The 144,179-nt window shown below is 37.5% G+C and overlaps 1 long non-coding RNA gene and 1 pseudogene across 1 annotated transcript; both read left to right on the forward strand.

The window, feature by feature from the left end:
• Positions 1–13,177: 13,177 nt before the first annotated feature.
• Positions 13,178–92,182, forward strand: LOC109675042 (solute carrier family 5 member 4-like; annotated as a pseudogene).
• A 17,587-nt stretch (positions 92,183–109,769) lies between these two features.
• Positions 109,770–131,501, forward strand: LOC141418845 (uncharacterized). The gene is made up of 3 exons (XR_012443499.1): positions 109,770–109,899; positions 113,038–113,170; positions 129,246–131,501. It is a non-coding gene; the product is annotated as an uncharacterized lncRNA (long non-coding RNA).
• Positions 131,502–144,179: the final 12,678 nt, after the last annotated feature.

Raw genomic sequence — 144,179 nt, forward strand, 5'->3', positions numbered from 1 at the left:
TTGCTGGTCTGGTCTGTTTTGAGTCCTAAAAGCTCCTATATCTGGTTAACCATCTGTTTTGCAAGTTTTGGGGGGAAATTCTGCTAAATGTTACTGAATATATTTTCTATGACTTTATCTTGTATACCATCTTCTTCTATGCCCATCATTTGTAGGTTTGGTGGTGTCCCAGAGGTCTTGCATGATTTGCTCATACTTCTTTAGGGATATTATACATACATAGATGGAAATGTCATGATGAACTCATTGTATGGCTGTCTGAAACAAACAAAAATGTCTTTTTTTCAAAAACAAATGAAAAGAATGTACAACAGTTCCTGGTTTGTATCAGTGGAAGGGGGGAGGTATAAGGAAAAGGTGAAGTTGGGGAATAAGGTAGAAAATTATGTACTCACATATGAAAATGGAAAGATTAGACCTTTGGACACTATTCTGTAAGTCGGGGAGGGGAACAAAGGAGAATAATGGAGATATATTGTAAGATATATTGTAAGTACTTTTGTAAATGTCACAAAGTACACCCACTACAACAATAATATCATAATTAAAATGGTAAGTTTTATGTTGTGGGCATTTTATAATGTTTCTTGTAGAGTTGCTTCTCTTTCTGGATCAGCCTCCAGTGTCCTCAGGTGTCACTTGAAGTTCACTTAGACTACCTGTTCAAGAGAATTACAGGATTTTAGAGACCTTTAAGTGAATGAATGATTCACTTTATTTTCCTTTTTTTTCATTATTGCTGTGCTGTGTGGTGGTACACTGGAGCACTTACAAAAGTTTTTGCAATGTATCAAATATATCATACTTGAATTCATCCCCTCTGCTACTCTCTTTCATCCTCCCTCACCTGATTTCTGGAACAGTTTCAACAAGTATCATTTTTGCATTTACTTACGTGTGTACATTATGTGCACCATCTCCCACGGCACCAACACCACCTCCCCCAGGGTAGAACCTGTTCTACCCTCTAGTTCTCCGGTTTTGTAAAAGAGAAAACATAAAAGATAATGAGAAAAATGTGGGCTTTTGCTAGTTTGAGATAAAGATAACCATATAGGGAGATTTCTTGTGTTGTTTCCATGCATTAATGTATTACAGTCCAAATTGGTTTCTCTACCAGACCACTTCATTACTCTCTATTCCCCTTCCCACAGTGGCCTCTGCCAGTTTAAGATTACTATATTCATTTCTATGCTGTAAGCACATCAATCACATTTAAATTTTTGGTTTCCTTCTGTTGCCATGACCCTCCCTTGTTCAGTCTCTCCTCAGTGTTACTTTTGTCCAATGATATTTGTGTTTCTAAATGAGTTTTAGGGTAGACTTTTCATTGTCTGTGATGAATGTTATTGGGGTTCTTTTAGGAATTGCATTGAACATCTCGATTGATTTTGGTAGTATAACCATTTTTACTCTGTTGATTCTGTCAATCCATGAGCATGGAAGATCTTTCCATCTTCTGTATGCAGATCTTCAGTCTCTTTCTTCAATGGTGTGTAGTTCTCCTTCTAGAGGTCACTTATATCCTTCGTTAAGTTTATTCCTAGATATTTGATTTTTGAGGCTATTGTAAATGGAATTGTTTTACTATACTCTTTGTCAATCTGCTCATTGTCAGTGTATAGAAAGACTACTGATTTTTGTAAATTGATTTTGCATGCTGCTACATTGCTGAGGTCATTTATGCTTTCTAGGAATTTTGCAGTGGAGTTTTTGGGGGATGTTAAGGTATAAGATTGTGTCATTTGCGAATAGGGGTCATTTGACTACTTCTTTACCTATTTGTATTCCTTTTATTTCTTCTTGTTACTTTATTGCTCTGGCTAGGAATTCTAGCATTGTGTTGAATAGGAGTGGGGAGAGAGGGCACCCTTGTCTCATTCCTGACTTTAGGGGAAATAGTTTCAGTTTTCCCCATTAAGTATGATGTTAACTACAGGTTTGTTATATATACACTTTATAATGTTGAGGTACATTTCTTCTAGTCCTAGTTTCATCTGTGCTCTTATCATGAAATGGAATTGAATCTTATCTGTCTTTTTCTGCATCTAGTGAGACGAACAAGTGGTTTTTGTCATTGCTTTTGTTAATGTGCTGTGTTACATTTAATGATTTGTGTATGTTGAAATATCCCTGCATCCCTGGATAAAGATGACTTGGTCATGGTGTCTGACCTTTCAGTTTGCCATTATTTAATTGAAGAGTTTTGCATCAATGTTCATTAAGGAGATTGGCCTGTAGTTCTCCTTTATGGATGTGTCCTTGTCTGGTTATGGGATGAGTATAATACTGGGTTCAAAAAATATGTTAGACAGTGTTCCTTCCCTTTCTATTTCTTGGAAAAGTATAAGGAGAGTGTGTATTATTTCTAATTTAAACATCTGTTAGAATTCAGTGGAGAATATGTCAGGTCCTGGAATTTTCTTTTTTGGGAGATTCTTTATTGCTGCTTCAATTTCATTCCATGTTATAAGTCTGTTTATTTTTTAAATAAATTTTTTAATAAGAAAGACAAAGCATTTTAGCTAGTTGAGATAAGGATAGCTATACAGAGAGATTCCTAGCACTGCTTCCATGCACAAGTTTGTTACAACCCAAATTGATTCATCTTTACCTGACCTTTTCACTAGTTCCCAATCACCTTCCCATATTGACCTCTGTCACTTTAAGGTTTCTGTATTAGGTCCTCTGCAGTGGCAACATCAAACACTTACAAGTTTTGAATTTCCTGCCTATCCCCATACCTCCCTTATGTACTCTCCCCTTAGCATGTAACCCAAGTCCAACAACATTGCTGCATTTGCCCCAGATCTAAAGTTTGCATATGAGGGAGAACAATTTTTGGTCTTCTGAGCCTGGCTAACCTTGCTCAGAATGATGTTCTCCAATTCCATCCATTTAATTGAGAATGATAAGATTTAATTTTTCTTCATGCCTGAGTAAAACTCCATTGTGTATAAGTACCACATTTTCATAATCCATTCGTTGGTAGTGGGGCATCTTGGCTGTTTCCATAACTTGGCTATTGTGAATAGTGCTGCAATAAACATGGGTGTGCAGGTGCCTCTGGAGTAACCTAAGTTGTATTCTTTGGTTATATCCCCAGGAGTGGGATTGCTGGATCATATGGCAGATCTATGTTTAGATTTTTAAGAAGCCTCCATATCATTTTCCAGAGTGGTTACACTAGCTTGAGTTCCTACCAGAAGAGCATGAGGGTTCCTTTTTCCACACAGCCTTGCCAACACCTTTTGTTGGTGCTGCTTTTGATGACAGCTACTCTAACAAGGGTGAGGTGGAATCTTAGTGTGGTTTTGATTTGCATTTCCTTTATGGCCAGGGATGGTGAACATTTTTTCATGTGTTTTTTGGCCATTTGAATTTCTTCTTTTGAGAAAGTTCAGTTTAGTTCAGTTGCTCATTTCTTTATTGGTTCATTAATTTTGGGAGAGTTTAGTTTTTTGTTTTCCTTGTATGTTGTAGTTATCAGTCCTTTGTCTGATGTGTAGCTGGCAAGTATTTTCTTCCACTCTGTGGGTGGTTGCTTCAGTTTAGAGACCATTTCTTTTGTTGAGCAAATTTTAAATTTCATGTAGTCCCATTTGTCCATCATTTCTCCTAGTTGCTGAGCTACTGGGATTCTATTGAGGAAGTCCTTGCCTATACCTATTGTTTCCAGAGTATTCCCTGCTTTTTTTCCTGTAATAAATTCAGAGTTTTGGGTCTGATATTATGGTCCTTGATCCATTTTGAGTTGATACTAGTAGAGGGTGATAAACACGGATCTAGTTTCAGTTTTTTGCAGATGGATAACCACTTTTCCCAGCAAAATTTGTTCAAGAGATGATCTTTTCTCCATCTTATGTTTTTGGCACTTTCTTCAAAAATAAGGTGGGCAAAACTGTGAAGATTCATATCTGGATCCTCTATTCTGTTCCACTTGTCTTCATGTCTGTTTGTGTGCCAGTACCATGCTGTTTTTATTGCTATTGCTTTGTAATATAGTTTGAACTCTGGTAGTGTGATATCTCCAGCATTGCTGTTTTTGCTGAGTATTGCCTTGGCTATTTGCTGTCTCTTCTGTTTCCAAATGAACTTTATGGTAGATTTTCAATCTTTTTGATGAATGTCATTAGGATTTTGATGGGAATTGCATTAATCGTGTACATTGAGTTTGGTAGTATAGCCATTTTTACTATGTTGAGTCTACCAATCCATGAGCATGAGAGATATTTCCATCTTCTGTAGTCTTCCTCGATCTCTTTCTTCAGGGGATTGTAGTTCTCCTTGTAGAGGTCATTCACATCCTTTGTTCAGTTTACTCCTAGGTATTTGATTTTTTTTGAGGTTATTGTAAATGGAATTGTGTCCATATATTCTTTCTCAATTTGTTCATTGCTGGTGTATAGAAAAGCTAATGATTTTTGTAAGTTTATTTTGTATTCTGTCACCTTGCTGTAGCTGTTTATGGTGTCTAGGAGTTTTGGGGTAGGGTTTTTTGGGTCTTTAAGATATAGGATCATGTTGTCTTCAAATAGGGATATTTTGACAGTTTCTTTACCTGTTTGTATTCCTTTTATTTCTTCTTGTTGTCTAATTGCTCTGGCTAGGAATTCTAATACTATATCGAATAGGAGTGGGGATAGTGCACACCCTTGTCTCATTCTTGATTTTAGGGAAAATGATTTCAGTTTTCCTCCATTAAGTATGATGTTGGCTATAGGTTTGTCATATACAGCATGTACAATGTTGAGGTACATTACTTCTATTCCTAGCTATCTTAGAGATTTTATCATGAAGTGGTGTTGGATCTTGTCAAAGGCTTTTTCTGCATCTATTGAGATAATCAAGTGAATTTTGTTTTGCTTCTATTAATGTGCTGTATAACATTTATAGATTTGTGTATGTTGAACCACCCCTGCATTCCTGGGATGAAGCTGACTTGGTCGTGGTGAATGATCTTTTTGATGTGTTGTTGGATTCGGTTTGCTATCATTTAATTGAGGATTTTTGCATCAATACTCATTAAGGAGATTGACTTGTAGTTCTTCTTTTTGGAGGTGTCTTTATCTGGTTGTCGGATGAGTGTAATCTGGCTTCATAAAATGATTTAGGCAGTTCCTTCCCTTTTATTTCATGAAATATTTTACAGAGGGTTGATATTACTTCTTCTTTAAAGGTCTGATAGAATCCAGCAGCGAATCCATCAGGTCCTGTACTTTTCTTTTTTGGGGAGATTATTGATGCTTCAACTTCATTTTGTGTTGTAGACTTATTAAGGTGATTAATGATTAATGTCCTCTTGGTTCAATTTTGGATTGTTGTAAGTATCGAGAAATCTGTTCATTTCTTCAAGATTTTCAAATTTATTAAAATATAGGTTCTCAAAGTAGTCTCTGATGATTGCCTGGATTTCTGTGGTGTTTGTTGTTATCTCCCCTTTTGTATTTCTGATTTTATTGATTTGTGTTTTTTCTCTCCTCATTTTAGTCAGGTTTGCCAAGGGTCTGTCAATCTTGTTTATTTTTTCAAATAACCAGCTTTTTGTTTTATTGATTCTTTGTGTGGTTTTTTTGTTGTTGTTTCTTTTTTTAAATTTCTTTTTTTCATATGTTCATACAGTGTTTGGGTCATTTCTCCCTCCTCCTCCCTCTTCCCCTACCCCCTCCCTTCCAGGCAGAAACTGTTTTACCCTTATCTCTAATTTTGTTGAAGAGACAGTATAAACATTAATAAGGAGGACCAAGGGTTTTTGCTAGTTGAGATAAGGATAGCTATACAGGAAGATTCCTCACATTGCTTTCCTGTACATATGTGTTACATTCTAAGTTGATTCTTCTTGAACTAACATTTTGTCTTGTTCCTGGTCCCCTTCTCCTATTGGCCTCTCACTTTAAAGTTTCTGCATTAGTTCCTTTGCATTGAGGACATCAAATGCTATCTTGTTTTTTTTGGGTTTCTTACCTATCCTCACGCCTCCCCTGTGTGCTCTCACCTTATCCTGTGACCAAAGTCCAGTCCCCTTTCTGTGTTTGCCCTTGATCTAAAGTCCGCATATGAGGGAGAACATACAATTTTTGGTCTTCTGAGCCTGGCTAACCTCGCTCAGGATGACGTTCTCCAGTTCCATCCATTTACCAGCGAATGATAACATTTCGTTCTTCTTCATGGCTGAGTAAAATTCCATTGTGTATAAGTACCACATTTTCTTAATTGATTAGTCAGTAGTGGGGCACCTTGGCTGTTTCCATAACTTAGCTATTGTGAATAGTGCCACAATAAACATGGATGTGCAGGTGCCTCTGGAGTAACCCGTGTCACAGTCTTTTGGGTATATCCCTAGGAGTGGGATTGCTGGATCATATGGCAGGTCTATGTTTAGATTTTTAAGAAGCCTCCAGTTTTTTTTCAAGAGTGGTTGTACTAGCTTGCATTCCCACTAGGAGTGTATAAGGGTTCCTTTTTCCTCATATTCTCTCCAACACCTGTTGTTGTTGGTGTTTCTAATGATGGCTATTCTAACAGGGGTGAGGTGGAATCTTAGTGTGGTTTTGATTTGTATTTCTTTTATGGCTAGAGATGGTGAGCATTTTTTTCATGTGTTTTTTGGCCATTTGGACTTCTTTTGAGAATGTCTGTTTAGTTCACTTGCCCATTTCTTTATTGGTTCATTAATTTTGGGAGAGTTTATTTTTTTGAATTCCCTGTATATTCTGGTTATCAGTCCTTTGTCTGATGTATAGCTGGCAAATATTTCCTCTCACTCAGTGGGTGGTCTCTTCAGTTTAGAGAGCATTACTTTTGTTGAGCAGAAGCTTTTTTAGTTTTATGAAGTCCCATTTGTCTATACTTTCTTTTAGTTGCTGAGCTACTGGGGTTCTATTCAGGAAGTCCTTGTTATACCAATTCCTTCCAAAGTATTTCCTACTCTTTCTTGTACCAACTTTAGAGTTTGGGGTCTGATATTAAGGTCCTTGATCCATTTTGGTTGAATACTAGTACAGGGTGATAAACATGGATCTAGTTTCAGTTTTTTGCAGACTGCTAACCAGTTTTCCCAGCAGTTTTTGTTGAAGAGGCTGTCTTTTCTCCATCATATATTTTTAGGGCCTTTGTCAAAGACAAGTTGGTTATAGTTGTGTGGCTTCATATCTGGGTCTTCTATTCTGTTCCACTGGTCTTCATGTCTGTTTTTGTGCCAGTACCATGCTGTTTTTATTGTTATTGCTTTGTAATATAGTTTGAAGTCAGGTATCGTGATACCTCCAGCATTGTTCTTTTTGCTGAGTATTGCCTTGACTATTCGTGGTCTCTTGTGATTCCAAATGAATTTTAAAGTAGATTTTTCAATCTCTTTGATGAATGTCATTGGGATTTTGATGGAATTGCATTAAACATGTAAATTGCTTTTGGTAGTACTGACATTTTTACTATGTTCATTCTACCAATCCATGAGCATGGGAGATCTCTTGGCCTTCTATAGTCTTCCTCAATGTCTTTATTCAGAAATTTATAGTTTTCCTTGTAGAGGTCATTCGCATCCTTTGTTCACTTTGCTCCTAGGTATTTGATTTCTTGGGGGGGGGCTTTTGTAAATGGAATTGTCTCCATATATTCCTTCTCAATTTGTTCATTGTTGGTGTATAGAAAAGCTAATGATTTTTCTATGTTGATTTTATATCCTGCTACCTTGCTGTAGCTATTGATGATGTCTAGGAACTTCTGAGTTGAGTTTTTTGGGTCTTGAAGGTATAGGATCATGTCATCTACAAATAGGGATATTTTGACAGTATCTTTACCTATTTATATTCCTTTTATTCCTTCTTCTTGCCTAATTGCTCTGGTTAGGAATTCCAGTACTATGTTGAATAGGAGTGGAGATAGTGGGCATCCTTGTCTGGTTCCTGATTTTAGAGGGAATGGTTTCAGTTTTTCTCCATTAAGTATAATGCTGGCTGTAGGTTTGTCATATATAGCTTTTATAATGTTGAGGAACTTTCCTTCTATTCCTAGTTTTCTTAGAGCTTTTATCATGAAATGGTGTTGGATCTTATCAAAAGCTTTTTCTGCACCTATTGAGATGATCAAGTGGTTTTTGTCTTTGCTTCTGTTAATGTGCTGTATTACATTTATTGATTTGCATATGTTGAACCACCCCTGCACTCCTGGGATGAAGCTGAGTTGGTCGTGGTGAATGATCTTTTTGATGTGTTGTTGAATTCAGTTTGCCATTAGGTTTTGATTGTTTGTGTTTTCATTACCATCAAATTCTGGGAACTTTTTAATTTCCTCCCTTATTTCTTGTACAATCCACTGATCACTGAGCAATGTGTTATTCAACCTCTAATTGTTTGCTGCTGTCGTGTTTGTTGTTGAGTTCTAGTTTTATTGCATTGTCATTGGATATTATGCAGGAGGTTATTTCAATTTTGTTATATTTGTTTAGAATTGTTTTGTGCCCTAAGTTATTGTCTTTTTTGTGAAAATTCCAAGGGCTGCTAAGAAGAATGTATATTTTCCTTGTTGCTGGAGGAATTATTCTGTAGACATCCGTTAGGTCCATTTGTTCTGTGTTGTCACTTAGTTCTAGGATTTCTTTGTTGATATTTTGTCTGGATGTCCTGTCTATTTGTGATGGAGGGATATTAAAGTCTTCCACTACCACTGTGTTGGAGTCTATATGTGATTTTAAGTCCTTTAGAGTATGTTTAATGACGTTGGGTACACTGACATTGGGTGCACATAAGATGATAATTGTTATTTCCTCTTAATATATTGCTCCTTTCATTAGTATGAAGTGACCTTCTTTGACATTTGACTAATGTAAATTTGAAGTCTACATTGTCTGATATAAGTATTGCTTCTCCTGCCTGTTTTCTGGGGTCATTAGCTTAGTAAATCTTCTTCTAGCCTTTCACCATAATCATTTATTTCAGTCAATAAGGTGGGTCTCTTGCAAACAACAGATTGTCAGGTCTTCCTTTTAATTCCACTTTGGGAAATAGTATCTTAGGATGGGGAAGTTGAAACCATTAACATTCAGTGTTAATATTGATAGGTATGTGGTAAATCCCACCACAGTTGTTTTGTTGTGCCAAACCAATGCTAGTCTTGATTACTTGTCTTTTCTTCTCTTGTGGCTTGATACTTCCTGTCCTCTCATGGTTTTGTTTGCTTTCCTTTTCTGAGTGTAAAATTCCTTGCAGAATGTTCTCTACTTGTGGCTTGGTGGTCATATATTGTTTTAGTTTATGTTTGTTGTGGAAGACTTTTATTCTTCCATCAATTTTAAATAATAGTTTTGCTGGGTAGAGTATCCTTCTGCTGAAATTGTTTTATTTCAGTGCTCAAAATACCGCACTCCTTGCCTTTCTTGCTTTTAAGGTTTCTGTTGAGAAATATGCTGTTATTTTGATGGATTTTCCTTAATATGTTATTTTTTTCCTCTGTTACAGCCTTCAATATTCTTCCTCTGTTTTCTGTGCTTGCTGTTTTAATGATAATATGCTGCAGAAAGGTTCTATTTTGGTCCAGTCTAGTTTGTATCCTGGAGGCTTTCTGTACATGAATGAGGAACTCTTTCTCAAGATTTAGGAAATTTTCTGCTATTATTTTATTGGCTATATTATGTATCCCTTTGGCTTGCACCTCTTCTCCTCTTCAATGTGCATGTTTTTCAGGTTTGGTCTTTTGATAGAGTCACTTAATTCTTGCATATTGCTTTCAGCTCTTGAGTTGTTTGATTAAGAGTTCTTCTGTTTATTCTTTAATATCTATTTTATCTTTTAGCCCTGTCTTCCACTTGTTCTAGACTGCTGGAGTGTCCTTCCACTGTATTTTTTATTTGACTAAATCTACTTTTTATTTCATGATTTCTGTTTGTTTGATTCCTTTTTCTGAGGTTTTCCATATCATTGTTCAACTTCTCTTTCATATCTTGCGTTGTCTTCTTTTTTTAATTTCTCTTTTGCCCTCTCTTTGTTTCACTTTGGTGTTTGTTGAAGTCTCTCTGAGTTCATTTACTTGTTTCTTTGTCTTCTCAAGTTTTTTTATTACTGGTGTCTTGATATTTCTTGAGCTCATCTTGTACCTTCTCATTAACTGTGTCTTGTAGCTTCTCCATGATTTTCTCAATGATCTCGTCCATGATTTCCATTTTGAGAGATTTTTTGTGGGCATCACTGAGCTCTTCGGTAATACTTATCATTGTTCTGTTGAGGTCAGGAACTGGATATTCATTTTCTTCATTTCCCAGTAAATCCCCTATGAATTGGTCTTTTGAGGAGTGGAATTTTCTTGCCTTCTTCTTCCCTCATGCTTTTAACTGGTGCTGTGCAAGATGTTCTTGATTGGCTGTTTTTAATTGCCTGTTTTCTTTCCTTTCATTTAATTTTTCTGTCATGACTAGCTTAGTTGTTAGCTGGGTTGATGTACTATTTCTGTCCCTGGCCTGGAAGTATAAATTAGTCATAACAAATTCAGGTTCAATGCCAGGCCAGTTGTTTACATGCTATTTAAAAATCCCTTGGTGATAATATCTGTGAACAGTGGGATATGGGTGGTAATGGTTGTTTGTCTAGCGATAGAAACTTGGCTAATTATTAAAGGTGATGCTAAAATTGGGGGATGGAAAGGTGGGTGGGGTGAGTGGGGGAAGAGGTTTGGGAGCTGCTGAGTTTGGAGCCCTTGTGTGTGTTTGAGAGTAGTTCCGGTGTTGTAGTGGAGGGTGCTTGTGTCAGGAATTGCAGTGGGCTTTGGGTGTGTATGGTTGGTACAGTAGGGTAATCTGTGGTGGTGGTAGGAGGGAGGAGTAATGTGGTGACAGGTTGGGGAATGAAAAGAGGGAGAGGCAAAGTCAGGGAGAGAGGATGCATGTGAAGGGGCAGAAAGAATAGATTGAGGGGAGAACAATGGAGTGTAGTGCAAGAAAAGGAGAGAAAGTGAAGGGGGTAAGAATAGTGATAAGAAAATAGTAGTAGTAAAATTAATAATACTAAAAAACAAAAAGTGGGAAATACATAAAAAAGGAAAAAAGAAAAAACCCAGCTACAACAAAAAGTTCAATCAGTTTGGCTAAAGTTCTAGACTTATTCCTTTGGCATCCAACCCTGGCATTGGTACTTGTCATTTTGGGCTATGTGGTGAATGGTGTTCCAGCTTTTTGTCAGACAGGTTGAGGGGAGATGGATGAAGGTTTTTCCCCTTCACTGGTCTTATGGGCTTTTCTTGGCCTTATGGGCTGTCTGTTACAAGCAGTAGCTCAGAAGTTGTCTCACTAGATGACTGGATTGTGAGCAGTATTTGGTTCCTTCTGACCAAATGGTTAATAATGTAGCCAGAGGGGAGCCATTAATCAGGTGCAGAGGGAAGCTATTAATCAGGTGCCATTTTAGCTTTCAAGGTGAAGGAGGTTCAGGAGGGGGTCTGGTTCCCATAAAATTAAAAGAACAGAAGGAACCAAACTAGGATATGGTCAAATGATTGTGTGGATTGTGTTGTGTTCACTCATGCTCATAGATAGCAACCATTGTCTCACTTCTGTACCTTAGCTAGCAACAATTGTCTCACTCCTGTACCTTAGCTAACAACCATTGTCTCACTTCCGTACCTGGGCTAGCTTGCTTTGCAAAGATTGCCAGGAATTTTTGCCTTTATAAACCCTGCTAAAAATTGGAATGGGGCTGCTCTAAGTCCTGACGACATGGTGGTCAGAGCAGTCACCAGTTGGCTAATAAAGACTCTCCCTAAAAGTCTTTCTTGGGTTGTATCTCATTCTGACTCCTTACAACCAGAGGTCAAGTTTCAATTGGGACCTGTGGAAGGATGTCCAATCTGTTGTTGTTTTCACCAGGTGACAGCTGCATTGCCCTACAGCTGCAACTCTGGTTGGTCAGCTCCTTCCCAAGTAAGGTGGGTTAATTCAGTTTTGTGCACTGCCCTCAGTCCCATAAGACTAGTTCAGCAATTTGTCATGCCACTGCTTCAGAACATTGGCTTGTTGTACCACCCCTTCTCTCGTCATATGTTTCTCACCCCACCTCTGCTCAATGACAGTTTGGCTCCTTGCCCTACCTCTGTTCTCCAGGGTTGGTTCAGTGTTCCACCTCACTCCCACTGTCAAAGATTACAATTCACTGTTTATATTTCTCAGTTTTGTTCATGGGGTGGGCTCATTCTGCCTGTGATCTGGACTGGATTATGTTTCCAGGGGATTTTGGGGGAAGTCACATGTGGTGTGTTTTGCTCACCTATTGGGTCTACTGATTTATGCTGGCAGCTTTGAAACTGACAGGCAGGGAGAAATGGCATGCCACTTTTCTCAAGGCAGACACTTACTGGGTCTGGGGTCAGCAAAGTAGGGCATAGGTAGGCTTTCCATGGGTTAGAGGTCCAGGGTTCAGTTCTGTTTGATGTTCTATCTTCTGCTTTGTCAAAAGAAAAAGAGACAGAGAAAGAAAAGGGAGAAATGGCCAGGGGGCTTTTTCCCAGAGTAAGCACTCATTATTGGCTGTGCCAAGCAGGGATTTCTCCAGCTCTTAGGTGCAGTTAAAAGCTGTTTTATAGGTTAGTCCTTGAATTTTATGTGCACCTACTGTGTTGGCAAATATTAAGTTGGCTAGAAACAATTAGAATTACCCAAGTGTAGCTCACACATCTCCAAATGGCTTCTAAAATCATGGGGCTCAGGAATTCTGATTTCCTGTCATATCCACCATGTTGGCATCTTGGATCTCCTTAAATTTATTTTCAAGGGATGAATTATTTTTTATCAAGAATCTTCTCTGTTTTGTAAGAAACCATCAACTTTTATGCATCCTTCATTTGTTCTGACACCTTCACCTCTATAATTCTACCTTCCTTGTCTGCCTTCAGCTCTAGCTAATCCTCAATTGAACTGATCAAATCTCCTTGAATACACTGTATTTATACTCAATGAATCCTTCCAATTTTTCCCTATTTCTGTCCTTTATCCCTCATTCTTACATATTACCTAGTCCAACATTAACTGTTGGAAGACCAAGGTCCTGGATCCTGGATTCCCAGGACTGTTTTAAAAGTTCACATGCCTAGAACTAATTCTTGATATCTTGTCCCACCTGTCTGAGGTTGATCATTAACCTAGTGCTTATATAAAGAAGGAGGCAAACTTGGGATGGGTGCAGAACCACCTTCAGCCATGGCTAGCACATTAAGCCCCAACACTGCAACTGGGACTCCAGAGCCACCTGCACCGTCAGGGAGCATCCAAAATGCTGCGGATATCTCTGTCATTGTCATCTATTTCATAGGGGTGATGGCTGTCGGGCTGTGGGTATGTGGAAAACCAATACGTTTTGAGGGTGTTCATCAGGTGAAGGGGAAGTGTCTTATGGTGGGAGAGGTCTACCATGACAAACTGAGACAACATAGGAATTTTCATACATATCTTTGTTCACTTCTATGAATCATTTTCTTGTGTGTGGCATAAATAATGTTTGAACTGAGTGAAGTTTTCAGAAGGCAATCTCATCATTTGAACAGAGGCATAGAGAAAAACTACAGGCTTATTCTGTTTAACAGCTCCAGTACCTGGCAAAATGAACAAAACATTTTTATTATCTCATTTTCTTTATTTTTTGTTCATTTTCTGACATTGTGAGTTGGACACTTAAATCATTTGTATTCCCTTCATTCTCGTTAGCAATGAATTGAATGCTGTAAATTTCTATCAAAGCAGAGCATGAATGAAACTTCAGTGTTTGCATAAATGAAAATAAATAGCAGCTCAAGTTTGTATAAAACTCAGATTTTGAGGTTAATTGAAGTTTCTAGAAAAGATTTCTCTTTGTGGGAATGTTGAAAATTCACTACTTCAACATGCTGGTCAGAGCAAGTGGAGCATCATGGGTGTCTTTAATCCACCTGCTGTTGTTTGACCTTTACATGTCTCTCCTTCTGCTCAGGCGATGCTGAAGACCAACCAAGGCACAGTTGGAGGATTCTTCCTAGCTGGTCGAGAGGTGTCCTGGTTTCCAGTAAGCAGGCCAGATTTCCTGCAGAGAAATTTCTTCTCTCTCTCTCTCTCTCTCTCTCTCTCTCTCTCTCTCTCTCTCTCTGTGTGTGTGTGTGTTTGTGTTGTGTTTGGAAAAGTGAATAAAGAAAACATTTGGAATATTAATTATTTGATTCACAGCAGTTTTTCACTTGCTCCTTTCATAAAACTCTGACTGTATGGCTGTGACCTATGATTCAGAAAAATTTGAGTATCACCAATTGAGAAAAGCTTTAGGTTGGCATGTAAGTCCTCCAAGTTGAGTTGTACTCATATTCTTTTACTTAGATTGTCTTCAACAATCTTCTGCCATTGCTTGCTACTGGATCCACACATTCCTTATTTGTTCTTAATCCTGCTGAGCTAACACTGCTCCTTTTTCTGGATTACTCTCCACTGTGCTCTCCTCTTTCAGTGTCCATCTAAGACCACTCCAACTCTGCCCTGTATGTCTACTTAGTTATTATGTTCTAAGTATTTAATGATAGTGGATTATGTTCCCTATGATGGTGTTTATGGTACTATCTCTTAGACTTTTGATCAGCTGATGCTCTCCTTTCTAGGTTTTGATATGAGGATCCCTGGGCCAGATTTCCTTTGCATTACTAATGGAATGAAACTTTCTAAACATGGAGAGTTCCTGAATTAGGTTGTGTATGTTGTAAATTCTCAGTAAATTATTTCTTCACAGATTTGCTTACACTTCTAAAAACTGTGAAAGGTTAGAAACTGACCTGGACAGGGTAATTGAAGCAGACTAACTGCAAACTGAAAATAGATTTGTATTTGGGACATCCAATCTTTTGCATTTTGTGGTACTGTCTTATGGAATCATGTAAGTTAAAGACAATATGAAGATCACAAACTCAATCCTTCCCTAACAGCTGAATAGGCCCAATGATTTTTAGAGTACTAATAATATCAGAATATAAGAAGCACTATGGAGTCCCAGACCCAATTCTATTCTGTCAAGTCTTGTACTCATTCCTGACCACTTAAGAGATCTCTCTTGACCACTGAGTCTTAAGAACCACAGACAATATGATGGAAATATACATAAATTAGAAAATTGTCTTATGGCTGGGAGGTTGGGGATGAATTCATTCCTTCTGAAATATGAAGTTCTTGAGGCTTATTTGATTGGCAACATCTGATGGGGAGGCTCTGGCAATTCTTTACAAATAAGGGTCAAACTCAGAGCATATTGACAGATACTTTAATGTACCCTTAAGTAATGAATTAATAAGCATTATGCTGAAAGATGAGACCTTAAGCACTAACAGGTTATATAATCTTTTCAACCCACAATTTTTCCTTGTAATACAAAACCACCTATTACCAATACATAAAGCCAGTGAGCATGGCTTCATTCCAATACAACTACATATGGATGTGAAATTTACATTTCACATATTTCACATTTTTATATTTCACAATATTAAATCATCTGTTAGATTTTTAAAACCATTTTTGGCTATTCAAAAAAATTACAAACATTCTCCACTTACAGTCCACATAAAAAGTGGTGATGGACTGGATTTAGCCCAAGGGATGTAGTCTGCTGAGTCAGGCTCTAAGGAATAGAGATTGTGCCACCTCAACATGTATTGAATTTCAAGAAGTCTGATTTGGACCTTTTCACTCTAATCATAGTTGTTTCTCTTGCATTCCAGATGGGAGCCTCTCTCTTTGCCAGTAACATCGGAAGTAACCATTTCGTAGGCTCAGCTGGGACAGGTGCAGCTTTGGGAATTGCTGTTGGAGCAAATGAATGGAATGTAAGTGATATTAAAGTCTTTTTACTTCAAATAGGAGCAATATTAAGATATTTTAATCAAACCCATATCTCAGTTTTTTCTGGGACTCCATATAGAAAGCTGTCCTGTTTGGTTTGATTTTTATATTTCCTTTTCCTAGTCTACTTTTTCCTTGACCTTCAGCATCTTTGTAGCCACATTGTGCCTGGGCCATTCCAGTCTCATTATTACTGAATAATGAGACTTGAGCTTTTTCTCAAGTTGTTATTCCTAGCAGGAATATAATTTCTATATCATTTAATCCCCACTTTGCTATGGCCCCCTTGAAAATTTGAACTGTCAGTTTTTTCTCTCTTCTCTGGACACAATGTGGCCAGCCATGATCTAGATGACATGAATTTAAAAATGTAAATGCAATGATAGCTGCATAGGGAGAAATAAACAATCTCTCACTACGGAGTAGAGAAGATGAAGAGAGAATCAGGTAACTGTATTGGAAGAATCATAGCCTGACAGAACAGCATCAGGGACTGGGACCCTGTGGTGCAAGTTCTATCCCAAAATCCATCATAGACAATGAGTAAGGCTTGGCACAAGACAAGGTAGTGTGCTGCTGCTGATGCTAGATGCCTGAACAGAAACTGTCCATGTGGGGCCTGACCCAGGCAGTATCATTGGAGTTAGAGGTGAATGCTTTGAGAGATAATAGACCATGTCCTCTCTTGCATTCATATTATCCTACCACTTATCACATGGCTGGGACATGGGGAGAGTGTCATAAGTAGTTATTGAGTAGTCAGAGTTTTTCTACCATTATATGTGATCCTTTGTATAGTTTTCATGTACATGTGTTTGAATATCAGTGCAAAAACATTTCAGTGGAAAATCCATGAATGGGCTCAGGAAGTGACTTTAAGTCATCACAGGTTTATTTGCTCTTCCCCTTTTAAGACTTTGCCCCCAATTTTACTTTAGTAATATTAGGGGATCCAGTACATACCCAGATTTCAAATAGGCTTAATGGCCAAAGTTTCATTGTAATAGTCCCATGTACTCTGCCTCTAGAATTACGGTCAGAATGACTTTTGCCCCACATGGGTGTGATTATCAGGTTGAAGATAACTCAGCCATTCTTTTTTAGCTTATTAGCTTAATCTCTACAATGGCTAGTTTTCACTCTCTGTGAAATAATAAGACTGATAAGTGATAATGTTTTCCTCATTCGGTTGTTGTTTAGAGCACAATCAGTAATATGTGTGAAAAGACTGTAAATGCTCCATATAAATGATAGATTGTGTTGTTTTATGTTAAAGCTGTAATGAACATGGAGAACACTCTTCTGTTTTCAAGTTTATTTCTGATGGCTTTATCCATTCAAGAATAATACTTCCACTTCCTGCCATTCTAGGATAATTGTTTGTGGCAAGGATTTATGATCTTCGAGTGGCACATCTGAGCTCAGATCTATTATGTTCTGACCATCTTTCACCACACATCTCAGAAAGCCTCAGAAAATGGTGTTTTCTAGATGATACAAAGGAAAAAATGGATGCCACAGTTGTCTGAGGATCATAATCATTTCATTGGAATGGGACATAAAAAAGTTTTTATTCAGACTCAGAGCTCTGATACATCGCACAAGCCAAGCCCCTTTACCCTCACACAGTTTTATTGATTTCTTACAGGCCTTGGCACTGGTGCTTGTGCTATCATGGGTCTTTGTCCCTATCTACATCAAGGCAGGGGTGAGTATCCACAGGTACTTAAGGTGAAACTTCCTTCATTCTTTTATTTATTAACTTTTCTTTTAGTAGTGAAATGTAGGTATGCTTTCATGATTCTCTTTTCATCCTCTCTACAAGGAAGTGAGAGATTGTTTATATCTCCCTATGCATCTAAGATTGCATTTACATTTTAAAATTCCTTTTATGTAGGTCATAGCTGGACTCATAGGGTCCAGAGAAGATGAAAAAAACCCTGAGTGTTCTAATCATCAAGGGGGCCACAGCCTGGTCAATGGCTACAAATACAAAATTTGCAAAAAAAGTTCTTGCCTGTGAGGACAACCTGTGTAGACTGTGCCTGCAGTCAGGTGTGAAATCTTTGGTGACCCTGTATAACGACCATTGTGGTAATACAGGAACCCTGAATCTGGGAACATCTACATGCTTCAAGGAAAGCTTCATCTTTGAGGAACATGTGTCACCTCTTTAGGTAGAAAAGTCATATCTAAGAGAGTTAGAGAAAATGTACAAGAGATGACTCTCATGAAAGGACTTATAGTGTGTAGGATACATGGGAGAATGATGGTGAGGGATGGTGGTGAGTCTGTGGGTATAGGTGGGGTTCGGTAGTGAAAGTCTTATGTGTTCTGGATTTAGAAGGTGCATCCTGTACCTTCCTGGAAATGGGCAGCATAAGCTTTCAGGCAGTCAAGGTCAGATTCTTGTTTTAGGAAATTCCATTCAGACAGCTGAGGGGGAGAGAGGACATGAGCAGGTGGTCCATGGAAGGGAAGATAATGAAGACATTTACAAAATAATTCATGATTCTACAGAAAGACCAAAGAAAGGAAAGGGAGTACTTCTGAGAACAAGATAAAGGCTTGATGGCAAATTAGAGGTGAAAGAAGTGGACAGAGAAGCTGTGTGAGCAACTCTTAAGACTTGAAACTCAAGGGCCTTGCAGCATGAGGTCTCCATTAGAGAACAGGAAATTCTAGAAGACAGCCAAACCATGGATGAAAAGAAAACACTGAATTCACTTTGGAAATGGGTTAATGTTTTATGTCTTTTGGACTCTTTTAATTTATTTTTGCTACAGAAAATTCTTATAGAATGCTTTTTCTTTTCTTATTATAAAGAAAAGGGGTTTATTTAGCTCATAGTACTGGAGGTTAAACACCACATTACAACATGTACTTAACTCTGACTATTGCCACTGTGCATCACAATATGGTGAGGAAGCAGAAATAAAAATTATTGCAGGAAGAAGGAAACTAGCACGTGGAGTGGCCTTGTTTAAACACCCACTCGATCAAGAGCCCAGTCCTGTGAGAATGACATTAATTTATCAATGGGAGTGGATCCCCCATTACCGAAATGACTTCTACTAGACCACACTTCTTAATTCCATGCTGTGAATCAAAATTGAACTTCATGAACATTTTGGGTGATAAACCATATTCAAACCACAGCATTCTGTAAAATATTCATGTCTATTTCACAATATAAAATGTGTTCATTCAAGGGTAATAGTCTGCGACTCAATGGAAACTCCCTCTCATTGTGAACATGCAAAATCAAAAATAAGTTCTCTACTTCCAAGTTGCAATGGTAGGACAGGGATAAGAGAAACATTTCTGTTCCAAAAAGGAGAAATTACCCCATGACAAAAGAGATCACCGGCCCCTAACAATACCAGAACACAACAGAGAAGTTATTAAATCTGAAACCTTCATATCAGGCATTCTGTGCCTACTGGGGTTTAGTGTGACCTAAGGCCTTGGGAAGTCCCATCCCCAGGATTTTCTGTCCTCTGTCTGTAAGTCCTCATTGGACTCTCTGTCTGTAGAGTCCAAGGACTGCAGGTTTTCCAGGTTAATGTTGCATCTACCAGTTACTCTACTTTCTAGGAAATTGGTTGGTGTTCCACAAGGCATTTTCCCATTGCTCACTCTGGCAACTTCTCCCTAGCACTTCTATGTGTTCTCTAAAGCTGTCCTTTGAAATCCTAGTGGAAATCTCCACGACTCCATAACCCATTGGTCCTGTTTGATGCCTTTGCCATAAATATCATGTGGATGCTACTGAAGTGTACCATTTTCTCTCTTTGGAGTGGAGACATAAAATGTGATTGGTCCTACTTATGCCTCTGATGTGCTGCCAGAGCACTGCATTATTGTGCAGCTCTAATTGTGGTTCATTATTTGCAAGTAATATTAATTTTAATGGTTGCAATACTACTGTGAAAATAATGAAAATCATTTGTTGCTTGTCTATAAGACATTTGGTGATGTTGTAAGTACTTCAGCATTCACATTTAAGATCCACTTGACAAAAGTCAAAATATCTAGTAAAGGTTGGAACTAGATGAAATACCAACATAGTCTGCTTTTAGTACAAGGGTTAATTCCCCCTTGCTACTCTAACATGGGGCCATGCCTTTCTCACCTGTTTATTTCCAGTGTGTCTTGAATAGTGCTTAACTGGCCATGGGTGCTTAGAAAATACTAAATAATCTGAATTGCTGGGTTCTGAAAATAATTCCTGTTGATGTCTGTCTCTGCAGGTGATGACCATGCCAGAATATCTCAGGAAGAGGTTTGGTGGGAAGCGACTCCAAATCTACCTCTCAGTCCTCTCCCTCATCAAGCTCAAGATCATGCAAATCTCAGTGAGTTCAGTGCCTCCTGGCATGTTAGCTCCAGGAGGTAGATTGATCAGACCAAAGTGCTAAGATCAGGGAGGGGGTGTGTAAACTTTCAATGGCCTTTATGGTCTGGAGCCATATGGATGTCAACTCACTGGGCTATCTCTATAAAGCATTAAAGAGATCGTGGTGAGTTCAGAAAACCTATATTCATAGAATATCCACTATTTTACACCCTACTTACATGGAAACCAACAGTGTGTAAGAGTTCAACTTTTGCTTCTCCTTCATCAGTATTTGTGATTTTTTTTTGTCACTTAAATCCTAACCATTCTAACTTGGGTGAGGTAGCATCTTATTGTGGTTTGGAATTGCATTATTCCAAATAACTACTGATGTTGAAAATTTGCTTCATATAAAATATTTGGGAACTGCTTGTATGTCTTCTTTTGAGAAATGTCTATTCAGATTATTTGTCCATTTTTTAACCAGCTTATTCTACCTTTGGTGTTTAGTTGTTTGTGTGGCTTATATATTCTGGATATTAATTTTTTATTGGATAAGTAGTTTGAAAATTGTTTAAAAACATTTATTATTGCTGTACTGGGAGTGCATTGTGACATTTACAAAAGTTCTTACAATATATCATTTATTCTTCAGGTTGTCTCTTCCATTTCACTTCTTTATAAGAAGTGTTTGATTTTTATACAATCACATTTGCCCATTGTTGATTGGTTTCCTATGCTTCTCCTTTCTCCCCTGCATGTTCTTAGCATCTTTGTCAAAAATGAGGTGACTGTAGTTGCAATAGTTTATATCTAGATTCTCTGTTCTGTTGCACTGATCTATGTACATGTGCTTTCATCACTGCTTCGTGGTTTTGGCTACTGCATGTTTGCAGTGCATTTAATAGTAAGGAAATAAAATCTTTCTGCTCAAGATTGATGTGCCTAGTTTTGTGGTTCATACAAATTTTAAGGTTATTTTTCCTATTTTTCTTTCTTTCATAGTCCCTTTCTTATGGTGGTTTCAACCACTTTAAAAATACTACCTTCATTCTTCTTTTAAGAGTACATCAACCATATTCACCTTCTTAATTTCCTATTTTTACCCTCCCCTCTCATATGTTACCTCCCTTAGCATGACCTGTTTTCATACTACTGCTGTATTTGTGTTAGGTCTATATTACACATATGAGAGAAAACATGTGACTTTTGGTCTTCCAGACCTGGTTAACTTCACTTGAAGTGATGTTCTCCAGTTCCATTCATTTACCTGCAAATGACAAAATTTCATTCTTCTTTGTGGCTAAATAGAATACCATTGTATATAAATACCACATTTTCCTAATCCATTCATCAGTAATGGGCATCTTAGCTATTTCTGTAGCTTAGCTATTGTGAATAATGCTGGAATAAACATGGGAGTGCAGGTGCCTCTGGAGTAACCTGCCTTACATTCTTTTGAGTATATCCCTAGTAGTGGGATTGCTGTGTCCTATGGCAGTTCTATTTTTATTTTATTGTGGAGCCTCCATATTGCTTTTCACAATGGTTGTGCTAATTTAAATTCCCAGCAGCAGTATATGAGGGTTCCTTTTCCCTCATATCCTTGCCAACATTTGCTGTTGTTTGCGTTCTTGATTGCAGCCATTCTAACAGGAGAGAGGTAGAATATTAACATAGTTTTGACTTGCATTTCCTTTATGGCCAGGCATATTGAGCATTTCTTCACGTGTTTTTTAGTCATTTGGACTTCTTTCTTGAAAAAGCTTGGTTTAGTTCATTCACCCATTTCATCATTGGGTTTTTATTTTAGGGGGAGTTTAGTTTTTGAGCTCTCTATATATTCTGGTTATCAATCCCCTGTCATATGTATAGCTGGCAAAGATTTTCTTCAATTTAGAGACCATTTCCTTTGTTGTGCAGAAGCTTTTAATTGCATGTAGTCCCAGTAGTCAATCCTTTCTCTTAGTAGCAGAGCCATTTGAGTTCTGCTGAGGAAGTCATTGCCTATGCCTATTAATTCCAGTGTATTCCCTCCTTGCTCCTGCACAAGTCTCAAGGTTTTAGGTCTTATATTAAGGTCTTTGATCCACTTTGAGTTGATGTTTATATAGGGTGAGAGACATGGATCTAGTTTCAGTTTTCTGCATGCAGATATTCATTTTTCAAAGCAACATTTATTGAAGAGGCTGTCTTTTCTCCATCATATGCACCTTTATCAAAAAATCATGTGGGTGTAGCTGTGGGGATTCATATCTGGGTCTTCTGTTATGTTCTCTTGGAGTGTTTTGAGTTTTCTTTTTTTTTAAGGAACTAGTATTTATTATCAAAGTCATAGTTGATGTTAACAAGCTACCACATCTCCAAAATATTGAGCACATTGAAATATCAATGCAAACAGTGAAATGGAATGCCAGACCTTTTTAAAAGTAATTCAAGTTACCCTAAAAAGCAACTACATTTTTTTCAAAGATCTTTATACATTCTACCAACTCATTAAAATGCTTAACAAGAAAAGATACAAATTCAAAAGACTTGTGTTGAAAAGGCAATCACCTAACATTTCTATCAATTCAAACATCTATCAGCTTCATGTCATTCATCTTCTGCCTTGAGTTTTCTATATTTATGATCATGTTATCTGCAAACAGGGAACATTGGACTTTCTTTTTTCCCATTTTACATGCCCTCCATTTCCTTCTGCTTCCTGATTCTGCTCCTTAGAACTTTCAGTATTGTGCTGTATAAAAGTGGAAAAGGTGCATACTTGTCTTCTTCCCTATCTTAGAGAGAAAGCTTTCTGCTTTCCCTCTTCAATACCATGATAGTTGCGGGCTTCTTATGAATGTCCATCATTATGTTAAAGTGAATTCTTTCTGTAACTATTTTGTCATACTTTTTATTATGAAAGGGTGTTAAGTTTTATCAAATGCCTCTTCTGTATAAGTTGAGATGATCACATGGTTTTTGTTCTTCATCCTGTCTACATGGTGCATCACATTTGGAGTTCTCTGTGTTTAACTCTCCTTGCATGCCTGGGGTGACTCTCACTCGACCATATTGAAGAATCTTTTAAATGTGCTGTAGAATTTGGTTTGAAAGAGTTTTTCATCAATATCCATCATGGATATTGGCCTATAGCTTTCTTTTATGTTGTTCTTGTTTAGATTTCATATTGGTGTAATGCTGTAATTAGAATGAGTTGTAAGAAATCCCTCCTCTGCAATTGCCTGTAACAATTTAGGATGAGTTGGTACTAGTTCTTCTTAAAAGTTTGACAGAACTTAGCAGTGAAGCTATGTGGTGGGGAGATTTTCATTGATGAAAGACTTTGTATTATTGTTTCAACCTCATTACTTCCTATTGGTTTGCTCGGGTTGCAATTTCATCATGATTCATCTTCTTAAGGTATATGGGTCTAGAAATTGGTTTTTACTCCCTTAACATTTAGTTTTGAGTTATTCATGAGAACTCTGTGCTTTTTTCACACTTTTTCTAGTTTATGTGAAGGGGGGTTTCATTGTGCTATTTACATACATGCATACAATGAACTTTGATCAAATTCAACTCCTCTATACAGTTTTTTATACCCCATCCCCACTTTTTAAAACAATTTGGTAATTTCGTCATTTATTTTTGATGTGTACATGTAGAATACTTCAATCCTATTCAACCCCCTTTATCCTCACCTTTCATCCTCCACACTCCCATTGGTTGCCCCCCAAAGTCCCTCTTTATACTCATGTCATTCATTTTTTAGATACGAGTTTTTCAGATGAGTGAGAACTTGTGAAAGACTTGTGAGTCTTTGTGAGACTGACTTATTTTGCTTAGTGTGATGATCTCCAGTTCCATCCATTTTCCTGTATACAACATAATTTCATTGTTCATCTGGCTGAATAATACTCCATTGTGTATATATATCATATTTAAAAAATATTTTCATTGGTTCTTGGACACCTAGGCTGATTCCATAACTTAGCTATTGTAAATAGAGATGCAATAAGCATGGATGTTCAGGTATCACAGTTGCATGTTGACCTACATTCCTTCAGCTAGGAGCCCAATAGTGGTATAGGATGATCACATAGCAGTTCCATCATTAGTTTTTGGAGGAGCATTCATAATAGTTTCCATAGTTGTTGCACTAATTTACATCCCCACCAACAGTGTACCAGGGGTCCTTTTTCCCTTCATCTTTGTTAGCATTTACTGTTGTTTTCTTCACCATAGTCATTCTGACTGGGATGAGATATAATCTCAGTGTTATTTTAATTTGCATTTCCTATATGGGTAAGAGATGTTAAAGAATTCTTCATTTATTTGTTAGTAATTTGCACTCCTTCTTTTAAAAATGGTCTCTACAATCCAGTTGTCAGTTTATTAATTGAATTGTGTCTTTTGTTATCTAATTTTTGATCTCTTTATATATTCTGGATATTAATCCATTGTCCAATGAACAGTTTGCAAGATTGTCTCCCACTCTGTGTGTTGTCTCTTCATTCTGGCAATGGCTTCCTTTGAAAAAATTCTTTTTTATATGATTCGATTCCATTTGTCAATTCTTGCTTTTATTTCCTGAGCATTTGGAGTCCTATTAAGGAAGCCATGGACTATGCCGATATATTCAAGTGTTTTCCTGTAATAGACTTAAAGTTTCAAATACTACATCAAGCCTTAATTTATTTTGAATTATTTTTGTAAATAGTGAGAGATAGTTATAAAGTATCAGTCTTCTACTTGTACATATTCAATTTTCCCAGTACTATTTGTTGAAAAGTTTCTTTTTTTTCCCAATATATGATTTTTGGTTAAAAATCGGAGGGATGTAGCTGCATCGGTTTATTTCTGAATTTTCTCTTCTATTAGTTAGTCTCCATGTCTATTTTTTTTGCCAGAAACAAGCTGTTTTTGTTACTGTGTTTCTGTAGTATAATTTGAAATCAGGTGTTGTGATATCCCCAGCATTGCTCTTTTTGTTTAGAATTGCACTGGCTATTCAGGGTCTTTTGCAATTCAATATAAATTTTAGGACTGATTTTTCTACTTCTATGAATAATGGCAGTGACATTTTGTTGGTAACTGCATTGAACATGTAGATTGCCTTCAGTAGTGTAACCTTTTTCACAATATTAATCCTGCCAATCTATGAACATGGGAGGTCTTTCTATCTTCTTCATATTTCTTCAAGGTTTTGTAGTTTTCATCATAGAGGTCTGTCACCTCCTTAGTTAGCTTTATTCCTAGATATTTATTTTTCTAGTTTTTGTGATTTCTTTCTAAGGCTGTTCATATGTAGCATATGGTAAAGCTACTGAGTTTTGCATCTCAATTTTATATCCTATTTATCCAAAAGTGATTACCAGACCTAAGAGTTTTGTGGTAGAGCACTTAGACTATTTTAAAGTTAGGACCATATGATCTTCATAAAAGGAGAATTTTCTGTGCACGGTGGCTCAAGCTATAATCCTTATACATGGGGAGCATTGATCAGGGGGATCACAGTTCAAAGACAGCCTAGGCAAAATGTTCGTGAGACACCATCTCAACCAAATGGTTGGGTACAGTGGTATGCTCCTGTCATCCCCGCATTGTGGGGGAGCTCAGGATAATCACAGGCCAGGTCAGACTGGGCATAAAGTGAGATCTTATCTAAAAAATAACCAATGTAAAAAAGGGCCAATGGAGTACTTCAAGTGATACAATGGCTGCCCATTAAACATGAGGCTGTAGTTCAATCTTCAGCACTGCCAAAATAGGTAAGGGGGTAGACAGAATTTTACTTCTTCCTTTACTATTTGTATGCTTTTTCTTTCTTTCTCTGACCTCATTGACTTGGATAAGAATTCACACACTGTATTGAATAAGAGCAGAGAGAATAGACACCATTGTCTGATGTTTGACTTCAGAGGAAATGGTTTAGGTTTTCTCCATTTAGTATGATATTGACTATAGGTTTATCATGTATGCCATTTATTAGGTTAAGGTGTGTTCCTTCTAGTCCTGGTTTCTTCAGGGCCTTTAGCATGGAGGGATGTTGGATTTTGTCAAAGGCTTTTTGTGTATCTGTTGAGATGATCATGTGATTTTCAATTTTTACTCACTGTACACTTGATATTACAACTGCTAATCTGCACACATTGAACCATCCTTGCATCCCTGGAATGAAACCAGCTCCATCATGGTATATGATCTTTTTAATGTGTTCTTTAGTTTTGCTCGTGAGTATTTTTTTGAGATGTGCTGCAACTATGTTGCTTAAAGAAATTGAACTATAATTTTTTTGGCTGTGTCTTTGTCTTCTTTCCCCTTCTACCTCATGGAATCCTTTGAGGAGCATGGGTATTAATTCTTCTCTAATGTCTGGTGGAATTTGGCAGTGAATCCATTAGGTCTTAGGCTTTTCTTTGTTGGGAGAGTCTTTATTATTGCTTCATTTTCATTACTTGTTATAGATCTGTTCAGGTGGTTTGTCCTTTGGGTTCAAATTCAGTAGGTCATATACATCTCAAAATTTATCTGTTTCTTCCAGATTTTTTAGGTCATTAGAGTATAGATTTTTGAGGTATGAACAAATGATCCTCTGAATTTCACTGGTATTTGTTGTGACTGATGACTTTTCTCTGTTGTTTATTTTTTCAAAGAAACAACTTATTTTTCATTGTTTCTTTGTATTAGTTTTTTAGTCTTTATTTCATTGATTTCTACTTGGCCATTATTATTTATTTCTACCTATTGAGTCAGGGCTTGGCTTGGTCTTGTTTTTATAGTTTTTGAGGTATATCATTAGATAGTTTATATGTGATACCTTTGATTATAATATAATTGCTCATAGCTTACAGTTCCCTCTTAACACTACCTTTGCTGTATCCTCAAGATTCTGGGACATTGTGTTTTGATTTTCATTTGATTCTTGGATTTTTTATTTCCCCTTTTTTTTCTTTGATGAGCCATAGATCATTCAAAAGTGAACTGTTCAGTGCCCATATGCTGAATATTTTCTGTACTTTGTTGTTACTGATTTCTAGTTTTACTCTGTTGTGGCCTTATAAAATATAGGAAGTTATTTTAATTTTATTGTATTTGTTAAGACTAGCTCTGTGTCCTAAAACATGATCGACTTTGGAGAAAGTTCCTTAAGCTGATGAGAAGAATGTGTATTCTGTGGTTGCTGCATGGAATATTCTCTTGAGGGCTTTGAAGTCTACTTTATCTAGTCTCTTTAATTCTGAGTTTCTTTGTTGTTTTTTGTCTAGATGACCTATAAGGTGCTAAAACCACTCATTATTACTGTGCTGGTGTCTCTGTGTGCTTTCTATAACAAGTATTCCTTGTTATATGAAACTGGGTTGCTGGCATTCAATACATATATGTGTACAGCTGTTACACTCTCTTGGTAGATTTTTCCCTTTATCAATATGAAGAGAATTTCTTTGTCTCTTTTGAGTAACTTTAGTATAAAATTTGCTTTGTCAGGTGTGAGTATTACTTGTCCTGCTTGCTTTCATGTTTCAATGTCTTGCAATAGCTTTTTCCATATTTTCACTTTAAGCCCTTGTTTTTCTTTGCCATTGAGGTGCCTTTCTTGTAGGCAGTGCATGGTTGGGTCTTGTTTTTAATCCAGTCTACCAGTCTGCATCTTTTGATTGAAAAATTAAGATCATTAATATTCAGTTATTATTCAAAGGTGTCTAGTAATGTCAGCCATTTTGTTGCTTTTGTAGTGTTGGATTGTTTCTACCCCTTGTTTGCATATTTACTTGTCTAGTGAGATTTATTATTTCCTGAATTTTCATGGTTGCATTTATCTTTCACTTCTATGTGTGGGTTTACTTACAGTACAATCTGCAGTGCTGGTTTACTGGTTATGAATTCCTTTAGCATTTGTTTGTTGTGGAAGTTTTTTATATCTCCTTTGTTATGAAGAGTAGCTTTGATGAATACAGCAATCTAGGTTTGCAGTATTTTCTTTCAGAGATTGAAATCACCATTTCTTGACCTCATTGCTTTTAATGTTTCCACTGAGAAATCTGCTGTTATCCTAATGGATTTGTTGTTTATAGGTGATTTGACACATATTTTTCAGCTTTCAGGATTCTTTCTTGGAAAGGAGATCTATTAAAACTATTCCAGGAATTGGGAAGTAGGGAATAAAGGATAATGATGGAGGGGGTGAATTCAACTATGATATATTGTAGGAAGTTTTGTAAATGTCCCAATTTACCTTCAGCACAATAATAATAAAACAAACAAAAATTTTAGCCACAATTTAAAGGTTCTAATGAATATATTATCATTATAAACTGGATACTTATTATTTTAAATTTCATGATTTTCCAACTCAAAATTACAAAAGAACAAAAAAGATTCTTTCCCTTCTTTGTCCCATGTATTGAATCTTTTAAATATAATATGACTTGGAGAAACTATTTTTTTCTGGTCTTGACTGTTGAGTGTCCTAAAAGCCTCCTATACCTGTATGGCAGTCTCTTTTTCAAGGTTTGGGAAATTTCAGCTGTTATTTTATAGAATAGCTTGCACATCTTCTCCTTCTTCATGCCCTTAATTCATGGGTTTATCCCAGAGGTCTCCCATGTTCCCTTTGTACTTGTTACTTCTTCTTTATCTTTATATGAATTTTCAAATGTATCCATCCTATTTTCAAGCTCTGGTATTTTGTCTTCAATTTGATCCAGTCTTTTACAGAGGCTTTAAAAAAGACATTTTATTTGTATATTTTAGATGTATAGGGGGATTGCATTGTGACATTTCTATATATGCTTGTAATGTACCTTGCTAAGGTTCTCCTCCACCATAATTCTCCCTCATCCATCTCCCCCTACTTAAAATGATTTCAACAGGTTTCATTGTTTTATTTTCCTGCACACACACACACACACACACACACACACACACACACATTATCCATTTACCTACCTCCTAACAGGTCCTGTTTTACATTTCTATCCTTCATTTTTCAGTGTATACTCATTGTACAAAGGGATTATCCCATGGTATTTCACCCACAAATATATTGTACTTTAATCAGATTAACCCCCTTTGTTACTCTCTGCTACCTTCCCCCATCCCCTATTATTCAATAATTTTCAGTGCATTTCAACATGTCATCTTCCTACACAGATGCAATGTATTTCAATATTATTCACTTTCTGCCTTTCTCTTTTCTTCTCTCTCCTCCCCCTAGTCTCATCAAATAGTACCTCTATTGCAGATAAGGTGTATAAATTGCATATCTATCTATTTATTGGCTCTCTCAAAATATGAGAATAAAACTTACCTTTGTCTTTCTGAACCTGGATTACTTCAATTAATAGGATGATCTTCATTTCTATCCATTTACATACAAATGACAAAATTTTATTTGTCCTTATGGTTGAATAACTTTAACCTATGTTTTGAGCTCCTGTGATGAATATTAAATGACTATGGCTGCACACATTTGTCTATGGGACTTCTTTTCTGTTCCATTGGTCTTCACATCTGTTTTGTGACAGTACCATGCTGTTTTATTGCTACAGTGCTGTAGTATATTTTGAAGTCAGGTACTGCAAAATCCCCAGCATTGGTCTCTTTGTTCAGTATTGCTTTGCCTATTCAAGGTATTTTTGTATCTATATGAACTTTAGAATTGATTTTTCTCTCATCATGAACAATGAAATTGGAATTGAGATCCAAGATGGCAACAGAGACAGAGCCTCAGACTTCCTGAGCTCCTGACCCAGAGACTCTGCCAAGAAGCTGGAGACATGCCTGGCTGAGGTAAAGCACAAGGGAGAGCCAAAAACATGGCACTCTAAACACTTAGATAGTGGAAGGCTTCTCCACGCCACGCTCTAATAAAAGAACAGCTGGCCTGCCAAATTCCTGCCGGTAGGTCTGCAGAGCTGCTGCTCCATTCTGCCAGGCTCCCACCCCTCGCCAGGCCACAGCCCTGTGCCAGACCCACGCATGGCAGGATCCCCGCCTCTTGGGCTGCACAGGATCCACACACAACTGGGATACCCGCCCCTCAGCTGTGCTGGCCCCCAGGCCCCAGCCCAACACCATGCCACCAGATCCACAACCACCAGGATCCCGGCCTGGAGCCAGTCCCACAGCTCACCAGGATACCCTCCCCAAGCCCACCATCCTTCAGGCCCTGCTGAGCCTCAGCAATGTGTGGGATGGCCAGAGGCCCACCCCTTGGACTTCCCCTGCTCATCAGGCCCTGCCTGGCTCCAGCTCTGTGTGGAACAACTGGAGCCCCACCCCACTGGAAGCCAGCTATGCTCACCACTATACCACCAATGCTACCCACCCTGCTGGGACAGGCACCAGCTTAGTGCGAGACAACTGCATCCACCAGCCAGCCAGGACCCCCACCCCTTGGGCTGATCCAGCCCCAGCTTACAGGTTTCCACTTAGGCCACCACTAGAGGGCTCCAAGTGTGCCTAAGAGACACACACATACTGGACCGGACACTAAAGAAGTAAAAACAACTAAGCCTGCAATCCTACTGCTCCAGAACTGGTGGATTTTTTTTCTTCTAATATTTCTCCCTTCTTTAAGGGTTTGGCAGCCTGGTTCACTGTTTGATCACCCACCATCTATCCCATTTTCTTTGTTTCTTTTTTCCCCTCTTCTCTCTTCCTTTTATCATTCCTTCTCTTTACCTTTTTTATCTTTCTCTCATGATTTTGTTAGTATTAATATTGTAACCCAGCTAAAACCAAATTACACATAGCCCAGGAACAGAAACAGTACCTAGTGGAAATATGGGAAGAAGAAAAAGGGATCAAAAGCATTCTCCCCCCCCAAAATAAAGTAGTACAGGATTTAGAGCAAAATGAAGAAATGGATACCCAGATTCAGACTCCAACAAAACAAAGATAAATTATACCAAGGAACTCAATGAAGCACACAAGAAAACCCTGAAAGAAAAAATTCTACAAGTAATTAATGAGAATTTCATAGATATGCTACTAGACATGGTCAACCAAAACATACAGGAGGCACTCAAGAAATTCCAAGACAACAAAACTAAAGAATATGAGAAAACACAGAAACAAACAAATAAAACCTCAGAAAAAAGAATGAAACAGAAATATAAAAAAAAAATGGAAGGCCATTCCAGCAGAATAGAACAAACAGAAGACAGAATCTCAGAACTTGAAGATGAAATGGGAATTAAAGGAAAAACTAAAGAACTATTAGTTAAACAACTCAAGACCTGTGAAAAGAAAAGGCAGGAACACACTGACTCAATCAAAAGACCAAACCTGAGAATCATGGGCATTGAAGAAAGAGAACAGGTGCAAAGAAAAGGAATGCATAATATATTCAACAAAATAATAACAGTAAATTTCCCAAATCTAGAGAAAACTATGCCCATTCAGAAACAGGAGGCCTCTAGAACACCAAAGAGACCTGACAAAAATAGAACTACCCCATGACATACTATCATTAAAACAACAAATACAGAGACTAGAGAAAGAATATTGAAGGCTGTAAGAGAAAAAAAACCAAATAACATACAAAGGTAAACCCATCAAAATCACAGCAGACTTCTCAACAGAAACATGAAAAGCAAGAAGAGCATGGGGTGAGATCTTCCAAGCGCTGAATGAAAATAACTTCAATCCTAGGATACTTTACCCAGCAAAACTATCTTCAAAATAGATGGAACAATAAAAGTCTTCCGTGATAGTCAGAAACTAAAACAATATATGACCACCAAGCCACCACTACAAAAGATTCTCCAAGGAATTCTGCACACAGGTAATGAAAGCAAACAAAACCATGAAAGGACAGGAAATACCAAACCACAGGAGAAGAAAAGGCAAGAAAGTAAAGAGTAAGATTGATTCAGCTGCACATAATCCAAACTCTCAATCAACAAAGACAACTACATCACAGGAATCACCATGTACCTATCAATACTAACACTGAATGTTAATGGATTAAATTCCCCCATCAAAAGACACCAACTGGCAAACTGGATTAAAAAGGAAGATCCAATAATCTGCTGCCTGCAGGAGACTCACCTCATCGACAGAAATAAGCACTGGCTGAAAGTGAAAGGCTGGAAGAAGATTTACCAAGCCAATGGTCCCGGAAAAGAGGCAGGAGTAGCAATACTTATCTTGGACAAAGTAGACTTCAAGCCTACATTGATCAAATGAGATAAAGAAGGACACTCCATACTAATAAAAGGGGAAATACACCAAAAGGAAATAACAATTATCAACCTATGTGCACCCAACGTCAATGCACCCAATTTCATCAAACATACTCTGAAGGACATAAAAGCATATATAAACTCCAACACAGTGATAGTGGGAGACCTTAATACTCCCCTATTACCAATACATAGGTCATCCAAACAAAAAATCAATGAAGAAATCCTAGAACTAAATCACACCATAGATCAAATGGACCTAGCTGATGTCTACAGAATATTTCATCCAACTTTTGCACAATTCACATTCTTCTCAGCAGCCCATGGAACTTTTTCAAAAAAATGATCATATTTTAGGGCACAAAGCAAGCTTCAGCAAATAAGAAAATAGAAATAATCCCATTCATTCTATCTGACCACAATGCATTAAAAGCAGAAATCAACAACAAACACAACAGTAAAAAACATGCAAATGATTGGACACTGAACAACACATTGCTCAATGATGAACAGGTCATCAATGAAATAAAAGAGGAAATTAAAAGGTTCCTGGCAGTTAATGAAAATGAAAACACAACTTACTGGAACCTATGGGACACAGCAAAGGCAGTCCTAAGAGGAAAGTTTATAGCCATGAATGCATATATCAAAAGGACAGAAAGATCTCAAATCAGTGACCCAACACTACAGCTCAAACACCTAGGAAAACCAGAAACAAATAAATCCCAAAACAAGCAGAAGGAAATAAATAATTAAGATAAGGGCTGAAATCAATGAAATAGAAACAAGAAAAACCATACAAGGAATCAATGAAACAAAAAGCTGGTTCTTTGAAAAACTAAATAAGATTGACAGATCCCTGGCAAACCTGATTAAAATGAGGAGAGAAAAAACACAGATCAGTAAAATCAGAAATGCAAAAGGAGAGATAACAACAAACACCACGGAAATCCAGGAAATATCAGAGACTACTTTGAGAGCCTTTACTCAAATAAATTTGAAAATCTTGAAGAAATGGGCAGATTTCTAGAAACTTACAACCACCCAAAACTGAAACAAGAGGATATTAATCACCTGAATAGGTCTATAACACAAAAAGAAATTGAAGCAGCAATCAAGAGTCTCCCAAAAAAGAAAAGTCCAGGACCTGATTGATTCACTGCTGTATTCTATCAGACTTTAAAGAAGAACTAATACCAACTCTCCTTAAAGTGTTCCACAAAATATAAAGGTAAGGAACAGGGCCTAATTCATTATATGAAGCTAATATTACTCTGTTCCCAAAATCAGACAAAGATATCTCCAAAAAGGAGAATTATAGGCCAATTTCCTTAATGAATAGTGATGCAAAAATCCTTAATAAAATAATGGCAAATCGAATCCAACAACACATCAGAAAGATCATAAACCATGACCAAGTTGGCTTCTTCCCAGCAATTCAGGGATGGTCCAACATATGCAAATCTATAAATGTAATACAGCACATCAACAGAAGCAAAGACAAAAACCACTTGATCATCTCAATAGATGCAGAAAAAGCCTTTGATAAGATCCAACATCACTTCAAGATAAAAGCTCTAAGAAAACTAAGAATAGAAGGAATGTATCTCAACATTGTAAAGGCTATTTATGACAAACCTAGAGTCAACATCATACTTAATGGTGAAAAATTGAAACCATTCCCCCTTAAATCAGGAATGAGACAAGGGTGCCCACTATCCTCACTCCTATTGAACATAGTACTGGAATTTCTAGCTATAGCAATTAGACAAGAAGAAGAAATAAAAAGAATACAAATAGGTAAGGAAACTGTCAAAATATCCCTATTTGCAGATGATATGATCCTGTACCTTAAAGACTCAAAAAACTCTACCCAAAAACTCCTAGACACCATAAACAGCTCCAGTAAGGTGGCTGGATACAAAATCAACCTAGAACAATCATTAGGTTTTCTGTCCACCAGCAACAAACAAACTGAGAAGGATACATGGAGACAATTCCATTCACAGTAGCCTCAGAAAGAATCAAATACCTAGGAGTAAATTTAACAAAGGATGTGAATGTCCTCTACACTCAGAATTACAAACTCCTGAAGAAAGAGATCGAGGAAGACTACAGAGGATGGAAAGACCTCCCATGCTCATGGATCGATAGAATCAACATAGTAAAAATGGCTATACTTCCGAAAGCAATCTACATGTTTAATGCAATTCCCATAAAAATCTTAATGACTTTCACCACGGAGATTGAAAAATCTACTCTAAAATTCATTTGGAAACACAAGAGACTGCGAATAGCCAAGGCAATACTCAGCAAAAAGAGCAATGCTGGAGGTATCACAATACCTGACTTCAAACTATATTACAAAGCAATAGCAATAAAAACAGCATGGTACTGGCACAAAAACAGACATGAAGACCAGTGGAACAGAAAGAAGATCCAGATATGAATCCGCACAACTATACCCACCTCGTTTTTGACAGAGGTGCCAAAAACATACGATGGAGAAAAGACAGCCTCTTCAACAAATGTTGCTGGGAAAAGTGGTTATCCATCTGCAAGAATCTGAAACCAGATCCATGTCTATCACCCTGTACTAGTATCAACTTAAAATAGATCAAGGATCTAAATATCAGACCTGAAATTCTGACATTACTACAAGAAGGAGCAGGAAACACTCTGGAACTAATAGGTATAGACAAGGACTTCCTCAATACATCCCGAGCAGCCCAGCAACTAAGAGAAAGGCTGGACAAATGGGACTACAAAATATTAAAAAACTTCTGCACAACAAAAGAAATGGTCTCTAAACTGAAGAGACAACCCACAGAGTAGGACAAAATATTCGTTAGCCGTACATCAGACAAGGGACTGATAACCAGAATATACAGGGAACTTAAACTAAACTCTCCTAAAATCAATGAGCCAATTAAAAAATGGGCAACTGAACTTAATAGAACTTTCTCAGAAGAAATTCAAATAGCAAAAAAGCACATGAAAAAATGCTCACCATCTCTAGTCATAAAGGAAATGCAAATCAAAACCACACTAAGATTCCACCTCACCCCTGTTAGAATAGCCATCATCAAAACACCACCAACATGTGTTGGCAAGGTTGCAGGAAAAAAGGAACCCTAATCCACTACTGGTGGGAATGCAAACTGGTACAACCACTCTGGAAAAAGATTTGGAGACTTCTTAAAAATCTAAACATAGACCTTCCATATGATCCAGCAATCCCACTCCTGGGGATATACCCAATGCAATGCGACAAAGGTTATTCCAAAGGCACCTGCACACCCATGTTTATTGCAGAGCTATTCACATTAGGCAAGTTACGGAAACAACCAAGATGCCCCACTTTTGATGAATGGATCAAGAAAATGTGGTACTTGTACACAATGGAATTTTACTCAGCCATGAAGAAGAATGAAATCTTATCCTTTGCAGGTAAATGGATGGAACTAGAAAACATCATTCTGAGCCAAAAATCATATGTTCTACCTCATATGCGGACTTTAGATCTAGGGCAAATGTAGCAATGTGGTTGGACTGGGACCACATGACAAGGGGAGAGCACATATGGGTGATATAGAAATAGGTAGAAAACCCAAAACTCCAGAGGAGCTAATACAGAAACCTTAAAGCAACAGAGGTTAACATGAGAAGGGGATCCAAAACCAGGGTAAAAATCAGTTAGAGATGAATCAACACAAAAGCAATTCTAGGACTATTTCTGTATAGCTATCCTTAAATCAAGTAGTAAAAACACTTTGTCTTCCTTATTATGCTTGTCTCTTTTCTTCAAGAAAACTAGTGATAAAGGCAGAACAGGACCTGCCTGGAACTGAGGGGGAGGGTGGAGAAGATGGGAGGGGTAGGGGGGAAGAAATGACCCAAACAATGTATGCACATGCGAATAAATGAATAATAAAAAATAAAATAAAATAAAAAAGGACTTGAGAAAGAAAAAAAAAAGAAATTAGAATTGAAAGAATGCACTGGGCATGTACATTGCTTTTGTATTGTAGCCATTTCCAAAATATTGATTCAGCATATCCATGAGTATGGGAAATCTTTCAATTTTCTGATGTCTTCTTTGATTTCTTTGATTATTTATACTTTTTGTTGTACAGGTCTGTTACTTCCTTTGTTAAATTTATTCCTAGATATTTTTGAGACTGTTGTAAATGGAATTGTTTTCCTAATATTTCTCAGTCTTTTCATTGTTGGTATATGCAAAAGGTACCATTTTTGCATATGGAGTTTTTATCCTGCTTGTGAAAGTGGTAATGATCTCTAAGAGCTTTGGGTGGAGGGCGTAGGGTCCTTTTAATATAAGATCATGTCATCTGCAAATAAGGATGACTTGACTTCTTCCTTCTCTATTTGAATCCCTTTTATTTCTTTCCCCTGTCTTATTGCTCTGGCTAGGAATTCCAATACTGTTTTCAATAAGAGTGGGGAAAGTGTCTCGTTCTTGACTTTAGAGGAAAAGTTTTCAGTATTTCACCATTTACTGTGATGTTGCCTTAAGTTTGTCATATATAGCCTCTATTGTATTGAGTAACGTTCCTTCTATTCCTATTTTCTTCATAACTTTTATCATTAAATATGTTGAATTATATCAAAGGCTTTTTCTGCATCATTTAAGATGATCATGTGGATTTTATCCTTCATTCTGTTTATATACTGTATTGCATTTTTCAATTTGCATATGTTGAGCCATTCTTGAATCCCTGGAATGAAACCAAATTATTCATTCTGCATCATCTTTTCAATGTATTGTTGAATTTTGTTTGCCTGTATTTTATTGAGAATTTTCATGTCTATGTTCATTGAAGAGATTGATCTATACTTTTCTTTTGGCTGTGTCCTTGTCCAGTTTTGGAATGATTGTAATACTGGCTTCATAGGGTGAGTTTGGTAATATTCCTGCCCTTTCTATTTAATGTATAAGTATGAGGAGAATTGGAACTAGCTCTTCTTGAAATGTCTGGTAGATTTTAGCAGCAATTCCATTAGCTCCTGTACTTCTCTTCGTTATTAGATTCTTTAGTATTGCTTCAATCCCATTGCTTGTTTTAGATCTAATTACATGGTTTATATCCTCTTTGTTCAATGTTGGTTGCTTAAATGCATGTAGAATTTTATCCATTTCTTCTAGAATTTCCAATTTATTTGAATGTAGATTTCCAAACTATTACCTCATATCTTCTGGAATTCGTTGGTATTTGCTGTGATATGCCATATTTCATCTCCAATTGTATTAATTTGGATCTTTTCCATCCTCCTTCTTGTCAAATGGCTAGGGGTTTATTAATCTTATTTATCTTTTTGGAGAACAAATTTTTTGTTTCATTGATTCTATAATTATAGGGTCTCTGCTTCATTAATTTCTGACCAAATTTTTATTATTTCAATCCTCCTGATAATTTTGGGTTTCACTTGTTGTTCTTGTTTTCTAGGAGCTTGAGGTGCAGCATTATGCTATTTGTTGCAATCTCTCTGTTTTTTTTAATGTAGGCACTCATAGCTATAAACCTTGCCTTTAGCACTGCCTTTGCAGTTCTGGTAGGTTATGCTTCCATTTTCACTAGATTCTAGGACCATTCTGTTTCCTCCCTTATTTGTTCAAGGACCCACTGATCATTCATTAATGTGTTGTTCAGTCTCTCTGTGTTCTGGCATTTTCTGTAGTTTCTCTTGCTATTGAGTTCTAGTGTTATTACCTTTGTATATCCATTTTATCTTTCTTCTTCCTTCATGGTCCATCTTTGTGATTTTATGATTTTCTATTGATAAGATTTTATTATTTTCATTTCTTCTTATATTTATGTTCTACTAGTGGATTTTATACTTTGTCATGTTTTCATGATAATACATATTGTCCATTTTCTTTCAAATACAGGATTCACTTAAGCCTTTCTTTTAAATCCAGTCTGGTAGTGATTAATTCAACACTCAATTCTCTTCTGGCCTGTAATTTATCATAGTTGGGATCTTAAGTGTCCCTGAATACTTGTATGTTAAAAACTTGATATATAGCTGATGGATCTACTGGAGGGGTGGAAACCTTAGGAAGTAGTTACTCTTTGAACAAATAGATTATTAGGAGAGAGTATCTTTAAAGTATATATGGGGACCCTCGTCTTTTCCTCTTTCTCTCCTTGCCTCCTGGATGCCATGAGATGAAGAGTTTTTCTCCATGATATGATTCTGCCATGATGTACCACTGCACTGCAGGCCTAAAACCAGCTTGCTGGGCAACTGGATCAAGCAACTAAAACCTCTGAAGCTGTGAAACAAAAAAAAAACTTTCATCCTTTTAGGATGATTTCTCTTTGGTATTTTTGTCACAATGATACAAAAGTAGCACAAAGTTTTTGTTTAGAAATCTGTTGTTAGTCTAGTGAAGATTCACTTATATATAACTTGATAATTTTACTTTGCTTCTTTTAGATTTCTCTTTATTTGGACTTTTGATATTTTGACTACAATATTTCTCGGAACGGAACTCTTACAGCCACATCAAATTGTGATCCTTTGAGGTTCCTGGACCTGATACTATATCATTATCAAGATTTGGAAAGTTTTCAGCTAATTAATTAAATAAGTTTTCTATGCCTTTTCCCATTCTTCTACTTCTGGAAGACCTATAATAAAAACACTCATAATATTAGTGGTGTTTCTAGGGTTGATTTTTTTCTTTCTCCTTACATTTTTGTATCACTGTGTTATTTTAAATGCCTAATGCAAAGCCTAGAGAAACTTTCTTCCATCTTAGTTATTTGGCTATTGAAGCTATCAACTATATGATTATCTACAAAATTTCTGTTTGATTCTTTGTTTGATGTTTTACTCTTTTCTGGATTACTTATTCAACCTTCAGTTATTTTCCTAATTTCATTGAATTTTCTGTGTTTTCTTGTTTCTTGTATTCTTTAAAATTACTCTTTCAAATTTTTCCATCAGTTTACCAATTTCTTTTTCTTTGGGGTCAGTTACTAGAAAGTTATAATGTGCTTTTTTTTTTTTGCAGTACTGGGGTTTGAACTTAGGGCCTACACTTTGAGTCACTCCACCATCTGTTTTTTGTGAAGGGTTTTTTTTTTTTTAGATAGAATCTTGTAAACTATTTACTCAGTCTGGCTTCAAACAGCAATCTTCCTGACCTCTGCCTCCTAAGTAGCTAAGATTACAGGCATGAGGTACCAGCACCGGACATATGGTATACCTGCTGAGGTATCTGAGTACCTTGTTTGTTTGTGCTTCTTATGTCTCTAATTATATATTTATACATCAGGCAAATCAATTGTCTCTAAAACGTTTATAGGGTGACTTTCATTGTAAAAGACTTTCTTCTGACAATATGTCTTACAGTATCAGTTAGGTAGACTCTGTTGGCTTGGTTTCAGGTAGATATATTAGTGTAGTCTCTGTGAAGTTTCTGCAGCTGTAAACAACATTGGAGATGCTTGCATGTCTTAGCCAACTAAGCTGCAGTGAGTGAATGTTCCAGCAGAGAGGTTGAAGCTCTTTTAAGTGGGACAGGTTTGCTGGAAATTTAGATTCAGCATACATGGCTTTTTATGTTGGAGCACTCATCAGTATCCATGGGTGACCCAGGGGTAGGGCTGCTCTTATGGGCCATGGTAGATGAAGTATGGCTGTCATAGCAGTAAATTTCTGAGGGCCACACAGAAGTGGAGTCACTCTAATGAACCTGGACAGATATAGTATGGCATGCTTAATAGCAATGGTGAGATTCCCCTCAGTGTCTGAGGGCCATATGGAGCAAGGCCTCTCTGGTGGACCTGTGTGGGCACAGCATGGCACTTAAGGCATTAGAGGTAGTGTGTCCGGGTTCCTTTTTCCCTGCTTTCTCACATGCATTTGTTGTTTATTTTCTTGACAGTAGCCATTCTGATTGGTATGATACAAATTCTCACTGTCATTTTCTTTATGAATGTTGAACATTGCTTCACGTATATAAGTAGCCATCTGTATTTCTTCCTTTGAGAACTGTCTGTTCAATTCATTTTCCCATTTGTTAGGTGGATTATTTTTTCTTTTGGTGTGTATTTTTTGAGTACTTTATGAATTTTGGGCTCTTTTCCAATGAATAGCTTGCAAAGGTTTTCTCGCATTCTGTGGGTTGTCTCTTCACTCTGGTATTTGCTTCCTTTTATGCACAGAAGCCTTTTAATTTGATGCATTCCTATTTATCAATTCTTTCCTGAGCAATTTGAGTCCTAGTCAGAAAGTAATGTCATGCCTGTATCTTCAAGAGTTATGTTTTCCTCTAGCAGTTTCAGTCTTGTGTTAAAGTCTTTGATTCAGTTTAAGTTAATTTTTGTACAGGGTGAGAGGTAGGGATCTAGTTTCAGTTTTCTATATCTGGCTACCCAATTTTTCTAGCACCATTGATTGAAGAGGTTGTCTTTTTCCAATGTATGCTTTTCCCCCTTTGTAAAAATCAGGTTACTGTCACACATGGGCTTGTTTATGGGCCTTATATTTTAAACTGTTTGTCAACATGTCAGTTTTTATGCTAGTAACATACTGTTTTCTTTAATGTGGTTCTGTAGTGTAATTTGAACTCTGGTATAATGATAGTTTCAGCATTGTTATTTTAACCCAGGATTGCTATAGCTACTCAGAGTCTTTCACTTTTCCATATCAACTGTAGGATTGACATTAGGATTTTGATTAGGATTGCAATGAATCTGTAGATTGCTTTCAGATGCTGTAGATTACTTCACGTTACTGGTTCTGCCAACCCGTAAGCATGAGAGGGCTTCCCACCATCTAATGTCTTCAATTTCCTTCTGTGTTATTTTTATTGCTTTCATTGTTGAGGTATTTCACATACTTAGTTTAGTTTATTACTAGATATTTTATTTTTTGAGGCAATTATAAACATAACTATTTTCCTGATTTTTTCTTTGCCTTTTCATTGCTCATGTATAGAAAAGGTACTAATTTTTGCATGTTGATTTTGTGTTCTGATACTTTTCCAAATGTAAATATTAAATGTTTACAATACAGTCTTCAATTTGTATAGTAGTGGTATTTCTGAGAAAATGGTAACAGAATTGTAGAAAAGTTTTCATATTTGTGATCTGAGTTAGGTTTTAGGTTTATAGAATATAGAACAGGTTTTTCACCATCATGAATTTCTGGTTGGAGGATAAATTGTCAGGTCTTGTTTCAAATCTTAAGAGGAATAAAAACCAACTCTCTTGTACCACATGTCTTTCTATTCCCCAATTTCCATTTTAAAAATCCTATCCTATACCTTCTATGGAAATTTACTTCTTTATTTCTAACTGCAATGACTAATATGTTGTTCCTATTTTTATGAGGTGGGGTCATATGGATACTGGAAGGCTCTGACTTAATGGAATCAGACCCAAATGGGACTAGCACATATTTTGTTGAAAAAGAGACCAGGTGAGCCTGGAAGCACACATTGGGAGTCTTAAAGTCAAGAACTACATGACTCCAAGTCCCCAAAATGGACATGACCTTGTACCTATAGCTCTGTGTATCCCATCCCCAGCTCTTCCATCCCTTCTATGGACTTTTACAACTGCCAGGGTCTAAATGAGAATTGATAATCCTTTTATATGGGTTTCTTACTATTTTAATTTGTTTGTCTCAATAATTATTATAAAGTGTCCACAATTTTACCTTTTGGTTCCCTTATTCTTATCATAATGATTTTTCTCCTACATCATTTAAAAAATTTACACATGAATCATTCATTCCCTTCATCCAAATAATCTACATTTTCTCTGTGTTTTCCTCCTTCCCCCAACTCTGAAGATAGGTGACTTCTTTTTTTCTAATAGGTCAACCCTTCAACCTATACCTGTACTGATCTTATCACTTCCCACTGTTTCTAGCCACCTGTTTTATAAGTAGCCCTATTATCCTTTTACCCCTGATGTGTTACTATCTCTCTCTCCACTAAAATGCTCAAGTGTCTTCTTTCCTTACAATAATTATTTCATTGCTCTGAGTGCCTTCTAGCTCCTACCCGTTTTTTATCATTACTTCTCTAATGACAATTATCAAAGAATAGTCTACATGAGCTGTTGTGTCAACACCATATTCTCACTTTCCATTTATTCAGACAGCAGTCTTCAGTCTGGTCAGTACAAAACTGATCATCTGAGAATGAGATCTGAAGTCCAAGAAGGGAAAATTTATTGCACATGTATGTACAGTAATAATTCATGGTAATTCATGAAGAGCTAAGTGATAGAATACAGATTCAATACTGTGGGGTGGATTTAAGAATGAACCACCTTAAACACCCATCCCAAATGGACTATAGAAAAAAATGTTCTTGGACCTGAGTTTAGTTATATGCAGATTCAAGATCTAGGGATGAGAAAATTCAGGTTTGGAAAACATGGGCAAAGATGCAGAGTTAAAACTGAGTATGATGATTTCAAAATAATTGAGTCAAAGTTGTGTGACTGTGTCACGTTGTACATGTTGACCTGGTTGCGTTGTCCTCCAGTGAATTTTTTACCTGTACATACTTTCTATGTTCACAAGTACTTGGAACTCAGGATAAGGTAGATAACCAAGATCCCAGAAAACAACTGGTAGACCTTCACCCCATCAGTTGCCTTTCATTAGTGTTAGAATTCTAGTCCTACATAAATATAAAGAGACCCCAAAGATGGTTAGGCCCAATCCCTATATTATATAGCTGATCACTTAGTTTTATGCATTTATATCATGAATTATTGTCAAGGCTGGCATGGAATCCATTTTCCTGTCTATCAGTATAGAGCCCTTTGTGTTGTGAATGTAGTATGTGCATCATATTACAGTGCCTCTAACATAAAGAAACAGGATCAATGCTCACCAAATGAAACCTGTATAATCAAGAAGCAGGTTTCTTTTTTATTTTTATTATGACATTATTGTTGTACAGAGGCACATTGTGACATTTACAAAAGTAAACAAGCTCCTTTCAGGAGTTCTTACATAGATTTTTTCTTCCTTTCCCCAGAAAATGCCCATCATTCTGATTACTAACACTTGAACCTATTTTGGCCTCTTGAATTTAATAGCAACATAATCAAAGAATGTATAATCTTCTGTTTTTTGCTTCATTTTAATCATCCATGTGGTTGGTTCAGTTACTCATTTTCATTGCTACAGAACATTGTATTAGATAACTGTATCAAATCTGTTCACTCATCCTAAAGTTGATGAATAAGGATGTGGTTTTTATTTTTCCCTTATAAATAATGCTATTATATAACTTCTTTATGTTCTTAGTGCCTTTGAGAAAATATTTCTGTGTATTCAAGTTGTTTACCTGCTTGACCATATAATATCCATGTGATTGATATTAACAGATAATACAAAACATCTTCAATATGTATGTATTTACACTCTCACAGCAGTATATAAAAGTTCATATGGATTTCCAGAATTGTCAATGCAAGCCTGAGGTTAATTTGTCCAAATGTCTTGCATTTTGGACTTCATTGGATTGCCTTACCTTGTTTGTTTGACTATATGACTTCTCTGTTTAATGTAGAGATTTGTGAAGTTTCAAAACAATGCAACCATAGCCACCATCTTACCAGCATGATTTTTCTATATTATCAACTGTTCCTAATAAATTTAATTAAGTAAAATCCATAATAGCACATCATAAAGTGTTTAACATTGTGAGCTTTTGAGTCACACTGCACAGATGGACACCAAGAGCTTAGAACTTGCAATCTGGTTGACATACAGCAAACTGCCTCATTCAACATTTCCTCAGATGCAAAATGATGATAACAGCAGTATCTAACTTACAAAAAATGTCAGGGAGTAAAGAAGAGTGGATGTAAATTCTTTCACAAATTCCACAAAGAAATACATCCTTGGTATCTCAAGATTTTCTAAAATAAAGAAAAATCATTGCCCCAGTCATCTTTGAAACAGACCCAATCCTGTATATAGTTATAGGAGAAGAAAAATATTCATAATCATGAAATCTTCATTGACAAAGAAGAATGCCAGTTTCAAGATTATATTTTTGGAAATACCCAGGTCAAGAGAATTACTATGACAAAATGTTGACCCTCTCAAAGCCTTGTGATACAGAAAAGGTTTTCAAGACATGTCATCTTGTTTAATTAATACCTTGGTTGAGCAATGAACTAGCAGCTATAAAGGTAGAGAAGAGAGAATGAAATGTTGTTTGATGCTTTATTGAAGATACTGTTGTGCAGACATCTAAGTGGAGTCTTAAAGGATGAGTAGAAGTCTACTTGGAGAAGAAGGGAGGGGAGAGTAGACACTAGTGCAGAGAAACCAATGGTCTGATGCATGATTATCCTAACTGTTCTATTTTCAGTTTAGCTTATATTCTGGAGCCATATTCATCCAGTTGGCCTTTGGATTGAACCTTTACCTGGCAATCTTCATCCTCTTGATTGTTACTGCTGTTTATACAATCACTGGTGAGTCTACTGCAATACCCAGTCATGCTATCCTCTAATGTATCTTATCTGATCCTGAAATTAGTAACCTCAGTCTTAGCCTTGTCGCTGCCAAAGTAAGGATACCATTTCAGGCCCACAATGAGAGCCAGGCACAGGACCAGAAACACGACTAGAATAAATATGACATAAACCTCATTATTCAAGGTAAGCAGTTTAATTGAGGAAAATGATGAGGTAGATGGGATGGAAACCTTATGGATATAGCTCAGCTGTGTTTGGATGAGAGATCATGCCAGGTATGAGACTAGAAAATGCAAGGTGAGACTCAAATTAGCACAAGATGCCAGGACATGGTAGGTGAGCTATTCTTAGCACAATTAAAAGAGAAGAAGTGAAAAGTAGGTTGATTTTGCAAAGCAGGTATGTACCAACAGTTTAAGTTTTTGTAACCAGATACGTTGGTGTAGTGTCTCATGCATACTGACTTAAGAAAATTAGTTAATTTTAAGTTAACTGGTATGGCTGAGTTGGAAGAAATCAAGAAAAATAGCTTGAATAATTAAGACTGTTCTGAAGCCACTTTTGTACTTTTAGCATATGTTTCACATTACATACAGATAAGGACATTACTCTCCAGTTTTCAAGATCTTTCTTGCTTACTCATGACACTCTCAAAAAGGAAAGTTCTCTTTGACTAGGAATCTGATGAGTCTATAATTGAAAGAGAACATTTTTGTTCAATATTGCTTGAAAACATAGGTAAATGAGTACTTCTTATATTCAGCTAATAAAACTGTGATAGATCCCAACACTAAAATAAAGCCAGTTTTGCTAGACTTTTGAGAACAGGGACACTGTACTAAAAGGGCACAATGAATGAATTTTATGACAAATTTTCATGATATCAAAATTTTGCCCTATCCCCCCATATAGTATTCAAAACCTCACAAAGACAGAAGTCCTCTATAGAATTTTGAATCAGGGCAAGATAAGAGAAAGAGGAAACTGATGAAATACATAAGTACTAAAAGCATAATGATGTCAAGACAAGCTTGGCACTCAGGCAGGAGCTATCAATAGGTTTTATGTTGAGTTAATGTTTGGGATAGACGAGAGCCAGAGGTGAGATCAGATGAATCAATACATCCACTTTTTCTCCCCACAGGGGGCTTGGCCTCAGTGATTTATACAGACACCCTTCAGGCTGTCATCATGGTGATTGGCTCTGCTATTCTCATGGGGTTTGGTAAGTAATGACAGCCCACGCTGTGCCCTAGACCCTGTCTGCTCTGTAACGCTACTTGTCCCTTGCATTTGGGTCATGTTTTCCTATCACATATATATTTACTCTTATAGAAATGTCTTCCAGGCATCTTTAGAGGTTTATAATCTCAGTACGTAGAAGTGGGAAAGAAGAGATTATTTCCTAAAAGTATTGCTTAAATTATCATTTTTAACCTTAATTTATTTGCTTTTCATTTTTGTGGTACTGGAATTAGAACTCAGGGCTTCATTCTTGCTAGGCAAGTGCTTTACCACTTGAGTCACTCTGCCAGCACTTTCTGGGTTAGGTATTTTCAATATAAGATCACTGGCTTCAAACTGCGATCCTCCTGATCTATGCCTCCTGAGTAGGTAGGATTACAGACATGAGATACACGTGCTAGATAGAACAATTTTTATAAATACTTCTTTTAAAAGAATAGATTTCATTATGTTGCCTATATCTCCTGCTAAGGTGTGTTCACACCTTGAAAATTCACTTTGCACAGTTCCAGCACAATGTTTGGTACCTGGTACATGCTCAATACAGTAATGAAGATTTAAATGAATATCAGCATCATCTCTGCAATTCTCTGGCACTGTGATAAATTTTGCATCATTTGAGCCTATGCTAAATGGCCCCAGAGGCCTTGGTTCCTCTTTCTAAGATCAACTACAGTTGTTGTGTTCACCCTGATAATCCTAACCAGACCAGAATGGGCTGAGTTTCACCATCTCCCTTCATCACTTTTAAACTGTTGCTTCCAATTTGTTTTTCTATACAAATATTTAGTTTTATTTTAGCATTAGAATACTACAGTGTTGTACCAGAAAAGTAGATTGTGAGTAAGGTCAGAACAACAAGGCTCTGAGACAGGGAACAGTTCATTGCTTCTTGTTTTTTTCTGGTGACTAAGTCCATCAGGCTTGTTCTGTGAACTCACCATCAGGTTAATCTCTGCTTTGGATGGTTGTGTGACAGCAGTCTCAGTCTGTTGGATCACAGACACTAAGTCAAAATTTCAAAGGGTAACATAAGAAAAATGTTAAAGAATTATTTGCTTTATGTACTTTTTGAAAGTTAATCTGCTACTGTGGCCAATGCCAATGAGATACCAGAAAGACATGAATCATGGGAAAAGGTCACTGATGATCTGACCAGGCTAACAGGAGATGCTTGGATTCCTCCACCTCAAAGGAGTAGTCATAAACATCGGGTGTTATAAATATTCACGATATTTCATTTTATCTGATGCCTTTTTAGCATTTCATGAAGTTGGAGGCTATGAGAGCTTTATTGAGAAGTACATGAACGCCATCCCATCAGTAGTGGAGGGGGACAACCTGACAATCAGCCCCAGCTGCTATACTCCTCAGGCAGACTCTTTCCACATTTTCCGAGATGCTATCCCGGGAGATATTCCATGGCCAGGAATGATATTTGGAATGACCATTTTAGCTCTGTGGTATTGGTGTGCAGATCAGGTAAGCACAAATGTTTGTGTGTAGGAATATATTTATGTTGCTTTTTCTTGTCTCATAGAAAAGCATCTTGCTTCTATTTTGTGCACTTACACATCATTTAAAAAGTCAAATTTTCTTTAAGACTTGATATGGAAAACAGATTCTTTGTCCTCCTCATCGTCTTATTTCTTTTCCTATAGAGACAAGCACTTTCACTTCTTTCAATTACATGTTTTGTTATTTGGGTCTGTTCTCTAAGTCTTTGTGCTCAAAGTGTGATTTATGAAGTATCAGTGTAGATGTCATATTGGAAATAGAAACAAACACTCTCAGTGTTACTCTTACTCACTTAGAATTTTATAATTAATTTCCCCCCAAGTGATTTAAATAGTTATATTGCTCCATTTAGATTTTCAAGTTTTAGAATTTTCTTTCTGACTTCCCATGATAAAATCATGGACTTCATATACATATATGAAATAGAATGAGGAAACCTCTTGAACCTGCTTTAAGTGAGGCATGGAGGGTTTTTCAGTGGGGAACAAATAGTAGGGGTGAGCTAACAAATATACAATATAAGATTATTTGGATGTGTTACAATGGATCCCCAGTACAATGAATACATCCAAACAAAAATGGAAAAACAATTTCAAGCCCATACACAGGCCTATCTCCTGTTAAATCACAATTTGGGGAGAGATTGCCATGCATACTCTTTCCTTGATTATGTAAAGGTAATTTGCCACTGAGCCATGTGGTATATTCTGGTTGGTTTAGCATTAACTTTTCTTTTGTCATGAAATTAAAAATTACTTTTATTTTAAATTTTCTTGATAATTACTACTTATTATGCATGAAATTCTATGAAAATTTGTCAAAGATGCACTCAGTACTTTTAATAAAGAAGGGTGAAGGCTAGGAACCAGTTGCTCAGTCCTATAATCCTAGCTAATTGGGAAGCTGAGATTGGGAGGATCACAGTTCCAGGCCAGGCAGACAGGAATTTTGTTAGACCCCATCTCAATGGATAAAAAGCTGATCATGGTGGCATGCACCTGTCTTCCCAGTGACTGTAAGAAACATAAAATAGGAAGGTCATGGTTCAGGCCATTACAAGCAAAAGGCAAGACCCTTTCTCTAAAATAATCAGAGTATAAAAGGGCTACAGGCATGGCTCTAGCAGTAGAATGCCTGCCAGGTACATGAATCTCTGAGTTCTAACCCCAGTACCTACAAAAAGGAAGACTAACATCAGCAACATGACAAAATAGGAGACCTCTGACTATTCCACCTCCCACAAATACAGAGAGTAAACATCTGTACGTGAATCAGTTCTCCTGAAGAGCGAAGCAGAATCCAGCTGAAAAAGCCCTATGCTCTGAAAAACTGGAAGAGTGTTCACATCAAAATGGTTAAGGACAAATGGAGATACACCCACATATTAACTCCAATGAGAATAAAGTGTGTTACATTGGGAAGGGAAACTCAACTGTCTTTATTTCTCATAGTGGTGATGGGTTTGTACTATACATATAGTGCTTAATTCCTCTATCACTGCTGTAGAGATTGGCTTTTAAATCATGGTTCTTGAACAACAGGTTCGTAAATTGCAGGATTTCACTGAAACAAGGAAAAGGAATGTTTTAAATTGTATAAACTCCTGCATCAATTGTAGCCCCACATATCAGCCCAGATTCCATCTACTGACTAGAAACGTTTGGCTACATACCTTTTCAACATCTCCCTGTAGTTCTGGTATCTAACAAGCCAGTACCATGGAGGCTAGACTCTGCAAAAAAAATAAAGAAAAAACCCAATTCTAGCGTGAACAGGAATAATGACACACCTTATTATTTCTTCCCTGACTTACCCCAAAGACAATCAGCCCCACAGTCTCTTCCTAGAAAATGGTTGGAGGACCTTCCTAGGAAGAATAGGATGGATGGATGGTGCCCTTTGGTCCTTCCTCCGTGGCACGAACCTGAGACTTATGTTTGTAATCCCTTATTAGAAAGAGGCTGAAGATCTCTCTATACCTGATTAGAAATGAGGACAATTTCTCCACCTTGTTCCTTGGGTTTCTTCAGTAGTTATTCCACGTAAGGTGGTTCCCTGGAAAGAAGTTCTTAGAATTATTCTTGATATATCAGGAGAGTGGGCACACCCTGAAGCTTCTTCCCTGTATTGCTACAGCAATAAATCCAGATCTGCATATTCTTCCTTCAAGTCGGTTCTGATCCCACTGAATGCGCCTAACTTTTACAATCTTTGCTAAAGAGGATAGAGATGGCCTGAGGTACTGGCTCCTAAATTACTAGACTATGGGAGTAGAGGAACCTTTGCACTCCTGAGAACTCCTAAACCACGAAATACAAATAAGATGACTTCTAAACTCACAAATAATCAGCAGTTAGCTTCTCAGCTTCTAGATATGTGGTATTTTCAAGAGTACAGATATCTGTCTCATACTCTCTCTTTCGTGTATGCTACAATAAATGAAAGATAGACTCTGGCTCTCTGATTCTCTCCAAGTAAATAAGGAAATTTAAGAACACCTACTACCCAACCTCTCAAGATACATCCCAAGATGCTGATTTCTATCCTACTTCCTTAAAGGCAATAGAAGACTTCTCCCTATAATTTCTGAGAAGTCATTAAGAACAAAGACAGCATTTAAAGCAACCACAAAAAGTTTGGACTCACCTAGAATCTCTTGTTTTATTGGTGAGGATCAGCTGGTGCCCAAGAATAATTTACCAAGACTTGTAGAGATGGTTTTTTGTCTAATACAGAGAAACCCACACAAAGAGCAAAAGACAATGAAGAAACTGGAAAATACATTCCAAAAGAAATAATGAGAAAAATACCCAGGAGCTGACTCTAATTAAATGGATATATGTAATTTATCAAACTAAGAATTCAAAAGAACCCTTAAAAAGATGCTCACTGAGGTAAGGGGAGCAATGTATGAACAAACTGAGTCCTTCAACAAAGAGATAAAAAATGTTTAAGAATAGCATACAGAAATCATTGAGAGGAACAGTAGGATAATATAATCCAAAAGTTCAACAGAGGTCAACAGCAGATAGACCAAGCAGGAGAAAAGAAGAACGAACTTAACAAGAGATATAGGAAATCAACCCATGAGGACCAAAAGAAACAAGAATGAAAAAAAATGAAGAGAGCCTATGAGATTTACTGGACACTCTACCACTGAGTCATGCCTCAACATTAGAGAACGCAATATAGAAAGCAAATAGTAGGGGACTTTAGGATCCTAACCAAAGGCACTTACTGAAAAATTCCATCCAAGAGTTGAAGAATATTCATTCCTCTCAACAATATGTGGAACATTCTCCAAAAGATCACATGTTAGACCAGAAAACAAGTCTTAATAAATTTTTAAAACTCAACCATATCAAGTACCTTTTCTGATCACAATGTTACAGAAATGGAAATCGGTAACAATAGGAACTTTGGAAACTCTCAAACATGGGTGTCAAACCACATGCTCCTGATCAACCAATAGGTCAATGAAGAAACGTTACAAGAAATTTAAATGTTTCTTGAGTCTAGGAAAATTGAAAAACATACCAAATCTGTATAATACTGCCAAAGCAGATCTGAAATGGCATCTAATAAAAATAACACTTACAATAAAAAGATATAAAAGAGGACTGACAGGACTGGGAGGGTACTAACTGGTAGAATTTGAGCTTAGTACCTCTGAGAACCTGGATTCAATTTCTATCACCCAAAAAAATTTCAGGGAAGAGAGAGCTGACGTTACTTACTGTGATGATAAATCTGAGAGTCACGGAGGAGAAATAGTCTGCAAAAAAAGAGTAATACCAACCTTAATTCAAAGTCCACTATTGTCTGCTAACCATTATTTCCTTTTTTCTTAAGGTAATATTAAACACTGAAGTGGGACACTCACCTTCTTTGAAATCATTCCCATTTTCTCAAGAGTGTTTCATGTTTTCCGGGCAGGTCATTGTGCAGCGCTGCCTGTCTGGCAAGAACATGACTCATGTGAAGGCTGCCTGCATCATGTGCGGCTACCTGAAACTCTTGCCCATGTTCCTTATGGTGATGCCTGGGATGATCAGCCGTGTTCTCTACACAGGCAAGCCATGAATCCATATGTCCTCCTCTTGTGCTTGAATTCTAAGTCTTTTACAGATATAGAAAGACTAGAAGAGCCATTTGGTATAGAAATAAAAGCAGAATTACAGGTGGAAGTAAGCACTTGTGCAAAGACAGTCAGAGGCAGGAATATTTGACAGCTTCCATATCTCTTTTGTACCCACCTGCCTGACACATAAGTCCTGTTCTTGTGAGTGACTTTAATTTAAGGTACCCTGCTGAATATGACAGAAGGGCCCTGGAGGATGAGGTAGACTTAACAAATGTGAGCCGAATGAGCTTCCATAGTTGAGATTGGTGATATCTTTGACTAAGGAAAATCTTTGATCTGTACTCTAACTTTTTGGTCCCTCTGAGACAACTACAGGACTTAATCAGTTTTCAGTGTTTGAAATCAGGTTATTTGAGAAACATTAAATTCTGTGTCAGATGTGATTAACTGGTACTATTGAAGTTTTTCCTTAAAACTGAAAAGTGAAGGAGGCAGTGCATGTATCAAATATGATATATTTGATACATTGTGAGAACCTTTGTAAATGCCACAATGCACCCCACCCAACATAACAATAAAGAAAAAGAAAAAGCAAAGGAAAGATAATCTTTTTTGGCTAAATGGAGACTCATTTCTAGTGAGAAAATCCATCAGATAACATGGTATTCACTATGCTTTCTCAACTAGGCATAACTTTATTTCAATTACATTCTAAAATGATCATCACGTGAGCAACTTTACTTCTTATTACAGTATTTTTAGAACACTAAAGAATGTAGAGGAAACTTTCAGGCAAGGAATAGTCAAATAATGTTTGTATTTCTCTTTATGGAAAACTGCACACAAAATACTAAACATTATGTCAAGAGTTAGAGAAATACTAAGATTATTATGTTAAAAGCAAAATAAGGCTACAAAATTTATTTTCAATGATAATCAAAAGACATTTTTCTGCGAACAAGAGTTAGAAGGGAACAGAAATATTTTAAAAAGGTAAATGTATTATATTTCTAGGTAGTTTTATCAGTTTTTCCTTTCTCTCACTATGATGTGGTTTAAAAAGAAATTGCATCAAGGTACTTTACAACTTCCACAGAGGTAAAGAATCATTATTCATGGAACAGTCACTCAGTTAAACAGCACAGGTGAGACTTCTTAGATGTAGGTGAATGACACTGGATAAATGTGTCTGGACATAGGACCTAGCTTCCTAGGTGTAGTTATGCTTGTTTCCTGGACTCACTGCTTCAGGTAAAATGGATTCTTCTGCCATTTTCTGGAACTACTCCCTCTGTTTACTCTAGTGTGCCAACACAGACATATCCATAGGTCAGTGCAAGTGGACCTACTGATAACAAACATTTTGGAGATTCCACCATGGGCAGTGACCAGACCCACTGTAGCAAACTCCAAGTTCAATATCCTATTTCCAGACAAATGTGTTTCATATTATATTTTATCTCTGTTTTCATTGGTTGTGGCCTGTGCTTGTTTGAGCCCTGCTCACTGACATCACCTCCACATCTCTTCTCAGATAAGATGGCCTGTGTCTCCCTTCTGAATGTATGAAACACTGTGGCTCTGAAACTAGCTGCAGTGACTATGCCTACCCAACACTGGTGCTGGAACTGATGCCGAATGGTAAGTAAATGTTCACGTTCAGGCAGCCTTGGAGGCCGGGCGCACAGATGGCTTGCCTGGATAGATGGAACTTGAGGAAATATTGTATAATAATCTTTGGTAATTCTTACTTCCATTAATTCAATTCTAGTCAGCAGACATTTCTTGAGCACCTTACATAGGCTGAAAGATGTATGATGACCCTAGAATATTCAAAGATGAGCAATTTCTTAGAATAATCCTTATTCCTTCAGGTTCAAGACTGTCTGTGAACTCAGTCAATAACATTTAGATTAACTATTTGTCAAAGAAAAAGTTGTATAATCACAAACATATAAAATTAGAGGATTACAGTTTAATTATTTACCTTGCTTCATTTTTCTTTGGCCAGAGATGCCCAAAGTATATATTCCAATCTACTTTATTTATATGTATTTATTAAGTACATACTATTTGTTCAGCCACTAAGCAGGAAAAGTCAATGAAGTAAGCAGAAGTAGAAATGTCCCTACACTTTAAAACTTCAAGACAAAGATGAACCACAACATAAAATAAGTAAATTATTAGGATTTCAGGAGGTGGCCAGAAAGAAATGGAACAGGGTGCAGAACTCTAGAGTGACCGAGTAATCTTGTAACTTGTGACCATCAAAGGTTGGCTAACACTTCTCTGCCCCTTCCCTTACCAGCACACATAAGCATTTTCAAAATGAAGATAGAATTTCCCCAATACATAACATGGAACACAATCCACACCACCCTGTCCCAAGTTCAGGGTCAACTAATGAGCACAAGGAACTGAAGTGTAAAGCTCCCCTAATGTTTCACAACCCTCAGCTTTGCCTGCAAAAGGCTTTACAACAGTGCCACCCACCAGCCCTCTACCTCTCCAGTTCTCTAAGTCTTCAGGGATCAAAGACTTTCTCTTCCAAAGAAAGAGGTTACTGGACTATTTCCTCTCTACCAAAATTACTTTCCAGCAGATAACTTCTAAGTTAATATTTATAACTAAATGTCTATACTGGATTAACTTCAAATCACCAGAAAATTTGATTGATATTGATGGTTATTGATAATTACATTAACTAATCCATATTGTATATGACCCATTTGTCATACAATAGCTCTCTGATTTAGCAAAGTACTCTTGAACCATGGCATCCAGCCTAATCAATGCTTGCACCCTTTTTCTGCTCCAGGACTGCGAGGCCTGATGCTGTCAGTCATGTTGGCCTCTCTCATGAGCACCCTGACCTCCATCTTCAACAGCGCCAGCACCCTCTTTGCCATGGACCTCTACACCAAGTTGAGAAAGAAGGCGTCAGAGAAAGAGCCGCTGATAGCTGGACGGTGAGAGAGTCCGAATTTCTAACTATAGTCCCTCTGAGTATGTGGTAGACATAAAATGAGCTACAGCTCCCTGGTCTTTGGCTTCTGTGAAAGCAAACATAGAGTAAAGGAGGAACATTAGGGGATTTTTAATTCAAATTTTCACTGTCCATATACAAAAATTGAGGTCATACTCTTTATTAGCATATGTGAAATTGTGCAATTTAAGGGTTTTATTGTGACACCTCCACACATGCAGGAACATACTTTGATCATATTCAACACTTCTATTATTCTTTTTTCCCTCTTCCTCTCTCCCCCCTTTCCTTCCTTTTCCATCTCCCTAAGTAGTTCCCTTTCTACTTGTTTTTCCCCTCACTACCACAAATAAGAAAAGATCCCTCACTTTTCTTCATGGGTCTGGTTTACTTTACTTAACATGATAACCTCCAGATCCATCTATATTACAGAAAATGACATAATGTCCTTCTAAATAACTGAGTAAAACCCAATGTTGATGCATACCACATTTTCTCTATCCATTGATCTATTGATGGGCACCTAGTTTGATGACATAATTTGACTACTGTAAATATTAATGAGACCATACATTTTCTCACATTTCCTATTTTTGCTTCAACATTTAAAATGTTTGCAGGTAGAGTGTTATATTCATTAACATCTCTATGGAAGATGTGCCAAACAAAGCATACAGTCATACCACAATTACAGAATTACATACTTATGAGTACGTGCATGTTTACATGAGAGTTTATCTCGAAAACACTTTTTAAAAACTTGAGTGTTTCACTGTATTAATTTCCACAAAAAGTGAACCATAGAGAATGTTTAGAGAGACACCTAAATATTAGATATTTTTAAAATTTTCAAACTCTTAAATCACTCTACTAACTTACCTGTAACCAGATCACTTAGATAATTAACCTTCAATTCTTTTTCTTTTCTCCTCAGTAGTCAAATCAGGATGTAATTTCTTCCATTTTCCCTAAGTCCTTGTTTCATAACATATTACATAGAATCAAGTTATCATCACAACATTTTGGCTAACTAATGATGTAGGAGTGGTTTCAAATGTAGTTTTGAGGAATTGATGAAGTAAATCAAAGGAGAATAGACAATTTACACATTAAACAGTTTTTCTTTTTCAATGATTGTTCTTGAAAATGCCAGTAACAGTAAAAATTGAACAAATGTTGCTCATACTTTAGAAGACAAAGAGGAAATTGTGAAACCATGCTTTTAAATGAAATAATTGTTTTTTTTAAACTTTCTTTTTTTCCTTTATTTTCTGCTGGGTGGGGATATATTGCAGCATTTATCCAGGTTCTTACAATGTATCAAATATGTCATGCTTGAATTCACCCTTTCCCCTAGTGGTGTTCTTGATGGTAGCTATTCTCACAGGAGTGAGGCAGAATCTTAGTGTGGTTTTGATTTGCATTTCCTTTATGACCAAGGTTGTTGAGCATTTTTTTCATGTGTTTTTTAGCCATTTGGTCTTCTTCCTTTGAAAAATCTCTGGTTCATTTGCCCATTTCCTTATTGGGTCCTTGATTTGGATGGGGGGAGTTCAGTTTTTTGAGCTTCCTGTGTATTCTGGTTATCAGTCCCTTGTCTGATGTATAGCTCCAAGGGTTTTCTTCCATTCTATGGGTGGCCTCTTCAATTTAGAGACCACTTCTTTTTTGTGCAGAAGCCTTTTAATTTCATGCAGTCTCATTTGTCGATCATTCCTGTTAATTGCTGGGTCGTTTGAGTTCTGCTGAGGGAGTCCTCGCCTATACCTATTGCTTCCTGTGTATTCTCTGCTATTTCCTGTACTAGCTTCAAGCTTTCAGTTCTGTTATTGAGGTCCATAATCCACTTTGAGTTGATACTTGTACAGGGGGACATACAAGGATCTAGTTTTAGTTTTCGGCAGGCAGATATCCAGTTTTCCCAGCAACATTTGTTAAAGAGGCAGTCTTTTCTCCATTGAATGTTTTTGGCATCTTTGTCAAAAATTAGGTGGGTGTACCTCCATGGATTCGTATTTGGGCAATTTATTCTGTTCCACTGGTCTTCGTATCTATTTTTATGCTAGTACCATGCTGTTTTTATTGCTATGGCTCTGTAGTACTGTTTAAAGTTGGGTATTGAAGTTGGAGCAACCTCCAGAGTTGCTCTTTTTGCTCGGGGTTGCCTTGGCTATTTCCAAATGAACTTTAGGATTGATTTTTCAATCTCTGTATTGAATGACTTTGGGACTTTAATGGGGAGTGCATTGAACATGTAGACTGCTTTTGGTAGTGTAGCCATTTTTACTATGTGGATTATGCCAATTTGTGAGTATGGGATATTGTTACACCTTCTGAAGTCTTCTTTGATTTCTTTCTTCAGTGGTTTGTAGTTTTCCTTGCAGAGGTCATTCACATCCTCTGTTAAGTTTATTCCTAGGTGGTAGATTTGTTTTGAGGCTATTGTAAATGGAATTTTATCCTATATCCTCAATATGTTCATTGTTGGTGTATAGAAATGCTAATGATTTTTGTAAATTGATGTATCCTGCTATGTTGCTGAAGCTGTTTATAGCATCAAGAAGTCTTTTCGTGGAGTATTTCAGGTCTTTTATATATAAAATCATGTTATCGCAAATAGCGATAATTTGACTTCTTCTTTACCTATTTATATTTCTGTTATTTTTCTTCCTGTCCTATTGCTGTAGCTAGGAATTCCAAGACTGTGTTGGAAAGTAGTGGGGAGAGTGGGCACCCTTGACTTATTCCTGACCTTAGTGGAAATGGTTTCAATTTTTCCCCATTATGTATGATGTTGGCCATGGTTTGTGTTATTATGTTGGGGTACATTCCTTTTATTCCTAGTTTCATCAGAGCTTTTATCATGAAAAGATGTTGAATTTTATCAAAGGCATTTTCTGCATCTATTGAGATGATCAAGTGGATTTAGTCTTTGCTTCTGCTAATTTGTTGTGTTGCATTTAATGATTTGGATATGTTGAACCATCCCTGCATCACAGGGATGTAGCTGACTTTGTATGATCATGTATGATGAATTTGGATTGCCATTATTTTAACAAGGATTTTTCCATCTATGTTCATTAGAGAAATTGGCCTGTAATTTTCTTTTTTTGTTGTGTCCTTCTCTGGTTTTCGTGTAAGTGTAATACTGGATTCATAGAAGGAGTTTGGCCGTGTACCTTCCCTTTCTATTTTGCAGAAAAGTTTAAGGAGAGTTGAAATTCTTCTTTAAAGGTCTGGTAGAACTAAGCAGAGAATCTGTCAGGTCCTAGACTTTTCTTTTTTGGGAAACTCTATTGCTGCTTCAATTTCATTGAGAGTTATATATTTGTTTAGTTGATTAATTTCCTCTTGGTTCAATTTTGTATGGTCATATGTATCTAGAATATTGTCCATTTCTTCTAGATTTTCAAGTTTATTTGAATATAGGTTTTCAAAGTTGTCCCTGTTGATTTCCTGGATTTCCTTGGTGTTTGTTGTTTTCTCCCCCTTTTCATTTCTGGTTTTATTAATTTAGGTCTTTTCTTTCCTCATTTTAGTCAGATTTGCCTGGGGTTTGTCAACTTTGTTTATTTTTTCAAAGAACCAGCTTTTTGTTTCATTGATTCTTTGTATGGTTTTTTTTGTTTTTTGGGCTCTAATTTGCTGATTTTGGCCCTTATTTTTATTATTTCTCTAATTCTGCTTATTTTGGGTTTAGTGTGTTCTTATTTTTCCAGGAGTTTAAGATGCAACATCAGGTTATTTGTTTGAGATCTTTCTGTGTTTTTTTAAATTTTTAAAAATTTATTCATTTATTTTATTATTCATATGTGCATACAAGGCTTGGGTCATTTCTCCCCCCTGTCCCCACCCCCTCCCTTACCACCCACTCTGCCTTAACACTCACTCTGTGTTTTTAATATATTCACTCATGGCTATAAATTTTCCCCTTGGGACTGCCTTTGCTGTATACCAAAGGTTCTGATAGGCTGTGTTTTCATATTCATTAAATTCTAGGAACTTTTTGATTTTCTCCCTTATTTCTTCTATGACTCTCTGATTATAGAGCAATGTGTTGTTCAGTCTCCAATTATTTGTGTATTTTCTGCTGCTTCATCTGTTGTTAAGTTGTAGTTTTATTACACTCTGGTCAGACAGTATGCAGGGGGTTATTTTAGTTTTCTTATATTTGTTGAGAAGGGCTTTGTGCCCTAGGATGTGGTATGTTTTGGAGAATGTTCCATCGGCTGCTGAGAAGAATGTGTTTTGTGCTGTTGAAGGGTGGAATACACTGTAGACATCTTTCAGGTTCACTAAATCTACAGAATTGTATAATTCTAGAATTTCTTTGTTGATTCATTGTCTAGATGACATATTGGTGATAGACTGAAGTCTCCCACTACCACTGTGTTTGAATCTATCCATGATTTTAATTCCATTAGTGTATGTGTAATTAACTTGGGTGCACCAACATTGGGTGCATATAAGTTGATAATTGTTATTTTGTCTTGATATATTATTCCTTTTATTAGTATGATGTGACCTTCTTTATCTCTTTTGACTAACTTAAGTTTGAAATCCACTTATCTGATATCAGTATTTCTACTCCTGCCTGTTTTGGAGGACTATTAGCTTGGTAAATCTTCCACCCTTTCACCCTAATATAGTGTTTTTTTTGTCAATATGGGGGGTTTCTTGTAAACAACATATTTCAGGTATTCCTTCTTAATCCATTTTGCCAAACTGTGTCTTCTGATGAGGGAGTTGAGTTCATTAACATTCAGTGTTAATACTGAGATATATGTGGTAATTTCTGCCATTTAGTTGTTCTTGTTGCTTAGGGATTTGTGTGTGTGCAGTCAATTCTATGCTAATCTCTCAGTACTTGTCTGTTATTGTCTTAAGGTTTAATATTTCCCATTATGTCACAGTTATGTTTGTTTTCATCTTCTTTGTGAAGGATTCCTTTCAGAATCTTCTGTAGTGGTGGTTTGGTGGTCATACATTGATTTAGTTTGTTTTTATCATTGAATGTTATTATTCCTTCATCAATTTTGAATGATAACTTTGCTGGGTAGATTATCCTAGGACTGAAATTGTTTTATTTCATTGCTCAAAATACCTCACTCTATGCCCTTCTCACTTTTAAGGTTTCTGTTGAGAAATCTGCTGTTATCTTTATGAAGTTGCCTTTTTATGTTAGTTGATTTTTCTTTTATGGCACTCAGTAATCTTTCCTTGTTCTCTGTGATAAGTTGTTTTAATGATAATATGCCATGGAAAGGTTATATTTTGTCCATATCTGTTTGGTGTCCTGGAGGCTTCTGGTACCTGGATTGTCAATGCCCGTGAGTTACAGGTTTGGTCTTTAAATGGATTCACTGAACTTTTGTGTATTCCTTTCATAGTTCTTGAGTCTTTTGTGGTCTTTTTGTTTGTAAATTTCTTGTTAAGATACATTCATTGTATGGGGCTGGGATTTGTAGCAACAATTATGATTAGACTTACATTTTACATTATTTATATTGCCCTCATGCCCCTCAACCACCTTCCCATCCCCTTAAGGCAATTGCAAGAGGTTTTTTAGTTCTGTTTCATATAGGTATATGAAGTCCATCTACCATATATTGTCACATTAATCTCATTCCTTCACACTCCCCTCTCCCACTAGTACCCCAACACACATTCTACCTATTTTACAGTCCTGGTTTTTATTATTAATATTTAAGTGATGTCAAAAGGGGTGTCTCAACATATGCCCACTGTGAGTGTGCTTCACTTTGATCCATTCAACTCATCCATTACCCCCCTTACCACTTTACCTCCTATGCTTCATTTTTCAACAGCTTTTAATACACATCCTTAAATCCTCTATCTTCCCAGATGTTATATTTTACAATATTATGGATGCTTTATCATTCTCTTTTCCTTTCCCTGAGTTCCATTGAGTTGTTCCACTGTTACAAGCATGTTCTACATCTGAGTTTTTATAAGAGCATGCTTGTTTTTGTATATATGTTTGTATTTGGATCAATGTTTCATGTATGAGAGAAAACAGGCACCTTTTGTTTTTCTAATCCTGGCTTACTTCACTTAACATGATGTCCTTCAGTTGCATCCATTTACATTCAAACCACAAGTCATTATTCCTTATGGCTTAGTAATACTCCACTGTTTATATAAACCAAAATTTATTGATCCATTCCTCAGTTTTAAGGCTCTGTGGTTGCTTCAAATGCTTGGTTATTGTGAATAGAACTGCCATGATCATCAGTGTATAGGTGTCTCTACAGTACCTGTCTTACATTCTTTGGGGTAGATGCCCAGTAGTGGTATCACTGAATAATATGACAGTTCTATCTCTAGTTTTTTAAGGATTCTCCATACTGCTTTCCATAGTGGTTTGACTAATTTGCATTCCTGCAAGCAGTGTATAAGGATTCTTGTTTTACCACATCCTTGCCAGCATTTGTTTTGTTGTAACCCTTGATTATGGCCATTCTAACTGGGGTGAGATGAAATGTAGTGTTGTTTTGATTTGCATCTCTTTTATAACCAGGAAAATTAATCACTTCTTCATGTATATACTGGCTATTTGTACCTCTTCCTTTGAGAATTCCCTGTTTGATTCATGGGTCCATTTCTTCATTGTAGTGTTGATTCTTTGGGGGCTGAGTTTTTTAAGTTTCCTGTAGATTCTGGAGATTAGTCCCTTATCGGATGAGTAGTTGGTAAAGATATTCTCCCATTCTGTGGGTTGTCTCTTGAGTCTGGTGACTGTTTCCTTTGCTGTTCAGAAGCTCGTTAGTCTGATTCAGTCCCATTTCTTCATTGTTTCTCTCAGATGGTGAGCCTTTTGAGTTCTGTTTAGGAAGTCATTCTCTATACCTATCTGTTCCAGTGTATTTCCTACTGCTTTCTGGAGTCATTTCAAAGTTTCAGGCCTTATATTAAGGTCTTTGATCCACTTTGAATATTTTGGTACAGAGTGAAAGACAGGGTTCTAATTTCAGTCTTCTATGTGTGGATCCAGTTTTCCCAGAAGAATTTGTTGAAGAGGCTGTCTTTTCTCCATCATGTGTTTTGTGTTCCTTTGATGAAGATATAGATGTGTGCATTTATGTCTGGATCTTGTACTCTGATCCATTGGTCTTCCGTTTTTTTTTGTTTTTTGTTTTTTTTTGCTGATACCATGCTGTTTTTATTGTTATGCCTCTGCAGTTTAGTTTAAAGTTAGATATTTTGATGCCTCCAGCATTGGACTTTTTGCTCAGAATTGCTCTGGCCATTTGAGGTATTTTGTATTTCCATATGTATTTCATGATTTATTTTTCTGTTTCTGTGCAGAATGTCATTGGGATTTTGATAGGGATTGCATTAACATGTAGATTTCTTTTGGTAGTATGGCCATTTTCACAATGTTGATTCTACCAATCCAGAGCATTGAAGGTCTTTCCATATTCTGATGTTTTCTTTGATTTCTCTCTTCAGTGGTCTATAGTTCTCATTAAAAAGGTCCTTGGTTTCTTTCATTAAATTTATTCCAAGTTATTTTATTGACTTGAGGTTATTGTAGGTAGGATTACTTCCTTCCCTGATTTCTTTCTTAGTCTGTTCATTGTTGGTATATAAGAAAGCTATGGATTTCTGTGTGTAAACTTTGTATCCTGCTACTTTGCCAAAAGAGTTTATGATTTCTAATAGTCTTTTAGTAGAGTTTTTGGGGTCTCTAAGATATAGGATCATGTTATCTGCAAATAGGGATAATTTAACTTCTTCTTCCATATTTGGATCCTTTTTTGGTTCTTGCTCTTGTCATATTGATATGGCTATTAATTCCAAAGTTATATTGAATAGGAGTGGAGAAAGCAGACTGACCCGTCTCATTCCTGATTAATGGGAATGGTTTCAGTTGTTCCACATTTAATATGATGTTGGCTATATGTTTATTGGTGTACAGACTTCATAGTGTTGAGGAAAATTCCTTGTATTCCTAGTTTCTTCAGTATTTTTATTATGAAAGGGTGATGGATTTTGTCAAATGCTTTTTCTGCATCTATTGAGAGGATCATGTGCTTTTTGTCCTTGCTTCTATTTATGTGCTGTATTACATTAATGGATTTATGTATGTTGAGTCATACTTGCACCACTGGAAAGAAACCAACTTGGTCATGGTGTATGAACTTTTTGACATGTTGTTGAATTCTGTTTGCCAGTATTTTGTTGAGAATCTTTGTGTCTACATTCATTAAAGATATTGGTCTATAATTCCCTTTTCTTTTACATCTTTGTTGTGTTTTGGAGTGAGCATAAATCTGGCTTCACAGAATGAGTTTGGTAGTGTTCATTCCCTTTCTATATCTTTGAAAAATTTGAGTAGCATTGTTGTTAGTACTTCTTTAAATAAAGAGGGAGATGGATGTGAGGGCGATCTGGCTGTGACATCTGTCACCCATTGATCGCCAGGGTTGATTCGGCTGATCTGGCTGGCTAGGCGGGTGTCCCCTTCCTCCCTCACCACTCCATGTGCGTCCCTCCCAAAGCTGCGCGCTCGGTCGAAGAGGATGACCATCCCCGATAGAGGAGCACCGTTCTTTGGTCAACGGTATACGAGTAGCTGCACTCCCCTGCTAGAACCTCCAAACAAGCTCTCAAGAGGGAGATTTCTTATTATTACTTTAGTTTCATTGCTTGAAATATTTAGGTGTTTAATATATCCTTGGTTCAATTTTGGTGGGTTATATGCATCTAGGAATTTATCCATTTCATCTAGATGCTCCAGTTTACTTGAATATAAGTTTTCAAGGTACTTGCTAATGATTTGCTGATTTCATTAGTATTTGTGGTTTTGTCTCCTTTTTCATCTCTGACTTTATTAATTTGGGTCTGCTCCCTCCTCCATTTTGTCATGTTGGTTAAGGGTTTGTTGATCTTATTAATCTTTTCAAAGTGCATTTTGTTTTATTGATCTTTGTATAGTTTGTTTGGTTTCAATCCCATTAATCTCAGCCCTGATCTTTATTATTTCTCTCCATCTGCTGTTTTTGGGTTTGGTTTGTACATGTTTTTCTAGGAGCTTTAGGTGAATCATTAGGTTGTTTATTTGTGAGGCATCTGGTTTTTTAATGTAGGAACTTATAGCTATAAACATTCCCCTTAGCATGGCCATTGCTGTGTCCCACAAATTCTGATTGGTTGTATTTTCATTTTCATTGGATTCTAAGAGCTTTCTTATTTCTTCCTTATTTCTTCAGTCACCCATTGGTTTTACAGAAGGCTGTGGTTCAGTCTGCATGTGTTTGAATATTTTCTGCTGAGGTCTGGTTTTATTCTGCTGTGATCTGATATGATGCAGGGGGTTATTTTGACTTTCTTGAATTTGTTGAGACTTGCATTGTGTCCTGTATGATCTATTTTAGAGAAAGTTCTATAAGCTGCAAACAAGAATGTGTATTGCCTGGCTGTTGGGTGAAATATTTTATCGATATCAACATTGTCTATTTGATCTAAAGTGTGGAGAAGCTATGAAGTATTGCTGTTGATCTTTTGCCTTGATGACCTATCTATTGGTGACAGTGGGGTATTCAAGTCTCCCACTATCACTGTTTTAGGGTCTATCTGTGCTCTTAGGGCCATCAGAGCTATTATAATGTGAATGGGTGCCACGTGTTTGGTGCATATATGTTAAGGGTTGATATTTCCTCTTGATGAATTGTTTCTTTTATTAATATGAAGTGACCTTCATTCTCTCTTCAGATTGATTTTAGTTTGGAGTCTACTTTGTCAGATGTGAGTGTAGATCCTCCTACCTGTTCATGAGGTTCATTTGGTTAGAAAATATTTTCTACCCTTTGACTCCAAGCCAGTGTTTATTATTTCAGTGAGATGAGTCTCTTATAAGCAACATATGGTTGGGTCTTGTTTATAAACCAGCTTGCTATTATATGTATTGTGAGTAGGGTGTTGAGGCCATTTGCATTCAGTATAAATAGTGAGAGGTGCTTGCTCTTTCCAGTCATTTTTATTCCCCTGTTGTTCAGTTTTACCTACTACTTGTTTACTGGTCTGCTGACTGAAAAGGGTTTATTCTTTCTTGAGTCTTGCTTTCTCACTCAAATTTCTTCTTCTATATATAAAAGTCCTTTAAGTATCTTCTGTAGTGTTGACTTGATAATCATGAATTCCTTTAGTTATTGCTTTTTTTTGGAAGGTTTTCATTTCTCCTTCAATTAGAAAGAATAGTTTTGCTGGATAGGCTAGTTTAGGTTGACATTTGCTGTTTTTCAGGGCCTGAAGTAGGTCTTTCCATGACCTTCTTGCATTTATGGTTTGAGTTGAGAAATCTGCTGTTATTCTAATGGGTTTGCTTTATATGTGACTTGTCTTTGTTCTTTTGCAGGTTTCAGAATTCCTTTTTTGTTCTTTGTGCTGAGTATTTTAATTATGATGTGTCTGAGGGATGTTTCTTTTTTTGGTCCTGATGGTTTGATGTTCTGTAGGCTTCCTGCAACTAGGTGACTCTCTCTTTCTCGAGGTTAGGGAAGTTTTCAAGTATTGCTCTATTGAATAGGTTGTCAATACATTTAGTTTGTATCACCTCTCTTTCTTCTACACCAATGTTTGTAGGTTTGTCTTTTCTTGGTGTCCCAGATTATCTTGCATGGTCCATTTGTATTTTCCTAGCATTCTTTCATGATGTTTTACTGTTTGGTATACATCCTCTACTTTGTCTTCCATTCCTGATAATCTATTTTCAACTTGTTCCATTCTGTTCACCAAGCTTTTGATTGAGACTTGTATTTGGGATATTGAGTTGTTTATTTTGGATTGATTACTTTTCATAGTTTCCCTATCATTATTGATTTTCTCTTTCATATCCTGGACAATCTTCTTAATTTCATTCATCTGTTTGTTTGTATTCTCTTTGAGCTAATTTAATTGTTTATTCACATACTCTTTGAGGTCTAACAGCAACTTTTAAGTTTCTTCTTTGAGGTCATTAATCATTTTTACTATTTTTTTTGGGAATTCATTATTTGATATCTCTTCCTCCAGACATGTCTTTAGATCTTTAGTGGTGGAATTGGTTTGCGAGGGAGAGCAGTTGACCTGCTGTTTAATTCCATGTTGAGATTTATGCATCTGGAGCTAGTTTTGTCTGAGTTTTGATCCCTTGTGCTTCTGTAGTTGGGGGTTTGAGTTTTTTCTCCTAGAGTTCCAGCAGTGTTCCTCAGAGAGGGGTATGCTGGAAATGTTATCCCTTGCAGGGTTCTTATTGCGTTGCAGATTACCTTTCACCACTGAGGTTCCCACTCTTTGGTGGGGAACAGGGGCACTTCTGCAGACACAGTGGGGAGTGCTGGGTCTCTGTGTACTGTGGGGGGCAGGCCTCCTATCACCAGCATAGTGGTGGATTACCACTCAGTGGAGGAGCTGGGATTCCAGCTCTTGGACAGGAGAGACAGGAGTGTCCTGCAGTTAGACACAGTGTGAAGCACTGGGCTTCTCTGTACCTTTGGGAAGCAGTGTTTCTGGTGCAACCTGCAAAGTAGCAGGTTACAGCTTTCCTCTCTTCAGTGGGGAATCTGATATTCTTGCCTTTAACAGGAGAGCAAGAACCCTCTGACTGTCAGTGACAGTGAGGAGAGTTGGGCCCCTGTGCACCTTGGGAGGCTGGCCTCCTGTCAGCTGCAGAGTTGTGTGTTGCCATTCAGTGGGGGAGCTGGGATTCCAGTTCTTACACAGGGGAGACTGGACTCTCCTGTAGGCCAGAAAAGTGGGAAGTGCTAGGCCTTTATGAACTTTAGAGAAGCAGTCCTTCTGATGCTGTCCACAGAGTAGCAGGTTACAATTTTCCTTCCCTCACTGGGGAACCTGACATTCTCTCTCTTTAAGATGTGAGCAGGGCTCTCTAACTGTCAGGCAGAGTGGAGAGCACTCTGTAACTCAGGAGGCAGGTTTTCTGGTGTCAATCACTGAGTAGTAGGCTACAGCTTTCCTCCCCTCAGTGGGGAATCTGGTGTTTTTGCTCTTTAACAGAGAAGTGGTGCTTTCCCATGGTTGGGCACAGTGGGAAATGCTGGGCCTTTTTGTGCCTTAGGGAAGCAAGTCTCTTTGCAAAAAGGCAGATTACCACTCAGTGGAGGGGGTGGGTTCTTGCTCTTTGATGGGGCAGAAGGGGCTCTCCCACAAGATGGCTTTGTGGTTAACACTGGGCCTCCATGCTCTGTGGGGAGGGAAGCCTGGCACTGCAGAGTAGCAAAACATGGATCCTGGGGTTCACTTGTGTCTGTGGCAGTGGGATCCTGGCACTGAGTAACAAGTTGAAGGTGTCCATGGTGCAGCAAAGTTGGTGGGCTTGAATCATCTGTTGCACACAAGACAGCACAGTCCCTGGGGTCTACTTGTGTTTGGTGTAGGCTTCCAGAAACCATGGCAACTGCTGCAGGCATGGGGGAACCAAACCTTCAGGTAGCAGGAAAACTTGGGCTTACTTGCTGGCACAGACTACCGGGAACCACAGCAGCTGCTGCAGACATGTGTAAACCAAGCCTTTGGGCAGCAGAAGTTCTTGGGCCTGCTTTCCAGGCATGGGCTTCTAGAAGAGCAGTACAGTGGCTCTGCTGGAGGCACCAGGGTACCAAGCCTTTGGAAATCAGTAGTTCTTGGGCCTGCTTTCCAGGAATGGGCTCCAGGAGGGCAGTACAGTACACTGCAGGCACAGAGGAACCAGTAGTGGGAGTTCTGGGGCCTGATTGCTGGCATAGGCTTCTGTGAATGCAGTACAGTGGCACTACTGCTGGCACAGGGGAACCAAGCCTACTACTTTGCACCTTTTGTTATCCATGGAGCAGCGGGAGCCATGGGTCCTACTTATACATGGGTGCTAATTTCCCTGTCATTTCAGTGTAAAGGAATTAGGTTGTGTAGTAGGGGGGAATGTGGAGCTCTGAGTTCCTGTATGTGTCAGGAAAAAGGACTTACTGACAAGCACCATTAATACTGGAACCTGGAGCCATGCAGAGACTTCGGGTGTGTGTGGGGGAATCAGGAGTGTTGAGCTACCAGTTGTTCTTTCCATTCTTCCTGTGGTTAGTTGCTTCTCTATTTTGTATTCAGAGAGGGGTTCACTTCTTGCTGGTTATGGGACCCATGGGTGTCTTCTGGGGTCCCCTGATCTTCCTTTTTTAGGGTAGTTAAGTTGCTGCTGTGCTATAGGGATGTCAAAAAAATCTCCATTTTGCTTGCTCCCCTCTCTTGAGTCTCTTTTGTCTTAGGAATCTTCTGCTTTTTTCATTAATATCTATTTTGTCTTTGTGCCCTAAAATTCTGTCTTTCACTTGGTCTAGTCTGATGGAGCAACTCTCAACTGTATTTTTTTATTTGGCTTAAGAAAAGTTTTATTTCCAGGATTTCTGCTTGATTCTTTTTTCTAAAGTCTTCCACATTAAACTACTCTTTCATGTCCCGAATGGTTTTCTTTATTTCATTTACCTCTTTTTTTTCATAAACTCCTTAGTTTCATTTTCGAGTTTGCTGAAGTCCTCTCTGAGTTCATTTAGTTGTTCCTGTGTCTTCTCTACTTTTTTATTAGTGTTATCTTGATATTCTTTGAGTTTATTTATGTCTGTTACTGCACTGAGTATGTACTCTTGTAGACATAGTATGTGTGTATATATCTTTTCCTCACTGATTTAAAATTCAGTAGTTCTGATTTTAAGAAAGGCAGGAAGAAATCTTGCAAGAAAAGAAATAAATTGGGCTCTTGCAAAAATAATAACCAAATTGATAATTATAGTAATTTAAAATATGTATCATTTCTCCTTTTATACTTTCAAATTCTTGGTAATATATTTCTGTGCATTTTATTGTGAAAATGTGTCACTATGTGTATGTGGCTTAGCACTTGAAGCTTATTTAAACCTTTGCAATTAGTTAGAAGAGAAACTGGAATCTCTCCCCTCCACATGGCTTACACATTGACTGAGGTAACATGGAAGCAAAGGCCTCAGTAACTCCAGTAAAGACACTCTTGGCACAGTAAATAAGTGCGAGATCTATGAAGACTAGTTTGGGGGCTCTGATATGTTTTTCATCAAGTTTGTGCCAAGAGAAATTGAACATATTATTTAAAAGATTGTGCTTTGCAGTGGTGTAGCAATAGCTTTAACATATTAAACACTTGGAAGAAAAACCCAAAGACCTCATTTGGCCCAGAGAGAGAGAGAGAGAGAGGAGAGAGAACTCGTTTGATTCTTAAAAAATGCAGTCTATTACTGCATTTTTTTCTATTAGTAAAACACAAAGACAGTAAAGTCTTTTACTGTCTTACTATTTGTGTTTTACTAATAGAAAAAGTGCAGGAATGGAATTCATGAGGCCCAACAAGCAGTAGTTCCACTAATAGGCACATGATTATGGGTGCAAATCCTGTTTAAGTTTCAAAGATAAGTTAAGGCTATTTCCTCTCCTGTTTTAGCTATACCTACAACACAAATATGAAAAAAAAAACCCCATGTATGTCTTTAAATTCCTGTTTTGTGGTATTTATTCCTTAGTGAGGGAAGTAGACATGTGGTAAACACATGCTATATTACATGACCAGAAATTTTTAGCCATAAGTTTAAAGCAGGATGAACAGGTAGTATCAAGTTAATTCTGGTGCTCAGGGAATCCTCCCAAGGAGAATGCATTTGAGCAAAGTTCTGAAAGAAGTGTACCAGTGGGATGGGGGAGAGCATAATGAAAGGGTGAATCAGGGTGTCTATGGTGGATGTATTTTGTATTCATATATGAAAATAGAAGAATGAAACCTGTTGAAATTGTTCTAAGAATGTGGGAGGGGGAAAGAACAAGAATAATGCAAGGAGAATTCTAACTAAGATATATTGTAAGGGCATACGTAAAAATCACAAAGTATCCCTCTGTATCACTGTTACATGCTAATAAAATACATAGAAAAAAAGAAGTGTGGAAGCGCTCTCCCTATGCCTCCCTGGGGAAGGAATTCTAAGTAATCCGTTCCTGTACCTATAATACTTCCAATATTCAAATTGCTTTTCCCTAAGAATATTTTAGCCAATTCTTCAACCTGCTAGAATGCTCAAGTAGGGGGATACAAATACTGCCATTTCACACCATGTATTACAGCTTTCAGGGATACAGCATATTTTATTTCTTTTTTAAAAACATTTTTATATAGCATATAGGAGATGTACAGGGGATTTCATTGTGACATTTCTACATACGCTTAATGTACCTTGGATAGGTTCAATCCACCATCAATCTCCATCATCTCACTCACCTCTGCTTAAAATGATTTCAGCAGGTTTCATTGTGCTATTGTCATACAAATATATAAAATACATTGACCATATTCACCCTCTTTCACCCTCTCCATTCACTGTTCACCTCCCACTACTACCCACCCCCTAACAGGACCTGTTTTGCATTCCTGACCTTCATTTGTTAAAAATATATTTATTGTTCCAAGGAATTTCACTGTAGTAATTTACCTGTGAATGTACTGTACTTTAACCAGATTAACCCCCTTTTACTCTCCCCAACCCTTAACCCCCACCGCCTATTACTCAACAGCTTTCAATGCATCTCATTATGCTATTTTTCTGCACAGATGCAGTGTATTTCACCATTATGCACTCTCTGTCATTCTTTTTTACTCTCCCTCCACCTTTAGTCCCCTCAAACAGTCCCACTGTTGTAAACATGTCCTCTATATGTGTGTATACATGATCATGTTTATATTTAAGTATACACTTAACTATTGAATCTATCTTCCACATATGAGAGAAAACAGGAAACCTTGGTCTTTCTGGTCCTGGCTTACAAATGCCATAGTTTCATTTTTCTTTTGGGCTGAATAATAATATTCCATTGTATAGATACACCATATTTTCCTAGTCCATTCTTCAGTTATAGGACTTTTGGCATGTTTTCAAAGCTTAGTTATGCTAAATATGTTGAAATAAGCATGGGTGTGAAAGTGGCTCTATTGTATCCTGAATAACAATTCCTCAGATATATGCCCAGAAATGGTACTGCTGGAAAATATGATATTTGTACCTTTAGTTTTTAAGGAACCTCCATGTTGATTTCAATAGTGGTTGCCCTAATTTATATTTGCTCCACTTTAGGGTTTTCACACTTGCTATTCCTTCTTTCTGCAGTGCTTGTTCCTCACCCACAAAATACAAAGGTTGCATTTTCTCCGCATCTTCACCAACAAGTCTTGTTTGTGCTCTTGGTGATAGCCATTCTGACATTAATGAAGTGAAATCTTAATGTAGTTTTGATTTGTATTTACTTTATGGACAAGGATATTGGGCATTTCTTTAGGTATTTATTGCACATTTACACTTCCTCTTTTAAAAAATGTCTGTTCAGTTCATTTTCCCATTGCTTCATTGGGATGTTGATTTTTAGAAGTTAAGTTTTTAGAGCTTCTGGTAAATTATAGGTTATTAACCCTTTCAGATGTATAGCTGCTAAATATTTTCTATAATTCTGTAGACTCTCTTCTATCTGGTGACTATTTACTGCACTCTGCAGACGTTTGTTTGATGTAGCCCCATTTGTCAATGCTGCCTCTTAATTGCTGGGCTACTAGAGTTCTGTTCATAAGTTATTGCTTGTTTGTAATATTCCAGTGTTTTCCCTATTCTTTCTTATAGTAATTTCAAATTTTAGGTCCAACATTAAGGTCTTGATCTAGTTAGAACTGTATTAGTACAGGGTAAAAGACAGAGATCTACTTTAATATTCTGCACTCAGATATACAGAGGAGCCGTGTGGATTTCTGGGTCCTCTATTCTGTTACATTGGTCTTCATGTCTGTTTTTGTGCCAACACCATTCTATTTTTATTGCTTTGGCTGACTCTATAGTATACTTACTATAGAATAGTTACAAGTCAGATACAGTGATAAATTCACTATTGCTCTTTTTTCTCAGGGTTGCTTATCCTTTTTGAGGTCTTTTGTGCTTACACATGAATATTAGGATTAATTATCTACCTCTATGAAGAATGTCATTGGAATTGTGATGGTGATGCTTTGAAAATATAGATTGCTTTTGGTAGTATAGCTATTTTTACAATATTGATTCTGCTGATCCAGTAGCCAGGGAAATCTTTCCATCTTCAGATATTTTCTTTGGTTTCCTTCACCAATTACTTATCATTTTGTGGTAGATGTCTTCGACCTCCTTCATCAAATTTATTCCTAGGTATTTAATTTTTGAGGCTATTGTAAGTGGGATTGTTTTCCTGATTTCTTTCTCAGTCTGTTCAGTGTTGGTATATAGAAAAGTTATTGATGTTTGTGTATTGAGTTGATATCCCGCTACTTTGCTGAAAGTGTTTATAATGTCTACAAGTTGTTGGTAGAGTTTATAATGTCTTTTAGGTATAAGATCATATTATCTACAAATAGGTATAATTTGACTTCTTTCCTCTCTATTTGAATACACTTTATTTCTGCCTCCTGGGATGTTACTCTGGCGAGGAACTCCAAAATGTGTGAGAGTACACACATTTGTTTATTTTCTAACTTAGAGGAAATGGTTTCCATTTTTCCCCATTGAATGATGTTGGCCATAGTTTTGTCATAGATAGCCTTCATTATGTTGAGGTACATTCCTTCTGTTCCAAGATTTTTCAGAGCTTTCATCAGAAAAGACTATTGGATTTTGTCAAAGGCTTTTTCTGCATCAATTGAGATGGCCATGTGATTTTCTCCTTGATTCTGAGTATAGTTTATCTTACATTTATCCATTGGTGTATGCAGAGCCATCCCTGCTTCCTTGAAATGACATTCAATTGATCGTGACGTCTGGTTACTTTTGATATGTTGTTAAATTGAGTTTTCCAGTGTTTTATTGAGAATTTTAGTTCTTCTTTAAATGTCGAGTAGAATCAGCAGTGAATCCATCAGGTCCTGGGTTTTCTTTTTTGGGAGACCATATCATTGCTTCAATCTCGTTGTTATAGATCTCTTTAGGTGGTTTATATCCACTTGGTTCAATTTTGGTTTGTCAAATGCATCTACAAATTTATCCATTTCTTCTAGATTTTCCACTTTATTTAAATATAGGTTTTGATGTATTCCTTAATGATGCTCTGTAGTTCATTGGTATTTCTTGGGATATCACTAATTCATCTTTGATTTTAATAATCTGGGTCTTTTCCATTCCTCTTCTAGTCAGATTGGCTAAGCATTTATAACTTTATTTATCTTTTCAAAGAACCAACTTTTTGTGTGGTTGATTCTTTCTGATTTTTTGGGGAAGAGGACTCTATTACATTGATTTTGGCCTTGAGTTTTATTATTTCTTTCTTTTTATTATTATCCTTCTGATAATTTTGAGTTTAACTTGTTCTTTTTCTAAGAGCTTGAGATGAAGCATAAGTAGATTTATTTGAGACCTCTTCTTTTCAATGTAGGTGCTCATAAATATAAGCTTTCTCCCTTAACCACTGCCTGTGCTGTATCTCATAGGTTCTGGTGCTTGTGTTTTCATTTTCATTAGATTCTAGGAACTTTTGGATTTAATCCCTTATTCCTTTCATGGCCCACTGGTCATTCAACAATATTTTGTTCAATTTCCATGAGTTAGAATAATTGGTACAGTTATTTTGTTGTTGACCACTAGGGTGTTTTGTTGCTGTAGATTGTTCATTTTTGTGGTAGTGGGACTTGAACTCAGGACCTACCCTTTGAGCCACTCCACCACACCTTTTTTGTGATGGGTTTTATCAAGATAGGGTCTTGCAAACTATTTGCCAAGGCTGGTTCAATTCATGATTCTGCTGATCTCTGCCTTCTGAGTAGATAGGATTTTAAGTGTGAGCCACTGGTGCCTGGAAAGTGCTGTTTTTATTACACTGTGGTCTGATAAGATTCAGGGAGTTTTGTGTCCTAAAATCTGACCTGTTTTGGAGGAAGTTCTATGAACCACTGAGAACACTGTGTATTGTGCTACTGCTGGATGAAATACTCTGTATATGTCTGCTATGTCCATTTGGTCTATGGTGTCATTTAATTCTGAGGTTGTTTTGTTGAGTTTTTGTCTGAATCATCCATCTATCTGTGACAGTATAGTAATGAAGTCTTCCACTGTCATTGTGTTGGGGTTTGTCTCTGCTTTTAAGTCCAGGTGTGTTTGTTCAAATAAGTTGGGTGTAGAAATGTTATGTTCATACAAAGTAACCATTGTTAGTTCCTCTTGGAGCATGGTTCCTTTTATTAGTGTACAGTGACCTTCTTGTTTCCTGACTAATTTAGTGTTGAAGTCTAGTTTATTAGCTGTAAGTATAGCTATTACTGTCTGTTTTCAGGGTTCATTCCTTTGGAAAATATTTTTCCACCCTTTCACCTTAAACCAATGTTTTCTTTTGTTAGTGAGGTGCATCTCTTGTAGGTGAAAAAAATGTCAAGTCTTGCTTTTTAATCCAGCTCACCAATCTATTTCTTTTGATTGGAGAATAGAAAGCATTAATGTTCGGTGTCAACATTGAAAGAAATTTAGTAATTCCTGCCATCTTGTTGCTTTTTCAAAATGTTTTTAAAAAATGTTTAGTGTTTGATTCTTTCCTAGTCTGCATTTGCTTATCTATTCATCTAGTGATATATAATTGTTCCCATACTGTCAGGACTGTGTTTATCTTCATCTTGTGTCTGGAGGATTCCTTTGAATGTCATCTGGAACACTGATTTAGTAGTATCAATTTAGCAGTAAAATTGTTGTAGTTTCTGCTTGGTGTGGAAAGTTTTCATTTCTACTTCTGTTAAGAATGATAGTTATGCTAGAGAGAGTAATCTATGTTTGAAGTTATTTTCTTTCAGCACTTAAAATACTTCATTCCATTCCTTCCTTGCTTTTAAGGTTTCTGTTGAGAAATCTGCTGTTTCTCTGGTGAATTTGCCACTACAGATGACTTATAATTTCTCCATTGAAGTTTTCAATACTCTTTTCTGGTTCTCTGTACTTAATGTTTTAACTATAATATACCATGGAGAGTTTCTATTATGACAGTGACGGTTTAGAGTCCTGCAGTCCTCTATACTTAGATGGGCATCTCTTTCTCAATATTTGAGAAGTTTACTGTTATTTTGTTGAATATGTTTCCTATGCCTTTAGTTTACACCTCTTCCTCTTTAATTTCCATGATTCATAGATTTGATCTTTTCGTTGAATCCAAGATTTGAGTTATTGAGTTACATGTTCCATTCATATTTCTTCCTTCTTTTATATATTCATCTGTTTTTTCTATCATATCTACTTTGTCTTCCAGGTCTTTTTTGCAGTATTGGGGTTTGAACTCAGTGACTCATGCTTACTAATCAAGCATGCTACAACTTGAGTTACTCCACCAGCCTCTACTTTGTCTTCACATCCTGAAATTCTGTCTTCCACTTGCTTCTTTCTGCAGGAGAGGCTTTCAAGTGAACTTTTTATGTCACATAAGGAGTTAATCATTTTGAGAGGTTTATTTTGAGAGGGTTTTTTTGAGGCTTTCTATATATTTTTTTGTCTTCCTTATTCCATTTAGCTGCTAATTAGTGTACTCCTTGAGTACATTCTGCTGTTTGTTTGCATTCTCTTTGATTTCATTTGTCTCTCCATTCTCATTGAATTCATTGAGCTGTATTCATAGTCTCTTTAATTTTCTTGACTTGTTTTTGCATGTCATATTTCAACTCATTGATCATTCTTATCATTCTTTTGAGTTTAGAAATAGAGATTTCACCACCTTTATTAGCCATCCATCAGAGCCTTTGTTGTGTAATTGTTGACCTTTCAAGGAGTCATATTTCCAGGCCCTTTCATGCTTCTTATGTCTCTAATTTGAGTTTTTCCCATCTGTAGTCAATTACTTGGGGCTTTTAGTCACCTAAAGTCTTTCCTTGAACTATTTTCTATATTCTGGCAGAAATGGTTAGTGACTAGATTGTTGTGGTATTTCTTACCATTAGCCTGAGATGTAACTTAGCAACAATAAGTTGATCAATTGAATACCAAGCCAGACATTTACATGAAGTAGAACCATTGGCAGTATGGTTTAACTGATCATGTTATATGTGAAGGGGATTAGTGTTTTTATATAGTACAATAGGGGGTTTGAAAACTAAAATTTGTTTGCATGGAAAGGTGATGGTGAGAAGGGGAGTGAAGTGTGAGAACTGTAGGTGAATAAAACTTTAGTGTGTAAAGATACAGTTCAGTTGTGGAGAAGGGTGCAAATGGATAGAAAGGTTGTGAGTCTTGTAAGAAGGAAGTAGACTAAACCACCAGTTGAATGGCTTGCAAATAAGAGAAGAAAAAAATGTGAAAAATAAAGGAAGTGAAAAACTGAGGGAAAACATTGACAATATAAGAGATATAGAGAAATTAAAACTTAAAAAAGGAGAGTCAGTATTTTTTCCTTGTTGAGGAGAATATTTTCTGTGCTCTATCATGACACTGTGCTCCACTTCAATCTCCCATTCTCAGGTTTTTGTCTGCACTTTTGTTGCATACAAACCTCACTTCCTTTAAGCTAGAAAAAAATACTATAGAAGCCTGCTTTATTTATCATCCAAATAAATATTGACTCATAAAAATAGTGTGGTGTTTATTTCTAGTTGACATACACACATTGCATCAGGGAGGTATTAATCAATTGATAAGACTTGAGTTGTCTTTATGGCAGATATTTATTTTCACAGACACATATATTATGATCAGTTACAAACAAGAAATTTTTTCCTTAACATTTTCCTAAGTGGTAATCATTAGGTATGCTGTGACTCCTTTAAGCTAGAAAAAAATACTATAAAAGCCTGCTTTATTTATCATACAAATAATTATTGACTCATAAAAATAGTGTGGTGTTTATTTCTAGTTGACATACACACATTGCATCAGAGAGGTATTAATCAATTGATAAGACTTGAGTTGTCTTTATGGCAGATATTTATTTTCATAGACACATATATTATGATCAGTTACAAACAAGAATTTTTTTCCTTAACATTTTCCTAAGTGGTAATCATTAGGTATGCTGTGAGTTCTTCTGAGGTGATCATTTGATTTTGCTTGGAGCACCAAGGAGAGGCCAAAGAATGAACTCAAGAATGCACAATGGATGTGCCTATAACTCTTTTGATTAACATTTAAATCATTATTCTTTCTCAACAGGCTAGTTGTCATTCTACTACTTGTTGTCAGCATTCTGTGGGTCCCATTAATCCAGGAATTTCAAAATGGACAATTATTCCATTACTTGTCATCAGTATCTAGCTACATTGGGGCTCCAATTGCAACAGCCTTCTTCCTTGCTATCTTCTGCAAAAGAGTCAATGAACCAGTAAGTGAAAAGTGGAAAATTCTTTCTTATGACAGAGTGAGAAAAAAGTCTGCTGGTTTGGTAGAAAAAGTACATTCTTTCACCAGGCTTGGTGGTCATGCCTATAGTCTCAGCTATTCAGGAGCCTTGGCAGGAAGACAGCTACAGCATAGGAGTTCAAGACCAACCTGAGACACCATCTCAAAAAAAGTGCTTAGGGCCAGGTGTGGTGAAACACATTTGTAATCTCAGCTACTCAGGAGGCAATAATCAAGAGCATCACAGTTCAAAGCCAGCCTGAACAAAAAGTTAGCAAGACCCCGTCTCAACAAAAATCTGGGCATGGCAGTGCAAGCTATAATCCCAAGTGTCCAGGAGAAGTAAGTAGGAGAATCATAGTCCAAGTGGTAGAGTGCCTGTATAGCAAGCATGAGATTGTAAATTCAAACCCTAATCCTTCAAAAAATAGTATTCTTTCTACTTGAAGCCCACTTCAAGTTCAGTTGTAGTAAGCCACAATTTCTCATCCTTGCAAAGAGTATGTTAATACCTAGTGCACACTAATAAGAAAACCTTTCTGTTTCTTACAAATTATTATGTGCACTCATGCTGAGGAAAACGCATTTGGAAGGCAGAGTTAAGAGTCCAATCATGGCTATGCCAAATTATGACCACACACAAAGCACGTGACTCTGTAATATAGAAATGGTAACCCCTGCCTCATAGGATTTCTGGGAGGATTGAACTATTCGAAAGATGTGAAATGACAGAAGAAAATCTCCCATACTAGTAATGGTTTAAATATGCTAATATTGTTAACATGAAATAAATGATAGATTCTTGTGGACCATTTATGCCCATACCATATTCTCTTAATTATCATTAGGTATTAATCTTATTGCCATAATTTTTAGATGGAAAACAAATACAGAGAGGTTAATATCAATGTGCTTGTCACATATTACTAAGTAGGGTATTGTGATTCAGACTTAGTCTTTCTCTATCCAAAACTGTTATTCCTAGTTACCATGCGACACTATTTCCATAAAATGTAGCATCTGGAGCAGGAGAAGAGATGCACATATTTCTAACCAGCAGCAAGTTCTCAGAGAAATAATGTGCTGTTTTCAAGAGCTTTATAGAACTCTCAGAACTACTTATTATCAGCCATGAAAATTGTGTAATGTATGTTATAGTTCTCTTTATCCAACAACATAAATCACAAGTTCTAAAAGCTGAATAGAAAAAAATTCAGCTTTACTTAGAGTAAACAACAGTGTTCTGCTGTTGGAAAATCAACCCTTGATATTATGGATGTAAAACACCTTAATGTAATCATTCCACAATATGTACATCATAGTATAAACCCATTTTACCCTTAAATATGTATAATTCTTATTGTCAAATAAAATACCCAAAAGTGTGTAATGGGATTTCACATCCAGCTAAAAAGTGTACAAATTTGTAACCTCCCCTACTTTGAAAAGGTTTAGCTCAGTAATTGGATGCAGCTGGAAGACATCATGTTAAGTGAAGTAAGTCAAGCTCAGAAACACAAAGACTGCATGTTTTCTCTCATACATGGAAGATAGAGCCAAACAATAAACATATGCACAAAAACAAACATAATCACATACAAACTCATATATAGAACAAGTTAGTAACAGTGGAACTACTGTATGGAACTTGGGGGAAGAGGGAAAGGAAAAGAGAATGACAGAACATCAGTAATACCATAGAACATAACATCTGTAAAGGTAGAGGATATATGTATGTGCATTGAAAAATGTTGACAAATGAGGTAAAGAGGGAGATAAAGAGGTAAGGGAGAGTAATGGAAGGGGTTGAATGGATCAAAGTAAAGTATACTCACAGTGGGTATACATTGAGACACCCTTTTGAACATCAATTTAAATATTAATAATGAAAAACAGGACTGTAAAATAGGTACAGTGGGTGGGGTAGTTGTGGGAGGGGAGAGGGGGAATGAAGGAGATTAAGATAAGGGTGTATGGTTGATGGACTTCATATATTTGTATGAAATGGAACAAAGAGACCTCTTGCAATTGCTTTAAGTGGGGTGGGGAGGGGGCTGAGGGGGAGAGATGACGGAGGTGATGTAACTAATGTACAATATAAGCCTAATTGGAATTGTCAGTATGAATCCCTCCTTGTATAATCAATATATCCTAATAAAAATTATAATAAAAAAGAAAAGCTTCAGCTTATTGTTAGTCATTTGTCAGTTACAACAGGTAGGGTGGTATTTATGTCTTACCTGAATAATCCCATAATCTTTTCTAAACATTGATTTTGTTCATGTTTCTTTTGCAGGGAGTATTCTGGGGTCTAATGGTTGGTCTTGTGATAGGCCTGATTCGTCTGATCACAGAGTTTGCATATGGAACAGGAAGTTGCTTGGCTCCCAGTAATTGTCCACAGATTATCTGTGGAGTGCACTATATGGACTTTGGCATCATTCTCTTTTGTGTGACAGCTGTGGTCATCTTGGGAATTTCCTTCCTAACAAAACCAATTCCTGACGTGCATGTGAGTGACATGTAATGTCTATAAGCTCATATTAAAATAAGAGTTCTTTTCTTTATAAAGCTGCAACTAGTATATGAGTCTAAGATCAGTGAAATCATTGCATCACTAAAGCAACAAGCTTCCTAAGAGATTTCCGCCCAGACATCTACTCAACAATTTTGCACCCAGCATGTCAAAGTGCCTATGAGGAAAGTACAGGATTGGGAAATGGGCAAGAGTCTCAAAGAATTTCATGGTGCAGGTGTGAGGTAAATCTACAGCACACTGATAGGGAAACCAGGAAAAAAGTACTCAGTGTTGCCTGAGAGACAATGAAGCACAGCATAATAGAGCTCGTATCTTGCCTTGGCCTGTTGGGGGAAAGTCAAATTTCATATACAACATGAACAATGGCACAGATATTTTTTAAATGTACATGTAACAGGGAGAATTAAAGGAAAAATACAGGAATGGCATTCATTTTTACCTTTCAAATTGGCAAAAATATTTAATATGAAAAATGGGAAGTTTTCATTTGAACGTGAGAAAATGCACACAGCACAGAATTTTTGGTTTTTGTGTGTAAATTTTGTGATTTGTTTGAGGGCAAATGGGCAGAATTTATAAATTTAAAATTCTCAACGCTATACATCAACAATTCTATTTATAGTATCTTATGTAGAAATCTGTGTACATGCAGAAAAACATTTGTATAAGTTATTTTTTCTGTAAAAGCTTTCTAATGAAAAAAAAGACTAATCCAAATGTGAATGAGTACATGATAATGGAGCTCTATTATTCTTTTTAAATGTTCATGATTTAATTAAGTGGTAAAAAATACATAATAGTATTATAATGATCTATAAGATCATTTTTCGAATGAAACACATGAACTCATGTTTGTCTAAGCATAGAAAAAATCTTGCAGTATTCTTATCTGCAATTTTTGTCAGTAATATCTCTAGGATATTAAACTATCAGGGAGCCCAGAAAATATTCAAAATGCAAATACTATTTGTATATTAATATCACTTGACTTTATTGCTAAGTTGTATAGCTTTTATGTATTTTGTTATTATCCACATTACCTTTGAAGCAATACCTATATTCATATTTCCTTGTGGTACAACCAGTACATTCTGTGGAGGTATAGAACCTAAAGTTGAAAGTGGTTGAAATCACTTTACCAAACACATGTCATCAGAGTCCATCAATAAATACCTATATTTAGTATTAGAAGTTGACTGAAGAACATTAGAATATGTAACATAGTTTCCAAAGAAAATATGCAAATGTGAAACACTTACATGACAACAGAAATAAGACTAAATTACTGTTAATTTTTAAAAAGAAATTGTCTCAAGGGCCAGTGAGACCATTTGATTTATTTATATTTCAATATGCTTATTAACTTTCAAATCAGAGTGTAATATCAACCATTACTTCATAGACAGTAATAATAACTACTGTGGACCTCAACTTGCAGAGTAGGAATGAGATATCCCAGGATGACAGATGGGGGCAAGAATAATGAAACTAAGGCACATTGAGACAAGAATTCAAGGAGTTCAATGAAAAGAGTTTGGGCAAAGGAAGTTGATTTAATATGAGAAATGCTATGAATAAGAACTTATGAAGCTTTGATGAGAAATGTTAATGACAAGGTAAAAGCATATTGTTTGTATATCAAAGTTAGAAAGCCAATTACAAATTCTACTAAATTGGAACAAGATAACATGGGATAAATTAATTGTTCATGACTTTGAAAATATGATGGATTATATATTTATAAACCTATTGATACTTAGAATAATTCCCTTATAAGGACTCAACGCTGGCATTTATCCATTCTGTTTGATCACCTGATTTGGATCTGTTGCAAAATCAGTAGCATATATACTAAATCTTTCCAAATTTTTAAATCAACATACAGCCTAAGAATGGAAAGCTTACTTCTATTATATAAATCAATCAAATTCTACCAAACTTAGTTTAAAATAATAGTATAATTTGTGCTGTGTGCCAGTGGCTCACTCCAGAGACAGAGATCAGAAGGATTGTGGCTCCAGGTCAGCCCAGGTAAAACATTTGCAAAACCCTATTTCAAGAGGAAAAATTAGACATGATGGTGCACACCTGTCATCCCAGCTAAGGCAGCAAGTATACATAGATAGATCGCACTCCAGGCTGACCCAGGCAAAAATAAGTATCCTATCTCAAAAGTAACCAAAGCAAAAATGACTGGAAGCATTGTTCAAGTAGTATAGCACCTTCCTAGCACAAACAAAGCTCAGAATTGAAACCTCACTACTGCCAAAAAGATGAATAAATAAATAAATAAATAAATAAATAAAATTTTAAAATAATGGTGCATTTGCCAATGAGAATGGGTTTTTAAAAAAATTCCAATGTGTATTTATTGAAGGCATACATATTTATTAAAGACCTGCTTTGGTATATAGTAGTATTTTATAAAACCTATTTTATAGAATCTAACTTCCTAAAATACTACTGTGCTGATGATAGCTTTATTTCCATTGAGTTCTATCACACACTTTCCCCCAAATTCATTCTTTTCTCTAATGGCTTTTATAAGTCTCTTTTGTTTCTTTTTTCCCCTTGTATTTTATCATTTTTACATTTACTTATATGTGTATACATTGTTTGTGCCACCTCTCCTCTCATCTTCCCAACCCCTGCTTCCAGGCAGAACCTATTTTGCCCTCTTCTCTGATTTTATTGAAGAGAAAGCATAAGAGATAATAGGAAAGACATAGCATTTTTGCTAGTTTGGGATAAAGAGACAGCTATACATAGAGATTCCTAATGTTGCTTTCATGCATTTGTATATCGAAACCCACATTGGTTCATTCCTTCCAGACCTCTTCACTACTTCCTGATCCCCTTCTATAGTGGCCTCTGCTAATCTAAGATTAATTTATTCATCCCTCAATAGAGAGCACATCAAACACTTTCAAATTTTGGGTTTCCTACCTTTTCCTCTTTCTCCTGTGTATGTTCTTTCCTTAGTGTGTGACCCATGTCTATTGATATTACTGTATTTGTTTTGGGTCTATAATCTGCATATGAGGAGCAACATGTGATTTTTGCCCTTCTGAGCTTGGTTAAATTCACTTAAGATGATGTTCTCCAGTTGCATCCATTTACTTGCAAGTGACAAAATTTCATTCTTCATTGTGGCCAAATAAAATTCCATTGTGTATAAATACCACATGTTCTTTATCCATTCATCAGTATGGGGCATCTTGGCTGTTTTCAAAGCTTGGCTATTGTAAATAGTGCTGCAATAAACATGGGTGTGCATGTGCTTTTGTAATAACTTGAGTCGCATTCTTTCAGGTATATTCCTAAGAGTGACATTGGTGGATATATGGCAGATACATGTTTAGATTTTTAAGGAACCTCTATATTGTTTTCCATAGTGGTTTTACTAGCATACATTCCCACAAGCAGTGTATGAGGGTTCCTTTTTCTCTGCATCCTCAACAATATTTGTTGTTGTTGGTGTTCTTGAAAATAGCCATTTTAACAGGTATGAGGTGCAATCTTAGTGTGGTTTTGATTTGCGATTCCTTTTATGGCCAGGGATGATAAGAATTTTTCCTGAGCTTTTTGGCCATTTGGATTTCTTCCTTAGAAAAAGTTCTGTTTAGTTCAGTAGCCCACTTCTTTATTGGCTCATTGATTTGGGAGGAGTTTTGTTTTTTGAGTTCTCTGTATATTCTGGTTATAAGTCCTTTGATGTATAGCTAGCAAATATTTTCTCCCACTCTGTGGGTGGTCTCTCCAATTTAGAGATGATTTCTTTTGTTGTGCTGAAATTTTTCATTTCATATAATCCCATTTGTCCATACTTTCTTAGTTGCTGGGCTGATGGAGTGCTACTGAGGAAGTCTTGCCTATATCTATTGTTTCTGGCATTCCATGCTCTTTCATGTACTAAGTGTAAGGTTTCAGGTCTGATATTGAGGTTCTTAATCCACTTGGAGTTGATACTAGTACAGGGTGACAGGCACGGATGGATGTAATTTCAGTTTTCTGCAGGCAGATAGCCACCTTTCCCAGCACCAATTGTTGAAGAGGTTATATTTTATCCATCGTATGTTTTTGGTAACTCTGTCAAAAATAAGATGGGCATAGCTGTGTGGATTCATACCAAGGTTCTCTATTCTGTCCCACTGGTGTTTATATCTGTTTATGTGCAAATAGCATAATATTTTTATTGTTATGGTTTTGTAGTATAGTTTGAAGTCTGGTATTGTGATACCTCCAGCATTGCTCTTTTTGCTCAGCATTTCTTTGACTATTTGTGGTCTCTTGTGTGTCCAAATGAACTTTAGGATTGATTTTTCAATCTCTGTGGTGAAATGAATGTCATTGGAATTTTGATGGGTATTGCCTTGAACATGTAGATTGCTTTTGGTAGTATAGCCATTTTTACTATGTTGATTCTACTAATCCATGAGAATGGGAGATATTTCAATCTTCCGTAGTCTTCTTTTATCTCTTTCTCCTGTGGTTTGTAGTTCTCCTTGAAGAAGTCATTTATGTCCTTTGCAAGGTCTACTCCTAGGTATTTAATTTTTTAAGGTTATGTAAATGGAATTATTTTCCTATATTCTTTCTCAATTTGTCCATTGCTAGTGTATAGAAAGGCTACTAATTTAGTAAGTTGATTTTGTATCCTGCTACATTACTGAAGCTGTTCATGATGTCTAGAAGTTTTTGGGTGGATTTTTTTTGATTTTTGAAGTATAGTATCATGTCATCTGCAAATAGGGATATTTTGACTATTTATTTACCTATTTGTACTCCGTTTATTTCTTCTTCTTGCCTTATTGCTCTGGCTAAGAATTCCAGGACTATGTTGAATAGGAGTGGAGAGAGTGGGCACCCTTGTCTCTTTCCTGAGTTTAGGGGGAATGGTTTCAGTTTTTCGCCATTAAGTTCAATGTTGGCTATAGATTTTTTGTATATAGCCTTTACAGTATAGAGGTACATTCCTTCTATTCCTAGTTTTCTGAGATCTTTTTTTCATGAAGTGGTGTTGAATCGTATCAAAGGCTTTTTCTTCATCTATTGAGATGATCATGTGGTTTTCATCTTTGCTTCTATTAATGTGCTGTATTACATTTATTGATTTGTGCATGTTGCACCATCCCTGTATCCTTGGGACTAAACTGACTTGGTCATGGTGTATGATCTTTCTGATGTGTTGTTGGATTCAGTTTGCCATTATTTTATTGAGGATTTTTGCATCGATGTTCATTAAAGAGATTGAACTCTAATTCTCCTTTTTGGATGTATCCTTATCCAGTTTCAGGAGGAGTTCATAGAATGAATTGGGCAGTATTTCTTCTCTTTCTACTTCACAGAAAAGTTTAAGAAGTGTTGGTATTAGTTCTTCTTTGAAGGTCTAGTAGAATTCAGCTGAGAATTTGTCAGGTCCTGAAGTTTTCTTTCTTGGGAGATTCTTTATTGCTGCTTCAACTTCATTATGTTATAGATCTGTTTAGGTGGTTAGTATCTTCTTGGCTCAGTTTTGGATGGTCATAAGTACCTAGAAAACTATCTATTTCTTCAAGATCTTCCAATTTATTGGAACATAGTTTCTTGAAGTAGTCTCTGATGATTCTCTGAATTTCCATGGTGTTTGTTTTTATCTCCTGTTTTTCATTTCTGATTTTGCAAATTTGTGTCTTTTCCCTTTGCATTTTTGTCAGATTTGCCAGGGGCTTGTCAATCTTGTGTATTTTTTCAAAGAACCAGCTTCTTGCTTTGTATGTTTTTTGGGGGGGTCTCTATTTCATTAATTTTGGCTCTTATTTTTATGATTTCTCTCCTTCTGCTTGTTTTGGGTTTTGCTTTCTCTTGCTTTTCTAGGAGTTTGAGATGTAGCATTAGGTCATTTATTTGAGATCTTTCTGTCCCTGTAATATATGCAATCATGGCTATAAAGTTTCCTCATAGAACTCTCTTTGCTGTATCCCATAGGTTCTGTTCTGATGTGGTTCAATTTTCATTAGCTTGCAGGAAACTTTATTTCCCCTCTTATTTCTGTTATTACTCCCTGATCATTGATCAATATATTATTCCGCCTCCAATTATTTGCATGTTTTCTGATGTTGTTTTTGTTGTTGATTTCTTGCTTTAATGCATTGTGATTAGATAGAATGCAGGGGTGTTTTTCTATTTTCTTATATTTGCTGAGGCTTGCTTTGTGCCCTAAGGTATGATCTTTTTTGGAGAAGGTTCTGTGGGCTGCTGAGAAGAATGTATATTGTGCAGCTGTTGGATGAAATATTCTGAAGACATCAGTTAGGTCCATTTGATTTATGGTGTGATTTAGTTCTAGGAGGTCCTTTGTTGATTTTTTGTTTGGATGACTTATCTGTGGGGATAGAGGATTATTAAAGTCTCCCTGTACCACTGTGTTGGGAGTCTATATGTGCTTTTAAGTCCTTTAGTATATGTTTGATGAAATTGGCTGCACTGACATTGGGTGGATATAGGTTGCTAATTGTTATTTCCTATTGATGTGTTGTACCTTTTGTTAGGATGGAGTGTCCTTCTTTATCTCATTTGACCAATGTAAGCTTGAAGTCTACTTTGTCTAATCTAAGCATTGCTACTACTGCCTGTTTTTTGGGGCCATTGGCTTGGTAAATTTTCATCCAGCCTTTCACCCTAAGCTAGTGTTTATTTCTGTCAATAAGACAGATCTCTTTCAAAAAAACATATTGTTGGATCTTCCTTTTTAATCCAGTTTGCCAAACAATGTCTTTTGATGGGAGAGTTGAGTCCATTAACATTCAGTGTTAATATTGATAGGTATGTGGTGATTCCTGCCATTTAGTTGTGTTTCTTTTTTAAGGGTTTGATTGTGTGCAGTCAAATCATTGCTACCTTTGATTGCTTGTCTTTTCTTCTCCTATGGTTTGTTACTTCCTGTCCTCTTGTGGTTTTGTTTGTTTTCATTTTTTGTGCACAAAATTCCTTATAGAATCTTCTGTAGAGGTGGTTTGGTGGTCATATATTGTTTTAGTTTCTGTTTATCATGAAAGATTTTTATTGCTCTGTCAATTTTGAATGATAATTTTGCTGCATAGAATATCCTAGAGATGAAGGTATTTTCATTCAGTGCATAAAATATCTCAACCCATGCCCTTCTTGCTTTTAAGGTTTCTATTGATAAATCTGCTATGATTTTGATGGGTTTACCTTTATATGTTATTTGTTTTTTCTCTCTTACACCCTTCAATATGTTTTCCCTCTTCTCTAAGCTTGTTTTAATGATAACATGCTGTAGGGAAGTTCTATTTTGGTCAAGTCTGTTTGGTGTCCTTGCAGCTTCCTTTACCTGAATGTGCAAAACTTTCTCAAGATTTTGGAAATTATCTATTATGTTATTGAATATTTTATGTATACTTGTGGTTTGCACCTCTTCTCCTTCTTCAATGCCCATTATTCTCAGGCTTGGTCTTTTGATAGAGTCACTGACTTTTTTCATACTCCTTTCATAGCTCTTGAGTTGTTTGACTAAGGTTTCTTCTTTTTTCTTTAATTTCTATTTTATCTTCAAGCTCTGAGATTCTGTCTTCAAGTTGTTCTAATCTTCTGGAGTGGCTTTCCATTGTGTTTTTTATTTGACTATAGGGAAATTTTATTGCCAGGATTTCTGTTTGATTCTTTTTTCTGAGGTTTTTCAAATCTGTGTTCAACTCTTCTTTTATAATTTGTGTGGTCCTGTTTAATTCATGTATCTCTCTTTTTTACAGTGTCCTTTGTTTCACTTTTATTGAAGTCCTCTGTAAGTTCCTTTATTTGTTTCAGTGTCATCTCATGTTCTTTGTTTTTGGTGCCTTGAAATTTCTTAAGTGCATCTTGTATATTCTGGTTAAGCATGTCTAATATCTTCTCCATGAATTTCTCAGAGATTTCTTCTCAGATTTCTTTTTTGAGGGTTTTTTGTTGTCATTGCTGAGTTCCTCTGTTACATTTATCATTGTTTTGTTGAGGTCATGGACTGGGTATCCATTTTCTTCATTTCCCACTGAATTCTGTATTGAGCTGTTGTTTTGAAGAGAGTGGGTTCCATCCCTTCCCTTTCTTCCCATCACTACACCTGGGGGTGTGCCACTGTATTTTTGGTAGGCTAGTTCATGGATTTGATTGCCTGATTTTTCTCCTGATTTAATTTTTGTGTTGATGTGTATGTGACCCTTGTCTGGAGATGTAATTTAGCATTACCACATTCATAGGGTCAATGCCTTTGCTGTTGTATGGCTTGTCAGTGAGAGCTTGCCACTGAGAGCTCAGTTTCTTCTCATACCTCTGACTATTCAGGAGTGAGAGATAGGCTCACTGCCCATCCCCCATTCTCCAGGGTGGGTTCATTGTTTCACACCCCCCATGTCAGTGTTTGATTACAGTTCGGTGTTTATGGCTTTCAGTTTTGCTGTGGGGGGTGTTCAGTCCACCCAGGGCCTGTGCTGGATTATTTTCCCAGGGTGGGGGGTGAGTAAGGAAGCCATGCATGGTGCATAATGTTCACCTGTATCTTCTGCAGTTTCACAGAGGGAGTTTTGGAGCCAGATGTAGGGGAGAAATGGCATCATTTGGCACAGTGTAGGGAAGCTTTCCATTGGCTAGGGGTTCAGGATATTGCACAATTTGATTCTGATTGATGCTTTGTCTTCTGCTTGTTGGGAGAATAAAGAAAAGAAAAAATAAGAATAGAAAAGAGAAGTGGCCAGGGGCTTTTTTCCCCAGGGCTGGAGCTGGACATGCCTTGCTGGCTGTTGTGTATGGGATTTTCATGGCTATTAGGTGCAATTAAAGGCTTATATAAGGGTCAGTCTTTGAATTTTAACTGCACCTAACATAGTGGTGGTTATTACTTTGGCTAGGAGCAATCAGAATTACCCAAATGTTGCTCCAGCATCTCAAGGATGTTTCTGAAGTCATGGAGCTTAGGAGATCTGATTCCCTACCTTAGCTGCCATTTTCTTTCTCAAGGCTTTAATTGTGATTGAACACAAGAATAGATACTATCTAAATACGATGGGCCCAGAAATAGAATTAAAGAAAACATTTTAAGTTATGAAACTCAATATTAGACCAAATGAAAGTAATCATAATTTAGCTATTTGCAGCTGAATGATAGGAGAATGAGAGAGTCTAGGTTATAGTACAGATAAGACAAATCTTTGATTTTTCTGAAATCACAAATCCAGAAGTAGGAGTTCCAAGAATATTTCTTAATATTTTAATGACTATTAGAAGGATGAAAAACAGAAATAATTCAAAATGGTTGGGTGTTTTGGTCATACCCTAATTATGACCTATCCTCTCCAGTTTGTGCACATTAAACACACTAAATATCTCACTATTCCTCTTCCAGGTAAGATTCATATTTTTTATGACTGTCTATAAAATAATTGTTGATATTTATCTGTTTACTTTGAAAGTTAAAACCACATCATATGTTGCAAGATAGACTACTTAAACAGCCTCATGGTACATTAGACCATTTCTTTTTTAAGGAAATTAACAATAAATTATTGTTATTTCTATTGCAATGTAAGAGTTTAACTTTTATATACTTTCCTTGGAAACTATGATGTATTTTGTTGTGTTCCCCCATTAAACTCACAATATTCAGTGTGAATACTTAATGATGATATTCATACAGCAAATGAAGATACCATTGGATCATTGTAACTATCTTCTCATCACTAATGAACTCATGTGTCATCTCTGTTAAGCTTTATCGCCTGTGCTGGGCTCTTTGGAACAGTACAGAGGAACGAATCGACTTAGATGCAGAAGACAAAGGGCAAGAAGAAGTTGAGAATGCTGTTGAAGATGGTAATGTCTGGCTTACTTTTGATTTCCTATGGTGTGGCTCTGTTTCTTTGTTAGCAGATATTAGTTGTGAAGGAGAGTTTTATTATGATATTTACATATGTGCTTACAATGTATCTTAATTAGATTTAACTCCCCCTCCATCATTTTCCATCACCCATCCAAGAACAATTACAACAGGTTTAATTGTTCTATTTTCATACATGTGTACAAATGCATGGATTTGTTTTAGTGGTTAGGTTTTTATTCCACTGAATTCAGTTTCTGAAAAAGCTGTTACACGTGTGTCAAATTAAACATTAAAATTGTATACATTCAACAACTGAGACAATGGTTTACTACACATTAAATACATTTATTCTTCTGCCTATCCGTTCACCCATCCATGAGACTGTATGCCACCTGCTGAAATGACAATCAGTTACAAACTCTCATGTTCCTAGTCATATATTGAACTCAATGAATCAATCTTGATTGATTATGCTGAAACATCTAACTCCACCTCCTCTCCAATCTTATTTCTCACTATTCTCTCCCATACATCCATTCCAGGTAAGCAGATTTACACCAATCTCCTTAGAATATTTGTACTTCCTGTCCAAGATAAAGAAAGATACCCACTCTTAAAAACTAAATGGGTTCAATCACACTTCATCACGAAACTATCCTTAGGATATTTTCAGTATAGCTTTCATTATCTAACATTTCAGGATAGCTTTCATTATCTAACATTTTTGGAACCTGTGATGAGCTGTAGCATCTCTTGATACATTGTTTTTAACTTCTTAGTTTGATTTGGTTAGTTCATTCATATTGAGGAAAGCATCAAAGGTCAATGTCTTCTACTTCTTGGGTCGTTCATATCAGAGCTGCTGTATAAGACTAGCCTATGATTTTCCTTTATTGTACTTTGTTTTAGTGTTAAGATTTGGGATTTGTTCTCAAAGAATACATCAGCAAGTATCACTTGTACATGTTTTCATTTTATGCAAATATATTAATAATATTGAAATATAGCTCTGAAATTTTAGTATTTTGCCAGTAATATTCAGATATTTTATGAATGCGTGTGTGTAAGAGAGAGAAAGACAGACAGACAGATGGACAGACTGACAGAGACACAGAAAAAGACAGACAGAGAGACTAAGAGGGGACATGGGAGGCATAGAGAGACACAGACCAAAAGAGACAATGAGAGAGAAGCTTCTTAAATGCTGATCAGATTTATATAATGGCAACAGAGGTATTAAGAGTGTCCATAGATGAATGAATCACTTCCAAAAAGTCCTATATTTATAGAATTGTGTTCATTCAGTACACATTTTCATTATTTTTGCCTAAAATAGTTCTATTTGTTTTCTTTTCTGCTACCTCTATACTTATGTCTCCTTTGTATCGCTAATGTACTTTTTCCTGATTTCATTTTCTTCACACACCATTTTTTGTTTGGTTTTGGCTGGCACTGGCTTTGAACTCAGGCTCTCACATTTACTAGGCAGGCACTCAACTGCTTGAGCCACTCCAACAGCCCTCCTGATTTCTCCTTTTTTTGACTGAAGACTAGACTGCTGTGTTCTTATCAGAGAACTAACTTTTAGCTTTCTTTCTCTCTATCATTATCCATCTTTTTGATTTCAGTACTTTTGTTCTTATTTGTACCTTCCATTTATGTTGTTTATCCTATTGGATATAGTTTCTAATTTAGGTTGGATATTATTTCACAAATTTTCAATCTCTTAATTTCAGCTTCTTTTAAAAGCAAAGCTCTTAAGCATTTCCTTTAAAGGAAAACCTGTGTTTATCTCACATATTTATTTCCTATAATTGTGTTATCAATTATTGCTAAGTATCATCTTACTGTCATTACAGTTTTTCATAAACATTTGACTATAGAAGTATGTTTTAAATTTTCCAATTGTGCAACAAAAATCTTCATACATATTGTTCTTTATCTGTGTATCAATATACCATTGAAAGAAGTTTGCTGGGTTGAAGAGTTAATGCCTGTGCAGTTTTGTTTTATTCCTAAATTTTCTTCCATAGGAGTTAAATCATACTTACCTATCAATGATATGTGACAGTTCCTATTCCATGCAGATTCATTATCAACATAATGTGAAAGCCTCAAATTTTCCCACTGATAGAAGACAACTTGTATTTCACTGTAATTTTAACTTAAATTTTTCCTTTTGAGTGATCTTAAGAAATATCTGTCTTATTTTTTCAACTGCTTCATCTGTCTAGTATATTTATGAGGGGTTATTGATGATGTTCTCTTCTCTACCTTTAGAAACCCATTATTTACTAAGGCTATTAAATGCTTTGTAAAATAATATGTCAATATTTCCTCCAGTTTTTCACAAGTTTTTACTTTGTTGATTGTATTTTTTAACCATGAAAAACTTTTTTTATATAACCAAATTTGATCTTACTTCTCATCTGTTCTTCTGACACTTCTGAGTGATTGTTCTTATCCCTCATAGTCAACAGCACAAAATTGAAAAGGAGTTCTATTTCCCATTTTTTCTGAAGATTTATTCATCTTTTTTGTTTCAGATCAGCCAGAAGAATCCCATGGATGTTTCAGGAAGGCTTATGACATATTCTGTGGTTTGCAAAACACAGCACCTAAGCTGACCAAAGAAGAGGAAGAAGCCCTGAAGAAGAAACTCACAGACACGTCTGAGAAGCCTTTTTGGAGGACTGTAATGAACATCAATGCCATCATCCTTCTGGCTGTGGCAGTATTTGCTTATACCTACTTTGCCTGAATTCTATCTGAGCCACTATAATATTGGTTAGGAAAAGGAGAATTTTATTGACTTTCATTTTACAGTTTATTGTGTTGAAGAAGGGGGATGACCAATTGGAAATTGCATCTAGTTAGATAAAATTTATTATCTATCATTCCTTTGTGTTAATTAGGTCAAAATACTTTTTCCATCTCTATTGATATATAAATGAAAAATAAATATTGTGTATGTCTAAGTTATAAAACAAAATTGATATATGTACTCGTTTTGAAATGATTACCATGATGAAATTAATCAGTCCATCTACCATCACCTATGATTAACCTTTCTGTGTTTGAGGTGACATACTTAAGATCTACTCATTTAGCAAACTTTAATTTGCTAAACACACGAGAAGTATGTTTATGTATAGTCATCATTATGTACATTCAACATGTATCTGGAAGTTTGTGCCCTTTGATTGACATCTCTCTGTTTCAAGAGTTGGCTTCTCATATAGACTTGGACTCTCAATACCCTTTGAATATTGTACCAATGAATTAGTGTCACATGTCTGCACAAATAAGTCTGGAATCTTGCTCAATGCACACGATCTAGAGCAATTTCTCCTTCTTACTATTTGTTTGTTAGGGACAAGCTTCCTTTATGCATCTGCATTTATAACTATGTGTAATGCCTTTGTATTTCTGTCTTTTGTGTGCTCCAATGGAGAAAAGGAGCATAAATGTAACAATAGTAAAGTCTTGATCTTGTCATAAATGGAAATCTGCACCAAACCTTTTTTTTTACAAGTGAACAAATTCAGTCCTAGAGAGGCTATATGTAGAAGATAGACCCAATACAAATACAAGCAATATTATGAAAAACAGGACAAACTAAAGGCAACTTACTAATGAGGGGGGGTAAAAGGAAGTTATGAAATTGCATATGTACTTTCTATACAAGAATGAGTATGGAATTTTAAAACCTGTTGAAATCACCATGAAAGGGGGACTAAGGTAGAAAGGGAAAATGAGGAAATTAAACAACTTGGGTTATAGTACATATATACATGGAAATGTCTCAAGAAAACTCACTGTATACCTATCTTAAACAAACAAAAATGTCATTTGTTTCACAAAATCGGAGAGCAGGAGGGCAGAACATGTCCTGTCTGGGGATTGGTACCAGTGGGAGAGGGGAAGATGTGGGGAAAGGGTGTAGGAGGGTGAATATGGTACAAACACTGTGTACACATATATGTAAATGGAAAAATGAGAGCTTTTGAAAGTATTCCTGGAATGGGGGAAGGGCTTAAAAGAGAATTATGGAGGGGGTGAATCATATATGACATATTTGACATATTGTCTGAACTTCTGTAAATGCCACAATGTACCCCCAGCACAACAATAAAAAAATAAAAAGTGAAGATTTATTCAAAATTATTATCAAGTTGATCATGGAGACTATTTTTAAAAATTTTTGTACTATTTTTATTTTTACTCTTTTCTTATTCATGTGCCTACATATTTTATGTTTTTATGTAAAATATAATACATTATTTAATTACTACCTTTGCTAACATTTAATTATAATTATTATAATAAAATCACTAGATTATCATGGAACTTTAAATATTTCACTGATTTCTTGGATATATATTTTATTTCCATTTTCTTTCTCTATTATAGATGCTGCTGTATCTCATATGGTGTAAATTATTTCCTTAGATAATATCATCAAAAGCAGATCTAATGAAGTGAGTTATGAACAGCTCTATGTGATACAATTTTTTTATCTGTATGAAAATAATGAATGTTGACTCCTGCTCACAGTAAATGCCAAGGGTAATTTGATTTGAATCACAGAACTAGATACAAAACCTAAATCCACAAAGATTCTGAAAACAATATTTAAAAAAAATTATATCTTTAGAATAGACAATTCCTTCACAGAGAGGACACAAAAACTAATCATAAGAGGAAACATCAGTAAATTACATTACTTCAAAACTGAGAACTGCCAGTAAAAGTCTCCTTGATAGAAATGACTTTCAAGTCACAAAATGGCAGAAAATAGTTGGCAGCATACTCATTTGACAAAACTTGAATCCCAAAAATATAAAGAACTTCCGCAACCTCACAGTAAAAAGACCAACAAACCAATGTTGAAAATGGGCAAAAAGAGACACCGCTCAAAATATATAAGACAGTCAAATACTACATGAAAAATGACAACCATCTCTATCATTCAGTAGAATTCAAATGTCGCTCCACACCCTGTTAAATAACTATGTTAAGTACTACAGCAAAAATAACCATTTCAAGAATGAGCACCAACTAGAACACAAACTGCTGCATAAAGAGTAAGGTGGCACAGCAACTTTGGAAAACTCCTTGACAGCTCTTTGTATTGTTAACTGTAACCTACAGCATGGCCTTCAAATGCTGCTCTGCACTCCTGAGTACCTTGAGACTGCAGATAATGAGAGGTTACCTTTCAAGGACCCATCTCTAGAAGAGATCTTCCCAGGTTCAGCACATGGAGTCTGAATATGAGTTCAGGCATTTGCCACAGATCCTTACTCACAATTAATGCAGAATGAGTGGGAATGAATTCTATCACTCAGCTTCCTCCTGAGGAGAGAAAGAACAAGGACCTGAGAAACACCTGTGACCACTGGCTAGGCTGACTGGTATGGTCCATATCCTATATGAGTACCATAGAAAAGAAGGGTAGAGGTGATTATCTTATCCAATCCACACAAAGAGTCAAGGAAAAATAAAGAAATAAGAAAATGAGTTGTAAATAAAATAAAAATCCACAAGCTGGATTTAAAAGGAAGACACGATGATTTCTTGTTTACAAGAAATCCATCTTTAAGATGTTACCTCACCACAGCTCTCAAAGAGAACTGCAGAACAAGTTCTGAAAGTGCTTGGATTGTCCTGGACACACAAAGATTCACAGACATTGAATCTCTGACTATAGCCTGTGAATTAGCTGCTGACCCCCAGTACCACTGAAAGGACTACAACCCATTCAGCTATATTGAGAGAAACCTGCAAAATAAAGCTGCTGGGCCCTGGCAAGCAGAAGTGGAGACACACCTTGCCAGGGACCCTTAAACAAAGACCCTCCCTAGATCACACTTGACCTTCCCTGGAGTCCATTTGATCTTCCCTGGAGCCCATGCACCCACCAGTGGCAGCAGTGAAGGCCGGCAAGGAACAGGTACCACCAAGGAAAATATCCTGGGATATGGCAGCAGCACTCAGAGGTCCCTGGGAGCATAGTATACTGTGGCATAAGAACTTGCTGAGCAGGCATCAGAGAAAATAGGCCAAGGGATGAGTCTGCTAGTCCATGTGCACTCAGGAACCCCCTTTCCTATCCTAAGTATTTCATTTCAAACATGCCTTTCACCACCATACCAATTCTTGTCCTGTGTTTTGGACCCCTGGTAGACAGCACAGAGAGCCTGTCTCTCTAATCCCCGTCTTTGTTTGATCTTTCCCAGCAGGGATCCTACATTTGTATGAATCCCAGTAGGGTATGCCTCTGCAGTACATCAACCTAACCATCGGTGGCAATGGCACTGATGATGCTATGGATACCAGACCTTCTTCTAAGGCCATTCTCTTCCTCTCTCCAAAGACAACCACATCCCATTTGATGTGGCCCCTCCTGGTTCTGGGTACCTGCCCCCTAGTGACAGCAGTGCCTCAGCCCATCTATCCACAAGTTAGTTTATATAATATGTCAAATTTTCTCTGGCTTCTTTTGCAAGGCATCGTACTTTTAAGTGTAACCCATATTTTTATGTACATCTATAGTGTCTTCCTTTTTGCTGAGTAATATTCCTTTGTATAGGTGTACCACCATTTTGCATTCACATGTGGATGGGTGCTTTCACATAGTTTTCAGTTATTAGAAATGAAGTTGGTGTTTACATTTTTTTTAATGAAAGCATTAGAAAAGTTTATAAGGAAAAGAATATACTTTCAATAGTGTGAGAGCTAGTTGCCTCTAGAGTGAACATGAAAGGAATTAATGTGCATATTCTTGTGAAAGACTTTTATGACCATTCATACGTGTTTAACTTTTAAATCAACAGGCTCTTTTCTGAATTGACGTACCACTAGCAGTGCAGAAGCGTTTTAGTTCCTGCACTTTTCTCAGAAACACTTATTGTTGACATACTTTTAATTTTACACCTTCAACAGTTAAGTAGTGAATCCTCTTGAGGCTGGAATTTTCATGTAGGTGAGGATTAATGATAAGCCAATTTTCACGTGCTCATTTTGTGTCTCTGTGATTATCACTGATATCACATTTAAATTGCTTTGTTCATGATTTAAATTTTCATTACTACTATAAATTAGGTGTACAGAGGTTTCATTGTGATATTTCCATATACATGTGCAATATATTTTACTGTTAACTCCCTGTTTATTCCCCCTTTTAAACAATACTTAGCCATATCTTTAGTTTTTACAAATTTTCCAATTTATGGATTTAGATTTCTTACAGTGTATAGATAGTTTATTCAGGTATGTGATTTGCAAACATTTTCTTCCATTGTGCCTTATCCTATCCCTTCCTATCCACTTCTCATCTCCAGGGTATCACTATGTAGTCAAGTCTAGCCTCATGCCTCAAATGTTTTTCAAACAAAAATGTTTCATATCTGATGAAATCTATGAATTAATATTCCCGTACAATTTGTTCTTGATGTTGTCCCTACCAAATCTTTCCCTAACCAAGAGCGTAATGTGTGCAGGCTGACCTGGAACTCACTATGTTGCCCATGGATGCCTTGAACATTCCATTCTCCTGCTTCCATCTGCCTTGTTATTGGTAATATATGTGCTACAACCACAGCTGGACCACAAATTATTATTGATGGACATTGGAATTAATGTGTAGGCATCATGAGATCATTATGCATACATATGTCTTAGACATACTTAGTATATTTTCTGAATGAGTGAACTCTTCACGGCGTCTTTGAACAGAAAACTTCGAATGCAAGTTATCAGCAATAGACTGATGTGACACAGTGAATCAAGTTATAAATTAACAAAGGGAAAGTGTTGAAAATGTTACAGATTTTAAAAATGAAGATATTACAATATATAACTAATTTGTGAAAAAGAGAATTTACAAGCTGGGAACCTGCGATTGAAGACTGTAATCCTAGCTATCTGGGAGGCCTAGACGTGGAGCATCATGGTTGGAGGCCCGTTGGAGCACATGGTTCATGTTACCCCATCTCAACCAATAGCTGTGCACAGAGATGCACAACAGTCACCCCAGCTTGTGCAGTGGGCTCGAACTGGAAGATTGTGATTCCAAGGAAGTCTGGTAGAAAAAAGTTAGTAAGACAACCAACTCAATGGAAAAAAGAGTACGGGCATGGTGGCAAACACCTATCATCCCAGCAATTGCAGAAAGCATAAAATAGGAAGAACACAGGCTTTTCAAGGCAAAAAGCAGTAATTTGTTTCCAAAATAACCAGAGAAAAAGGACTGGAGACATGAAACAAATGGAAGAGAACCTTCCCAGCATTTGAACATGAATTCAAACTCAGTATCAAACAAAACCCACCAAAAAACAGTACTTGTTTTAATGTTGATTCTCTCGTTAGACTAAATAATTTTGACAGATTAGGAGACCTTAATTTAGATATTCAAAGGCTCAGTGTCCATTTATTTTCTGTTCCTCACCTATTCCTTGCACTTCCAACTCTATGTCCACATCCATTAATGCTTCTGAAAAGTTTGTGAGCAGTCCATGACTGTAATGACTATCACCCTGTGTCCTCCTAGTTTCCTCTGAGGAATTGTTGGAATCACACTATGGGGACAGGATGGATGAGAGCCCAGTGAATGGCCTGGTGAGTTGCTTGTGTTTGTCTGATTCATAAAATGTTGTCCTGGTCCTCTCTTCTTTAATTGAATTAAAACACTAAAATCTGAATTCTTTTTTAGCATATATTAATTGTATAAGGGGTTTTGTTATGACATGTACATGTTGGTTAAATGTGTCTTTATTAGATTATCTCCTTTCATTATTCTCATTTTCCCCTCCCCTCTTCTTAGCACAATTTCAACAGATTTCATCATTCACTTTTCATTCATGTATACAAATACATTGGCCATATTCACCCTCCTTCACACTCTCAGCTTAAAATCCCCCACAGCAAATGTTATCCTCCCCTGGACAGGATGTGTTTTTCCTTTCTGCCCTACATTTTGTAAAGTGTATATTAATTAAGAGGGTTTCATCATTGTAATTCCCACACACGTATGGGAACACGTATGTTCATTTTACATATGAACAGTATGTATAATTTCCTGGATTGGACACCACAGGCTGGGTAAATTTGAGAATAGTTCTTCAGGCATTTCTATGTTATTTCCCAGCACCCCGGAGAATTGAGGGAGACACATAACTTGGGTCTACTTCAGATTCCACACCTCACCCAAAGCTGATGTCTTGAATTTCCTTCCATTTGTGAGGTCTGTATTCAGTTGCACGGCCAAACAGGAAGGATTGAGCATGCATGGGCAGAGGTTGGTGGGCTCACTGTATGCTGGCCCTGTCTTTCCTTCCCAGTGCTTTCTTTGTGTAGAATTGCCCAGGCCTATGATGGAGTTTCTAGGCAACAGAACTAGGATGACAGCACAAGACACATGGTGCTGTTGTGCTCCCTCAGTTCCTGCAGGTGCCTGTCTGTTCCCAGTCCTCAAGACTTTCTGGTGACCTTTGTTCCTGTCCAGTTTTGTGCAAACCCTAGAAGCACCCATTTACATATGTGGCTCCAATTCCTTGATGTACTTGCAGAAAAAGAGGACTTGGACAAGTCATCCTTCTTTTAAACTTGTATACATGTATAATGGTCCAGTAAATGCAAGAAGTTGGTATGGGAATTAAATATATCCCAATTTCCTGAGGTAAAATAAAGCCTAAAATAGACACACTTGGTATGTGGAATCAGCTGTCACTATACATTGAAGGATCCATCACAGCCTTAGGCTCAAACCACCTGCCTCTAAACTAACTGGAAAGGTATCCAATGACTTCTTGAAATGGAAACTATTTTTAATGTTTCCTTCCAGGTTTTTATATTGGAGAATAACATAGGTAGAATTTAACAAGGACAGAGGGAATTTGCATTACTCAGGAGAAACAAAGCAGGCAGTGAAGAAAGGGTAGAGAAGAAAGTCAGTGTCATGACCAGAGAGTCACAGAAACAGTTACTGCCTCTTGGAGGAAGAAAATGAACCAGCCATACCTTTCTGCTCCCTGTGGTGCAATGAGAAAGTAAGAATGCAGGGTGGAGACCAAGGGCCACCTGCCTTATTGTGAGAGGGAAACATTTCAAGCCTTGAGAAAAGAATATAAGATTAAGGCCCAAAAGGGTGTGGCAATGGGCTGACACAGAACCAGCAGCCCCAGCAGTGGCCTGAGTTCTCACCTGAACTCTAAATTTCTCTTTTCCTTTCCTATATCCACAGGAGCATTGTTACTATTCTTGGCCATTCAGAAGATTACATCTCAGAGAGCAAAACAGAAGTGACCACACCCTACATGTAAGTCAGTCCTTTCCTGTTTTCCACTTTTGATGATTCTCATCCTGAAGGACCAGATATCATCTAGGCATTTGATACACAGTTTCATTTCCATTTATTGATGAGATGTGTTATGATAAATGCAGCCCAGGTGATTTCCTTATGTGAAACATCATAGAGTGCCCATAAGGAAATGGCATTGGTTAAGATCTGATGCCACACAAATTTATGTGTCACCATTTTCTATGTGGTTTATGGTCATGGAGGCAGTAGGGCTAGGTTAGAAGAGCTTAGTCATATCCTGCTATTGAGGACCCCAGAGAGGATATGATTATGGCTGTAACCCCCACTCACAGAAACATTCTTATGTGTATGTAGCAGATTCATGATTGAAATCCTGCCTATTATAGAAGTAGAAATAGGATTACAGTTGTTATCAGTTTAGGCAAAATTTATTGAGAACCCACATCAAAGAAAACTGGATATGGTGGCATGCACCTGTCATCCCTGCTTGGCAAGAAGAATAAATAGGTAGATTCTGGTCAAAACCAGCCCTTGTATAAATGTGAGACCCTATTCTTAAAAGAACTAAAGCAGAATGAGTGGGATTTTAGACGAAGCAAGATGTGCAGTGACAGTTTTGCAACAGCAAGGCCCTGAGATAAACTGATTGCATCCCCCACCAAAACAAAAGGATTCATGCTTTGGGGACTCTGGACATGCACAGTGTTAGCAATTCTTGTACATGTCACAAACTTCCCTGCTTCTAGAGTCTACTGGGAGCTGTGAAAACTTCAATGGCTTGAGGGAGAAGAAGAGCAATATAGGTGTGGTGGGAGTGGATGGAGGCCAAGGAAAATAAGGAAACAATTTTCCATAGCCTATGTGACTTTCTTTTGGCACATCAAAGAATCCAGCAAAACCAATGATGGCTCACATTGGTGACTAATGTGTAAGCATGGAAGTGGAGATAAGAGGATAAGTAAAAATCTGCATGCATTGAAGAACACCCCAGGAGCATGATCTAGGAACAGATCCCCATTCTACAGCCTTTGCTGTTCCCAATAGTCTAAGTGTCCTAAGCTGGTTCAATTAGAAGTAGAGACTGTATGGAGTGGAAGGCCCACCATGAACATGATTTCAGATGAGGATTCAAATTGTGTGTGCCCTTTTCAGAGATGACTTCTGTGTTCAGCTTCTCACACTGCAATAATTGCTTTGCTTCTGCAACCACCTACATTCAATAGGGAGCCTTCCATTCTTTGGGCCTCCAAGCCTCTTTGCAGCCCTCTATTGGTCTGGATGTACTTCAGGGCGACTTTTCTCTAGCCAAGATTTGGAGGCTTTTGTAGATAGCTCTTTTTTATGGGTATGGTTTAATTTTGTTCGTAAATCAAACTCGAACAAAACACACCTTAAGGCAATGCCATCCTCATGGAGCTGTGTTAAAGGAGCTCAAATTGCAACTTTCTTACATTCCTTTCATTCATTACCTGATGTTATATTTCGCAGACATAAATGTAAATAATTTCATTATCCTTAAAAAACATTGTCCTCTGTAACCCTTTTCATGCTTGATTCTTCTAAAGAAACAAAGTACATATTAAACCAAAGAAAAAGTGTTTTTTTAAATTAAAGACACATAGAGAATACAGAGGGAGTGTTAGAAAGAAACAGTAATACAGTTTGAGGAGAAACAGTGAAGGGCTCCAGGAAGCAGTCCCTATTTAAATGCTGTTTCCTGATGTGTCCTACAGAGAGGAGGGATGGAGGACAGTTCATGGCTACAGACTACTCATCATTTGTCCTGCTGCTCAGAATGCCTAATGTATGGGAAAAGACTTTTCATTCCAGGGCTAGAGAAACCCCCATTGATCTGCCTCAGGTCAACTGACAGGTGTGCAGCCCCTGAAGTCTGCCCACATGAATGGCTAGTGTTTCTCTCCTCGAGGACATTTACCAACTCTCTGGCACCAGACAGTACCCTTAGCAAATGGAAGAAGGTTGTCCTAAGGCCCCTCAAATGAGCCTTGGAGAGGCCTAAGATCACTGTCTAGGATCTGACTTACTTTGTGGGTTCTTCTTATCCTCCCAGTGAACACTCCTTCCTTATGTCTGCATATCCATATAACATTCCTACACAGTCATCTGTGGAAACAGTGCTCTGGACACCTGGGGCTCAGAAGATATGGGGCTTCCTGACTAATGGAAAGCTCAACCAAGACTTGCTCTCAGTGGACAGTAGTCATCTGGATAGACACTGTCAAATGCATTTTACTTGGAGGTAGTTTAGATTGTACATGGTAAGGAGTATTTTAATTATACAAAATAGCATATGTTGGATGCTATTGTATTAAATAATTCACTTATGGCCTCTAATGCCTTCATGATGCTTAACTGTACAGGTCAGGGGTTACTTTAATTCTATACATTAATGATAATTTCTACATTTCATGCTGCATGTTACTGAAATAAATAATAATGTTCTTGATATCACTTCCTTTTCTCTGGCCCTTTTGCATCTTCTCAGAGGCTTTAGTTGGTTCCTTTACACTAATGGATCAGTTTTAGTGCTGTGTGTTCTAAGGTGACTTCAGAAGTATGAAGCTATAAGGGTTTTTTGGGGGGTAGGTCAAAGGAATTGGAAAGAGGGAGACTGTTCTCTCTTCTCCTCTCTTTTCCTGAGTATTCACACACATCCTACTCTAATGAGCAACTGTATGAGTGAGAACCAGCATGGGCTCCACTACTTGGCATCACCAGTTAATTTCCTGGGTGTACACTGCATCTCCACCTGGCTGGGGTCACCCCAACCCTCTTGCTTGGGCCATCAGCCCAGTCTGCAGAATGTTCAACTGGGATTTCATTTTGTGCCTTTCTTAGTCCTTTACTGATACCCAAAGAGGTAGTACTGTCTCTGACAGGTCATTCACTTCACTCTGTGGATATTCCTTTTGGCATCTTGAGGGGACCCTCTGATAAAACCAGGGCTACCATCTGCCAATGAGACATTGGTTTTTACAGAACTGTGAACATCCCATCTCCTCAGGGCAGATCCTCCTCTTCTTTCTCCACCTGAACAGGAGGACTATGCTGTGGAGTCCTTGATATCTAGTCACCTCCATTTTCCTTGATCAAGTGACACAGAGGTTAGGATTTTTGATGATCCCAAGGAACTGACAGCAAAGGGAGAAGGGGAGCTGGGAATAGTAGGAAGCCCAGGATGATAAAGAGAAGGAGTCATCCTAAGTATGGTGAAGCAGCACTTTCTAGGATCTTGGACACGAAGGAGGACCTCACTTGTGTGGGATATGTTCCTGGGCCCAAGGAGGATCACCACCTCCAAAGATTTAGAAAACAGCTTCACTGAAGCAACTCCTATGTCTCCCATGGGCTCTTCCTAGAATGGACTCAGCATCTCCAGCTTGCTGGATGTACTTTTGGTCAACCTAATGCAGATAGGACAGTGCTCATTGACACAGTACAAGGCTGCTTCATGCTGTCAGAGGGGTCCACCAAGGAAGTACTGGATTAAGACCAACTTCCCAGCTCACCATACTCCCAAGGGCCACAACTGCTGCTCATTGGCCCTACAAAAGAAAAACATCTATGTCACAGGTCTTACCATTGTAGGTGCAATTGACACTGCTGTGGGATCAAGATGAGCTTTCTCCACCCCTAAGCTCCCAAGAATTTCTATTGGACTTGATTTCCTGGGAAAACAACAATTAGTGTCAAAAGTTTAAGGTATTTGTGGATAAAATTGAGACCTCACATGTGCACTTGGAGGGTAAAAGAGGTGGAGAGAAACTGTGCTGCCCTCAGCTTGTCCCAGATTTCCCCCCCACCGCTTCCCACTTACACAAGGCAGATGCCAGATATACCTGCCACCAATGAATGCAGACCAGGTTAGCAGGCATCCAGTTCTGTTGTCCCTCTACCTCCCCCTACATTGAAAATTGATGAGGGAATAATTTCCACAGCCAGTAATTCTCCCTACATCTCTTCTGGGCCTCTTACACTCTTTAGATTCAGTCCCAATTTGGGTATTCCACTAATGAGAAGTAGAATCAGGTTTTAACTAGAGGTGCAGCATAACCCATGGTGCACATCCTCACATTCCTTACTGCTATGGAAGGGCAGCCCTCACATCCAGGTGCATAGATCCATCTCTCCCTTTTTACTTTCCCACCCCTCCTTGAATCTGATATACTAGGAACCCTGTTAACACTGGCATGCCCATTACTTTGGCCACAGCCTTTCATACTAAGGCAGCCAGTGCATCTGCATACATGACCTGGCAGTACCTTTACCTCCTGAGTTCACTGACATGAACACCATGCCCCTTCTTATGCTGCAATTGTCACATCGCCCCAAGACACCAGCATGCATTCTTTCCTACTTTCCCAGATCAACTGCAGCAGGCAGAAGAGATACCCTGCTAAGGGACAAGTTTCTACTAGCCCAGCTGAATTCAGTGATTTCTGCTCTACAATGTGTTTTAACCATCCCTTGTTCTTGCAAACCACTCCTGGGACCATATTTAGGATCTCTGGTGGACAGAAACAGAGAAACTATTTGGACAAGGCCCTTCTTCTTTTGGTCTATCTCAACAGGTATACTATATTTGCAAGATACTTAGTAGTCAGTACATGTGCAAAACCAACCATCAAGCCAGCCACTGACATTGAGGATAGTAAACACTCAACCTTCCAATGAAGGGGACAGGCAGCATCATTCCTGTTCCTCCTTTAATCAGAAATCATGGGGCCCATCTGGAACACTGTGGCAGCTACTTCAGGGGCAGCAATGGACAGTAGAATAAGGATGTATAGATCACCTGCTGCCCATGATTTGACTGCTTACCTGGATAAGCCATGTGAGAGGCCTGTATGCACTAACCCTGGACCTGGTAGACTCCAATATTCTTGCTTAGACATATTCCCTTTATTGTCCACTATTTGACTCCATAAGCCCTAACTTCTCAGTTATAAACATAAAATCAATGTTCTTGTTAATTGGCCTTTACTTATATGTGTTGCTTGCTCTTAGAATATGAAGTAGCATTCTTCATGAAAATTCTGTAAATAAAATTGCAGTACAATTCAAATAACACATTCTACTCTGGTCTAGACTTTTAATTATTCAATGGAATACTTTTGTTGAAACACATGAAAATTATTGTTGTATTTTTATCTTATTTTATATTGTTGATACAGGGGTTTGAAATCAGGGTCTTGTTCTTGCTAACTAGCTACTCTATTAACTTAGCTACATGTCCAGCCTTATTTTGGTTTTATTTTTTGCTTCATCTATGGTCATGTACTTTTACTGAGGGGCTGGCTTTGGACCATGATTCTTCTACCTCTGCCTCCTTTTTAGATGGGATTAAAGATGTGCAGTGCACAAATAACCTAGTATTTTTCTTTTGCTATGGCATGGCCTTGAACCACAATACTCCTGATCTCTGCTTTCTGGGCAGCTGGGATTTCAGGCATGTACCATCAGCTCTGATCCTTGTCTCTTTAAAAATATCTGTATTAGTCTAGGTGTCATGGATGAAGTCTGAATACTAAGTAGTCAGGAGTTAGAGATTGGAGGATCATAGTTAGAGGAGGTCACAGGTACAAATTTTGTGATTACTTATTGAAAAATAAGCTGGCCATAATGGCACATGCCAATAATGTCAGCATTTAAGAAGCAGTGGTTGTAGGATCAAGGCCTGAGTCTATCCCAGGCAAAAGCATGAAATAATATCTGGAGAAAACAATTTAAAGCAAAAGAACTGGCACTGGTCTTAGTCTAAGAGGCTTTATAAGGAAAGCACAATGCCCCAAGTAGAACATAATGCAGATCTCACTTATACATGGAGCCTAAAATAGTGAACCTTAGGAAAACAGAACAGAAAGGTGGTTACAGGGAACTGAGGTTGGGAATGGGAGGACGTAGAGTATTGTTCATAGACTTTTAGGTTTATAAGGTGAGTAACTCCTGGATGTTTAGGGTGCATCATGGTCACTGTAGTAACAGAGAAATATATGTGAAATTTGGTAAGTGAAAGGCAATTTTTTATGAAAAGGACAAAGTGAGTCAAATATGGCTGTAAGGGAAAAAATGAGTCATTACTGCACTCATTTTAATGAAATGTCAGTTACTATTGAGAATTCAAAGCACAGAATACTCTGGAATGACATTAAATATGGAACCCCTGGTGTTGGGGCCATCCCAATTCAGACTTAAAAGGATGAAATCCTTGAATGATGGCTCTTTATAAGAGGAGGATTTAAAACAATGTTAGGGGGCAGTATTAATTATGGTGTTGGGCTGTCCTATACTCCCATGTTTGCTGCCACTTTTCATGTGGTCCATATTGACCCTGATAGAAGCCATAGTGGAATAGAAAATGGCCACAAAATTATATCTATTACAAAGTTACAAAGAGTAAATCCCATCCCTGAGGATGAAAGGATGATGCATTTTGACAAATAAAGTGTCAAAGCATCAAAGAGGGAAATTTTGGGGTCAGCTTGGCTATTTTCCTGGAATTTACTAGGCCTGGTATTCAACTTGGTTTCCACACTCTGAGTCTACAAGCATCTTTCTGCTAGCTCTGCAAAGTTGCAAGCTCCAGCTAGCTCTGCAATATTTCCTGTAACTCTGACCACATTCTGTAGGGAGGTGGGGGACAAACTCTGTAAGTATTTAACCCAGCTCCTGACACAGAACAGGGATCGTGGCTTTGAAAAATTATCTCCCATAGTCTGCTTGCATAATAAACTTCCTGCTTCCTGTGAAAATGGTCTAGGTGACTTTGTTTCCCTCAGAGATTCCCACAACACTAGGGTTGGTACTTCTTTACGTTTCTCTAGTTGTGAGGAAAGAGAAAAGGATGTAGTGGAAATAAAGTCTTATATCAGCCCCCAATTTTTATAGCTTCTTCTGTTTTCAGTGGAATAGTTGTAATGTTAGCACATATTATGGAGCATGAGCAGAAAAAGTTAACTTGAAAATGGTGTTAAATAGTACTGGAATTCCTAGCCAGAGAAATTAGGCAAGAAGAAGGAATAAAAAGAATACAAATAGGTAAAGAAACTTTCAAAATATCCCTATTTGCAGACAATATGATCCTATACCTTAAAGACCCAAAAAACTCTACTCAGAAGCTTCTAGACATCATCAATAGCTACAGCAAGGTAGCAGAATATAAAATCAACATAGAAAAATCATTAGCATTTCTATACACTAACAATGAGCAAACGGAAAAAGAATGTATGAAAACAATTCCATTTACAACAGCCTCAAAAAAATCAAATACCTAGGTGTAAACCTAACAAAATATGTGAATGACCTCTACAAGGAAAACTATAAACTTCTGAAGAAAGAGATTGAGGAAGACTATAGAAAGTGGAGAGATCTCCCATGCTCATGGATTGGTAGAATCAACATAGTAAAAATGTCTATACTCCCAAAAGTAATCTACATGTTTAATGCAATTCCCATCAAAATTCCAATGACATTCATTAAAGAGATAGAAAAATCTACCGTGAAATTTATATGGAAATACAAGAGGGCATGAATAGCCAAGGCAATACTCAGTAAAAAGAACAATGCTGAAGGTACATGGATACCTGACTTCAAACTATATTACAAAGCAATAATGATAAAAACAGCATGGTACTGGCACAAAAACAGACATGAAGACCAGTGGAACAGAATCGAGGACCCAGATATGAAGCCACACAACTATAACCAACTTGTCTTTGACAAAGGAGCTACAAATATACGATGGAGAAATAGCAGCCTCTTCAACAAAAACTGCTGGGAAAACTGGTTAGCAGTCTGCAAAAAACTGAAACTAGATCCATGTATATCACCCTATACCAAGATTAACTCAAAATGGATCAAGGATCTTAATATCAGACCCCAAACTCTTAAGTTGATACAGGAAAGAGTAGGAAATACTCTGGGGTTAGTAGGTATAGGTAAGAACTTTCTCAATGAAACCCCAGCAGCACAGCAACTAAGAGATAGCATAGATAAATGGGACCTCATACAACTAAAAAGCTTCTATTCATCAAAAGAAATGGTCTCTAAACTGAAGAGAACACCCACAGAGTGGGAGAAAATATTTGCCAGCTACACATCAGACAAAGGACTGATAACCAGAATATACAGGGAACTTAAAAAACTAAATTCTCCAAAAACTAATGAACCAATAAAGAAATGGGCAAGTGAACTAAACAGAACTTTCTGAAAAGAAGAAATTTAAATGGCCAAAAAACACATGAAAAAATGCTCACCATCTCTAGCAATAAAGGAAATGCAAATTAAAACCACACTAAGATTCCACCTCACCCTTGTTAGAATGACCATCATTAGCAGCACCACGAACAACCGGTGTTGGCGAGGATGCAAGGAAAAAGGAATCCTCTTGCACTGTTGGTGGGAATGTAAACTAGTACAACCACTCTGGAAAAAAATTTGGAGGCTACTTAAGAAGCTAGACATTGACCTACCATTTGATCCAGCAATACCACTCTTTGGGGATATACCCACAAGACTGTGACACAGGTTACTCCTGAGGCACCTGCACACCCATGTTTATTGCGGCACTATTTACAAGTTATGGAAACAGCCAAGATGCCCCACCACTGACGAATGGATTAAGAAAATGTGGTATCTATACACAATGGTATTTTATGCAGCCATGAAGAAGAACGAAATGGTATCATTCGCTGGTAAGTGGATGGAATTGGAGAACATCATTCTGAGTGAGGTCAGCCTGGCCCAAAAGACCAAAAATCGTATGTTCTCCCTCATATGTGGACATTAGATCAAGGGCAAACACAACAAGGGGATTGGACTATGAGCACATGATAAAAGCGAGAGCACACAAGGGAGGGGTGAGGATAGGTAAGACACCTAAAAAATTAGCTAGCATTTATTGCCCTCAACGCAGAGAAACTAAAGCAGATACCTTAAAAGCAACTGAGGCCAATAGGAAAAGGGGACCAGGAACTAGAGAAAAGGTGAGATAAAAAAGAATTAACCTAGAAGGTAACACACATGCACAGGAAATCAATGTGAGTCAATGCCCTGTATAGCTATCCTTATCTCAACCAGCAAAAATCCTTGTTCCTTCCTATTATTGCTTATACTCTCTCTACAACAAAATTAGAGATAAGGGCAAAATAGTTTCTGCTGGGTATTGAGGGGGTGGGGTGGAGAGGGAGGGGTGGAGTGGGTGGTATGGGTGGGGGTGGGGGCAGGGGGGAGAAATGACCCAAGCCTTGTATGCACATATGAATAATAAAAGAAAAAAAAAGAAAATGGGGTTAAACACATGAAATAAGATATATTATTCACATTAGTTTCATGTTTGTATTTCTATTACTGTAATCATGTCTTAACTCTGACATCATGTAGTTTATATTTGTTTATTTATTTGTGGTTCTGGGGATTAATCCAAGTAGATGTTGCATGTTGTGAACGTATTTACAAATGAGCCACATCAATACTTAATGGTTTATACATTTAGCTGTTACTCATCTCTACATGTTGGGACAGTAGTGGGTGCTTAGACCAGAACTGGAAAACAAATCTTCTACTCGTATGAAAGTAGTGGGCGGGGGGTTCTGCTACTTATAGGAAGTGTAAACAAGGTACAGGGAAAGCCAGGAAGTTGATTTAAAGTTTGGTTGTAAGAGATGACTGGTGATCACAGGAGCTGATGTTTAGGTTTTGAGAGCTCCTGGGGTACTATGTGCAGCTGAGGGCCCTAGCATAGCCTTGAGCTTCATGGCCAGAAGTCTAGAAACACCAGGCTGAGTGAAGGGAGAGGGTGCATGGATGCTGTCTGGTGGGGGTGGAATTTCCATTGCAAGTGGTCCCTGGCATAGGCACACTTACCTTCCCGAACCTGCATCAGTCCTCATCACCACACTGGGAGCCATGGTAACAGACGTCAGGTGGGAAGCTGGCTCACTGGTCCGGAAGTGGGCGTGGCTGCTCCCGCCCTCTGGTCCTGATTGGGTAGAACAGGCCTGAGGGAGGACCTGAGGGAGGGGTGGGAATGACAACTTCCGGTGCTCTTCTGTCCAGCGCCCTCTCTTCAGGGCGCCATCAGCTTCTCAGCCAGGACTTCTGCGAGGTGCGCTTGCCTCAGACTCCTCAGCCTGGTGAGTGGAGGTCTGGGGACATCTGCCGAGGGGCTGTCCTGTCAGCTGAGGAGCTAAAAGACTCTTCCTCAGGATTCTGTCCGTAGATCACTGACTGATCACTGACTGACTAGATGCAGCGCGTCCTGACCCAGGTCCTGCCTGAGGAGGGGGCGGCGTTTTTCCGCCATTGATTCGGGGTCCAGGCCCAGCCTCAGAGGAGTCCAGGGCAGGTCTCGGGTCACCTGAGCGATTCCTGGGCCCCAGGGGATGCACGGGCATGGTCATCATTTGACTTGAGGAGGTGACAGGGTAAAATCAAGTTCACAATAATACAGTTCTTCCTGCGCCATTTGAAATGACGGGTGGTCGCATCATTCAGTAGGTCATTAATGCAGAATTAAAATCTGAGAAACTTCAGGCATTGCTCTACCTTGTGGTGGCCACAGAAATAAATTGCTTTGTGACTGTAAGTGTGCATGTCGTTTCAGTAGGTTTTAAGAGATTGCTATAAACCAGGAAAAGAGTTGTTAAGAGTCTTTGACCAAACTGGTGAATATTATACATTCCACTTATATGAGGCCTTACAAGTAGGCAACTTTACAGGGGCAGAAGCTGAAACAGAGGTCACCAGTGGTAGGGACAGAAGGGATGGGGCATTGTTGTCTGGTGGATAGCTTCTGTTTTGATAGATGAAAATGTTCTGGAAATATGGAACATGTGATCCAGCCACATGGTGTTCTGAATGTATTTGCACATTTACAGTTGCTTACAATATTAAGTTCATTGTTATGAACGTTTTAGCATAATAACAAAAGAAAGATTATCAGTATGAACTTGAGATTATGTAAGAGATTTGCTTAAATAAAGACTCAGAGTAGTTTAAAATATTACCTTTTAAACTACAGTTAAACACTGTTCTAACTCAGTGCAGTGACCTTTGCCCGTAGTCCTACCTACACGGCAGTTTGACTCGAGTCCTGCCAATAAGGATCAGCCTAATAAACCTAGCAAGGCCACCATGTAAAAAATCAAGACAAAAATACTATTAATTTTGAGAATATATTAAGACATCAAAGCCGGCATTGCTATATTAACATGAAACAACAGGAACTTAAAGCATAGTGACCACTAATAAAAATAAAGAATTAGAGTAACTCACTCACTATCATAAGAGATACAGACAAATTGCCTAGTGGTTGACTGAAACTGCAGATAGTACTGCTACCTATAACTGCAGATAGTACTGCTACCTATATATATGGTGTCTTTTCCTTTACATGCATAGGTATATACAGACATCAGCATTATCACATCTCCTCTTGAGCTTTGTGACTATTAATAAGCAAAATAAGTTACCTGAACACCTCACTGAGATGCTCCCCCACTCCTTCTAATAACTGAGGTGTGTACTGTATGAATACATGGGCCAAAGGGATGACTCATGTCTTAGGCTGGATGGAACAGGATGCTATGAAATTCCATCATAACACTAAAAGTGGTGCCAGATTTAAAACTTAAGATACATTGATTTTTGGAATATTCCACTTGACAACTTCGACGTTGGTTAACCTCAAATAATTGAAACTCTAGAAAGAAAACCAAGGATAAAGTGAGAGGACTGCAATGTATCTTCATTAAAGAGATATTGAGTGCAAAAAGAATAATCAGGTAAATGAAATTACATATAAAAGCAGACAATATGTTGGATATTTTCTGTGAATATTTTGTTTGATCTCTGTCCCTTACATAAAAAATGTATATTTTTATATTCAAACATAAAATTAATGTATGATATTGACAAGAAATTTAAACAATGCTGTATCATAAATTCGGGTAAATAAAAATTTGCCTTATATCCAGAGAGTAATAGTTCAAGAATATGCTTTGAAGTGTTTTGATGCATATGTACAAACATACATTTAATTTTTGAGAAATAGGATTATAAATTTTATATTGAAGCAGAGAAAATAAGATGAATACCACATGAACTCACTTAGATGTAGAATGTAAAAATATTAAACTCATAGGAGCAGAGTGAATGGCGGTTACTGGTGATGGAAGGATGAGAATTTGTTGGTCATAGGCACAAATTTTCAATAAGAAAGAAGGAATGTTTGTAGTCAATAATTGTCTTGTGATGGGGTAGGGAAAGAAGGAATGTCTTTTAAAAGACATTAACCAAAAATATCTCTCATGAGTAAATTTATTTTTGTAACCAGTCATTTTTATTAGTTGAAAATAAACACTTATTCCAGTTTCAAGGTTGTTATACTTGAAGTTGCTAATTTTTAAAAATTAACTTAACCACTTAATAATCCTGCTTTTACTAATAAAATGAAACTATGTCTTAAAAAAAACTATTCAGTACAATTTTCTCATAGGACTCTCAGAATTTATCCTTAATATGTCTGAGAAGTCTCCTATCATATGAAAAATTACAACTGCATTACTTATATTAACACTACAGCAACTATTAACACCAAGAATTACGCCTGAAGTCAGAGAACCCATACCAAGAATCAAATCCTTGGTAAGTCTGATTAAATCCTGTAACCAAGTGCAGAAAAGATAAATGATTTGTACTTCATAAAACATATCTTTTATCACATACTGTGACACTTGCACCAGCCAGATGGTTTGGGCAGAGAAGAGTCTATGCTCCATGTTTTATAGGTGGTGATATAACTTGCCCAGTGGCACATACTGGGAACAGTTCAGTCTATTGGGAACACTGGGAAAAGTTTAGTCCAAGTTTAGAAATATTTAGTTCTCTGGAGACAGAGATCCCTGAACATGAGACCTCTAAATCATCCTCCAAACTCCTGAAACAGAGCTTTTCCCATTCTGTCTAAAAATTTTCTCCCTGCAAGTTTGCTGGGGGGAGGGGGAAGAGAATGACCTTTAGCAGTACTGAGCCAAGAGAAGGGCATGTAGCTGACTCAGATCAGAGAGTGAAACACAATGACTACACAAGTCTTATTCCCAATGTCTCATTGTAGGGGATATATTTTTTTAGGTATTAACATTTAAAAAGTAAAACAAGCAGTATCCTGTCTTTTGACCTGAAGATTTGATTTGAGTTTCTAATATTCATGAAGTTTCAACCCCTATGAGACCCAGGAACTCAAGGAGCTCTCCTTCCATCTGTCACTACAGGAATCTGAAATTCAGACAGCAGTTCACCTGTCATTGGAGCTGTCTGGAGAGGCTATGTATAAGGAGAAGCCACCCCAGCCCTGGAAGATGACCTTTGATCCTGACTCTCCAGGACCCAATAATGTGCAGCAAGGTCTGTTTGCTGCCCTCTGCTGAGGGTTCTGTCTGAGGGAAGAGTGTCTACAAATGTTTTCAAGGAATAAATGACCCTGGGCTGTCTCCTAGGCAGCCTTAAGGTGAACCTAGGGGACAAGAAATGGGGTTTTTTATAACATATTATGTGAAATAGCAGGGCCTGAGGATGAGAATGTTTCATGACACTGTGTAGAGCCTGAGCCTCTTTTTCATGCCTACCCTGTGTTGGATCCACCATGACACACACAATTTAAATCTGGACAATACTTGGATTGATTTGTTTCTGCAAATAATCAAATAATCATTATTCTCCATAACACCTCCAAATATTGGCTATGCATATCAATTAAGAGAATGATAATGCACTGTGTTGATAAAGTTTTAGCTTAGAATATTCCAGTATGAAATGCATATAGAAAGCATTACTGTTTAAAATGTATTAAATCCAATTATGTTTCTTTTAATTGTTTTCCAAAATGTAAAATGAAAGGAATACAACTCACTTGTGATCTAACAATTTAAAATATCTATCAATTGCATTGTCATGTATTCTTTTCAATTTTTGTGCATTGTTTGATTTTTACATGTATATGGAAACTCCAAAGAACTCATCATTAGATACAATTCCCTGAGACCAGCAATGTCTCTGCAGGGGTCCACACAGGCTGAAGGCCTTACTCTTGGGCAAATCTCAGCAGTTCTTGGGTCCTATGGTATTCCCTACTTCATGACAGAATCTGGAACACTTTCAGTGAACCTTAATGCTCCTAAAGTAAATTTCATGTCAAATAAGCAATGAAAAAATATCACTGCCAATTCCATATAAAGTAATGGTAAGAACAAAGAGAAATAAACCCAGAATAATGCCACTACAGAATGATGTGAAAAGACTCATTACTAGACAATGTGCTTTTCAAAAAACTAAGGAAAAAGTCATAAAGAAAAATGATGCAAACCATGATAAAGCAACATAATCAGGATGAGAGAAACTCAGCAACAAATGCACAACAGTCATGAACAGAAGAAACAAGTGAGTATTGACAAGGAATGATCAAGAGCAAGTGTTATGCTAGTTATATCCCAAAGGCCAAAGTGCCTTTGGCCAGTAGAACAAAAGGACAAATGAGATACAATTTAATGAGGTGTAGAATCTTCTTACATTTAGAAAGACAGCTTGCATCTTGGAGAGAGATAAGCAATGCATTGAAGATCATCAGGTACAGATGGGTGTCAAGGATTAGACACCAGTCAAGCCGACCAGGTATAAAGCACCCAACATTCCAGACATCCTGGAATCCTGGGTAATGTTGCTCCCATGTTTCCATTCAGTGGGACAAACAGACTTCACTCAATAAAATACCTAGAGTCATTACATATGGAGGGACTGCAAGTGATACATGAGTTGTTACTCTTCTCTGTGAAGTCTCAATGTGGGCTGCAGGAGAAAGTGGGCAAGAATGACACTCATTACAGAGTTTGCTTTATAACCCTATATTCTATCTCTATTTAGAGATTTGTCATGTGATGAATTTTTATTGCAAAGAAACTTTTAAAAGCACCTAAAATAAATTAATCTATATTTTAATAAAATAAATTTTAGTATAAAATATAGATTAAATAGAATATTTTCACATTAAATTAAGAATAAAATGTATTTACAAAACAACCTGGGTCTAAAGAATTCCAGAACTAACCAAAGTATTTTACAAGAGGGAGAAGACAAGCATTGAGGCTCCTCTGAGCCCCAGAAATTCTTGTTGCTGTCCCCACAGCTGTCACTGTAAGAATCTGCAACACAGACACAGATGTGGGCAACAGTTGGAACACAGAGATACCAGGGAGGAGAGGCTGGTCTGGGAGAGCTGGAGGACCAAAACCTCCTCAGTCTTGAAGGGTAACCTTGGACCATATCTTCCCCAGGGCTCCATCAACACAAAGACCTGTCTGTGTCCATCTCCTAATTGTGCTCACTGTGGGAAGAGAGCACGTATAAATGTCCTCCAGGTGTGTACTACGTTGGGCCTTCACCTATGGGTATTATATCATAGTAACAAAGGAGACAGATTATCAAATTGAATGACTTTGAGACTGTACGGCAGTTATACCTACAGACTCATAGAAATACCAAAAGTGAATGGCTGCTCTAACCAGATGTAGGCCTAGGTGTTGTGGACCACTCTGGTTCACATAGTAAGGCCTTATTTCATAAAAGCAAAAACCAAGAAAAACACAAAAATAATAAATAAAGGAATGCCAAAAGGTTTAGGCAGAAAATGACAGGCAAAATGAAACTGATATAAATATATCAATTAATATCACATAAATAGAATTTAAGGAGTAACAACTAGGAATAAATAAAGCATTGAGCCCTCTTATGCACAGGAGATAAATTACAAGTTCTCTTTGGGTGCCTGAAAATGCAGAGCAAGAATGTCTTTTGGAGAAAGAATGTATTTTTGTAGTCCTGAAAGGCTAAAGGTAGTAGGGGTTGTAATGGGAGGGATACAGAGGCAGTAGGTTATATGCAGTGAAAAGTTTGTGTAGCAGGGATGGATAGTAGCTTAGGTATAAGAAGGGGATGATTAAGAAGCAGACTGCGATGTGGTGAGGAGAGTCATTAATTGTTGAAATGGGGGAGAATAGGGGGAGAACAATAGAGAAAGTTGAACAGATGGACAAACTGCTATGGACACAACAAAATTGTAAAATTTATCAGGGAATTGGCTTAACCACTAATGGTATTGATAGTGAAGGAGGACTGTCTGTGGGTGAGCAGTAACAGGGGAAATTAAGAGCTAGGGAGAAGTTCTGGTTGTTGTTAGGTTGAAAGAGTTGAGGAGGGTGATAGAAAGGGGGAGAGGAAGAAGAGGTTTAAGGTTAAAGGCTGAAATGCAGGTTACAGGGCTCTCCTCTGATAATGGCCCAGAATGAGAAGGTTGGACAATAGTGCTTGATAGAAGCTGGAGAGCAAGAATATGGAGCCATTGTTGGAATAAACAGCACAAGAAGTTGTAGACAGATGAATGTAAAATTTACGTCATAGCCTAGAGAGCGACAAACACAAATTTTACATTAAATGATTCTCAGTTTTCTAGTGCTCTTCAGAGCAACTTATCTCCCTCCATAACTGAGTCTTTCAGTCCACTAAATGGCAGTGTATTTAGATACCTAGCTCTGCAATGGTGTCAGATGTTGGGGAAGAAGGAGTATTTGGAGATCTAAACTGGGTCTCTTGTCAATTTGCCGGTCTCATGCCATAACCTGTTGTAACTTTCCTGTCTTCTGGCTTCCCCAGAACTTACAGTATATAACTATGCTGGGAGGCAGGCTTTTGTCAGATGTTCTCACTGACTGAAGACTCTGGTGCCAGGAGTTCCTTGGAGGCTTTCACTGCCAAGGGTCCTGTGTCTGCCAGCCCAGGGAAGGTTCTTGTTCAAAGGCAGTCACATGGAGCATGTCAGCCATTTCTCCTGGGGTTAGAGCAACTTTCCTCAGGGAGAAGCACACTGGAAACCTTTTATCACACAAGGTGCCAGGTTTCTTGTGATGCAGATTACTTCTTTCCTTTCCTCAGTGGAGGAGCTGGTGCTGCTGCTCTGTGAAGAGAGAGCAAGGACCCTTGAGTGGCGTGAGAGAAGTGCTCACCCTCTGTGCACAGTGGAGAAGCCTGAATCATGGAGTCCATTGTCGATTGGCAGCAGGCTTCCCTGTACTGAGTAGCATTGCTGACTGCCCATGGGGAAACACAGTGGGCAGGTGTGTGCCTTTTGGGCCCTTGTGGCAGCAGGGCCCTGGGCCTACTATTTTGGAAGAGTGGGATTCCTGGTGTTGAGCATAGCTTCAGGGAAGTCCTCAGCAAGACAAGGAAAAGCAAAGCCAGCAGCTGTGTGCCTTCTGGCACCCACAAAGCAGTTGGGCCCTGGGCCTGCTGTGCGATGGTGCAGGTTTCGCAGGCATCTCAGGACATGGGGCAGTGGGTCTCTGAGCAGAGGGTACTGTCCTTGAAAGAATAACACACATGATAAAAAAGATTCATGATAGTTCTCCTGTAACACATACATCTCAGTGTAAAGCAAGGCTCAAATGGTACTCCAAAACCCTAAAATTCTATTAGTAAGTTCCAAACAGTAACCACTACTTTTAGTACAATCTACACAGATAATATATTTAATTTACAATTGAATATACTTCTAGAAATTAATACAAAATTTGGACTAAGGTCTAGGATGACAAAATTCAATCCAAAAATCAGAAAAAGGTAACATTCCAAAGTTGACCCAAATTAAAATTATCAACTTAAAAGTAGTAATTTAAACTTAAAAATTTACATAATCATCTGTCTAATTAAAAGCAGAAAGCAATTAATACAGAAGCCCATTAATTATAAATTATTCAAATTGTTGCATATATAAAAGTCATACTCTGGTCCTAGACCAACTGATAAAGACTTAAAAAATACATGAATATCAACTCCAATTGCCTATGAAAGAAGAGCATGGGAGATTCCTAGATGGCGGCTACAGGGAGGAAGCAGAAAGCGAGCTTCCTATAGTGAAATCTTGGAGAGACGCTGGAGACACACCTTGCAGGCAAAACCACCAAGAAGAGGCAAAACTTTGACCCCTCCACACCTCCAGCCAGCGCAGAGAATCTCCACTTCACGTTAAATGGAGAGACCAGGAGGGCCCCCAGGCCGCCAGCCACCTGTGCCCAGATGGCTTGGGAACATGTGGACAAAGTGAGCTTAGCAGTATTGCGGTACTCCCACAGACAACCCTGGGCCAGAGCAGCATAGTCCCCTGGACAGAGTGACCTCCACTGGAGGAAAAAAGAAAAACTGAGTAATAAGCAATAAGAACAATAAAGACATGTGGGAAAGAGGGTGGGGTGCACTGAGTGCCGAAGATTGGGGGAAGGGAGTCCTTCCCAGAACTGTAAATAAACAAGCCAGGCAGCCTGGAGAGGCTCTGGCGGGAGTGGGGGCACGCACCCAGCAACCAGGAGCGGGAAAGCTTGTGAGAGTGGCGAAGGGGGGAAAACTCCACAGGAGAGGGGGGAAGACCCACCTCCCACATGAGCTGTAAATAAACATGGCAGCTGGCAGGAGCAGCAGCACCACCCAGTAATCAGGAGCAGGAAAGCTTGTAAAAGTGGTGGTGGGAGGGAAACTCCACAGGAGAGGGGGGAAGACCCACTTCCCACGTGAGCTGTAAACAAACACGCAGGCCAGAGAAAGCAGGTGCAGTGTTACCTCCCCCAGTGTGCTTGGAAAGGGGAAAGCGTGTAGCAGAGGCTCGTGCACAGGAGAACTCTGAGTAAACAAAGCCTGAAGGGCCAGATGAGTGTTAAGCTCACCCCTGAAATCTGCATAAATAACACCTCCAGAAACAGCAGGCTGACAGCAGCGGGCAAGCAAGCCACAGATGCAGATACCATTCACAGAACTGTCTCCAGACTCTTTTTTTCTTTTTTTTCTCTCTCCCTACCTTTGATGAGAGAACAACCAAACTACACCTGCATGCTGAAAAACTTACTGAAACTGTATTGCATTTGAACTTGGGACACTTTTTGGGTTTTTTTTTTTGTGCAGTTTTGTTCTACTTTATGCGTCCCCTTTGATGAGACAACTACAGAACAACATCTGAGGCACCATCTCCAGGATTGGAGACTGAGACAGACACCAAAATTATTAAGACTGAAACTTCATTGCATTTGAACTTGGAGGGATTTTTTTCTATTTTTCATTTTGTTTTATTTTATTTATATACATATATTTCTTTCATTTACTTATTTTTTATTTTTATTCTTATCTTTGTTCTTTTTATTTTTTATTTTCAATCCTCTCTTTGTCTCTCTAATGCCTGTTCAGCTTACTGTCGATTAGTACACTAATGCTCCCTGTTTATACCTTTGAAACGTTTTTGTTTCCTTGTTTTGTTTTCTCCTACTTGTCTGTTTATTTGTTATTCCCTTTTCTTTAACTTCTTGCTTTCCATCTCCTCTCACCCTTCCATTCTAAATATTATCATCATTATTATTACAAGCTAGAAAATACTTAATTGCACACAGTACAGGGACAGTAACAACACCAAGAACAATGATGGGAAGACAGAAAAAACAGGGAAACCAGTTTCCCCACAGTAAAAAATTAGTACAGGAACCAGAGGTGAATGAAGAAAACAGATACTCAGATCCAGACTCCAGCAAAATGAAGTAAACTATGCCAAAGAACCCAATGAAGCCCACAAGAATAATTTAAAAGAAGACATACTACAGGTACTCAATGAGAATTTTATAGAGATGATACTGGATAGGGTCAACCAAAATATACACGAGACACTCAAGAAATTTCAAGACAACAAAAATAGAGAATTTGAAAAAGCAAAAGAAGAAATAAAGGAAACCATAGAAGCACTGTATAAACACCAAAGTGAAACAGAGAACACGATTAATAAACAGATAAATGAACTTAGGACAAAAATAGACAACATTAAAGAGGAAACCACTCAGGATATGGAAAACCTCAGAAAAAAGAACGAAACAGAACTCCAAAACAAAATGGAAGGCCAATCCAGCAGAATAGAACAAACAGAAGACAGAATCTAAGAACTCGAAGATGAAATGGTAATTAATGGAAAAACTGAAGAACTATTAATTAAACAACTCAAGACCTGTGAAAAGAAAATGCAAGAACTCACTGATTCCATCAAAAGACCAAATTTGAGAATCATGGGCATCGAAGAAGGAGAAGAGGTGTAAGAGAAGAGAATGTGTAATGTATTCAACAAAATAATAGCGGAAAATTTCCCAAATCTAGAGAAAGATATTCCCATACAAATGCAAGAGGCCTCCAGGACACCAAACAGACCAGATCAAAATAGAACTACCCCATGACATATCATCATTAAAACAACAAGTTCAGAAGCTAGGGAAAGAATATTGAAGGCTGTAAGAGAGAAAAAACAAATAACATAAAAAGGTAAGCCCATCAAAATCACAGCAGACTTCTCGACAGAAACATTAAAAGCAAGAAGAGCATGGGGTGAGATCTTCCGGGCACTGAATGAAAATAACTTCAACCCCAGGATACCCTACCCAGCAAAACTATCATTCAAAATAGATGGAGCAATAAAAGTCTTCTATGAGAAGCAGAAACTAAAACAATATGTGACCACAAAGCCACCACTACAAAAGATTCTTCAAGGGATTCTGCATACAGAAAGTGAAACCCAACTTAACCATGAAAAGACAGGAAGCACCAAACCACAGGAAAAGAAAAAGCAAGAAAGTAGAGAGTAACCTCAACTTAGGTACACACAATCAAACCTTCAAACAACTAAGACAACTAAATGACAGGAATCACCACATATCTATCAGTACTAATGCTTAATGTTAATGGACTTAATTCACCCATCAAAAGGCACCACTTAACAAAATGGATTAAAAAGGAAGATCCAACAATTTGTTGCTTACAGGAGACCCATCTCACCAATAGAAATAAGCATAGGCTTAGGATGAAAGGCTGGAAGAAGATATACCAAGCCAATGGCCCCTGAAAACAGGCAGGAGTAGCAATACTTATCTCTGACAAAGTAGACTTCAAACCTACATTGATCAAATGAGATAAAGAATGACATTCCATACTAATCAAAGGGGAAATAGACCACAAAGAAATAATAATCATCAACCTGTATGCACCCAATGTCAATGCACCCAATTTCATCAAACATACCCTGAAAGACCTAAAAGCATACATTAACACCAACACAGTGGTTGTGGGAGACTTTAACAACCCCATATCATCAATAGATAGGTCATCCAAACAAAAACTCAATAAAGAAATCCAAGATCTAAAATATGCAATAGATCAAATGGACCTACTTGATGTCTACAGAACATTTCAACCAACTTCTACACAATATACATTCTTCTCAGCAGCCCATGGAACCTTCTCCAAAATAGATCACATCCTAGGGCACAAAGCAAGCCTCAGCAAATATAAGAAAATAGAAATTATACCATGCATACTATCTGATCACAATGCAGTAAAAGTAGAACTCAACAACAAAAATAAAGACAAAAAACATGCAAACAGCTGGAAAGTAAATAACTCATTACTTAATGAACAATGGATCATTATGAAATAAAAGAGGAAATTAAAAAGTTCCTGGAAGTCAATGAAAATGAAAACACAAACTACAGGAACCTATGGGACACAGCAAAGGCAGTCCTGAGAGGAAAGTTTATAGCCATGAGTGCATATATTAAAAAGACTGAAAGATCCCAAATCAATGACCTAATGATACATCTCAAACTCCTAGAAAAACAAGAACAAGCAAATCCCAAAACAAATCAGAGAGAAATAATAAAAATAAGAGCTGAAATCAATGAAATAGAAACCAAAAAAACCATACAAAGAATTAATGAAAAAAAAGTTGGTTCTTTGAAAAAATAAACAAAATGGATAGAACCCTGGCAAACCTGACTAAAATGAGGAGAGAAAAAACCCAAATTAGCAAAATCAAGAATGCAAGGGAAGATAACAACAAACACCATGGAAGTCCAGGAAATCATCAGAGACTACTTTGAGAACCTATATTCAAATAAATTTGAAAATCTAAAAGAAATGGACAGATTTCTAGATACATATGATCATCCAAAACTGAACCAAGAGGAAATTAATCACCTGAATAGACCTATAACAGAAAATGAAATTGAAGCAGCAATCAAGAGTCTCCCCAAAAAGAAAAGTCCAGGGCCTGATGGATTCTCTGCTGAATTCTACCAGACCTTTAAAGAAGAACTGATACCAACCCTCTTTAAACTGTTCCACGAAATAGAAAGGGAAGGAAAACTGCCAAATACCTTTTATGAAGCCAGTATTACACTTATCCCCAAAACAGGCAAAGACACCTCCAAAATGGAGAACTATAGGCCAATCTCCTTAATGAACATTGATGCAAAAATCCTCAACAAAATAATGGCAAACCGAATTCAACAATGCATCAAAAAGATTATTCACTACGACCAAGTAGGCTTCTTCCCAGGGATGCAGGGGTGGTTCAACATACAAAAATCAATAAATGTAATAAACCACATTAACAGAAGCAAAGACAAAAACCACTTCATCATCTCAATAGATGTAGAAAAAGCCTTTGCTAAGATCCAACACCATTTCATGATAAAAGCTCTAAGAAAACTAGGAATAGAAGGAAAGTACTTCAACATTATAAAAGATATATATGACAAACCTACATCCAGCATTATACTTAACAGAGAAAAACTGAAACCATTCCCTCTAAAATCAGGAACCAGACAAGGATGCCCACTGTCTCCACTCCTATTCAACATAGTACTGGAATTCTTAGCCAGAGCAATTAGGCAAGAAGAAGGAATAAAAGGAATAGAAATAGGTAAAGAAACTGTCAAAATATCCCTATTTGCAGACGACATGATCCTATACCTTAAAGGCCCAAAAAACTCTACTCAGAAGCTTCTAGACATCATCAATAGCTACAGCAAGGTATCAGGATATAAAATCAACACAGAAAAATCATTAGCATTTCTATACACTAACAATAGCAAACTGAAATTATTGTATGAATACAATTCCATTTATAATAGCCTCAAAAAAAATCAAATACCTAGGTGTAAACCTAACAAAAGATGTGAATGACCTCTACAAGGAGAACTTTAAACTTCTGAAGAAAGAGATTGAGGAAGACTATAGAAAGTGGAGAGATCTCCCATGCTCATGGATTGGTAGAATCAACATAGTAAAAATGTCAATACTCCCAAAAGTACATGTTTAATGCAATTCCCATCAAAATTCCAAGGACACTCATTAAAGAGATTGAAAAATCTATGGTGAAATTTATGTGGAAACACAAGAGGCCACGAATAGCCAAAGCAATACTCAGTCAAAAGAACAATGCTGGAGGTATCACGATACCTGACGTCAAACTATGTTACAAAGCAATAACGATAAAAACAGCATGGTACTGGCACAAAAACAGACATGAAGACCAGTGGAACAGAATAGAGGACCCAGATATGAAGCCACACAACTATAACCAACTTGTCTTTGACAAAGGAGCTACAAATATACGATGGAGAAATAGCAGCCTCTTCAACAAAAACTGCTGGGAAAACTGGTTAGCAGTCTGCAAAAAACTGAAACTAGGTCCATGTATATCACCCTATACCAAGATTAACTCAAAATGGATCAAGGATCTTAATATCAGACCACAAACTCTAAAGTTGATACAGGAAAGAGTATGAAATACTCTGGAGTTACTAGGTTTACATAAGAACTTTCTCAATGGAACCCCAGCAGCACAGCAACTAAGAGATAGCATAGATAAATGGGACCTCATAAAACTAAAAAGCTTCTATTCATCAAAAGAAATGGTCTCTAAACTGAAGAGAACACCCACAGAGTGGGAGAATATAGTTGCCAGCTACACATCAGACAAAGGACTGATAACCAGAATATATAGGGTACTTAAAAAACTAAAATTCTCCCAAAACTAATGAACCAATAAAGAAATGGGCAAGTGAACTAAACAGAACTTTCTGAAAAGAAGAAATTCAAATGGCCAAAAAACACATGAAAAAATGCTCACCATCTCTAGCAATAAAGGAAATGCAAATTAAAACCACACTAAGATTCCACTTCACCCTGTTAGAATAGCCATCATCAGCAACACCACCAACAACAGGTGTTGGAAAAAGGAACCCTCTTGTACTGTTGGTGGGAATGTAAACTAGTACAACCACTCTGGAAAAAAATTTGGAGGCTGCTTAAGAAAGCTAGACATTGATCTACCATTTGATCCAGCAATACCACTCTTGGGGATATACCCACAAGACTGTGACACAGGTTACTCCTGAGGCACCTGCACACCCATGTTTATTGTGGCACTTTTCACAATAGCCAAGTTATGGAAACAGCCAAGATGCCCCAGCACTGACAAATGGATCAAGAAAGTGTGGTATCTATACACAATGGTATTTTATGCAGCCATGAAGAAGAACGAAATGGTATCATTCACTGGTAAGTGGATGGAATTGGAGAACATCATTCTGAGTGAGGTTAGCCTGGCCCAAAAGACCAAAGTTGTATTTTCTCACTCATATGTGGACATTAGATCACGGGGAAATACAACAAGGGGATTGGACTTTGAGCACATGATAAAAGCGAGAGCACACAAGGGAGGGGTGAGGATAGGTAAGCCACCTAAAAAATTAGCTAGCATTTGTTGCCCTTAACACAGAGAAACTAAAGCAGATACCTTAAAAGCAACTGAGGCCAATAGGAAAAGGGGACCAGGAACTAGAGAAAAGGTGAGATAAAAAAGAATTAACCTAGAAGGTAACACACACGCACAGGAAGTTAATGTGAGTCAACTCCCGGTATAGCTATCCTTATCTCAACTAGCAAAAACCCTTGTTACTTCCTATTATTGCTTATACTCTCTCTTCAACAAAATTTGAGATAAGGGCAAAATAGTTTCTGCCGGGTATCAAGGGGGTGCAGGGTAAGAGAGCGTGGGGTAAAGGAGGGGTTGGGTGAAGGAGGGAGAAATGACCCAAACATTGTGTGCATGGCCTCACATTTTCTTCTTTGTCTTTTAAAGTATGCGCAACATTTGTTCAATTTCCATAGTTATTGGCATTTTCAAGAACAACTACACAAAAAGCACAGAAGAACATTACCCACATCAGAAACCTAACAGAATTTGCCCTCCTGGTTTCAGGGTTGCTTTGGATCACTTTGACTGCTTTCATTTTCTCTCCCTGTAAAGAGAATGTCTAGCCTATGCTTCTCCCACAATTGCTTTTCAGAAGGTAGAAAACTGTGCTCTAGTTTCACAGATGAAGAGGGGTTTTTGCTCCCAGGATGGGTCATACCAGAAGACTCCAGAAGAATCATTCATACCCAACTTAGATTATTTGGATCTTTCCATTTGAAACCTCAGAGTTGATATTTTGATGACAGTTCAGATGCAGAGTTAATGTTTAAACAATCAAAACTTATGAGGATGTTGGGGTTCAGTGAATCCACTTTGCACGTGAAATGGACATCAATTTTGGTAGGCCAGCTGTCGGAATGTAGAAGGTTGAATAGTGTATCCCAAACTCTGTGTTTACTCAGAACCTCAAAATGGGATCCTATTTGAATGCAGTGTATTTTCAAATGTAATTAAATTAAAATAAGGTTTGTTTGACTAGTGTGTGCCCTAAATGCAATGTTATATGGACTAGTAGTAGTAACCAAGGGATGTGAAGGATCACTGGGAGCCACCAGAAACTAGAAGGAAGGAAGAAATCATATGTCCCCACACTTTTCAGAGGGAACATGGACAACATGGTGACAACACCTTGACTTAAGACTACTAATTTCCAGAACCAAGAGAGAATAAATTTACCTTCTTTCAGTCACTCAGGTTGTGATATTTTGCAACAGAAGCCCTAGGAACTGGTAATTCAGAGCAGCCCTTGTCTAATGACAGAGCTAAAATGATGAAGGCGAGATCAACTGAAAGTACAGAAGAATTATCAAAACTCAAAAATGATCACTTACAAGGATGGGAAGCAATATTTGAAGATGCTCAAACCTTCTAATTCCTATTATAGGTGGTTTGTCCTTAATTTTAAAAAATACATCAATCTCAATTCTACAGTGAGCAAATACAGTGTCCACTCTTTCCACCTCTCCTGGTTATCCATACCCTACAACTTCGGGCTCTGTGACATTGGAGATTGTGATACCTACATAAAGTATGCTTACACCAAAGAACACAGCTAGAGTCCTGAGTTAGTAGGGTTATTGTGACTGTGGACCATCCCATGGGCTCCTTGTCTCTTCTGAATACTCATTGAGAATTCAACTGCCTACTGCTGCCTGGAGGACCCCAGACCACACTCATCAAGTGTATCCTTCCCTAGTCATGCCCAAACAGAAAGACCAGACTCAAGGTACAATGTAGGGCTGGCACAGGGGCGGTAGGGTATATTTGCATAAGCCCCCCACTAGGGCTTGAGGAGAGAACAAAAAACCTGAGGGAAGCTGTGGGTCCTCAGGAAGCAGAGCACTGGGAAGTTCTCACCACCACTGCACTTCTATCTCCTTCCCAGCTCCTCATTCACTGCTCAGGGGAATGGATGCCAGGATACAGAACAAAGTGTTTCTCCTTTCTGAACGCATTCAACTCACACTCAAGCTCTCTTATTTAAAAAACCTTTGGCTTTGGAAAACCACAGACTCCCCAAATTTCTGCAAAATCAATTAATACAAAGTTCATGGAGTGGGATTCAGGAACTTGGTCACATTTAATGCTCTCAGAAGATTCTTTTGTTCAAAAATAATTTATATCGCTTACTTGACTACATGACGTATTTTTCATGAGGAATTGGGACCAAAAGGACTGCATAGGCCAAAGGATTAAGAGTCAACTCCCAATGGGACTTAAGGCCTTATAGCAGAGGGTCTGCTGTCCACTGGGTAGAGTCAAAGCCAGTGGGTCAACACAACCTGATGCTGACCATCCTGTGCAGGGAGTATTCCAAGACTAACATCCTGCTAGTTTTTCATCCCCTTTCCCAACTCCTATATGCTGATGACCACAAATGTTTATCTACAATGCATTGTAGTATAAAAGGAGGGGATATGTAGGGAAGAAAAGAAACAGGCTAGCCAAAACGAATGTGTAGTACCTTTTAGGAATTCAGGATTCAAGAAAAGCAACCCCTGAGCTTAAAACTTTCAAACAGGACAGTTTAAATAGACTAAGTAAGTAGATCTGTTTTGGAATCTCAGCGGATGACCTACAAAAGAATGAGTATGATTTTTTTAGGTGGTATTGGAATTTGAACTCAGTGCTTCACACCTGCAAGGCAGGTGCTCTACCACTTGAGCCACATCTCTAGTCCAAGAGAATGTAATATTTAAAAAATAGAAACAGCTGCATATCATCAAAATATAAAAAGAACCCATCTAAGAAATATGTCAAATTCAACTGCTAGAACACTAGTAAGATGATAAATCCTGGTTTAAGTGCATTTAAAAAACACAGTATGTAAAATCCATGAGGAAAAGAGATGTAAAGCTAATTATATATTGGAGATAAATTAGCTAATATTCTTCATGTTAATAAATCAGAAACCTTGTTTCTTGTCTTCTAATGGAAATCCACAAATTAACAAGATTCCCATTACATTGGCTTTGGAAATGTAGATTTTGGATGATCTTCATTTTATTAGTCTCATCTAGTCGTTCCTACTTCCCCTTTCAATTTTCTCATGCATTTTCCACATAACACTCTCTAATTCAGGGCTTCAGCCTGTATTATGTCAATCCCGATAATTGTTATGTTTGCTATCAGCAGCTCCTTAACTGTAAAAGGTCGTTTTCCCTGGATTGCTAATGCCCTGGTCCAAGAAATTTTTCTATTCTGAATCCCAATACTTTGATCCTGGTAGACCCCTTCACCTGGATTCATTGTTCATCTCTGTGTTACTCCATCTGTATCTCCTTCATGAAATTCTTTTCAACTTCACTTAAACCCAGCAATCATTCACTCACCTGTCACATTTCTTATTTTCTCTTATTCCCTCCTCTTCTATGGTCCTACCAATTTTCATTGCCTTTCAGATCCCTGAGTGCAACAGACACCCCACGTGTCTCCCTGCTTTCAATGGGAGAGGCAAAAACCAGAGGTCCCTCTATGCATCAAACCCTTACAACTCCTCATCAGGGTGGACTCCTGAGTGAGGCAGGGAAAACAGTCAGTCTTGCTTGGCCTGGTATATCCACTGCTAAACAAAGCACCCAACACAAAGTAAGTGTTTAATAATTATTTACTCAATGCAGGCATGCCCCTCACCACACTGGCTACATTGTGCTGGACCTTGGATACTTCTGACCTTGCAGAGTCATCTTTGGATCTGCTCCTCTCTCTGACTCAGCTTGCAATCTGGAGGGTCACCCACAAAAACAGCACACCAGAGCAGCAAGGAGGTCACAGGCAACCATGCCCTATAAGGCAGTGCTCAGCCTGAGTCAGTGTATGTTCACTAAAGTGGGAGGAAAAGGGGAACAAAGTTCTCTCTGAAATTCACAGCATTATTAAAGAAGAAGCAATACTTAGGAAACACAGGTTGCAAACGCAGGTTGCATGTACAGATTTCTGCACAATGAATAAAAATCCTTGGTGATGTTGTAAACACACTTTTTAAAACCACCTGTTAAGAAAGAACATGACTTTAAAATAATATTATAAGCAGTTCTACTGATAAATCAAAATTAAACTGTATCATCCATTTTTGTACAGATACATATACAGATGTATTTTATTCACATACCTACTTTAGGTGTAGTCATGTGAATAATCTATTTCTTAAACAGTGTGCACTTAAAATCTCACAGTAACTGGACTACACAGTGATACAGTCATCAAAAGAGATTTCAAATTGACAATCTTGCTGTTTTTCTACATCCCATACAACTTCCTAAAATAAAACATGCTAATGGTCTATTGCATATACTTACAGAAACTACCTAGTTATGCAAAAACCTTTGATTCTTTTATAGTTTTGCTGAATATAATTAGCATTTTGCAGAAGCTTGATTTTTTTTAAGTAACATGGGCTGCATGTTTTTCCAGGCAGAAAATTTAATTTGTTTTCTCAGTTTGAAACAGTTTGATATCACTCACTGTGACTATGAACCGTATTTTTCTTTTACCCTCTATTTGGAGTGATTGATACTAACAGCTATCACAAATATGGGACCAGATACTGGTGCAGGTAATTTAACTTTTTAACTCATTATACTCTCAAATATTCATGTTTATCCTTTTAGACCTAACTAAAATATTGCAAATAGTGTCATTTGACATGACTCCCTATAGATCCTGGGTTTTTTGTGCTTGGAATAGTTTACTAAGAATCAGTTATTGGTCAAAGTACAAAATGACTCTTACATTCAAGTATGAAAAAACAGACAGTAAGATCCACACAGCACAGCCCTTTATGAGTGCACCTGTCTCATAACCTTCCTTTGTCCCCAGTGCTTCAGGATCCATAGAGGAAGGAGAACTCTGGCCACCAGATAGGAATAACATGAGAGAAATGAGCCCAGCACCCTGCATAGCTGAGGAAGATGTGTCTGTGGGATCAGATCACTTCTATGGACGTAAACTTCATCTTTGAGGATTTTGCCTAAGAAACATCACTTCTCTCAGGAGCCACTGAACTAAAAGGCCATGGACAGATTCTCCTTTCAGGGGTCTGAGTAGAGCATGGAGTCATGGCCCTGAGGTACTGCAAAGGCCACACCAGGCTTGGCCCTGAGATGAATGGTGGACAGTAGCTGATTCCTGGGAGGGACTCCAAGGAAACAAAAGTTCCTGCTCTGTTTCATCCTGGTACACAGGATCTCTGTCTAATTAGGTTCAGAGGATGCGATAGCAGATCCACCTACAATCATCTCAAACCCCATGTCTGACTAGAGAATCATACATCCCCAGCTTTCCCTATCCAGAAGTTTCCAGATCTGTGCTATCATACTACGTGTACCATGGCTAGGAAAGTGAAGCTGATGGGAGCTTTGCACTAGAGGCTATCCTGAAAGCAATCTTGAATTTAATGTCCAGAATGTGTCCACCTAATATCAGTGCTTCAAAAAAAGCAAAAAATCTATAACTGAAACCAACACAAGCAATACTAGGCAAAATAGATGCAGCTGAAAATAGAAACATGGTTATGTGCAGTATCAGTTGGAGATTTGCATACTACTTTAAAGTAATTAGTACAAAACAGGAGGCAGTTATTATGACCTGAAAAATTCAGTCAGTCCACTAATTCAAATTCACAGTTACAGAGGATTCCATCACACAACCTCTTAATAAAACACGATTTCTCTAGTGTACATGAAATGTTAACATAAAACAACTCATTAACTTAAGACAAAGCATTAATTAATATTTTGTACTGTAATAGAATTATACTAGGTAAAAATAACAAAGATATCTGGGGAAAATCTTGGAATTTAATTAACACCTATAAATTACCAACGAGTTCTAAGAGAATGACTAAAGGGAATAAGACTTATTGTAACTAACAGGATATTAAAATAAAGCATATTAAATATGCTGAAAAACAGGTCATGCATGCTAATAGGAGGTCACCAATGGGAGCCAGCGGGTTAGAGAGGGAAGTTATGAAGGTGAAAAGAGGCGATATACTTCTGATGCAAGAATGAATATAGAGTTTTTAAACCTGTCAAGATCACCATTTGGAGATTAAGGTAGAAAGAAGAAATATAGAGGGGATGAACCAATTCAGTTTATGATACATAAATACATGAAAATGTCACAATGAAAAACCCTATATAGCTTATCTTAAACAAACAAAAATTCCTTCTTTTCAAAATGTAGAAAAGAAAGGTAAAACAGCCACTGTCTTGGGATTGATACCAGCGGGAGGGGGGAGGACGTAGGGAAAGTGTGCAGGAGGATGAATATGATGAAAATATTATGAACTCATGTATGAAAATGGAAAAATTAAAAAAAAGACCTGTTGAAACTGATCCAGGAATGGGTAAAGGAGAATGATATGGGAGGAGGTAAATTCAACTATGATGCATCATAAGAACTTTGATGAATGTCATAATGTAACCCCAACACAATAATAATAAAAACAGATTTAAAAGTAAGTAAAAGAAAAACACCCAAAAAATCTACAAAGAAAGACCTGTTTGCAGTCATTTGCAGGTAAATGAATGGAACTGGAGAACATCATGTTAAGTGAAGTTAGCCAGGTTCAGAAAGCCAAAGGCCACATGTTCTGTCTCATATGTGGAAAACAAACTCCATATAAATACAAATAATACCATTTTTACACATAAATATAGATGGAACATGTACCCAAAGGTGGAAGTGTTAGTGGAGACTTAGAGATGAGGAAAAGGAGGAAAGATGGCAAACAATAATGAATTATATCACATCTGTGAAGGAACAAGACTCAACAAATACTATTGACCAACCACAGGATAGAGAGAATAGGATGAGGAAGTACAGTGGAGGGGAGTTAGGGAAAATCCCAATGAACAACGAACAGAAACCTGAACAATGAAGGACAAGAATGTAAAACAGGTTACTAATGCAGGGGAGAGGGTAAATGAACAATGTGGAAAAGGTGAATATAATTGATGTACTTTCTATACAAGTATGAATATGGAATATTCAAGCCTGTAGAAATCACCTTAAGAGGACTAAGGCAGAAGGGAGAATAATGAAAGCAATGAACTAATTTGGGCTATGACATATATATATATATATATATATATATATATATATAATTTAAGGGATAAAGTAAAAAGTTTAGGTTTGCTGAAAGGCAGTGGGTCTTTAGCAAAAGTTGGGTAGTGGTATGCCAAAAAAATGATTCAAGCAACCAAAGTAGAGTTGTAAACTCTTGTATACTGAGCATGCGTATTTTCCCCTCAAAAGTAGACTCCTTGGAACCATATACCCATGGATATCAAGGGTCTACTTTATATACCTGGAATTGAATTGATAATAATGTGTTGAGAATTTTAGTGCTTTGTATTCATAGGGTGCTGTTGTGCAGTTTTCTTTACAAATAATGTCTTTGGAATTGATGTGAAAATAAAAAAGGAATAGGAAATGTTCCATTCTTTCTCTTCCATTTTCTAGAATGTATTCTGCAGAATTTTATTATTCATATGAGCATGAAGTTTCCTGTTCTAGAGGTTTTTAATTATAAATTCAGTTACCTTAATAGATATAGAATTACTCAGGTTTCTGGAGTAAATAATTTCTTAATTATTATGCTTATACAAGATGCTAAGATTAGAGGAGAATGGATAGCCTTCATTCATCTATTTGCTTTCTTTGCAATATTTATGGAACAATGCTCCAAAATTTATGATAGGATTACATTGAAAGTTAATTCATTAGAAATAAAAGTGCATTTAATACACTTAACCTGATGGACACAATGGTGTAACTTGTGTGACTCCAGCTATTCAAAATGAAGAGGCAAGGCAACTGCAAGTTCCAGGCTAGCCCAGGCAAAGTTAGTGGGGTCCTACCTCAGGAACAAAATACAAACAAAACAGCTGGGAGTATGGCTCAAGTCACAGAATATTTGGCTAGCACATGTAAGGCCCTGGGTTCAAGCCCCAGTACCAAATAAAAAAGTAAACACTCAACTTACGGAACATCATAGCTTTCCACAATAGTACACTGCACAGTATCATTTATAACTCTGTGGTAATGTGACTTCCTGGAGCTGCAGGTTAGTACTACTGCCTGGCATTGACAGAGTACATATATTAGCAGCTACAGAAAAGATCAAAATTCAAAAGTTGAAAATGTTTCCAGTGAATGCATATCACTTTGTACACTGAACATACTAGAGAGTGCAGAAATAACCCCACACATTTACAGCTAACTGGATTTTTACCAAGGAGCCAAAAACACACAAATAGAGAAGGGGCAGTAAACTCCTTCTTCAGTAAACAGTGCCAGGAAAACTAGACATACACGTGAAGAAAGAAACTAGACTCTTACCTCACTAGTTGTGAATATCAACACAAAACTGATAAAAGACTCCAAACTATGAAACTACTAAAAGAGTCAGGTAAACACTTCTAGATATTTACCTGGGCATAGATTTTTTTTTTGTCTAAGACCTCAGAAACATGAGCAACAAAAGCAAAACTTGACAAATGGGATTAAATCAAACTAATTTTATGCACAGCAAAAGTAACAGTTAACAGAGTGAAGAGATAATGTACAGTATGGAATAAGATATTTGCGAAGTATACATCTGGCAAGGCTTTAATGTCCAGAATAAATAAGTAACTCAAATAACTCAATAGCAAAAATAAATAAATAATCCAATTTTAAAAGAATTAGGTGAAGATCTGAATAAACATTTCTGCAAAGAATACATACACATGCCAAGCAGATGACAAAAACATTCAACATCACTAACCACCAGGGAAATGTAAACAAAACCACAATGACATATCTCAAAGCAGTCACAATAGCTATTATCAAAATGACCAAAAATAACAAATGCTGACATTGAGTGTGGAGAACATTGAACTCATACAGTATTGGATGGCACATAAATTAATCCACCCATGTCTGGCACCAGTTGCTCATGCCTATAATCCTAGCTACTCAGGAGGCAGAGATCAGGGGGATCCCAGTTTGAAGCCAGCCCTGGGCATATAGTTTGAAAATACCCAACACACACACATACACACACACACACACACACACACACACACACACACACACACACACAAGGATTGGCAGTGTATCTCTCAAGCAGTAAAGTGCCTGCCTAGTAAGTGTGAGGCTGTGAGTCCAAACCCCAGCACTGCCATAAATAAATAAATAGACAAACAAACAAATAAATCCAGTTATTATAGAAGAAAATATGTAAGGTTCTCTAAAGGGAAATGAAATCAGCATGCTGAAGAGACAACCCTCATCTCCATGTTTAATGCAGAGTGTTCTACATAGCTGGAATACAGTACTTCTTACAAACACACATTAGTCAACAAAGCCCCACCCTCATCACCACATCTAAACCTAAATACCTTGAAAAGGCTCCATCTTCAATACAATCACATTGGAGGTTAGAGAATTGACATATGAGTTGAGGGGTGTATAACTCAATCCATAATAGAAACTCTGTAAAAATTAATCAGAGATCTGCAGTGATCATGCAATTGCCCAATAAAGGAAAACCACATTAAAATCGTGAGAAATTTCATGGTATTTTTACACAATTTTGTTGCATAATTCTTCTTCTACGATGTGCAGTGTGGTTTGGGGGAAAGGAACCCTAGTTCCATTCTTCAAACTTCACAAAGTGGACAAATTTTCAATGTTACAATGTGGCTCTTCTGTCTCCCAACTTAAGGGTTCAAATAACAAAAAGTTCACATCTCAGGCTAGAGGAAGTTTGAGGAAGCAGATGGCTGTAAACTGCAAGGGGACTACAGACTCACAGAAGCCTGAAGAGAAATAAACAGCTAAGGCCCTCTCTTAGTCCATCTTGTACTGGTGACTGTGCACTTTGAAAGAAAAGAAATCTATTTTGGCTCATGGCTTCAAAGTCTAAAGAGAATAAGCTCAAAGCTGGGCATGGTGGCTCATAGTGTAATCCCTGCTACTTGGGAGGCAGAGATAGTAGGATCACAGTTCCAGATCATCCAGGAAAAAGAAAAAAAAGAGTTAGTCAGACCCATATCAAAGAAGAAACTAGGCACAGTATCAATGATAAGGAAAATGAAAAATGCCTCCCTATATACAAAGCCAACTGCAACAAAGACAGCAAGAACATACATTGGGAAAGCAAAGTCAATTCAGTAATGGTGCTGGGAAAACTGGATCACCATATGAAGAAATTAGATCTCTACCTCTTTCCACATGCAAAAAAATCAAGCCAAAATGGATGATTCTATAATGAAAGTTCATACTTGAAACCATGAGAATACTAGAATAAAAACAGGGAAAACACTTTAGGAAACTGGTTTACTCCAATAGCACAGGTAACAGAAACTAAAATTGACAAATGGAAGTACATCAAACTAAAAAGCTTCTAAACACCAAAGGAAACAAATCAAAAGAGTGAAAATATAACCCACAGAGTATAAGAAAATATTTACAAACATCTGCACTAATATGCAGAATATGTAAGGAACTCAAATAACTAAATAAACAAACAAAAGAAATAGATAAGCTGATTACAAAAGTGTCAAATGGCCTGAACAGATATTTTGCAAAAGAAGATCTACAAACGGCCAAAAAGATATGAGAAAAATACTCAACAGCACAAACACTGGGGAAATGCAAATCAAAACCACAATGAGATATCACTCACTCCAGTTAGAATGGCTATTGTCAAAAAACCAAAAAAATAACAAATGCTGGTGAGGATTTGGTATTCCCATCATCCACTATAGGAAGGAATGTAAATTAGAATAGCCATTATGAAAAATGGTATGTAGATTCCTCAAAAAATTAGAAACATAACTGCCAGATGATCCAGAAATCCTCCAGTGGGTATATATTCAAGGTGTCTGTATAGAAATGGATAAAGAACCTGTGGTGTATATGCCTACTGGGGTACTACAGAGCCATGAATATAAAATCCTGTAATTTGCAACAAAATGAATGGAACTAGAGAATGTAACATTAAGTGAAATAGGTCAGCTACAGAAAGATAAGTGCAGCATGTTCTCACTTGTATATGGAAGGTGGCAAGTGGATTTTATAAAAGTAGATAATAGAGTAATGGTTATCAGAGCCTGGGAAGGTTATGGAGGAAGGAAGATGATGAACCCATACAGAGATGAAGTTGGATAGAAGAAACAACTTCTAGTTAGGGTGGCTGTTTATTCTGGATCTGTCCTGCCATTGCCAAACATCTCCATGCTTGTGAACGAGTGAAACTTCAGCCTCCCAGCTATGCATATGAATAAATAAATGAATGAGCAGAAGAGTGCTTCCCATGTTACAAAGCACTGGAGCTCCCTCTGTTCCTGAGTTGTGATGCTGTATCCTTTGCTCTGGTGGTGGACCCACTCTAGTGCTTCACAGTTACAGGTGAATGTGGCCATAACTGATGGCCTTAAAGATGATTCCACTGATTCTCCTATGACCTCTTCTTGCCTTCTTCCCCAGCCTCATTGGAAATCATTCCTTTTCTTGTTAGTATGTGTGTTTCTTGGTGTGTTTTATAGTCTTTTCATGTATTCAGGTAATATGAATCATGTTGGATTTACAAAGTGCCCAAATTAAGAGATTTCTACAGAGAGGGAAAACGTGCACTTTTTATATCAAAACAAAGTTTTCCTTTCTGGAATTTCTAGGAACACTGCTTCTACTTTGTGAAAACTGTGTAGTTTTCACCTCTGATGTGCAGAATTTATTAACTTTGTAAATGTCCTTATTGTTTTCCAATGCATTCGGCCAGTGAAGAGTAAGCTGCTTTGCCCCCTTGCCTGACATCATTGTACATGGGCAAAAGTGCTACAATATGCACCTAGGTAAAAACTCAGACTACTGTGAAGACCCTAAGTCCCTGTGGGTTATAAGAGTTACTGATTTGTTGATTTTATGGTAGGGCTAATATGGATACCTTTATAACAAATATGCACTATTAAAACAACGATGATCCAAATTGCTCTGTTTTGAAGGACATTTTCTCTAATGGTAAAATAAATATATGAAGACATGGAGTCTGATTAAATGAAGATTACTGGCTTCAGAACACTTCAGTGCATTTTGTTCACACTACTGCTAAGCATATTATCCCTAAACTACTAACTGACCACACATTATGTGATACAATGCCCTTCTTGATGAATTCAAAGCTCTTCCTTTCATTTGCCCTATTGGTAATGGCATTCCAGCTTTAATGTTCTGTGAGTCTTAGAAATTTGATGGTTGAACGGCAAGATATTGAGGAAGGAATCTCATTTATGGGTCATTATGTCATAGATATTTGAGCACCACTTAAACAAAGGATGGATCCTTACTGACATACCCTTAATGACAGCTGTCCACCCTTGTGATAAGTATTTTCCCTTGTAAACACTTTTTGTGCCCAGATGAATCATTTTCTGTGAATTCCCCCACCCCAGGATAAGTATATTTTCTCTAAGATATCCTTGTTCAGCTACCAGAGCACACTAATTATTTGGGCAAGCAGACCGGTCAGAGGAAGAGAGCTGCTCTTTTTTACTTTGTTTTCTTTCTACTAAATGTTGCAGCTTTTGAAGTTTAAAGTAAAGAAAGAAACATACTGCTATGTTTTTAAGCAAGCTATTCATTAATCCAATGCTTGTCTGTGAATTCCTGGCTGCTATTTCCCAAGCCTCATTTTCTGGTCGGCCCTGCCTCATTTTTCCCGTAAGCCCCTTAGGCTTAATGGAAATTGATGTAAGAGGGTCAGTCTACCATAATTGCTTCACAATGGGATTGGACATTGACCCGAATGAGAAACTGAAAGTCAGGGTGTATCTGATGTAGAGGAGACATGAGAAGCTCAAGTCAGACTGCCAGATCAGATGATAATAGGAGCTCCACATTGGCTCTTAACTGGAAAAGATTTAAGTCCTGGAATACTGTACCTTTAACTGCATGTTCTGAAATACCTATAAACATGGACTATTAAAATATGTTTAGTGAAAATAAGCCCAGATGTATTTGACTGTGTGCCTCAGTTTATCTCCTAAAGCCAAATTCCTTTAAACAGTTTACCATTCAAAACTATGTTGACAATGTACTCATGCTGCTTTTATGTCAACCAGTCAGAGATCTTTAGTGATGCTAGTAAGAGATTTGGGGAATGTGCAGCCAATATCTGACAACAAACAACAGAAAGCTGGTAACAGTGGTCTTTCTGGGCTAAGTAGATGTCATGGGTCCTCTCTCTGCTCAGACCCCTGATTTTTTTTCTCATTGTGACCTTGTCTCTTTCAAATACTTTCTCACTTTTTTCTGAGTCCCCAGGCTTTCTTTCAGGACACTACCCAAAAGCTGATCAACTTGATCCTGTTCCTTCAGTGGGCCTGCTACAGCCATCTAGTGAAAAAGGACCCTGCCAATACCTCCCCTTAAGAGACCTCAATACTCCAACTCAGCAGGAAGTAGCTAGACAAAATTTCATTAACTCCTTCCAAAACCAAATATACATATATATCAAAGGCAGAAATGTTAGAAATGTTAGGATGGACAGTATGAGCAGCCATGTTAGGACCAGATCACCTCCCCTTTGCAGGTGGCTTGCTGGAAACTCCTCATCCAACCCCAAAGACTGGCAAAGGGACAGTTGTTAATCTTTATCTCCAGGTGGATGCCAAGGACAGTTGAGCAGACAGTGACCTAACAACAACTCATCTTCCTTGGTTGCCCAGCAGTGGTATTCCTTAGTGACCTTCCTGGTACTTTTCCACTAGCCCACTATACTCCAAGCCTGTATGTGGCAGTGGACTCTAGCTCTCTTGCTGGAGACCTCCTCTGCAGGCTCTCTTTCCCGAATAAAGCCTGTGCTAATGTTGAGCCATCCCCTGCTTTTCCTTCTGTGCCTCTCTTCAGTCTAACAGTTATTTCTTTAATTTTATTAGAAGCCCATTGTCAAGGGCATGAATTTATCTTTAATTTAGAGATGTCTGGTGGGAGGGCTTGCCTTTAGTGTTAGATAACCACACATGAGAAGTCTTTATCACCTCTTGGCTTTAGTTGGCACAAGTGACTCCATTTTGACTTTTGCAATTTTCCCCTTTGTCTTCAAACAGCTTTTTTTTTTAACTCTCCTCACTGTTACTCAACATAGTTTTGAGATTCAAAGCCTGTGGAATAAGACAGGAAGAAATAAAAGGAATTCTAATAGGAAAGGAAGAAATCAGATTATCCCTATTTGCAGATGATGTGATCTTAAATGTAGAAGACCCTTAAACTCTGCCAAAAAACGCCTAGACAACACAAAGACTTTCAGCAAAGTAGCAGGATATGTGTATTTGTCAATAAACATAAATCAGGAGTTTTCCCAAATATTAACACAATGAACACAGTGAGAAAGTATTTAGGAAAACAATCCCATTTACAACCACCTCAAAAAATTACTTAGGAATAAATTTAACAAAAGAAGTGAAAGACCTCCACAGTGAAAACTATGTATGGCTGAAGAAAGTAATTGAATACATCAGAAGATGGAAAGACCTCCCAGGTACAAGGATTCACAGAATGAATATCATGAAAATTACTCTGCTACCAAAAATAATATATATGTTCAATGCAATCCCCATCAAAACTCCAATGACATTCCCCATAGAGATTGAAAAAAATCAACCCTAAACTTTATAAGTAAGCACACAAGACCTAAAATAGCCAAGGCAATGCTGAGAAAAAAAGAGCAATGCTTGAGGTCTCACTATACCCCTCTTCAAACTATAAACAGAGTTATAGCAATAAAACCAGCATGATACTGGCACAAAAGCAGACACAAAGACCAATGGACCAGACTACAAGATCAAGACATAAATCTGCACAGCTACAGGCACCTAATTTTTGACAAAGGAGCCCAAAACATATGATGTGGGAAATACAGCCTCTTCAACAAATGCTGCTGGAAAACTGGATTTCTACATGTAGACATCTGAAACTAGATTCCTGTCCTTCACGCTGTACAAATACCAACTCAAAGAGGTCAAAGACCTTAATGTAAAGCCTGAAACTTTAAAACTAATGCACGAAAAAATAGGGAAAACACTAGAAGATATGAACATAGGCAATAACAAATTCCTAAGTAGAACTCCAACAGCTCAACAGTTAAGAGAAGGGATGGACAAATGGGACTATGTGAAACTAATAATTCTGCAGAGCAAAGGAAATGATCACCAGGCTAAAGAGGCAATCCACAGAATAGGAGGAATATCTTTTCCAGCTTACATCTGGCAAGGGATTAATAACCAGAATTCATAGGGAGCTCAAAAATTAAATTCCCAAACAATCAATGATCCAATGAAGAAATGGGCAAAGGAACTAAACAGAAATTTTTCAAAAGAAGAAGTACAAATGGCCAAATAACTCAGGAAGAAACGTTCAACATTCCTGGCCGTAAAGGAAATGAAAATCAAAACCACACTGAGATTCCACATTACCCCGGCCAAATGACTACCATCAATAACACAAACAACAACAAATGTTCATGAGGATTCAAGGAAAAAAGAACCCTTGTACACTGTAGTGGGAATGTAATTTACTACAACTGCTATGGAAAGCAGTATGCAGGTTCCTCAAAAAGCTAAAAATAGAACTACCATATGGTCCAGCCATACCCTTCCTGGTCATATATTGGAAGGAATGCAAATCAAGATATAACAAACTTTCACACCCATGTTTATTGCAGCATAATTTTCAATAGCCAAGCTATGGAAACAGCCCAGATGTGCTAATACTGATGAATGGATTAAGAAAATGTGTTGTGTATATACAGTGAAATACTGTTCAGCCACAAGGAAGAATGAAATCTTGTCATTCATAGGTAAATGGATGGAACTAGAGAACATGTTAAAGGACATTCCCAGGTTCAGAAAGACAAAGCTCATATGGTGTGTCTTATATGTGGAAGACAGACTCAAATAAAAAATACAAGCATTATATCTATACATATATATATATATATATATATATATATATACATATATATGACTACATCTTTCCATATATGGTCTATATAAATACATATCTATAAGTTTTATATATATACATACATATGTGTGTATATATTTATAACATGTTTCCAATTGCAGGAATATTAGAGGAGACTAGGGGAGGAGGGAGAGAAGAAGAGAATGACAGAGACTGAATCATATTGAAATATATTGCATCTGTGTAGAAAGAATACCTAAGGAAATGCACTTAAAACTGTTGAATAATATGGAATAGGGACAAAAGGGTAAGGAAGTGTAATAGAGGGGTTAGACTGATGAAAGTACCCATATATTTACAGGTAAAATAGCAAGGCAAAACCCCACTGAGCAATGAATGACCAGTGGCACCTAAACAATGAAAGACAGGAACATAAAGCAGGTCATTATAAGTGGAAGGTACTAGTAGGAGGGGAGGATAAATGAAGACGTACAGGAGAGCTAATATTGTCAATGTATTTTCTACACATGTATGAATATGGAATATCAAAAGCTATCAAAGTGTTTTTAAGAAGAGGAAGGGAAAGAGAGAAAAACAGAGGGGATGAACCAAACCAGGATTGCATTCATATATGGAAATGTCACAAAGAAACCCCCTGTGTAACTATTATATACTAATAAAAACATTTAAAAATTAATGAATTTTAAATATTGTATGGTGTACTTGTTTGCAAATGTACTTTTTCAGGGACCAATGTCCAGTTCTGTTAATTATTTGAGGGGCTCAGCTTTGAGTGCAGTGTTTCAGCATACCTAATTATCTTAGCTTTAAGATGATAGCCATGATATCATTTGGAGCAAGTGAACACAAACCTATGAGACGTTAGCACCAGGCTGGTAAAGTGTTATCGATTTTGAATTTTATAAAAATTGTAGTAGAACTCTTTAAAATCTCCTGATGGCTTTGCATCTTGTATCCCTTTTCTATTAATTGCCAACAGAAAGTTACAGAATCCAAATTTTTCTAATTAAACAAAAAGCAGATGGTGGCATTAGTTTAAATGAAGTCAAATGGCTTCATAAGAAGCAGCCAATGAAGGCTCAGGATCAAAAGAAAAGGAGGGACTCCAAAATGAATGCCATTTTGGAAAGTACCTAGGACCATTTTGCTGTTCCCCTCCACCAGGATGAAGCTGCTATGAGTGATTTATTTGTAAAGGGTATTTATTTATTTATTTCAAAAGTTGTACATGGAGTCCTAGGCCTGAGGTCCAACACTAGAAGTTACAATATCTTATGTTTTGCTATACGTTATTATAAGATCAAATAATTTTTCTCCTTCTTAAATTCCCAATTCTTATGGGGTGCTGGTGGTTCAGGCCTGTAATAATAGCTACTCAGGAGGCAGAGATCGGGAGAAGTAAGGTTCAAGCCAGCCAGGGCAAATAGTTCCTGAGACTCTATCTCAAAAAAACAAAAAACAAAAAATAAAAAAAAGGCTAGCGGAGTACCTCAATGTGTAGGTCCTGAGTTCAAATTCCAGTACTGTAAAACAAATCCCAGCTCTTTAATATGCTTACTGAGGGATTATTGTCAGGAATGTTAATAGTACTTCTCATAGTACTATCAGGTTACAGTGTCTGTAAGATAAAAGGAAGGAGAGAATAGAGACATTTCCATGGGATGGACATAGATAGACACTCATCTGACCATTTAGGTTAGATAATGACATTCTATCTGGGATGGACAATCCTGGCCCTGCCTCCCAGTAGACAACCGCTTCCCCTTGTTATCCCTGGAGGACACTGATGGGAACAGACCCAGCTCCATATAAGCTCTTTGAACAGAAAAGAAAAGCACTCAGACTGAATAGATGTATTTTGGTTTTGACAGTGATGAGAAATTTGTCTTTGTTGAAACTTACTATTTTTAACCTTCTTTATTACAATGGAGATGATTAAATAGATGAATAAACCTTAAATAGTTAACCTTAAGGAATGTTTGATCCTTGATATTCCTGCTTGATTTTTAATCATATTTACAAAAAAAGAGGAGTTTGATTAAAATCACCATTGCCATCCTGTCCACTGCCTCAGAGCGTCTGTGGGCTCCCATCCCATGAGATCCTCCGCTTTTGGTCCACTATTGTTTGGACTTTTTAAAAAGACTCTTCCATATTTACCCCCTGGTTTTACATGAGTCTACGCGTTTCAGAATCTTTCACTCCAGTCAAGAGTGGGTCAGATAAGAAAACTTCACAATGACCTTGGACAGCAAAACTCTTAGGACAAGCTGTGAAAAAAGGCATCCAGGAAGGAAAAACACAAGAAGAGCCAAAAATCTTCATGTGTGAACCTTGTAATTCCCTTCCCCACTTCACTCTCCTGTCTCCCCTCCCGTGCTGTACAGGACCACGCACCCCAGGCTCCCTTCCCTCACCGCCCTCCTTCCTACCCCCTCTCCATCCACTTGCAGCGCTTCCGGAAGTCCTCCCGGGAGCGGCACTGGATCTCGCGAGATTTTTCGCGAGAAGGAAGGACGGCCCGGATTGGCGGAGCCTGTGCCGGGAAACTCGCGGAGTCCGCGCTGGGGTCTCTGTGTGGCTGCAGCGTGATGGGGAAGGAAAGGTAAGTTAGCGTCTGTGTCCTCCACTTTCTCACGGTCGACCCCAGCCTCCTCCTGGTCATCACCCGTCCTGGGGTCACTGCTGTTCACCTAAAAGTGGGGTTCCACATAGGGTGGAAGCAAAGCGCTTTGGCAACAACAGGGGGGTTGAGGCCGCCTGGCCACCTGCTCCCGAAAGGCGGCCATGGCGCCCACTCTCAGACTTAGCAGGTCGTCCACCGCGGCCTCTGGGCTTGCGCCTGACCGCACTGCGGGCGGCGGGAGTTTTGAAATGGGGCGGCCCCTGGGGATGCAGGGAGGTGCGTGCAGCTCAGCCAGAGGCTAGGGGGCTGAGCGCTGGGATTACAGGGATGACCCGCCACACCTGACCGAATTGATTTTTGTTTTTGTCAGTTCCCCTGGGATGGAATGAAAATGTTCCCTCCAGTTTGAGGATCCTGAAGCTCCCTTTTTCCCCAAGTCTGTGTTTAATGGTGTGCAGTTCTAAGGCAGCAAATATGTAGAGTTATTAATGGGGGGAGGAGAGCAAGAGTGCTGTGGAGAGAGAGAGTAAAGGCAGTGTGGCCAAAGTTTGGAGGGAAGAAAGTGATAGGTAGGGGAAGGGCATGCGGGTGGGTACCAAAGATGGCCTGATGCCCAAGATCTAATGTCAGATGTTACTCAAGAAGGACTGATGCCTGCAAAAAGCTGGTGTGTGGCTGAAACAAAGCCCCACTGGAAGGACCATAGTTTGAACGGACAGGAATAACCTGGGAGCTGTCTTTGGAATGAAAGCCTCTCATTAACACCCCCCTACCACCATCATCACCCATGGCATTTAGTGACTTCCTTGGTGGGAATATGAACTGATTTTTTTTTTTTGGCCCTAGGGTTTGAACTCAGGGTCTCATGTTTGCTAGGCAGGCACACTTACCATGTCAGCCCCTAGGACAGCCATGAAACTCACAGTGACGTTATCTGGCCTGTAGTTGCATTTGTGACATTGTTTAAACCACATCACAACTACATTTAGCTACTTAAATATTAGTAAGGACAAACATGAGTTAAAGAAACATCATTATTTAGATCTTCAAAAATGTCTTCTAATACATAAGTTATACCAGAGGTTGTAATTTCCCACTCAAGTTTAATAACATTGTGAAAGTAAAATAAATAATTTAAACTTTTTAGAGAA

Source organism: Castor canadensis, chromosome 18 (genome assembly GCF_047511655.1).
Source record: "Castor canadensis chromosome 18, mCasCan1.hap1v2, whole genome shotgun sequence".
In the NCBI taxonomy this organism is placed as follows: Eukaryota; Metazoa; Chordata; class Mammalia; order Rodentia; family Castoridae; genus Castor; species Castor canadensis.